Consider the following 106,081-nt stretch of genomic DNA (forward strand, 5'->3'; position numbering starts at 1 on the left):
TTTATTTATTTTATGTACTGATGTTATAATATCCATTATGTGGATGGACCATAACCAAGTACTTAACCATGTACTAGACAAGTCCAACAAGTACAAGAGGAAGTGCAAGGAGGTTTACATCCGGTCTACATCGGTTCATCTATAAACCGGTCCGAGAAGAGAAGACTCAGTCAACCTCGTTATCATCACCTTGACCAAGTCTTCATGTATGACATCAATGTAGTCAATGTAATCAATGTATAGATTTACTTCCTTGTAAAGCATTTGTAAACCCTTGTACAAACCACTATATAATGTGGTGTTGGCTAATGAGAAATACACAACAACTTCCTCACAAATCACTCTCCACATTCTCTTTAGTTTATAACACGTTATCAGCACGAATGTGCTCTCCACCTGAGAAGTCTCTCCCCACCTGAGCTCTCTTTTCCGGCCATCTTTTCCGACCAGAAAATCCTAAATTCAGGCGTAACTTCAAACCACCATATCTCTTAAACCCTGTGGAGCCAGACGACGATCTACCTATCAATCTGAAGCCCAAGACGAGAGGAATCCGTTGCCGAAGACGGCTTGTCGATCCGATCTCTGACGCGTCGTCAATCGCATAAACACTCCGCACCACCGACTGATGGTTTTCCGGCCAGCTCCTCCACCTCTCTATCAACCAGCTCATCTGTGGATCAGCTCTTTCTCATGGTGGTCCATTCAGATTCTTGTGGTGTAAAATGGTAAACTAATCTATCCATAAAATCTAAGAACACCATTATATTTGAAAAGAAATCTAGGATCTATATGAATCCATAATATTAATCTTGTTTCTATGATCCATTGATCCATAAGAAACTTGATTCTGAATTATTTTGAATCCATAAAAGTTATAATTCTCTAAAGGTTCTAAGTATCTCAAATACAGATTAAAATACCTAAAGATCTATATGAATCTTGATTATAAAATTCTTATAAAATAAAATGTTAAATCCTAAATCCCCTTCTTGGTTTGTAAGCCATAAATCGGCTCTACCTTTCTCCTATATGATCCGGCCTTAAATTCGGATTTGTCTAAAGGATTGAAACCAATAATCAAACCTTTGTTCATTCGCATCACCAGCTGTTCCAGCAGGTTGTATAAGTCGTTTATCAATACCATCAAAACCCTTAAACCTCTTGCTTGGTTTTTCAACCAGCAAAATCGAAAATCCAAAGATCAAAACCATGAATCCAGTCAACCAAAAATAAAATCGAAATTAAATCCCATCATTGCATATCTTTGAATATTGATGTTTGCTTTTAACTGTTAAAAGTCTTATGATTTTTATAAATGCAAAATCGGATTTTATAAATGCATATTTGATTTTATTAAATGCATATCTTTGACTGAAAATGCTTATAAAAATTTTATAACATATAGTCTTGATTTTAATAAGATAGAATAAATATGCATGAAATCATTTGATCATATAGGTTGATAGCTAAATAATGAACCAACCTTGAATAGATTTCATATCATATTGAATATTGATCACATAAGTGATAGTTTAATCTTGATATTTTACCATGCTTGAAATTGATGATTAAAATTATATATAGTATCTTGTTGCATACTTGATTGCATAAGTTTTAGTAAAAATTTGAATCATCTTGAACCAACTTTGAATGCATGCTTGCTTTATTAAAATATAAACCTTCCTTGAAACCAATTGATTGAAAATATAATTGAATTTGGTTTAGACATTTGCTGAAAATTATAAATTTTCTTGTCTTGGTTTACCGGTAAAGGGGGGAAGGAATCGGTTATTATTTTATGATCTTTGAAAACCAAATATCCTCATGCATTAAGAATCACATTTATATTATTTTGGTCCAATGCTTAGGGACAGAACATCCGATTAGTTCTTGAGCCATGCATTTATCATTCGACCATTGTGATTGATTTTCATCCATATTGCTTGATCTCATTTAAAATTATGATTGATCCTTATTCAAAATTCTAAAGGGCTTGGAACCCTATATGAAATTATATACAACATATATATAATCAATCCAAATATGAATTATAATTAAAAGGATCACTAGATGCAGTGATCAATTGATCATTATCATACTAGAAATGCTTAAAGCAAAATATATTATATGATTTGGGGGAAGCCTTATTAAATCATTTATTAAATCATATAAATTAAATCATATAAATTAAGGCTTCTATTGCTTATATAAATTCTTGATGCTTGAAAGCAATGTTAAATATTCAGATGTTGAAAATCATCTTGAATCTAAATCTTGGTGATTGAATCTAAATTTCTCACTTTTGAGATAGATACAAGGCGATTTTCTTAATCATAAGCCATCACCTTACTGAAAGTCTCAATGATCAATATCTCACTATTGAGAATCCTCTCGACCTTTGATAAATCTTAAATCCAGAAATGATCACCATAATACGATGCTATTACCAAATGTCCTATATGATTTGAGGGACCTAAAGACCCAAGACTATAAGTCTGTGGATGAGTATAACTCGCTCTATTCATGATAGTCTCATAGTTGAAACTGTGTGGAGAGACTATCACATATGCTGACATGTTAGAGAAGAATTCTCTACATTCCACAAGCAATGTTTTGCTTCAGCAATATATACCGAGAAAAGGGTTCCTCCCACATTTGCAATTTAATCTCTTGTTTGTTGCTTGCTAAGCAAAATAATGAGTACTCATGAGGAATAGTGAGATGAGGCCTCCTGGATTTTAAGGCATTGCCTAAGGCACATACGGCCACAGAGCCATATGAAAGAGTCAAACCATGGCCATGCGAAAGCCCATGAAAGATGACAAGGGTGTGCGTGGATATCACCTACATCATTAGTCGAGGCCGAGGCCAAGGTTATCAACCTAGCCGTGGGTATAAGTCTGTGGGAATAAGTCCGATTTTAAAAAACCCAGGCCTCGACCAAATCTGTTTGCCATCAGTGTGGGATGAATAATCATTGGGCCAACCGATGTAAAACTCTCAAACACCTTATTGAACTCTACCAGGAGAGCATAAAGGGATAGAACCCTATGGCCCATTGGGTCCATCTAGATGGTGCGAATAATTCGACCATAAGAATGATGATCAGCTTGAATACGAAGACTTCATATTGCCTTAAAGAGGCCAATTGATTTTGACATCATTTTACTTTGTCTTTGTTCTCTATTGTGGACCAAGCCACATTACATTATGAGACAAAAAAAAATATTTTATTCAAGGTCATGGCTAGTCCAACCTCATGATGCCCTAAAGGCACGCATCTAAAAATCTCTGATGCATAACATTCCACATAAATCAAAGTAAAATTTATCAAAGTTTCAAAGACATTCATATGAATGGTCTACATATTGAAACTATGGGCAAAGAAAGAAAGAATTCCTTATGATTTATGAAATGCCCAAGGCAAAGGGAAGTCCTAGAGACTATACCTAGTATATCTATAGGCCTTCATTAAGCCAAGAAATATGATTGTGGGTTAATACTCCAAATCACTTTCCAGAGAGTTCAGAGAAGCCTTTAACATATGGCACGATGCTCGGCCATCCAGGCTCTATTATGATGCATAATATACTCTTGAACTCAACTGGACATTCCTTGAAAGAAAGGAAAAATGGTCCGACCAAGGTATTGCTAAAGCATTTATAATTCACCCTATAAGACCCATTGAATTAAGAAGAAAAATATGGTTTCCAACAATGGGCAAAAGCGAATAAGATTACCTAAATAAAATCGCCTAAATGGTCGAGACTACATTATCTATTTGATCTAGAGATCAATATGATATTAGGCAAATAGCCAGGGCAATCATAATCATGTTTGATTGACCCACGAAAATTATCACTTAGATGGCATTACCATACTTAGCCATCTGAATTATGATGCAAAGATTTAAAAAGGCACAAAGCTATCCCATAAGATCTCACGTTTGTGCAATTTATATCTATGCACAAGGGAATTATATGTCCCAAACACCACAAATTAGAGTATGTTCAGAGGGGGAGTGAGGACAAATCCCATGATACATGACCATACTAAAATCCGTGAAACATGGTCCACAACCATATTACATATTGGTTGAATTTATGATATTATGACCATTACCTATAAGGTTCAAAATCTAAAGTCCATATGCTTGGGGACATCATGAGTTATAAAAGATTAACTTGCATCAGGCCATTGATATTATATCAGGCCATATAAGTGATAATAAATATTCCCACTTCAGACTAATACGGGTCATGAGTCCAGACATATATCATATTAAGATATTATGAATTAAGATTATTATGAATGAATCCACCACAAATATATGTGCCATCTAAAGATCATATGATCTTAGAATCTCATAAGGAGGATTGGGAATAATGTTGGATATATATTATGAATATACTTTCTCCATAAATTTAAAAGAAACCTTGAGCCAAAAATGGGTGATTTAATCATAGGCCAAGGAACAAGATACATAGAGTTTATGAATCCCAATATCCAACATTTGAAAGGAGAAGTAGTAAGCTGGTAAAGAATGGTATCAACCATCATTGTCTTGGCAAAGATCCTCGGACTAGAAAGATTTATAGACGTCCATATGCTACAATGATAGCAAAATAAAATGCCAGACACATTGACCCGAGAAAGAATGACTATGTCATCCCAGCTTAGCACCACACGGTTTGATTGTCTTAAAGACACAACCAAGTTGCTACAGAGTCTAATATAAGACCGAATATATGTTCCAAAAGGAACCTCGGAAATTAAAGAAAGGTGCAAAAAGAAACCGAGGTCATAGACTTTCCAGACAAGCCGAAATGGCTATGCCGTCAGTATCAACACTTGGGGTTCGGGACGCCGGGCCTCATGGTACTGAAGGCATTGATAATGATGAGATCTCAATGAATTATTTGATGTCTGGAAGGAAACCATATATATATAAATGTGTCGACACAATACATTCATAAGAAAAGCGCGAATATGTAGCACATGAATAATGAATCGAGGATCATGAACCCACGCAAGAGTACTCATAATAATGAATAAAGAAAGAAACGTGGGGTTTCTAAAAGTGACAGATAAAGGCGTATTGAATTGGCCATGAATATGTAAACGCCATATGATGCCCAGTGAATAGATAAATCCTGAAAGAAGGATAAAATCGTGAGACAGACCAAGGGAGGTCTATATAATCCAAAGTGGTGGATAATACTACATATGTCACTACATATAATGTCTGGAAGAAATTCAAAAAGATGTAGTATGTTATATATGACTCACTGGATGATGATAATATTATTGGTACCTAAAAGGTTTACCAAAATATACTGAGCTCAGAATCATAAGATGAGAAAAGAAGTTCTCATGAACATCATTTTCCTAAAGCTGTCCATGGACTGAATTAAATTGCTACATGTAAGCAAATGAAAAGGTTCTATAAGAACAATTCAAATCAGTCCATAGAGGAATTTTTAAATTTCTTGTGATATATTTACCAGCCTAAGATAGGTTAAATGGTTATTCATCAAACCTTAGAAAGGTTATAGACCATCACCACAAATTAGCCAATTTTTGGTAATACTTATGGTTGGTCAAAATTCTCAGCATGAACCAACCAAGCTGTGGTATGAATGAATAAGCTATCATAAAGATAAGCTATAAGATCAAAGTTCATCTTTGAACAAAAAGGTGTAGGACCGCATTATGCGTCCATATGCGACCCAACGGGTCCGACCATATTATAAGATTTGGTCCATGATAAAGCTGTAGATCATGGATGTCATTAGACATAAATTTGAGGATCAATTAGATCAATTCTATGTCATGACCGTGTCCGGCCTAGATCAGTCCAATCGTCCATATATATATATGTGTACGAATTGCCGGCACACTAAGATTGACAATGTCTCAGATCAATCATAGATCATCTATGGACATATGTAAATAAGGATCATGATCTAACCGACATGACCTATGTTTAAAGTTGTTTATGGCAAATAATATTATACTCATAAAGCTAAGGCATATCCATAAGTCCTAGAGAGCTAAGTAGCTCATACTTGATATAATGATGATCCATATTATACAAAGAATCTAAAGTACTAGCCAGCCAATATTATGGAAAGGCATATAAGAGTGATTTGGTCAAGGACCATAATCAAAACGACCAGAGTATAAAATAGTACATTTTATCTAAAGTACTAAAGTGGTCGATATCAAAGTGGTACATTTTCTAAAGTACCATCAGGATTCTAAGAGACATGATATGTCCGAACAATACAAGATTGTTCAAGTAAAGAATCCATGAACATCTATTCAGCAAGTGATGTTCAAATCAGGGGAGTAGTATGTGTTGTACTCTTTTTCCTTAACTATGGTTTTATCCCAATGGGTTTTCCTAGTAAGGTTTTAATGAGGCAACATTAAGCATATTATGAACTCATATGGTTATGGCATCCAAGGGGGAGTGTTATAAAATCTATTGTGTGGATGGACCATAACCAAGTACTTAACCAAGTACTATACAAGTCCAACATATACCAGAAGAAGTGCAAGGAGGTTTACATCCGGTCTACATCGGTTCATCTACAAACCGGACCGAGATCAGAAGACTCAGTCAACCTTGGAGTTATCACCATGACCAAGTCTTCTCTATGACATCAATGTAGTCAATGTAATCAATGTGTAGATTTTATTCCTTGTAAAGCATTTGTAAACCCTTGTATCAAACCACTATATATTGTGGTGTTGGCTAATGAGAAATACACACAACTTTCTCACAAATCACTCTCCACATTCTCTTTAGTTTATAACACATTTGTCCTTCTAAAATCTAAACAGTAACCGTTGATTGTCGTCTGTCGACTAGATGCCAAGTATCTTTTTTTTTCTTTGAGAATTGACTTTCTAATTAAATAAAAACATTTCTAGCCTAAAGGCAATTACATTGGGAAATTAGAAAAAGATCAGCCTAAAACCCCCAATAATATATGATTGATCCAAATAGGTGAGGTAAACCCATGAAATTATCTAGCAAATCTTAAAGACAGAGGAGACAAGGAGCCTTATGTTTGTCTCAGACGAAATAGACATCGAAGAGTAGTATGATGGTGAAGTAGCAAATACTGTGATTTGGTCATCCATTCATTCCTTCCGTTATGATACATAGCGTGATGAGTTAGGGTTGGGGTCTAGAGAGCCAGAAACCAAACATCGCAGAGGCTGCAACAGGTTTGTTAGTCGAATTGAAGAGATACAGTTTCTGACTGTTAAGTCAAGAAGCTTGAGTAACTGCTGGATAGTCTTGTAATGATTTCGATGAAATTTATTGTTTCGTTCAGACCAGAAGAGGTAGATTGTACATTGCCAAGCAAGGATAACAATTTTCCGATGATGAATAGGCATCTGACTGTTAGATAGCAATAATAGTGACGTCCCAGTCTCTTGTAGGATTAATCCGGCATCTACCTGCAACCAATCGCCAAAAATCCAAGGAAAAAGAGAAATCAAAGTAAAGATGGTCTGACTTTCAGTGGAGGCGTTATAGAGCAGACACTTTGGATTGGTTGTAAGGCTCCAAGAGAGTAAATGATCTCTAGTTGGGCAGTGATTCAGCATGAAAAGCCAACACATAAAGCTCTGACTCGGAATACCAATTGAATTCCAAATAGTTTTCTTCTAGAGGACACTTGCTGATTCCGCAAGCAAGGTATGATAAATCATCCATGTTCTGAGTTTTGTAATTCTTTTACCATTGATCTCCAATTCATATTGATCTGGTTCTTTGCTGAGGATGATCGTGGTAAGGTACGCCTGAAGTGAAACCTGAGTTTCTGATCTGGCTGGCCGGAGGGACCAGCCGCTATTGAAGAAAAGAGCAGACAAAGTTGCTGTGGATGAAATCCCATTCTTGCAGATGCGTCAGAGAGGAATGACCGAAGATCACCCATTGGCGACCAATTATGCAACCTAAACAACATGTTTGTCCGTTTCCCATAAGCATAGAGAATACTTCTGTCTTTAGGCTTAGGATCTTGTTAGGAACCAAGAATATTGCCTCTTTTTTTTCAAAAATCCAGAAGTTACTTAGGCTTCCTTGTAACACTTCCTCAATGAACCAAGCAACCGAAATAGAGCTATAGCGGAAGAATAATAACCAGATCAGCTCTAATAACACAAGATTTTTTCCAGACTAATAGGTTCCTAACTCCCAATCTTCCTTCTGATTAAGGTTTAGTAACTGTTTCCCATGATGCTAGAGCTGTATGATGTCCCTCCAGTGTTTCCTTCCAAAGAAAGGCTCCGCAAAGCGAATTAATTGTCGAAATACATTTCTTCTTTGGGAGAAGACATATTGATGACCAGAAATTAGTTATGCCCGCGATTACCGAGTTTAGGAGGACGAGTCTACCAGCCAAGAAAGAGATCTAGCACTTCAAGTCAATATTTTACTCTTTACTTGATGGATACGCGGTTCACACAGTTAGCCATGTATAATTTTTAGTACAAAGAGGCACTCCCAAATACCTTATTGGCAGTGAACCAAGAGATAGACCAGTGGAGACTGAGATGGAATCAATTTCTGATGCATTCATACCAGAAGCAAAGAATACAATCTTGTTAATGCTAATGGAGACACCAAAGAGGAGCTCAAATTACAGAACACCATTAAGACTCCCTGAACCGAAAGACTCCCACTAGTGAAAATGAGGAGGTCATCCAAGCTCAGATGTGTAAATTTAGTCTTGGCACACTTTGGATGATACTCAAATCGACCAGTCAGCAATTTTGTTCAGGAGAACCGAGAGGCAATTCAATAATTCATAACCAGCACAAAGAGGTATGGGGATAAGGGATCTCCCTGCCTTGAACCCCTTTTGCCTTTGAAGAAACCTGATATGAACCAAAAAGCTTACTTCCTCTTAACCTAATCTTTCTTAGAGATTAAGTTAATTCTTGGAAGCTTGTCTATTATTAATAATAAGAAATCCTTATATAGGGAACTTTTAGAATATAGAACACCTTAACATAAATTGGAAAACTTAAAACCAATTATTAAATAGAAAACTATCAAACTCTAATTGTAAAATATCCTAATCTATCTAACCATAGTCATTTATCATTACATCCCTCTTCGACTCGGAGCTTGCCCTCAAGCTCCAACTCTTCATATGCATATGACAGCTTTCATGTATCTTCCCACAAGTTATACTAACCTCTTTTTCTTTGTAGAACTTCATAACTTCATGTATGCCTCTCCCAACCATGTCATTATTTTCCTTATGGTTAGGGTTTTCTTGTTCTGAAATTACCTTCAACGGCATGTCTGATTTCAGAGTGATCGTCACATAATCCTTTCGAGGTTCCTCCATATTCTTCTCATGAACTTTCTCTACTGTTGCGTTGGTTTGCACGGGTGCTTCCTCATGCACAGCAGCGAAAGTTTCCATCTCTAACATGGCTTCTTCTTTTTTCTTCCTCTCTAGCTCTTTCAACGTTGCTTGAATGCTCTTTACAATCTCCTTTATCTCACCAAGTTGTGCTTTCATGCTGTTATAACTCACAGATAACGATTTCCAGTAATTCTTGTCTCCCATCGAATCGTTCGGCTCTGATACCAAATTGATATGAACCAAAAAACTTACTTCCTCTTAACCTAATCTTTCTTAGAGATTAAGTTAATTCTTGGAAGCTTGTCTATTATTAATAATAAGAAATCCTTATATAGGGATATAACTTTTAGAATATAGAAAACCTTAACATAAATTGGAAAACTTAAAACCAATTATTAAATAGAAAACTATCAAGCTCTAATTGTAAAATATCCTAATCTATCTAACCATAGTCATTTATCAAAACCATGAACCATTCCATTATAACCAATCATGAAAGAAGGGGTACAGACACACGCTTCAATCCATCTTATCAGTTTGGGAGATAAACCAAGTCCTTTTAAGCAGTTAAGTAGGAAACTACAATTAACAGTGTCAAATGCCCTAACTATGTCAATTTTTAAAGTTATCTTCTTTTCTCTATCATTTCTATGATAACTATTCATGATTTCTGATGCCAAAACTGTATTTTCCAGAATAAGAGTCTATCATGAATGAAAGCAGTTTGATTTGACATGACAAAATCAGTTAGAATTGGTTTCAATCTACGCACCAGTAGCTTATATATGAGTTTATAGACTATATTTAGGCAAGAGATAGGCTTATAATCAGAGATGGCTAAAGCACCTAGGAATTTAGGAATCAATGTCAGAATAGTTGCATTAACTGAGACTGACAGAAAACCAGAAGCAAGGAATTGTGAGACGGCCATTAAGAATTCATGTTCCAAGAAATCCCAAGCTGATTTAAAGAATCCAGAAGTGAGATCGTCCGGCCTTGGAGCTATTAGGATTGAGCCTAAATTTTTTTTTGTTATCTCTTCATGAGTAGGAATAAGTTCCATAGATTGAGGATCAGAGACAGAATGCTGGAGAAATGGCTTATCACATGGTTGCTCATTAACAGAGGATATTGAAGCAGGAAACCTGAAGATAACAGGAATGACCGGATCGTGTTAAATCCCAATCGAGTCTGAGCCACTCATTTTTCATAGCATTCGTTTTCCAGTAAGAAGTTAGCCTCAGTAGGGATATTCAAAGCTTGAGTCCGGTCTTGTTGAAGAGATACCAAGACTGCTGCCACTCAGTGTTGGATATTAGAGAAGTTACTTCTGTCTAGTTGCATCAAATCCCACTTCATGAGCTCCTTCAGTTTCCAACAGAAGGAAGAAAACGAGATATCCCCAAGCTGCAGCCACGCATACTAGATGCCAAGTTTAATTCACTTAAGTATGCATCTAAGTTTTAAAACATATACAGAAGGTATTAAACAACACATGATAATTCCCTAAAAATGTGTGGAATTTATTTTAAAGTTCATCACACCATTAGTTCCAAATTTTATTTTCAGGCTGGCCCCTTTCTTTCATTCAACGTGAGCATTATAAAATAAAAAACTTACTCGTACCCATCACATGTAATTGTCTCTTTCTTTTTTCTTTTCAATTATTTCACAAAACACATGTACTTAATTATACAAAAGTACCTACGTTATTCTCCCTCGGATATGGCTAATGCTATATAAAGTTCTAAACCCTCACTAAATAAGGGTTTCAGTTCTTACAACTTTAGAACGATAATCTAACGGTTCAAAATCTAAAAGTTACAATTTTCGGTTGGACACCATATTCTCCGAGAGCTTAGCCAATGACTTAAGATTAAACCCAGCGATGGTATCAGCGAACAACGTTGTTTCCTCCACACTGTTTCCTTTCGGCACATCCACCACATAACTCTCCACCACCACCGTCTTCTCTTCCTCCTCTGCTGTCACAAACGCAGTCGTTTTAGACCGATAATTAACAAGACGGTGGTCACCGCCAATAATGCTAATCGCCAATACGTGAGACTCATCGTCTAGCTCATCTAACCTCTCTATGCTATAACCCGCCGGAAGACCGGAAACCATCGTCACGTCACGGACGGAACCTTCTCCTCCATCGCCGGACCTTAGATCGCACGTCTTAACGAATCGTTTATAGGCTTGTGGGCAGTCAAAACGACGTAGTATTGACCACACCAGAGGCAATGGAGCATCGATGGTTTGTACGAGTGTCGAACCGCAGCGATGATGTTGAGATGTTTTCATTTGTTTGTTTGTTTTTTTCTTTTTTTTTAACGATTTTGCCCTCTTATCGACCGTTGTTCGTATAGGGTCTCGAATAAGAAAATAATAATAATATCTTTGTATCTTCGTTATGAAGCGACAAGTTTGAGAATTTATAAGAGATATATCTTGTAGGTCGACAAGAAAAGATGAGAAATATCTATAGAACAAGGCCGACTTTTTTTTTTTTGAACGAGAACAAGGCCGACTAAAAGATATATTATGTTTTTGTTGTCTTTCCTTGAGTTATGTAGATATGAAAGTAAAACATTACGTTGTAACCTATTCTACTAAAAACAAAATACTTTAAACATTACTGGTTAATTATGATGATTATGGGTCTGACTGGTGTAAGCGGTCACAGGAGTTTGCATATGGGGATGATTTAAGTTTTTATTATTTTCTAGAAATTTGTATAATTAGTATAACAATTAGAAATTTATGCATTTAAGGAATTTTTATGATTGATTAACTACCAAATACAATAGATATTAAATAATAAATTAACAACATTTACATTTTATATGTTATTCAAACTCGTAATATCATAATAAATATAACAATTATATTTATAAAATCATACTATTTACTTCTAAAAAATTAGAGAAAGAAATTTTGTTTTAAATTCTTATAATATAAACTAAAATATAATATGTATTACAATTTCTGTTATTTCAATTTAATTTTTTATTAAATATTTTTAGTTTATTTTTATTTTTTAACATTTTTTAAAGAAAAATATTTACGTTCCCGCAATCGCCTACAACTGGAAATGGTAGGTAGAATCAGTTTTCAGTTTTTAAAATGTTTAGAATGGTTTAAAATGATTTATAATATTTTTATATGATTATTTCAAAATGCTAACAATTACTACCAACCATAAAAGCTGTGTTGCGGATTATAACAGTCATTAACTATAAATAATCGTAATGATTACTTTTATAGTTATTTTACAGAATAGTAATGAACAACTTTGCTTTGTTACGTCACTGTAATGAAATATGTTGCGGTCAAATTTGGAAGGTTATGACATGAATGTGGTGAAGGTAGTGGCAAATAATGAATCCACGTAGTCGATTTCTTTTATACGATGCACACTTATTATTCACACATTGGGATTGTACAATATGATAAAAAACAGATGTAGTTTACCAAAAAAAAAGAACAACTAAAAATGTAAAAACAGGGAGATGCATGAGAAGGAGATAACCTAATTTCAAACGGAAAGTATGATGTAGGCCCAATGGCGTAAAATTAAGTTCCATTTAAGCCCAATATTGCATCACCCCCTAAGTCTGTGGGGTTTGATGTGGTATAAAGATGTTTTGGAAATAGTATTTGTGTTTCTTTTCTTTCAATTTCAGCCCATTCTCTATATTGGTCTTTTAGGCAGATGATACAACTTTTGTCAAGCCTTAGTTTGATAATGGCACGATGGGATGTTGTAGATGTTTTCAGTCATTGTTTTTATGCCAAGGGTCAATACTTTTTGTCTTTAAAAGGTTACTTCCTCCTTTGAGGTAGGAATTTCAGCGGTGGCGAAACCAGAAATATTTTTTACTAGGGTCATAATATATAACTTTAATATTTAAATTTAATATGTATATATTGTTATAGAAATATTATTTTTACAAAATTAATGGGGACATTTGAAAATTGATACATAAATTAACAGGGTCAAATGCTATATTTTAACAAAATATTATAATAATATTAGAAAAATACACTAAAAATAAATTTTCCCCAATTTTAGTGAGGTCACTTGACCCCACGTGCTACACTCTATCTCCGCCCATGAACTCCAGTGTGAAGTAAAATGAACTTTGGACAAGGCATCCTTCAATGCATCGAAGAATTCTATCTAAGATTCAAGCATTTTGGATAGTATTTAATATTTAAGAAAATTATTGCATTAAATGTTTATTTAACATAGCAAAAAAAAATTGACACCTTTATTTCAATATTTTTCAATTCAGTCTTATAAATATTTTTTTCAATTCAGTTTTATAAATGTTTTCTCGAACTTCAAAGAACGATTCTCCATAATAGCACTTTTGAAGTTTTTGTTTCTAAAATAGCATGAAAAAGAGAAAGTCACAGAAATGACATTCATTAATGTGCAAAATATCTTTACTTTTTTTTTCCCAAATTAAAATTATATAAAAGCCCAAAAAACAATCCAGGGACAAGTCCATTTACAGCAAAACCAAACAGAAAAGCCCACGCACACACATGGGTTACAACAAAAGAGCAAGACCTACGGCCCATTTAACCAACTCGGGTCACCGACAGTCGAAACTCGTTTACGACACGAGTCCCGAGACTGATCTAACTCGCCACCACCGAGCGAGCCTCCGCCGGGGAAGACTAGCACCATTGCAGAGGTAGCGACTCACCGGTCATCTGCGCACGTACACCTATGCCATTTTCACACTTCACAACCATAGCTTCTTCTTCCCGAGGATAGCATTGATCGATCCAAATAGATCGAGGTCTCATCCCTCTTTCTTGAAACCCCAAAGCTACTCCAAACAAACCAATCTACGCAACCGTCGGAGATCATCATCAACCGCCGCGAGATCTCATCCGACTACTTCCTCCAAGTCACGACAAACCTAGGAACCACCGCCTCCCTTTCCCGGAGACTCCGAACCGAACAAACCCGACTTCCACAGAGCCACAAGAACCAAAAGACGTCTTCAAAATCGAAGACCACAGAAGCCGTCGAGGCAAAGCTAACGAAACCTCCATCTCCCGGAGACCAGAACCGGCGTTGGCGAAGCTCTCTAAGCCTCCCCCTCCCGGAAAAAAAACTACCAAGACAAAAGCTACCTCTCTCTCTCTTTTAGAACGTAATGGCCGGACCGGCGGTGGCTATAGGAGCCCCTCCACCGGCCGGAACAAGCTTTTTCTCTCTATTTATCTCTCAAGCTTTCTCCTATAACAATGCAAAATGTCCTTACTATCCTCACTTAATAATAAAGCTAACAAAAAAAATTAGACTTCCTTCTCTCTCGGCCGTTTCCTACAATCTCTTTCACGACAAATGAAATCTCCGGCAACGAACGTAATCTCCGAAGACGACATAGATCACTCAGAACCACCACAGTCTCCGGTGAGATTCTCCCATCTCTGGCTGCAATTTTCGTCGGGAACAAAGACAGTGATGCTAGGTTCCTCTGTTTGAAGATCTTGTTCGATTCAATGACAATTCTCTTAACCGAGTGCACAGACATCGAGCAGCAGATATCTGAGGATTTTCAATCAGTATCCAACACTCATTTCCTCCCACTATACCCTGCACTGATCCAAGACGAAGATCTAATCCCATCTTCTTTGTATCTTTCTCTCACTCACATACACGTTGATGATTTTTTTTTAAAGATAAATCATTATATGAGAGACGATCTGCCAAACTCTGCTTAGATTTACATGTGAATAGATAAACATTGAGTCAAGCAATTAGAGTTTACAATGTCATAACATTGTTCAACAGATAACAGTTATATAAATATTGATAAAACAAAAGCAACGATAAGACTAAAGAAAGCTGGAAGAAGAGGATACCAGAACAAAAGGACTTTTCTTTTCTTCTTGAGGTTTGTTTTTCTCCCCAGTTTAAGCAACAGGTGGACAAAGGACATTATCCTGAGAAGTATCGACTGAGGCAGGAGGCATGAACTGCCACATGGCAACTCCAGGGTAACTGATGACTGGCACCATCTTGTTTCCAGGATCTTGGCCTTGCGGAGAAGAAGCTAAAGCAGTTGGCATCATAGGTGGTGGGGCTGGGAAAAAGCTTGGTTGAGGAGGAGCATTCATGGCTTTCAGCTGTTGCTCCAGCTTCTCTTTCTCTGTCTTTAGTCTATGCTTCTCTTCTCGCAGCTCTTTCTTCTCAGTCTGATCAAGATATCACAAGGACACTAGTAATTATCCAATGATTTTTATATGGAGAAAGGAGGACTGCAAATTGAAAGAACTTCACCTTTAAGTCTTTGATTTTGTCTTGAAGATTTGAATTGGAGTCCTTCAGCTTCTGTGCCTCGCAGCGTAGATGTGTCACCATGCGACAGCATCAAACAAGATTGCAGCCTTGTCTGTTTTAGGAGGATGTCCAGGCTCCAAAATTGCACTCAATTCCATAAATATGTTATTCATTTTAACGTAGGTGATAAATTTCAATTCCTAAAAAGATTTATTAGTAGTTGCTTTAACAGCACTTTCAAACGGGAAGTACTTGGAAGATGTGAGAGACGCTTTGGTATGGGAAAAAGAGAGGCTTTTTGAGCTGTTGAAAGAGGTTCCTTTCTCGAATCCTTACCCGAGCCATTCGAATTTCATTCTATGTGAGGTTGCTTCTGGAATGGATGCAAATAAGCTGAAAGAAGATTTGGCTAAAATGGCTAAAATAGAGAACACATATCAAACAGAGAACATTAAAATATGATAGCTTGAAGCATTTTCAATAATTCGATCAAGAAAGTGTTAAATGTGGTATCATTATAAAACACATATGTTATATAGGATAGCTTCTGGCACTTTTAGGATGGGTTTCCAGAAAACTAAAATGAGTGTGTTTTCTTACATAAGTCTGTTTTCGAAGAGAATCAAAAGCGTGTAAGGAATGTTAGACAATCCTTGTTATGGATGGCTATCCTAAATTAGAACTTAATCTTCAAAAAAAAACATAATCAAAATCTATAAGAAAATTTATTTGCTATAGAAACCATCAAATATAGTTCATTGTCTACAAAATAGAGAACACATATCAAACAAAGAACATTAAAATAGGATAGCTTGAAGCATTTTCAATAATTCGATCAAGAAAGTGTTAAATGTGGTATATGATAGCTTTGGCACTTTCAGGATGAGTTTCCAAAAAAAAAAAATGTGTTTTCTTGCATAAGTCTGTTTTCGAAAAGAATCAAAAGCGTGTAAGAAATGTTAGACAATCCTTGTTCAGGATGGCTATCCTAAATTGGAACTTAATCTTCCAAAACAAAAAAAAAACATAATCAAAATCTATAAGAAAATTCATTGGCTACAGAAATCATCAAATAGAATTTATTGTCTACAAAATAGAGAACATATATCAAACAGAGAATAATAAAATAGGATAGCTTGAAGCATTTTCAATAATTCTATCAAGAAAGTGTTAAACGTGGTATATGATAGCTTTTGGCACTTTCATGATGGGTTTCCAAAAAAAAGTGTGTGTTTTCTTGCATAAGTCTGTTTTCGAAGAGAATCAAAAGCGTGTAAGGAATGTTAGACAATCTTTGTTCAGGATGGCTATCCTAAGTTGAGACTTAATCTTCCAAAAAAAAAAACATAATCAAATTCTATAAGAAAATTCATTGGCTATAGAAATCACCAAATATAGTTCATTGTCTACAAAACATAGAGCACATATCAAAAATAGAACATTAAAATAGGATAGCTTGAAGCATTTTCAATAATTATGTCAAGAAAATGTTAAATGTGGTATCATTATAAAACACATATGTTATATAGGATAGCTTTTGGAACTTTTCAGGATGGGTTTCCAAAAGAATAAAATGAGTTTACTTGGTGACGGTGAAGCTTGCTCGGAAGTTTGATATCATAACAGGGCACTCGCTCTTCTCATCATACTCTGTTAACTACTCCCCGCTTGACAAATCAATCTCATCAAACTTGGTTCCAGATTCATGTATAGGCCAGACAAAAAAAACTCAACTCATGAGAAACAATGCTTAGAGTTCTTTGTCAACACCACTGTGATTGTTACAACTTCATCTTTCCAAAATCCACCAAACCCGAAATCGATGGGTTCATAGCCTCGACAGTCAAACACCATAGGAGGATCATTCTCTCCAGCCTCATAATCTTCCAGAGTTAAATGTCGACCTTTTCCTGGAAGCATTGTGACATTCCCTTACCTTGAACAGAACTTACACTATAATAACTCACGAAGTCAATTTCAAGCCAAAAGTATAAAGAAAATGTTGTCAAACATTCAAATTATAAAAGAGATGAAGAAAGAGTGAAGATCAATGATTACCTTCTGAACAAGATGAGAAGTACCCCTCCCTCCAAGAGATGTAAAAGTCTCAATTAAAGTAACACATGTTTTTTTCTGAGTAACCTCTCCACATCTTTCACATTTCAACTAAAACACACACATAAAAACAATATGTTAATATTTTTCATGCTAAATATAAGAGGAGACAAGAAACAAGTATAAATGACTTGTTCGTATGTACACAAGCAAGAAGAACAAAGAGAATCATCTACTCAAAGCAACACGACATACTATTTGATCTTGGTCACTTATTGTGCGATACGAGTGTAAGAGTAAAGGGCTAGCCGCTAGGCTACGGTGGATATTCGTAATGAAAAGGAATGTGAACTTATTTATTCACAAAGATAAATATATCTTATCTAGGATACCATTTGTCATATTCAGGATGGGTTGCCAAAAATCAACGAGAACTTTTCTAGGTACATCAAGACTCAACAATGTTCAGAGGAAAGTGGTGGATAATTATGGAAAACTTTAATGAAGTTCTTGAAGGGGAAGAACACTCAAGACGTCAAGACTCGGGTCTCAGCAGTATGGGGATGCAGGAATTCGAGTGTATTGTTCAGCATTGTAGACTTACAGATCTTGGATGTCAAGGAACGCAATTTACTTGGTGCAACAAGCGTGAGGAGGGGCTTATATGTAAAAAATTGGATCGTTTTTTGGTGAATGATACCTGGTTCCATAAGCATGATAAATCCTATGGAGTGTTTGAAACAGAAGGATGTTCTGATCACCTGAGAGGTCGTTTTCACTTGAAAGCAGAGGCAGTGGGGAAGAGGGTTTAGGGTCTATAGTTTGAGTTTAGGATTTAGGGTATAGAGTTTGGGTCTAGAATTTAGGGTTTAGAATTTAAGATTTAGGGTTTTGTTAGTGGCGTCAACGTCATTAAAACTGTCATCATTCTTTTTTTTTGGTGGTAAAATGTGTGGTGAATTTAAAGGTTCATTATTAAAGGGTAAACCTAAGTTTTGTTTATTTATCGTGTCAGAAGATATACCATTGGTTGTACAAGTTAACCAAAATCTAACTAATCATTCTTTTCTAATTGGATATCATATTTAAATCTTAATTAGGTTTCAGATCAACAATTACACGCAGTCTAGTGATTTGTAGACTTACAGTAATTAATACCGTAATAATATATATGACCAAAATTAGCCACATCCTTTTTTCTATAGAACAAGAATGTACCATTCAAATTAAACAAAAAAAAACGAAATGAACAAATCAGGATGATATTAATCCATAATAATAAATAATCGATAAACTTGGCAAAAACCCCTTAAAGATGATGCAAATACAAAATAAAAATCTCTCACGTCATATATATATATATATATATATATATATATATATATATATTTTTTTTTTTTTTTCTGGCGACGTCATATATTTTGGTTATTTGCTTAGAAAGTGACGTCAGGGACGATACCGAGTTCCTTGAAAGCAGCAGGACAATCAGCTGATGGCGTCTTAACCATGAAACCGAGTGGGTTAACGATACGTGTCTCATGAGAGACGATTCCGTCATTCGCCGTTAAACTGATCTTAGCGGCGTTACGTAAGTAATCATCTTTGCTGACATCACTGCAACCACTGTCTGGTGATTGGACCAACACGAGCTCGCAAACTTCTTCTTCGTGGTCACCGGTTACTTCCATCTTGTAACTTCCTGATTTGTCGGTAACGGCTTCTTTGGTCAACGTTAGGGTTCCGTTTGTTCTGCTTCTGCACTCCAACTTCACTTTCGCACCTTCACAAACACGAAAAAATGTTAAAGCAAATTAACTACAACTTAGTTTTTTGAACAGAATATGAGATTGATTTAGTTTTAAATTGTGGTCGGGCTACGTACTAAAAATATTGGTAAATTGCATCAAGTCATTCGGATTCAGAAACCGATATATTATTGTAAGAACTAAGACGTTGTTTTACCGAAAAAAAAAAAAACTAAGACGTTGCATGCATTCTTATAACATGCAAGATAGAGTGCGCAAACACATACTCGTCTCAAACTATTTCGGTCCGCAAATATGCAATGTTTTTATGAAACGTATATTTGATGTGCTTTTTTTATTAGATGCTCCAATATATTCACACATTTTTTGAGTAATATTCAGACATCATAATAAATTTAATTTACCTTCGAGGAATTTGCTGAGACGGGTAACGAATTGGACACGGCAAGTGTCACAGTAAACTGATCCCTGAATCTGGAAAATGTCAGAATCGTCAGCATCTGCGGCAGCAAAACTGGCGAGAGAGGACAAACACACGGTAGAGACAATAAAGAGAGAGAAGAAGATTGCTTTGGAAGCCATTTTTGTTTAAATAATTATTTTCTTTGTTTTTGTGTGTTTGTTTGGTGGTCTTCTCTTCTTTTTGATTTCTCTTTATAATAGTTTAATTTCAAAAACGATAAGTCGAGTTATGTTTGAGAAGAGGACAACTATTCTCGTGGAGCACCGAGTTTATTTTATATTAGAAACCCGATTGTTATTTTTAGACCAAAACGAAAAGTAAGTCGTTTGTTTGTTAATTTAAAATTAGTTCAATAGGTTTTGAATATAAGAATGTTAAGTGTATTAAAAAGCTTAAATATAGCAGTGATTTCTATTTTTTATACCACCTTTTTCTCTCTTTTTCTCGTCTATTTATAAAAGAATAGCATACAAACTATTTCTAATATTGTTTAATTCATTTATTGGAAGTAAGATTCCTTTTATGATACTTGAATACTTTTACAGACCAGTTGATATTGAATAATTTTGTTTAAACAAAATAGTTAGGCCTAGACACATATCAAATATCCGAGTTTTTGAAAGTATTTGTGATTTGACTCGTATGTTACGATAATTTTTTCGATTTTATTTTATTCAGAAAATTCTGAATATGCAAAAAACGGACATCCAGAAAATAAATATATATTTGCGGATATTTATGAATTTTTACGGATATTTCATTTGTTTTGATTAATACAAATAATCTTAAAATTTTTGATACAATAGTTTTTGTAAAGTATTTCTTATGATATATACATAAAATTAAAAGAAATAGTGAATATACATATTTTGTAAAAAAATTAAACTCAGTTAGCAATTATAATAACACAAAACTTAAGAAAAAATTATAATTGTCAAAAAAATTCTCTTATGTTATGTAATACTTTTATATAAGTAATAATGTGAATAGAATTTGTCAAATCATATGTTAGAATAATAATTATATAATTTTATACATTTAAAACTTTAAATAAATCAAGATATACATGTATATATATAATGCCGGATCGGAGCAGATATCCGCTTTCTAAAATTTTAATATTTGTGATTTGCTTCGATTTTAAAAGATACTAATTTTTAGTATTTGCTTTACTTCAAAAACTTACGGATATCCTGAATTTTTGGATCAAATCGAAACGAATAACGTCTCAAATCAAATTTAGCGAATAAAATGCTCAGCCCTACACATAGCTGATAACAACTTATAATAACACGTATGCACTAAGAAAGCAGAAAACCCAAGACAGTAAACTCCAAAAACTAACATAGGAGAAATCGCTAGATGTGTCTTTACTTTTCTAATATTTATGTTTAATTAATAATTAACAAGATAAAAAGTATCTTCAAAAATGTACTATATTATGGCCCATAGGTCTTCAATCTTCTTATTTTATCTTATATAATAAAGTAGACTTCACTGGCTCCCTCATGAAGCCATATCATCATTAGATCATGGGGCAAACAGTGACACGTGGCATGCCTAAACACGAGTTTCTAAAAGTTTATGTTCGCCTGATTATTAATTGGCTATTTAGTTGGTCTTAACGATGGGTCCGAAAGATATCAAAGAAAGCCCAAGAAGGATTTATGGATAACCTCACATCATCTTCTTCTCTTTGGTACGGACTCCACGGCATCGAGTCGCTTTATGTTCAATGGAAGTGTAACCGTTGTTTGCATTCAATCAGAGTTATTTACATAGCCGTTAACACCACCAACCCACTATTCCGACTTCGTCTCATTCAATAAACGCTCTCCTTCTTCAAGGGTTACGAATCTCGACCTATAAATAAGATATTCGACTCTGTGAAATTTATCAGTTTCTACTTTTCAATCATTATTATCAGAAAGAAAACCGTACGCTGGGATCAATGTACTCTGTTTGTTGGTTTTCCCTGTGATGTAGCCTCTAACAGATGTTGAATTGAACAAATATGTGATAGCCTCTCAACCTCAAGTTTAGCTCCAAACTCTCTCAGTTTATATCCTAGAAGTATTTAAAATTGTTTTCCAATGCTAACATTTTAACACAGTCAAATGAGTTCCACCAGACCGGAAAACTGACCAGTATTCAAACGGACAATGACTGGTGATATATAGCCTGTTCCAAGTGCTCCAAAAAACTGCAAATGCTGCATTGGATGTGATGACTCCAACGCGGTGTTCTCAGGTATCCATAGTTTTTTTTTTGCACTCTTGATTTATAGTTATATCTCAAATTACCCTTCCTTCTCAACTTCTAGATCAAAGTACATATATCAATAAGAATTAAGCAGCTACGTGGTCCTTTTGAAAAAAGTAAACCCTTTAAATTACCCTTCCTTCTCAACTTCTAGATCAAAGTACATATATCAATAAGAATTAAGCAGTTACGTGGTCCTCTTGAGAAAAGTAAACCCTTTTTTAACAATAGGATACAACCACAAAAAAAAATATTCAAACTTCCCCAAGTACACAGTTGTAAAGTGTTAGTTACTGCAGAGAAACAGAGCCTATTCGTCTCACTTCAGGATAGGTGGAATCCAATAGAATTTACCATCTTATATGGAAAGTCAAAACATAATATATACTGATGGGTGCGCTGTGTGTGATTCGTTGTATTGTAGAATGAAGAAGGAAGGGGAATACATGAACTATGCATACAAAAGCAGCCCACTGGCGTTACATAACACCTCGCACCTATTTCGTCTATGCTATTCTTAACTACTCTGTTGTTTACTTCAGACTGATATGGTAATCAGCTTTTATTAAAGTTGATTTACGTGTGATGTAGTGGGTTCTCCGGCTTCTACCTTTTTTTACATTTTATAAACTCTTCAGTGCTCTCTTCTTTTTCCCATTAAACTTTTCATTTTATAAACTCTTCAGTGCTCTCTTTTACTTTACAAAAATGAACATGGGAATTTATTCAAAAAATGAAACACTATTTAGAGTAACAGTTTCTTTGTTTTCTAAATGGGAACTGATTGTATCATATATTTTATTGAATACACTAGATTTTGATCCGCGCTTTAAAAGCGCAGAAGTATTTTTGGTTTAATTCTATTTTGTTGTTTTTTGTTTAGTTTTGGTTTAAATTTTGGTTTTTTGATCAAAGATATATGAACCATTTGGTTATCTATCAATTTTGATTTAGTTTCAGTTTGACTATTTTGGTTAGTGCTGCATAAAAAACTTGAATCCGAAGAACCAAACCGAATCTAATCCAAAAATTAGTTCGAACAAAAAATTGGTTAAGTATTCCAATGGGTTCAAAAAAATTGTATATAGAGAACTGAATCGAATTCGATTCAAACTGAAGTATTTCGGGTACCCGAGTGTATCGAAATAGATTTATATCTTCAATATATTAATTATTTTTAGATTTAATATATAAAGAATATCCAAAATATATATGATATTTTAAATTTGTTTAAAAGTAAATGTTTAAAATAGTTAAACAATACTCAAAACACCAAAAATACTTGAAATATTCTATTGATTCTCTATCTAAATATCCATACCAAACCAATTTATATGTTACTTTTATGTATTTTGGCATACATTATTCAAACTTATATGTAATTATTCTATTTTATTTTTAGATTTTGAGAAACTTAAAGTATATATAAATTTTAAAAATTTTAAATAATATAAACAGGTTATCAGAACCCGCAAAGATCTGAAGCGAACCCGAGCCAAAATTATAAATACTCGAATGAGGCTGAAAATTTTAACCCCGAAAAGTCCAAAACTCGAATAGACCCGGATCAAATCTGAATGGGTACTAAAACTTATATGTAATATTTTATTTTATTTTTATTTTTTAGATTTTGGAAATTTTAAGTATTTATGAATTTTTATTTCTTTAAATAATTTAAACGGATTATCCGAAACCACAAAGATCCGAATCAAATCCAAACAAAAATTTATAAATACCCGAATGAGGTTGAAATTTTTATTTCTGAAAATTTAAAATCCGAATACTTGGATCAAACCCGAATGAGTACTTGAATATCCACCCTTAATTTTGGTTTTTTGCTTGGTTCTAATAACAATGCGAAGAGTAGTCATTTCAAAATGAATTCTCCCTAAGTACATATCAAATATTTTCTAGAATAATAAAAATATTTAGTTAGTTAATGTTAGGGCTGGGCAAAAAATCCAAACCCGAAGAACCGAACGGAACTCAATCCAAAAAGTAGTACAAAATCCGAACCGAAATTGATTAGATATCCGAACGGATTTAAATTTTTGGTATTTAAAGAACCAAAACCGAACCCGATCCGAACAGAACTATTTCGGGTACCCGAATGTATCTGAAATAGATTAATATACCTATATATATTAACTATTTTTAATAGTATAGATGTTTACTTCATTTTTTATAATGTGTTTTTAACATCGTTTAATAGGTAGTTGAAAAAATATTATTTAATAATTGATTTTTATGTTTTGGATTGCCAATATCTATTTTAAACATGTTTATTTTGAGAAAATATATTTTTTTTGGAAAATCTAAATCGGATATAAAATTGGACACAAATATTTATCTAATATTTTTGTAAACTTGACCCACTTAAGTGGAGTATTTGGTATTAAAGACCATTTGCATATTGAAAAGAAAAAAAATAATAATAAAAAGAAAAGAAAATATTATTCATGGGACATTATTAAATTGGCTATTGGATTTTAGTAAAGATAGTGATAATTCAAAGAAGAATACCTACTCAATGCCTTAGTTTTCTCTTAATTCGTTACATTCGAAGACATTTAATATAGCATAAAATTTCGGAATGTTATAGAAAAGGAAGAATATCATTGGTTGAACAATTTTTAGGCTTGAATAATTAATAAAAATTTAAATAAGGCAATGACATTTCTTTGTAAATAACTTAAAAACCTAGGGGCAAAATCTTATGAGGGATTCTGCTTTAATAGTATAGATATAGTAAGATATGTTTGTTTTTAACGTCTGGATCGATTATTATCGATTAATTATGCTATTACAACGATAAGAATATTACAAAGATAATTTTACAGCCGACAATTCTACCATCCTTTAAGAATACACGCCTGACTGCATCACTCTGAACCATCCTATAAGATCCATGTTCGATGGTACGCCATGCACCAAGCTGAAGATCTCTTGTAACATATTTTTTTATAATCTGGATAATTTGATATTTTCTGGGGTTTGAATCCCAGACTTCCGGGTGTAGAATCAATTTAACTCCAGTAAGATATGTTTAGACAGAACATATTCTTTATCAGTCTTTATATGGGAGTGGAGTAGATTCGCTGACGATATAACTTTTACAGGATTGAAGTTGCTTGCTCCACTAATCACATGATTACATATAATTTAATTTAGACTAACTTATAACATTGTTATTCATTAGATACCATTTATATTCATCGACTGACAAAAGTTAAGAGTAATCATTTTATGATATGAAAATTCAACGCATATTTTAGCCATTCTATCTTTCAAATATCACATAAGTAACATAATCCGTAAATTTGACTTTGAGATTTTCTCTAAGTGTGCATAGAAAAAATCAATGTGTATGTATATAAAAATAAAGTAAGAAGCCTTGTGAAAGTTTATATTATCAAATGATATAAAAATATGTATTAACTTTTTCTATTCTAAAGTAAAATATATATAAATATATTTTATATCAGTTATGCAAATAGTATACTTACAGATACCTTTTATATTATATAACTATTACTATAGAACTATTTTTCTAAAACTTAAATAGCATTACTTGGAAAGGAAAGTATTCAAACCTCAAAAACAAAAAGAGGTCCACATATTAATCAATCCTAAAAAGTACAACGTTCAACTTATTATGGTATTAACACCGGCTTAGCAAACAATCCTAAGCAACTATGAAGGCAGTTTTTTTTTTGCTAACTTGTAAATATCAATTGATGATTAAAAGGTTTTTACAAAAAGCAGAACCTTAATGGTTGGAACATCCCGGCAAAAGACGAGAAAAAAACAGAATGAACCAAAAGGGATGATTTAGATGTCACTACAAGAGCTTTATCTTAACCATAAGACCATCAAAGACGAGAACTTTTTCAAGTGTCTTCTTGCTGAAATACCATTTCTCACTTCCCTTTCTAGGCCTTGGAAGACCACTTGAGAGGGCAGTGAGATTTGGTTATGAATTAGATTGTTCCTTTGCTTCCAGAGATGATATATTGTTGCTTGAACCGCCATTCGACGCAGGATAGAGTAAGGGCCAGGGGCCGCATTTCGAATCCAGCTTAGCAGCTCTGTCCAAGAAACGATAGGTGTACGTGGTGCTCCGCATCTCTGAAAAACAAAAAACCAAACATCCCTACTATATTCACACGCAAGTAGGAGATGATCTCTAGTCTCCACTTCCTTGGAGCAGAATGGGCAAAGTGGGTTGATGTTCATTCCCGACGATAGGAGTCTTGATCTAGTGGGAAGCCTGTCAAGATTAGCAACCCACATATTAAATGCATGCTTAGGAATAGCAGCCTACTATGAAGGCAGTTTTTACCAAAAAAAAAACTATGAAGGCAACATAATCGTCCATCGGCAGCCCAATTCGTAACCAATCTAAGGACAAAGAAACCTCCGCCTACTTACTACATAAAGGAAAATAAAGACATGCTGTCATTTAGAGAGAATGAGAACAGGATTCGGTGCTACAACTATTGTTCTTTGCTTTTGATACCACCTCTAATTATAGAATTCTCTTCAATTTTTGCGGTGACATAGTTACAATACTCAAATGTCCCCTCTTAACACAGAAAAAAACGTAAAAGTGAAATGAGGACATATCCAAAACGCCTCACAAACTTTTACACATGTGGCGAAGGAATGCCGAATTACAAGTTCTGTTTATAACAATACAATAAATTACAACTTTGTTATTTCGCCATAGAAAAAGTCAGAAACTGCCGAGAATTTCACATTCTTTGACAAGCACAAAAATATCTTCCAATCAATAACCTTTTCTATAAAGCCATTACAGAATCACAGAAGATGAGCATTTAAATACAATTTCAAACTCCCACACAAATGTCCTAAATACACAAAAACCATTTGGCATTTTAACCTCACATGTTAACAATCAATTATCACAAATAGACCAACGTCCATGAAATACAAATCCTCTTACCCAAAATAAGCCATATATACACACAGTTACATAACAAAATATTTTTTCTTACACATAAAAACAAAAAAACAAATACAACTCACAAAAAGACATTACACATACAAAAATAAGCAACTTCAAGACAAAGTGATATACTAAAGTCGCTAACCACTATCAAATAGATCAAAAAATATCATTTTCTTTCAACATATTTTCATCTTTATATTTTAAACATATTTTTATTACTAAGACCATAAAATAAATTGTAAATTTGTTAAGATCACAAAATAATTTATAAATTTATTAGAATAAAACATACGAACGCGTAGCGCCGGAAAACCACTAGTCTATATATATAAAAAAACTCTTTCTCAAAACATAAAATAAAAGGTACTACATAAAATATGGTAAGATGCATTTTGTTTTCTCTCGAACAGTTTTGTTTAAAAACAAAAATATAATCTCAAAATGCAACTTTTATAAGAGATGGTGTTTGGTTCTCATGACTCAACTAATCTCGAGATACAGATACACAATACTAACAAATAGTCTGATTTAAATTTTTATCGAGGCTAAAACATGATCCCAAGGCAAACAACAAGAGAGAGAAAGATATTTTTTTCTCGAGAGAGCCTATCATCACCACCACTCAAACCCTGGCACTGCTGCCAGTGTTCTCTCTCTTCCGGTGAATGGGGGTTCCCTACCTCTGGTCGCCTCACTATTTGTTCCTATATTCCGCTTAGCCTTTCCCTTTATATTTTGTTTCTCTATCCTCTCTTTCTTGTTGGTTTTTCTAGATTTTCGTTGTATCGAATCTAACCATAGACACATGTGTATGTGCTCTCTAGAGCACCTAAGAAGAGTAGATCTGTTGGTGAGCCTAATGAGCCTTCGATTCAGCTTCTACCAGTCTATCGGAGCAGATCTAGGTCAGACCTGATCTTGCCTCTTCCGTCGAGGATGGACTCGTGTCTTTGCATCTTACTTTTTCCCTCGGCTATGTCTTGTACCTGTGTGACTTGGTTCAGCTTGGCCCAAGGTTTCTGTGAGCTTCTCCGCTCTGTGGGTATAGACCCATAGCTCGGAGGACCTTCGTTATAGTTCAATTGATGACTGCCATGAACTCAACGGTGGTGCTTAGATGGCTCATCTCCTTGCTTCTTGACATCGGACACTAGGGTTTTGAGGACGACCCACTGCACCATGTCTTCTGCTAGGAAAATAGTCGTCGATACCCTATCGATCTGCATGGTTTTGAGGTGACTTATGTCTCCTCATTTTCTTCAATCCCTATCTCTTAAATCTGACGAAATTGCCTCGAGTTCCCTTGATGTCGCCGCCATACGTTTGTGTTGCGTGGCCCGGTTTAGGGAGCTATTTACCGATTGCGCTTGACCTGAGTTTGCTTCAACGTCATCGGGGTCATGTCAGGAACTTTTGATTTGTCTTCAGCCGAGCTAGCTCTTGTACGCCTGATAAAGAGCTCCAGAGCCGTTAACATGCCGCCTCCATCGATGCCTAAGGGAACAATTTTCGGGAGAGTGTTCCACTGAATTTTCAAGCAACCTATATGAGTTTTACTCTTGATTGTTGAGTCAAGAGTTGAAGTGATGTTGAAGCCGGTTCAAGATGAGTTCAATTTAGAGTCTCAATTGACGTGATGGTTGGTTCAGTGATTTAGAGGATATGAGATTGTGATCTACACGGTTATGATGATTGGAGAAAGGTATTGAAAGAAGATTATGAAGAATCTTCACACGCCATGGTATATAAGGAGGTGGTAACTTAAGAAAGATGTTGTGATTTATGAGTGAGAGATACCTAGCCAAAAGGGTTTTAAGTTAAGAGAGTGCCAACGAGAGAAATGTAAGGGTAGCACCTTAGGTTTGGATTCTCACGTTTTGATAGACTGGGATTGATCAGTCGTGATACATAGTTGTGTGTAGTCACAGAAATCTAATTAAATAAGTCTGTTAAGATTGTTTAAATGATTCCTAATAAGAAGTAATTGTCGAGAAAAGATTGGTGTGTTGAAACTTGCATATTATCTTTGTTCTTGGTTTTACATTTGGTATCAGAGTAGTCAACCTCTTTGATATCAGACTTCGTCTACATGTTGAGATTTTGGGAAGAACATGGATCATATGAAGAAGCTAATTGATGTGCAAAAACCAATCATTGATGTGTCCAACTTTGGACATTGGAAAGTTAAAATTAGGCATATTATTCAGAGTATTTATGCAAAAACATGGGATGTTGTCATGAATGGGTGGTCTGAGCTTACCATGTATGACAAAAAAAAGGAATGAAATGCCGAAGCCGTTGGGTCAACGGACAACTGAGCAAAAGAATGCATCAAAATTCAACTCCAAGGTTATCTCAACATTTTTTCTGCTGTTTACATTAATCAACTCAAGATTATCCAAGGATGTGAATGTGCAAAGGCTACTTGGGATACACTAGTCAACTATTTCCAAGGTGATACAAATGTCAAGAGGACTCGTCTTGATCATCTTGAAAGGAAATGGGAGAATCTGAGGATGGAGAAAGATGAACCTCTAAGGAGCTTCATAAGCAATCTGAACACGAACGAAAAAGAAGTGGCAGTGTTGGGTGAGAAGTATTCAGAAAAGAAGTTCGTCAAGAAACTTATTAGGTGTCTACCCAAACATTTCGAGGCTTACAAGACTGTCATCAAAGCTACCATAAATTCTGATGAAACCAAGTTTGACAAATTGGTCGGTCTGCTTATGTCATTTAAGCTAGAAAGAACTGAATATCAGCCACATCCAGTGAAAGTCATTGTCTTCACTTCTAACTCTGAGGATGAGAGAGTAAAAAATTGGAAGCTAATGTCAATTTGATGGCGAAGAATTTCAACAATATGGTGAAACGACTCGACAAATGAGTGTGAAGGAGCTTAAGTCGGTTCAATAGAGTTGGAAATCAGAGCAGCTCAAGAACGTATGAGGATAAACAAATTGGAAGAAGGACGTAAAATGTCATGAATGTGAAGGGTATGGTCATCTTTACCGTGAATACCCCCTTGTACAAGAGGAAATAGATGAAATGTGCCGAATGCAAAGAAGTTGGACATATTAAGAACGAATGTACAAATCTTGAGAAGAAGAATGGAGAGAAGTCATTGTTGTGCTTCATCGATACAGAATCTGAGGATGATAACAAGGATCTTCTACTAAACTTCGTGGCATTGGTAGGTACTGAAAATTTAGCTTCGGACTCTGATACATCTGATGACGATGATGGGGATGAGATAGATGTCAAGAAGTAATATCGTGAGTTGTACGACTAATACGTGAAACTTAGTCATGAGAAGATTCAGTAAATTAAGGATACAATTATGCTGAAGGCTCAGGTTAACATCCTGACTATGGATTCAAGCAGCTCGGACAAAAAGGATGACAAGGCATCTGAATCCGGAAAATGTTGTGAGAAGTATAAAGGACATATAATAAGAGTTGGTTGATAAGAAGCAAAAGAATCTTGAGTTGAAAGATCGTGTGGCTAAGATGTGGGAAGAATTCACCGATACGCCAAAGCTCGAGGGATAGAACATGATTTGACGGAAAACCACAAAAAGATTCTTATTATAAGCAGAAGAACCAAAGATCTCAATCAACTCCTGGCTATCGCAAAACCCCCCAAAGTTAACTGAAGATTAGGATACAATGGAAAGGAGTCAGCGTCTACTATGTTTGTACATGGAAAGAAACCACTGCAAAAGCGTGTTACCATAACAAACAATGATGAATGTTCTGGACCAAAGAATCCTAAGGAAAATATGGTCACGACAGGACAAATGCATGCAACAGTAGCAACACAAGAGAAACAAGGAACCGAAACCAAAGCTGAAAACCCAATAAACATGTTGACTCCATGCACTTCTAAACGATGATGATGTTTTGCTTGTGGAAAAATAGGACATAAGAAAGCATACTGCTATATATTTATTCGGAAGATTCATCAAGCCTAAAAAGCTGGCAAGTGCTTCATAGAAAGAAAATTGGCTGGAAGAGTCTATATAACAAATACAGACTTGTAATCCAACTAGGCTCAAGTGTCTGAATCATAGACACTGCAATCATGTTATCATTGATGAGGATGATGATGATGATGATGATGAGATAAAAGAAATTCTGGAGATTGCACTTGCTGCTAATGAGCAAGACATGGCAGGAGCATGGTACTTCGACAGTGGGTGTTCGCGGTACATGACAGGAGATGGTAGCATTCTTACAAAATTGGCTTAGACAACTGATAAGAGAGTAATGTTTAGAGATGGGAAGAAAGGAAAAATTTAAGGAGTCGGGTCAGTTGCTCACTCAGAGCAACCATCTCTCATAAATTTCTATCTGGTAGAGAGATTAAAGTTCAATATCATTAGCGTAAGTCAGCTGTGTGACGAGTGTCTGATGGTGATGTCCACCAAAACCAAATGTAGAGCTGTGGATGAGGAATGAAATGTCATACTCTCCAAAATTTGGACTGGAAGTAACTGCTACATGTGGAGGAAAACAGAAATAATCGAACCAATCAGCCAACTAACTGCTGGTCAGATCAGTGCTCAGTGGCAAACTGTCATCGATGAAAAAGTTATGGAACTTTCCAAGTCAAGGATTTGGAAGTCGCAATCGTATCTGAATTGTATGCAGTGTTGTGATGAACGAACATACGAACATGGTAAATCACGAGTTACACAAAGTGGAGACACCTGTAACTTGAGTGTAGCCAACTGTCCATCTCTTTGGAAACATGAGTATCATTTGAGCATTACGAGAGAGCTGATGTACTTCCTTGGATCACAAGAAAAGTGCCCTAAAAAGAGCTGGAGGCTAGGCGGTTGATTCGACAGTTTGATATTAAGTCGAGCAAACTGATAAGCTTGAAGAACAGCGTGAATGGGGTAGTTCTTTGCAACAAATCGTTGGTGATAAGCCTTGTTTACCTCACAGCAAATCAACAAGAGTGTTACGTTGATTTGAGTCTATGTGAAGATACAAAGCTAGTGTCCAATCTGTATTATCTCCATGGAGTAAAGCAAGTGATTAAGTACATTTGGAAAAATTTGTATGTAACTTTCATAAGCTTACTGATAAGAATGTGTGTTTTGTAGTGATGCGAGATAAATGTTGGACCAAGTTACAAGAATTGTATATCGGTGATAGTTAGGACACTTCTTTAATAACAATACAAGAGTATTTTACTCTTGGAATGCGATGTATTCAGATCTTTTGGATGTGACACATGATCAACTGCTACAGTAACATTACTAATTCAAGAAGGTTTGCTTGTAATGATACCAAACTTGTTCGCTTTGTGAATATTAGGAAAACTTATGTTAAGTCTAGACATATCATTGTCATCAATGTCAAGCACTAGTTTGTGTTCAATCTTTTGGAAGAAAAACTTGCTATCTTTAGACATAAGACCTTGGAAAATCAGTTGTTTGATGTGTTTAAGAAACCCATGGATCTCAACAGTCTCTTGTATGTACGAGAGGCTCTTGGGATACGTTCTCTCAAAGGCAATATATTGTAACCAACATGATTTTCTCTATAAATGATAAATCCCTCAAGTCAAATAAGGGCATGCAATCCTAGTGAAGAGTATCAACATATCTTAGGAAAATTAGATGAAAAATGCCAAAATCAGTCTCAGGAAGATAAACATTCATGTCGGACCAGGCTGTTACAACAATTTGTGTATGAGTTTGATCAATGATTGAAATGAGTTGAGCCAAAACTTGCGAAAAGAAATTCACTATACCTTGTAATACCCAATAAAAGTTAAATGCTCAATTTGAAATGGGTAAGGTTATAGATTGTTAAGAAGAGGTTTGTTGAAATCTTAGAGCAAACAAATAAAAAATGAGTGTTATGTGGTATGTATGCATCTTGGCTGAGAAAAGCAGTACTAAAGAAAACTTGTTACAAGTCACGTGCTTGGATCGCTCTAAGACAATAAGGTAACTCTTTCGATAACATGAATTCTTCGTTAAGAAAATGTATTGATGGTGATTGAGACTGAATCCTAAGGGAAAGAAGTGTTGCATTGGATAGATACGATTGCATCTCAGCTGTAAAAGCTGTATCGTTAAGTTGCAAATGTTCTTGTTTGACTATGAGGTGGTGAGAGTTAACGAGGTTAGGGGAAAATATTCATTATTATGGTTGTTTCGTCTTATATAGGGGCTGAACATAAAAGTTGAGTGGGGTTATATGTTCTAAATAGTTATGTTTTGTGTGAAATACATCTAAGAATTGGAGGTATGAACATAATCGGTGAAATGGATAACTAGTTTAAACATGAGTTTTGTTGAAGTATCTTGAATATGTCTCCAAGTGTATCTCTTTTTGAGTGTCTAATCCTAGAGTGGAAAATATATGTGCTCCACCTTTTTGTCTTACTGATCTTGTTTTTAAGATAAGTGATTTCACGAATATGTCTATCATCAAAGAAAAAATACTATGGATTTAAATTGGTTCATCTCTGATAAAGCGTTCGCAAAATACATGAATATATGCCTTAGAGAGTTTCGTTCTCAAATAATTATTCCAGTCGATGTTCATGTGTTACATCCAGTGTTGAAGCTCATCGATAGTGTTGGTTGGAGAACAACAGTGACGACTGCTTCACCCTTTTCACCCATTCTGGTCAAAGAGATTCTCTCAAATCTTGGGGAGCTGAATTCAACGGTTCGAGTCAGAAATGATGATTTTCAGTTTACCACAACCATAGTAAATCAGATCTTCAACACACCAGATGCTGTAGATTCCGAGGACTGTAAACACGCAGAACTGGATCAATCTGTCTCGATTCTCACAAGAGGACTTCGCAATCAATGGAGTGATTTCTTCGTCACAAATATGTGTTTGGTGTATCATCATGTCTATGAAGTCTGCAGATCAAACTGGAACCGTGAGATGAAGAGGATTCTATTGTTCAACTGTATCTCAAATTAATGAGTTCTCTGGTCATGAGGAAGCAAGTTAACTTTGGTGAACTCGTAGTGTCTCAGATATGTCGCATTGGTAGTGATTTAACTGAGGATTCGGATGTCTGTTTTCCAAACTTCATCCATCGGATTATGGAGTATCAAAAGGATATTAGTCACATGTTTGATGATGATCAGGTTGTGGGGAAGCCTGAATGCATCAATCAAGACACATTTGAAGATGACACCATTGGAGAATAAGTTTTTGTCTGTCAAGTCTCTCATTCAAGGGGAGGAGACATCATAGTCATGCATGCATTTCATTGTGTTTTCTGTTTTTTTTTTAAAACAATGCTTGTGTTTTGTGTCTTGCGCATGACGTTGGTACGAATACTGATGTGTTCAATTTTGAGAGCATGTGGGTGTTTGACATGATTGGTCTTTAACTGATGATGAATCTGGCTGTTGTTGTGGTTTCTTGTCGACTCTTGAGTGTTTTATGCAGGTTCAGGAAATGAGATGACTTGTGAAGACAAAAATATGGAGATTGTTGAGTCAAGAATTGAAGTGATGTTGAAGCCGATTCAAGAGGGGTTCGGTTTAGAGTATCAATTGATGTGATGGCTGGTTTAGTGATTTGGAGGAAACGAGATCGTGATCTAAACGCTTATGGTGATTGGAGAAAGATATGGAAAGAAGATTATGAAGAATCTTCATACGGTGTGGTATATAAGGAGATGGTAACCTAAGAAAGAGGTTGCGCTTTCTGAGTGACATACATAGACAAAAGGATATTAAATTAAGAGAGTGACAACAAGATAATTGTAAGAATAGTACTTTAGGTTGGATTCTCACGTTTTAATAGATTAGGGATTGATCAATCATGATACACGGTTGTGTGTAGTCACGAAAATCTTGTCAAACAAGCCTGTTAAGATTGTTTAAACGATTCCTAATAAGAATTAATTTGTTTAGAAAAGATTGGTGTGTTGAAATTTGCATATTATCTTTGTTTTTTGGTTTTACATTGATTGACTGGTCCACTGAAATGGAGAAATGTTATATATGGGAACTATAGTTGTCGTCTATTTTTGTTAAATATTAGTTCCAGGTTCTTCATTAGACTAGGACTAATTTACTGTTTTTCTAGAGACTTTTTAGAAAACTTTTTTACAGACTAGAAAAAAATTGTTTTTAATATATTCTGGTTTGAATTTCATTGTAAACCAAGTTTTTATTCCATGAATAACATTTACAATTTAGCAAAAAGAAAACATGATCCCATGTTCATCTGACCAAATAATATTTAACTATAAGAATTTAACCAAAAACAGTCAGATTTACATTTTACCACCATTTTATTTTAAAAATTAATTACAGCCAAACAAAAGTAAAACTAAAAGGGTGCAACACAAAAATATATGGTGATGTCGCCCTTGACAATACTATTCTCTTCCACATATGTGTACGTATGATCGCACCTCTAAAAGGGTGTGTTTGGTGGCTTGTCTTTCCTCCTGTGGAATATCTTTACACCACATGTCTAGATGCCTACTTCTACATGAGCCCAGGGCTAACAGTCCAAATTATTCACTGATCTCTGATTTCATTGTTGTTAGTAATATGTAGAAATGGATAGTATAAAACTATAAATATTTTTGAGAAAGAGTCCAAATTGATAAGGAGTCCATTCGCAGGCTTGCGATTCCTACTGAGGTTAGGTCTGGTTTCAATAGTGATCCGGGTTTAATCCTTCTTTTAAAAAAAAAATTATAAATATTTTTTTTTGTTTTTCATGGTAGTATAAAAGAATTGTATATATACAAGATTTAGACATATTTCAATGAAAAATCAAACTTATCTAAATTTTATGATATCTATCTAAATCATTTAATTCTTATCACAATATAATTTATATAATATATTTCAGTTTGGGCTTCATAATTTTATGGACTTCAATTTATAATTGGATTTTAACAATCCGTAACAGTTGGTCAGAAAGACCTACTCAATATATCTCCAATATGATTCAGTGGAAGGTGTTCAGCCCAAAACTATAGTTTATGGATGTTTACTTATACTATTTTTGTTGCCGTCACAGTTTGACTTCTAATCTTTATCAGAAATTAAATTAATTGATTTATTAAATAATTGTTTTATGCTGCCATGTTGTTCAAACTTACCTGTTGTGAGTTAGTGTGATACATTTCATGACATCAAAACAGTTAAGTTTAGTTCATTTCTATTTCGAAAACAACAATTTAAATAATTTCTTGTATGTCAAGGTTTCGAATACATAAAAAGGGTTTCTGATATATAAAAAAAGGGTTTCGAATCAGTTTTGATGATGGTTAATTTCTCTGAAAATAATTATATTACTCAGTAAAACAATTTTTAATTTATCTACATATGTATCTTTTTATTATTAATGATATTTCTACATATGTATCTTTTTTATTTAGTCGTTTAGACATTGTTTTCACTTTGCCCAATTATAATATGGAGTTATGTCCAAAATGACATTCCGTAAGCATCCTTGTTAATTAGCTCCGTTTATTCATTTTACTTCTATTGTCCCTAGCTAAAACTTATTACCAATTATATTGTATTTTATAGACAAAGTAGAAAAGTTCATAGAAATTCGAATAGATGAAATTGGTGGAAACATCATTGAACAGGAAACTTTTTGGCAAATGATTTAAGATTTATCTACAAATACTTAGTGTAATGAAGTTCACTTTTGTTGTGAGTGACTACGATTCGAAATTAATTAATTCTTTTGAATCTTTTTTTCTCCCTTTGTTTTAAGCTTTGAACTTGCGCGGATATGGTTCTCTTATGAATAAAGGAAATGTTATTCTTGAATTTAAATTAAATTAATTAATTAATTAAAAGACAAAAGAAGATTCCATGTTTTGATGAGATTAATACTTTTGATGCATCAACGGTATATTTAATATGTGAAAACCAAATGAATTACGTTTTTTTCATACATACGCTGAGTAGAAGAAAATTGTTAGTTTCAAACAAATACGTTTTTCAGTTTCAAATAAATATATAAATTTGTCCAAAACAAAAACCAGTTTCGATTTCAAAGTTCGAATATCATAAGCCTGGAGAGATTAAAGTCTAATAAGTTCAACTTTCTACTTATTAAATGTATTTGCTTACAAACTTAAAACGCAGCTGTAACGAAAAATGCAGCCAAACTGAAAGTGAAGAGAATGAGTTTATCTCAGTTTGATCTTTGATGTAGAAAATATACTTAACAACCATAAATAAACTTAACATCCATGCATGATCGATCTGGTTATGTATATATGGATGTATAAGATGATCATTACGTGTGAACTTGAAATACTTTGTCCTAATCACTTCATGGGTACATTACCAATAACATCAAACTTTTTCACTATAAAACCCCACTTCCAAAACCTTTTGGAGTAATCAAATTAGTATCAATATCCTTCAACTTTTCTAAAACAAATGGCTTTACCACATATCCAAATCTTTCTCATTGTCTCTCTAGTTTCATCATTCAGTTTATCGATCACTCTTTCTCGTCCACTCGATGAAGTCACCATGCAAACGAGACATGCCGAGTGGATGACCGAACACGGCCGTGTTTACGCAGATGCGAAAGAGAAACACAACCGCTACGTTGTGTTCAAACGCAACGTGGAACTCATTGAACGGTTAAATGACGTACAATCCGGACTAACGTTTAAACTCGCGGTGAACCAGTTTGCTGATCTAACCAACGAAGAATTCCGTTCTATGTACACTGGTTACAAAGGAAACTCGGTGTTGTCTAGTCGAACTGGAACGTCGTTTAGGTACCAAAACGTTTCTTGTGACGATTTGCCGACTTCTATTGATTGGAGGAAGAAAGGAGCTGTGACTCCTATCAAGAATCAACACACATGCGGTAATATAATTCCATACCTTTATTTATTTCCATATAGATAAACTAAACCAAGCTAAATTTTGAACCGAGATAATAGAACAATTTGGTTTCCTTATCCCGAACGATTTGATCTCTTAATTTATACAGAATATAACCCCAAAAAGACCAATTTAAAGTACTGTAACTAAGCCGATCAAAATTAATTGCAAGTCCCTGTTTATAGTTATACTGTATACAAAATGAAAATATATTTATTTATATTAAGTTTTGATAGAATTTTTTTTTGAATATTGTAGTAGTTTCTGCTCCAAAACCAAAACTGATTAAAACCGAGAATTCTAAAAGGAACTGTAAGATTCCAGTTATGTAAGATTCCAGTGAATGTTTTGCGTAGGATCTTGTTGGGCGTTTTCAGCGGTTGCGGCTATAGAAGGAGCAGCACAGATAAAGAACGGGAAACTCATTTCTTTGTCTGAACAAGAGCTTGTCGACTGCGACACAAACGATTATGGCTGCATGGGCGGTTTGATGGATTCAGCGTTTAACTTCACAATGACTATGGGCGGCTTAACCTCTGAATCAAATTATCCTTATAAAAAAAAAGATGGCACTTGCAAGATCAAGAAAACTAAACAGATTGTAACTTCTATCAAAGGTTTCCTTTAATAATTCCCTCATAAAAGTCGTAGAAAAAGATTCATATTATAGTAACCCGAAAATTTTGGCCGATTAAACAAAAACTAATTACAAATCAAAATGATACGGTTGTTGTTAATGAACAAAACTAAACAAACCAATCGAAACAAGCAAATGTCTAAATACTAGTTCTCATCGCTCTGATTTTTGAAATGAAGAAGATACTAGTGCTCATGCTTTGAAATTCAATCTCTTGTACACATATCATAGGTTTTGAGGATGTCCCGCCTAACGATGAGAAAGCCCTAATGAAGGCAGTGGCACACCAACCGGTTAGTATCGCAGTAGCGGGAGGGGATATTGGTTTCCAATTCTATAAGTCCGGTGTGTTCAGCGGAGAGTGCACAACTAATCTTGATCATGGAGTAACTTTGGTTGGATACGGCCGATCTAGCAACGGATTAAAGTACTGGATCCTCAAGAACTCATGGGGACCAAAATGGGGAGAACGTGGATACATGAGGATCAAAAAAGATGTCAAGCCTAACCACGGAGAGTGTGGTCTTGCCATGAATGCTTCTTACCCAACGATGTGAAAAAACCGGTTCAATATCCGGTTAAGCTTTAAAATGAATGTGTGTATGGTCATCATTTAAGAATATGTTGCATGTACGTAATATGTGAAATGGTAAGTCTATGTGATGCAAAAGATATGATAACTTTGAATAAAGTTGAGAACTTCATTATATAACTCATATGGGGTTTTCGATCATAATGAAATCAGATTCTCTTATCATAAACTTCAGTATCTTGTTTCTTGGATTGGAAACTGCAGGTTACTTTGCGCACCATGTTCTCATGCATCCACAAGTCTCAAAACCAATTGACTCTTCTTTTAGACTCATTGCCTCCATCAGATGATGAACCGTCATCGACCGAGAGTACTAGTCATGGAAATAGGAATAACTGTCCTGTTCCAGGGACTCTGTATGACACCAATACCCTCAGAAGCTTTAGTGAACTCGAGAAACAAAACTCAGCAGAGGAAGCTGTGTTAAAGGGCTTCTTCCCCTACAGCTAACGTACGAACGACTCCAAACCAGATGCCTCAAAACAGAGGAACAATCCTATGTAATACAGCCGCGCTGCTTCGAATTGCCTTTACATCCCTAGAATTCATAATCTTTTCGTTAAAATTTAATGGAAACCCTTATTATCAAACTAGAGCAAGTTTTGGCTTAACTTTTGCTTTTCTTGCAAATAAAACCAAAGGACTTTAATAACAAAGAAAGACCGAGATTATTAACTTCAAATGTATTAAAGATGGAATCCCCACGGTACTGAGTATTAGGCAAATGTTTTATGATCTGTTTACCAATCGAAAAAGGAACAAAGTAAAACTCGATGAGTATTCTTCTTTTTTTTCAGGTACGTTATTTTTTAGGGTGAAAACTCTCTCATTTGCGAGCATCTACTTTCTTGGCGTCTCTCGCTACAATAAACAGATACATTGAAAAATCAGAAACAACAGGAAATAGTTTTGTTTCTTGAAACCAAAAAGAAAAAAAAAGTATTGCGAGAGGTTTATTACCTGCTTTTTCCTCTTCTCGCTTCTTGGCAGCTTCTTCTCTCTGTTGGCGAATCAGAGCGAGACGATCTGTACACACACACAAACACATTTGGTAACATAGAAAGAGACAAGGGAGAGAGAAGAAGAGATTCATAGTTGTTTTACCCAAATCCTTTCTTGATTGTTCGGTTTTGCCTTGCTCCTGCAACTTCATGTATCGCTCATGAGCTCGCTGCTTCTCTAGCTCCTCCCTGCAAAACACCATATAAGATGGAACTGCAAGAAGCTCCTTAAATAAGAAATCTTGAATGAAAGAAATCAGAAAACAAACCTTTCACGCCTTGAGAGTTCAGTGGTTTTACTAGCCTAATAATGAGAAACAGAGAAAGAAAAGAAAAAGAAAAAAACACAAAGTTATTAATACACAAAAATATTTGATGTATCTAAAATATGCATATCAACAGATAGCTCACATCAAGGTCTCTAGCTTTTAAAGTCTTTGGTTTGGCTCTGTTAGGGTTATCAACTTCAATCAGAGCTTCATGTCCTTTCTTCTTCACCTGATATTATTATTATTATTAGTATACCAAGCAGTGATGAGAATTAGATGAAGGAGGTCAGATAAGATTCAAAGGGTTTTCACTCACATCAGATTCATCTTCGGATTCCTCTTCAGATTCCTCTTCAGACTCCTCTTCAACATCTTCTTCGTATTCAGCTTCTTTCTGATAATTTCATCAAAAAGGCCAATTCATTCACCACACACAAAAAAGTCAACAAGCATGTAAGAAGAATACCACCAAAGTACCTGCTTGAATGACCGAGGACGTGCCGCGGAAGTGCCAGCAACTACACAACACACAAAACCATCACACACTAAGACCAAAAGAGAACCAAAGACACAGACTTTACACATGATTTCTCTCAAACAAGCAACAAGACAGTCAAGTTATCAATCAATCAAGACATCCAGCTTTAAAAGCTAAACTAACGGTAAAAACCAGATCTTATAAGATATTTGCAGCTTCGAAAGAGCTTAGTCGAGACAAGACAGGGCAATAGGTAAGAGCAAGAACCAATCAGAAACTGCAAATTTGAGAAAAAAGATATCTTTACGTATATCAGCTGCACTTGAGAATCGACGCTGGCCCGTAGGTTTCCCCTTGAACTTGCCTCTTCCCATCGTTTGTTTCTCTCGAGAAAGAGATTGAGATCGAAAACTGGAGAATAACAAGAAAAGGAAAGCAGGGGATTGGATTCGTGACGAATCGATTCGAAAGCGAATCAAGAATTGGTTTGAAGACGAAAACCCTAAAGGTGGCTTTTTGGGGGATTCTGTAATTGCGATTTGTTCCTCTGTATCGCGGTGTACTTAGGAATCCGTGTGAAACTATCAGATCGAACGGTCATTTAGGTCCTCTGGTGTTAACTGCTAAGCGATGTCGTTTGTGTTAAAGGTCATGTTTGTTTTTTTTTTTATAACTTCATTCTTATTAATCATATAGAAGAGTTAACATAATCTTCATGAAGAAGATTTGTAATCGTCTGTGGTACATAATTATGAAAAATAAAACCACTACTAGGAAGATTAACTTTTGCAAGTTTATCTGCAGCTTTGTTTGTATCCCTTGAGACCCAAGAAAACTTAACATCTTCAAATCTTCTACTCCACCATTTGATGTCTCTGATCCAATTATAGCCCAAGAAATACAGTGTCTTGTCTGTTAAGATATCAATAGCTTTTTTACTATCACTTTCCACCATAATACGTCTATAGCCTTTCAACCAGAGATGTTGAATTGCCATTAAGATAGCTTGGAGTTCTCCATCTAGCGCACATACAACTTTGTGACCCACTGCCTGTGATGCTCCCCTGTATATACCTTTATCATCCCTTATAACCCATCCAGAAGAACTTGGAGTTTCTGAATTTATAAAAAACGCATCAACATTACATTTTATAACACCCCTGGAGGTCGTTTCCAGTTTTTATTTATATCAGAACCACTTCCTTGTGCTGATCTTCTTCCATGAGAAACTAATAAACCAACATCTGTCCATTCCTTTGCATCACTCTTAGCATACGCAAGACACGTTTTCCAATGGGAAAGTTTTTGTTGAAAGATGAGTCTATTTCGACTCTTCCAAATCCTCCGTAGGATCCATATTGGCAAATCTTTGTAATGTTGTAATCTTGCCGATGAACTGACTAACAAACATGCTTCAATTTTATCTTCAAAAGACGCCTGAGGATTGTCTATAGTTGTATTTGCAATACCAGAAGCTCTCCAAACTTGCTTTGCATAAGTACATTGAAAGAATAGATGTTTCTCTGTTTCATCCTCGAGGCAACATCTCTGACAAGTAGCATCTTGAGTAATATGTCTTCTTTTCAAATTATTACCAGTAGCCAAACTGCGAGAAAGCATTCTCCACAAGAAATGTTGTAACTTTGATGGCATCTTTGTTTTCCACACTCTCTGCTTGAGAAGTTGGTTTCCAAAAGTCGGATTCACAAAGTTGTGCTCTGGTAGATGAGTAGCTACCCAATAGCCAGATTTAGCTGTGTAAATACCATCATCAGTGTAGTGCCAGCCTATCAGATCTTGCTTTGCAACTGGACTGATTTTAAGTTTTAAAATCATCTCATAGTCATCAGGATGAACTGTTTGATGTAGCTTATCCAAATCCCATTGTGACTGTACGTTGTTAAAGTACACATTGACCTTTTCTTCTTCATCGATTGCTCTGATTGCTTGTGGCGCCCTCAGAGGATGTGTAGGTAGCCACTTATCTGTCCACATATTTGTAAATGTACCATCCCCAATAACATGTCGCATTCCTTTAGTTATCAATTCCTTTCCATACATGATAGACTTCCATGCATACGATGCTTTCTTCTTTACTGATGCCCCTAAGATATCTCCATCTGGAAAGTAACGAGCCTGTAGAATTCGTGCCATCAAACAAGTAGGATGTTGCAAGATTCTCCAGACTTGCTTTGCAAGTAAAGCTTGATTGAAAACTTCTAAATCCTTGAATCCCAAACCACCTTCTTTCTTAGGTAAGTACACTATGTCCCAAGAATACCAATGAAGTCCTTTATTTTCTCCTGATCCCCACCAGAAGCGAGCCATGATCCCATTTATTTCTTCACATATAGCTTTCGGCAGTTTAAAAACATTCATTGAGAATATTGGCATTGCCAATGCTACAGCTTTCAACAAAATCTCTTTTCCTCCATGAGACAAATGCTTCTGCTTCCATCCTTGAGTTACTTTCTTTACTTTATCAATGATATAAGTAAACATCTCACTCTTTTTAGATCCAAACTGCTCTGGTAATCCCAAGTACTTGCCAATGCCTCCAACATTGGTGATACCAAGCAGATTCCGCATGAGAGTTTGTGTTGCAGATGATACCTTGCTACCAAAAGTAATAGAAGATTTACTGTAATTAATGGCTTGTCCCGAGGCTTCCTCATACTTACTAAAGATATGTTTTAGTTTCCTTGCAGCCTGAGGATTTCCTAATGCGGAGAACAGAGAGTCATCAGCAAATAATAAGTGATTCACAGCAGGAGCACGAAGAGCTATCTTGATTCCCATCAGAGTTCTTGCCTTCATAGCTCTTGACATCATATGTGACAATACTTCTGCACAGAGAATAAAGAGGTAAGGTGACAAAGGATCACCTTGTCTGAGTCCTCTTTCAGGTGCAAAATATCCTTCTGGTGTTCCATTGATGAGAACCGAATAACTAACTGTTGAGATACAAGCCATAATCCATGAGATCCATTGACTATCAAACCCCATTTGTTGCATTGTTTCTCTTAAAAATCCCCATTCTAATCGGTCATATGCTTTGGTAATGTCAGTCTTGACTGCCATATATGAAGTAGCTTGCCTTTTTCGAGCTTTGAGACTATGAAAAATCTCATGTGCAATCACTATGTTGTCAGAGATAAGTCTGCCTGGAATAAAAGCATTCTGATTCTCTGAGATGATGTTCGGTAGATGTTTCTTCAGACGATTTACCAGCACTTTCGATATTATCTTGTAAGAAACATTACATAACGCTATGGGTCTGAAGTCCTTCATGCTTGTAGGATGATAAATCTTTGGGATTAAGCATAAGTTTGTATGATTATGTTGTTGGTCTATAACTCCCGTATCAAAGAAGCTTTCTATCTCTTTAAGCAAGTCTGCCTTACAATCATCCCAAAAACGTTGATAGAATATAGCTGTAAACCCATCAGGTCCAGGAGCTCGATGTGACCCCATATCAAACAAAGCTTCTTTGATTTCATCCTCTGTGACCCTTCGTGTAAGATCTCTGTTCATTTCAGTAGAAACTCTTGAACTAAATCCTTGAAAAATCTCAGGATAAAGACTCTGATTCACTGGCATAGAAGCATAGAGATCCTTAAAATATGTTCCTGCAACCGTAGCTACTTCTCGATGACCATGAAAAACGACTCCATTTTCATCTTGTATAGAACTGATGGTGTTACGAATTCTCTTCGCTTTAGTTATTGCATGAAAATAACTAGTGTTACGATCATCCGAACGCAACCACTGTACTCTACTCTTCTGCTTCCAATATACTTCTTCTTCCAAATAAGCCTCGTTCAGTTCTTTGAGAAGCTCATTTTTCTCTTGCGTTGTAGCATGAGTAGATGTCGTAGCCTTATCCAACCGACTCCTAAGAAGTCCTATTCTTTCCTCTGCATTGTAGCGGTTTACTTTCTTCCATTGAGAGATATGTTGTCTACAACGTGCAATGCGTTGTACTAACGGTACTCTTATCAGCTGTGTCTGTCCCATACCACACCAACCTCTTCTAACTGCATTTTGAAAGCCATCTTTCTCAATCATTCGACTATCAAACCGAAAGGTTCTTCGAGGTTCTTCTCGATCTGTACGAATATATGTAATCATTGGTCTATGGTCAGACTCTCCTATTTCCAAGTACTCAGTTTGAGAAGCCGGATAATCTCCAAACCAAGCACTATTTGCCATAGTACGATCCAAGCAGCATTTGACTAAGTGTTGGCCTCGTTGTCCTACCCAAGAGAATCTATCTCCAATAGATGGAAGATCCACCAAATCACTACTTCTCATCATGCTTCTAAATTCAGTAAAAGAAGCTTCAGGTCTCACTCTGCCACCATCTTTTTCATGATTTCCTAAGATGTCATTGAAATCACCAAGTGCAAACCATGGTTGGTTCTGTCTCGCAGTACCCAATCGTATGATCCTTTCCCATGTATGATTACGATAAGCTGGGTTAGGGTGTCCATACACGAAAGAAAAATAGAAACTTTTTCCATTAAGATGAACTTTACAATCGATCAGATTTGCAGAAACAGTAAGAACAGAATACTGAACATGCTGCTTAAAATAGATAACTAATCCTCCTCATATTCCAACCGGAGAAGCTATTACAGTACTAAGACATCCTAACTGAGCTCCAACATCCCTCACATAATCGTCCTGCTGCTTTGTCTCCGAGAGGCATATGATGTCCAGAAGGTATTTACGATTTACCTCCTTTAGGCGTCGAACTGTCGAGTCAATGCCTAGACCTCGACAGTTCCAAGCTGCAACTCTCATGGCGGAAGTGGTGGTTCAGGGCCCACCGCGCCTCTCACTACGTCAGTATCATCATCTTTCTCATCCTCATTCTCCATCTGAACATCATCTGGAAGCGACACAGAACGAGCTCTCTTCTTTTCACCTTGTCTGCTACTTTCTCCCTGTTCACCCTTTGTGAATTTGCCATTGTTACCATTAGTCTCAGCAAGCCAAGCCTTTCTCTTAACTCCAGCCTCACGAATCAAAGTGCTTCCTGGACGGTTAACAGGATCATACATCGCATCAGAGAGATACTCACTTGAATACATAGTTTGCAGTCCAGGACCGTGCCAAAGTTCATCATCATCAGCATCAACTTTTGTTGCTTCTCTGTTTCTCTCTTGCTCTGCCTGCCCTTGAACCTCTGCAGCCTCTTCCTCTTGACCTTCTTCTTCATTAATTTCCTCTATAATAACCCCGTGATTAGGATTACCACCTTGCTCCGGAGCATCATCATCACTATCATCATCATTGCCTTCATCATTCTCGGGACCTCCATTCACAAGAAGACACGCTCCTGAGTCATGAGTGATCATCCCACAAGATTCACAAAACCCTCTCAGACGTTCATACTGAAACTTGAGCAGAGTATTCACTCCAGGCGTGAATTGAAAATGACGTTGGAAGCGCAGAGGGTGATTCACGTTCCAGTTGAGTCTCACACGAACAAACTCCAATCGTGAACCAGTCTCCTCATTGTAGTCCATCTGAATGTATTGTCCCATTATACGAGCAATGTGGACAATAACCTCTCGGTTCATGTATTGGAATGGGATTCCACGGATTTGGACCCAGAAAGGTATGAAATTTAGCATCGCCATATCCATCAGCGGTGTCCACCGCTGTAAACACAAACATCCTCTCTGCAAACGCCCATGGACCTTTTCTGACCACCGTATCCATTGCCTCCTCTGAAGGGAACACAAACTGGAAACGACGCCCCTCAATGATTCTTCCGCGAACCAATCCTTCTATCCCCCAATTACGCGGCATCATTGCCACAATTCCTCGCAGGTTTTGCTTTCTGGGCATCACCGGTCTTCCAATAAGGATGAAACGGTTCTCCTCCGCCGCTTGTCGGACTACTTCTGTCGGTAAGGGAACCGGAGCATCATGAAAACCCAAATCAATGTCTTGAAGCGCTCTTCGGATGGAATCAGCCATCTCAATTTTTGCAGTGAAAAATCTCCAAATATGAAAGAGATGAGAGAATAAGGATTGAAAGCTTGAGAAATTGCTTCGAAAGTTAAGGAATTTATAACTTCGAAAAACCCAAAATTGCTAAGAAACTGCTTCATCACGATGGGAAAGTGATTCCCACATGGAGATACAGGATATCGTGGCCTTAATCTCATCTTGAAAACCTCTGATATCCGTTGAAACATCATCAACCACTCGAATCGTGGCGAGAAAATAGAGGAAATATAACCGTTTTTCTGTCGCCTTTGATGTCGCCATTTTTTCCTAGGTCATGTTTGTATATTTCAAAAAATAAATATAACTAAATAATATAACTAGATTTTGTGACAAAAAAAACTCGATTTTGTCGATCCGTACATTCGCACAGATGTTATTTTAGTTTGTAACGTACAATATTTTATAGTTATTTTCAAATTAGTACATGTTTGTATATGTTTGACTTTGTTCATAATAATAATAAATATATATATATATAATATATATATATATATATTGTATTTTTGTTTGATCTATAGATAAGTGATATAGGTCTTCTTTTTTGAACTTATTGTTTAATATATACATTTTGACCATGTTTTTTTTAATATTTAAAATTTATGTCAGTTGCTTATTTGGTTTTGAATATTGACGTAATCAAATAAATATATTAAGCAACTTGTAAGTTAGATAAATTAAAATTTTAATTACATTTGTATGAAAATTATTTCATCTCTTAAGTTTTTATAATTTATATATTTTTATAAATTTATGTTTATTTTAATTCTATTACTTTATAATTATATAATTATTTTCAATTTATAACTTTATTTATTTAATTGATCCACCTAAATTTTCAAATTTAAATTAAAAATAAAACAAATTTAAGAATTTAAAATATTTCACAAAAATCATATTATTTTTAATATATATCTAAATAAATTATTTTCATCGTATTTTAGTATCATTTTGAAAATTTGATTTTATTTCCATATCATTTTTAAGATTATGACAATTATATAATTTTATCCATTTTAATAGTTATACATATATATATATATATATATAGTTACTTAATTTCAAATTAGATTAAGATTTGAAACCCGGTTGAACCGATTGGACCGATCCGACCATTGACCCAACTTTAATGCCAAGTCAATGTCCGGTATGAATTTCAAAACATTGATAAATATTTTATGTTAAGTTAAAGTTATATTAAAAATTATACTTGTATGATTTAAATATATGATTAATATAATATTATTAATATATTATGTTGTTTGGAGTTAAATTTTAAATCACTTAAATAAGTGATCAGCTTACAAATTTAATATTCAATTGATAGATTTGGAGAGATTGTAATCTTAAAATATTGAATAGTGATAATTGAAAATATTTCTTTTATATACATAAAATGGATAGTACTATTTTACAAAGTTAAAGTACACATGCCCGTATGACTTCCGGTAGTACTTCAGATTTCAGATATAACCGATCGGGCTCGAATATCTAAACTTGTTCAATACAAAATCCGATCGGGTATTTTACTACTTCGTCTCGGATTTGGGTTTGTGATTTTCGGATCATGTTTCGATTCGGATTCGGATGTCAGATAAAATGTGAAGACCTAATTTGTGGAGCTGTATGGTTCTATCTTTAATCACTATAATCTTAGTATTATTTAAAAAGAGTATATTTGTCTAGATGTCTAGTCCTGATGATGTCTTTTTTTTTCACACTGAAATATGCAAGGACATCATTCTTTGAGTTATGATCAGTGTTTTTAAACTCGGACTGAACCAGCGGTCGGACCAGGTTTGACCATGAACCAAAAATAATTCGGATTGTGTCAATGTCAGAACCTATTAGAGTTGAACCGATTAAAAACTCATATCGAATCGTCAAAACACACAGAAACCAGTGACCCATTGAAATGACCAAACCTCGGTTCATATATAAACCAACATTTTGTTAATAAAATAATTATCTTTTCTTCTTTTAAACTAAAATAGGATTGCAACGTTTTATTTCATGGTCACTTGTGTTGAAGATCTTAATAATTGAAACATTTAAGTTTTTAAAATTTGTATAATTTATAAACGACCAAAACAATTGTTTTATTTCAAAATATAATTCTTTAACTTATGAATATACATTTTTAAAAAGATGGTGAATATTTAGAGTGATAAATATTTGGAGAACAAAGTTTAAATATGCTTTTTGTATTGATTTTAGATTTGAACTTTAAATTATTTTATTATTGTTGATATATTTTAGTTGTTATTTTCCAAAAGAAAAATCAAAATATTATGGCTATTGAAACATTTGATTTGATATGATCTATCTTTGTAACTATATGCATATTATTTACAAAATATCACTATTTCAGTTTTATCCAATCAAATCCGATTGAACTCGACCGAACCATAATGATTGAGAACCCAAGATATTTCCGGTTAGCTAGCCGGTCCGTTTTAAAAACACTGGTTATGGTAGAAACGGCGTCGTTGTCTTGTCGATCTGTCTAGAATAATATCAAAATTGCATCTAACTCCTTTCCCCTTTCTCCCCCAATTGACATCTTTCTAGGGTTTCGTATTTCGCTGCTCCTCGAGGAATCGATCTTTGTGCAATAACAGGTTTGTCAGTTTCTCAATTCATTGTTTGCTTCAGAACAACAACCCTGTTTCTTTACCAAATTATCAAACTTGGGCTTGCTTTGCTGTGAATATATTCCATCACGCGCTTTCATAGTTGTTCTAAATTAGAGTATCTTCTTGAGCCTCGGCTCTGATTCTTTTGAATTTGTAGATTCGCAGGTTATTGGTTTTCGATTCTTTAGATTAATCTTATTTTTGAAAAAAGTCGGGTCTTTGTGGATATTTTTTCTCAAATCTAGAGATTAAAGTATAGATTTAATTTTTGTTTTGTTTTGTGGAAAGGTGGTTAAGCAATGGGGAAGAGGAAGTCAAGGGCAAAGCCTGCTACAACGAAGCGAATGGACAAGCTTGACACTGTCTTTAGCTGTCCCTTTTGCAATCACGGCTCTAGTGTCGAATGCCAAATGTAATAACATCTTTCTTAGCTTTTTAACGAATGAATCACAATATGAGAATTGATCAAGTGTTTTGAATTGTTTTTCTTTCAGTAATATGAAGGAGATGATTGGTATTGCCACTTGTAGGATCTGTGAAGAAAGCTTTAGCACTACTATCACAGGTTCCTTTTGATGCTCCCAAATCTTTATATAGAATCAGTTTATTGCTTTGCATAGTCTCTGATCATTCTTTTGGGTTCTTGCAGCTTTGAGTGAAGCTATAGACATGTGAGTACTATATCTTATTCGAGTTCTTCTTCTTCTTCTTCTTTCTCCCTGTTTTTTTTTTCTAAGCCTCTCAGAAACTAATGCAGCTATAGCGAGTGGATTGATGAGTGCGAGAGGGTCAATACTGTGGAGGACGATGTTGAGCAAGAAGAGGGAGTGGAGGAAGAAGAGGTATATGAAGAAGAAGAAGAGGAAGAGGAAGATGATGTTGAAGATGAACGTGTGTCTACTAAAAGGAAGTTTAATTACCGAGACGATTGATCTGTATCGAAAACCATGCAAGTCCTCTTTAGACATTGCCCGTATGTTGTAATATCTACTGATACTCGTTGCTATCTATCACCTTCGTTTTTCCTTTTGTTTTCCATTTGCTGAAACAGTAATCTCAGATCAAGAAGATAGATGAGGTTAGTCAAGTTTAGAACCGTCAAGAGCGAGAAATATAATAATCAGTGTGGTTTGAGATTAGTTAAAGCTTTCCGAAAATGCACCATCTTGACTGTACGCTTACTAGTTGGGTTTGTTTCTCTGTACGCTTACTAGGCTTCTTTTACCAAGAAAGAGTATAGATCAGCTCATTTCGATATTATCAGGACCGGCTCATCCAAAAACAATCCTTAAACGTCGCTCATTTTCACTTTTTTTTAAACACTGATTGTATTTCATAATGTTGTGAAGTTCAGAAAAAACCAACTACCTCCCTAACAACACACACCTCATATAAGAGGATTGGGATGAACAAGTTACCAAAAATAAAAAGAATAAAAAAGCAGGAAAAGGACACCAGTAGGTGCCAAAACAAAAGCATGAACAAGAGAAACTTGCTAGTGTGCAATATGAATGTGACGTACTGTATATGAATATAGCTATATGAATGTGCAAGAGTAAGGTTAGGCGAATATCGCCTTGGGCTCCAAAAAATACACATTTGGGCCCACTAAGGCCCACATAGCTGTCCATTACGGATCTTCTTCGTCTTGTTGACGCTACTTTCCCCTCTTTTTCAAAATCACACACTCAAAATCTCCCAACATCGACCGAAATCGAAGTGACGAATTTTCGAGTTTGTGGAGATGAGAAGCTTTTTCAGTCGAGGAGGAGCCAAAGATTCGCCGTCTAGTTCCGCCTCCCCTTCACCGAGATCATACCCTTCGACGTCTCCGGCTCCGTCCTCTGCAGTGACGGGACCACCGAGACCTATTCGGCTAGTGTACTGCGATGAGAAAGGAAAGTTCCGGATGGACCCTGAAGCAGTTGCTACTCTGCTACTCGTCAAGGAGCCCATCGGCGTTGTTTCTGTTTGTGGTAGGGCTCGTCAAGGAAAGAGCTTTATTCTCAATCAGGTAAATATGTTTTTTGTTCGCCTTTTGAACTTATGAGTGTGTTTGGTTTATTTTGTGTACATTGTCTCTAGGTCTAGGGTTTTGTCAAATTAGGGTTTGCTTTTTTTTCTCTAATTGATTTTGTTTTGTTGTAGCTTCTTGGACGAAGTAATGGGTTTCAAGTAGCGTCAACACACAAGCCTTGTACCAAGGGGCTTTGGTTGTGGAGTTCTCCTATCAAACGAACTGCTCTTGATGGATCTGAGTATAATCTTTTGTTGTTAGATAGTGAAGGCATTGATGCTTATGACCAAACCGTGAGTTAAAAACTTTTGATTTACTTCAAACTTTCCTTGACATGTTCTGATTCACTTTCCTTCCAATGTAATCCCACAGGGTACCTATAGCACTCAGATATTCTCGTTAGCTGTTCTTTTGTCAAGCATGTTCGTATACAATCAGGTTTGTTTTTGATTTCCACTTCTCATTTTGTGCATATCTCTCTTCCTTAGCTTTTATTTTGTGCCTTAGGTCGTGTTGTTCTCTTTTGTATGTTTCAGATGGGTGGTATTGACGAAGCTTCACTCGATCGCCTTTCTCTTGTCACTCAAATGACTAAGCATATCCGTGTGAAAGCGTCTGAAGGAACGAGTTCACGTTCTGAACTTGGACAGTTTTCTCCTATCTTTGTCTGGCTCCTTAGGGTAATCCTCTGCTATTTTTTTCATGTAAAATTTTGTTTGTCGATTATATGGCTTGCAGATGTAAGTGTATTAACCTTGATATATTTACTTGCAGGACTTTTATTTGGACCTAGTGGAAGATAACCGAAAGATTACTCCGCGTGACTATTTAGAAATTGCGTTAAGGCCGGTTCAAGGTGGTGGAGGTGATATTTCTGCTAAAAATGAGGTATTGTTTGCATGTGCTTTATTTTTTTCATGTAGATAGTCATCCACTCTTTGAGAAATCTGGGTGTGGCTATCAAGTTAAATGTTCTTTACTACCAAAATTGGGAGTCAATGCTAATGAGATCAATGGTTTTGTAGATCCGAGATTCGATCCGTGCACTTTTTCCGGACAGAGAGTGTTTTCCCCTTGTAAGGCCTCTCACCAATGAAAAGGACCTCCAGAGACTTGATCAAATTCCGGTTAGTATCATTCTTATCACGCTCTTTCACTTATTATACTAAGCTGAAAGGTTTGGATGTTTGTATAATGCGTGGCCACATAAAATCCCGTGTGTCTATGCAGTTGGAAGATTTGAGAGGTGAGTTTGCTGCTGGCCTGGATGCTTTGACCAAGTTTGTTTTTGAGAGGACGAGGCCCAAACAGGTAGGGGGTACTGTGATGACCGGTCCTATACTTGCTGCTATTACACAGTCTTATCTGGATGCGTTGAACAATGGTGCTGTGCCAACAATAACCTCATCTTGGCAGGTTTGATATCTCTTTCCTCTGTGGATGTCCGATACATTTAAAGTCAAAAGTTTCTTTCATAAATGGCTAGAAAAGAAAATTAGAATTGAAAGATTTGACTGGATATGGCGGGGTTCAGTTTACATAATGTAGACAAATAGGGTTGATTATTGGCGTTCAGACATTTGTGTACTTTGAAACCATCGCGGGTATCAGTTGGGTTGTTTTTAGTATTGCATCCTCTTACTTATATTCCCTCTGATAATAGATTTATTTTTCTTTATTATCTTCTTGTAGAGTGTGGAAGAAACCGAGTGTCGAAGAGCATATGATTCTGGTATGGAAGCTTACTTGGCTGCCTTTGACCAATCAAAAGCTCCTGAAGAAGTAAGCACTTGTCATTAGCCTACCGTCATTTATAACTATGACTCATACCAATTCTGCTATATAGGGTGTACTGAGGGAAGAACATGAAGAAGCAGTTCGAAAAGCCTTGGCTATGTTTAACGCCAATGCTGTAGGGGCTGGTATAGCAAGAAAAAAATACGAGGATCTTCTCCACAAGGACTTGAAGAAAAAAATTGCGGTAATGGACTCTAAACCTGTGCAGTAATAAAGTAATTGTTTTTGCTCTTCTCACTTCGTTATTCTGATGTAAACTATCTTTTCTTGATTTAGGATTACAAAAGAAATGCATTCATGGAGGCAGATTTGCGATGCACGACCACTATCCAAAGTATGGAGAAGCAGCTGAGAGCAGCTTGTCATGCCTCTAATGCAAATATGGATAGTGTTGTCAAGGTTGGTTACTTATGGATATATATTTTTTGACTAGATGTGCCAAGGATGGAAGTTCCTGTGGTTTTAGTTGATTGCTTGTGGATCGATTGTGTCTATCAGGTTCTAGAAGCTCGTTTGTCAGACTACGAGGCATCATGCCATGGCCCAGGGAAATGGCAGAAACTTTCTGTGTTCTTGCAACAAAGGTATTTACTATTAGTCCCCCCATTGATTTTGATTTACGTCTAGGTTTCTTCAGAGGTTTGTTCATATATCTTACCCATTTTATTCTGAATTTTTAATCATGCAGCTTGGAAGGGCCAATATATGATCTCACCAAAAGGCTTATAGATAATATCGCTATAGAGAAAAACTCACTTGCAGTGAAACTCCGTTCTGTTGAAGATGCGATGAAACATCTAAAGCAGCAGTTGGATGATAGCGAGAGATACAAGCAAGAATACCAGAAACGTTATGATGAATCGAACATCGACAAGAAGAAGCTGGAAGATATATATAGAGAACGCATTACTAAACTACAGGGGGAGAACAGTTCGCTGAATGAGCGATGCTCCACTTTGGTTAAAACATTGGAATCTAAACAAGAAGAAATCAAGGAATGGAAAAGAAAGTATGACCAGTTTGTTTTGAAACAGAAAGCTGTTGAAGATCAGCTTAAATCTGATATAGAAGTCCTTAGGACACGAAGTACTACCTCTGAAGCTAGGCTTGCTGCAGCTAGAGAACAAGCCAAATCCGCTCAAGAAGAGACAGAAGAATGGGAGAGGAAATATGATTATGCTGTTGGAGAGGCAAGATCTGCTCTTCAAAAGGCTGCTTCAGTGCAAGAGCGTTCAGGCAAGGAAACGCAGTTGAGGGAAGATGCTCTTAGGGAGGAATATACGTTGACTTTAACCGAGAAGGTATCTTTCTTTGCCCCAATTTGTTAAAGAGAACGACTTTTAGATTTCTAATCATCAATATACGGTGTTAAACTGGTTTCAGGATGAAGAAATTAAGGAGAAGACTACAAAAATTGAGAAGGCAGAGCAGTCTTTAACGGTTCTAAGATCAGAGTTAAAGGTGAGCTTTTCGATATGATACATACTGATAAGTTGGCCAGTTGTACATCTGGATCTAAGCTTGTGTGGTGTCTTTTGCAGGCGGCAGAGTCTAAAATCAGAAGCTTCGACGTGGAAACAGCATCACTGAAATTGGAATTGAGGGAAATGATTGATAGGTTAGACAGTGCCAACACAAAGGCTCTAACATACGAAAAAGAGGCAAACAAGTTGGAACAGGAGAAGCTCCGCCTGGAGCAGAAGTACCGATCTGACTTTGAAAGATTCGACGAAGTCCAAGAGAGATGCAAAACAGCTGAAATAGAAGCTAAACGTGCTACTGAAATGGCGGACAAAGCTCGAGCTGATGCCGTCACTTCCCAAAAGGAGAAAAGTGAGAGTCAGAGCTTAGCGATGGAAAGACTTGCTCAGATCGAGCGAGCTCAGAGACAAATTGAAAACTTGGAGAGGCAGAAGACTGACTTGGAAGATGAGTTGCACAGACTGCGTGTGTCTGAGATGGAGGCTGTGTCCAAGGTTACAGTCTTAGAAGCAAGAGTCGGAGAGCGAGAAAAAGAGATCGAGTCATTGTTAAAGCTAACCAACCAACAGAGGGCGCATAACGTGAAGTCGTTGGAGAAGTTGTTGGATGAAGAGCGCAAGGCTCATATAGCCGCAAACCGAAGAGCTGAAGCTCTTTCTCTTGAGCTGCAAGCTGCACAGGCAACCGTTGGTAATCTTCAGCAAGAATTAGCTCAAGCTAGGTTAAAAGAAACTGCACTGGACAACAAGATCAGAGCTGCGAGTTCTTCACGTGGGAAACGGACCAGAATGGAAGATGCTGTTGATATGGATATTGGAGAAACAAGCGATAGAATCTTGAGGACTAATAAACGATCTCGAAGCGCAAGAGGAGATGATAATGGGGCTTATGAGGATGGTGTATCGTTTTCCAGAGGGGATGAGGACACCCAAAACCAGCAAGGTGAAGAAGAGGAGGAAGCAGAAGATTACAGGAAGCTGACAGTGCAGAATCTTAAGCACGAGCTGACGAAGTATGATTGCGGACATTTGATACTGAACAAAGGCCATCAGAGCAAGAAAGAGATTCTTGCTTTGTATGAAGCTCATGTTCTTCCCAAGAAAGCGTTAGAGAAGGAAGAGAGAAAGAGACAGTGAAAAGCCTACTTCGTGGGACAAAACTCTGTACAGAGTGAGGGGAGAAACATGTTTTAAACTCGAAGTTTCTATCTTTAGAGATTAGTGTAGAGTTTGCTCTAGCAAGGCTCTGACTTAAGTATTGTTGTATTAAAAACTGAGGTGTAGGGTTTATGAGTGTGTTTGTGTGGGAGCTTGAGTCGGTTTGGTGTTAGACTTTGAAATTTGTAGACTTTATGTTCTCAGAGTTCTGTCGAGCTTGAGTTTGACCGTTTTGCTTTGGATTTCATTTTGTCTTTCGTCTCTCAGTTAACAATATTGACAATTGGGATTTAGAAAGGATTGAGTTTTTAGCTTAATGATAATGATATATAGCTCTTCTTCTATACATGACTTGTATAATCTGATGTTACACCAAGTCAAGATCATAGTTACTTGGATAAATGATTGATAATTCTTTTTTGCTTTTAGTAGTTGGTGGGGGTTTTGCATCCTTAATTTCTTCGTCATGGGTTTGTGTGCGTCTGTTTCTCTTCGTCAGGTTTGGTTCCGGGCATTAGTCCAATGAACTATTAATCTTGGTTTGATAGTTTTAAATAGCCCTGCGACTTCGGTTATTTCGGGTCAACTCGGTTCGGTTTCTCGGTTTGTCGGGTAGTTTGGTGTGAGAAAAAACTGCCGAATGAAACCGAATTTAAATTCGGTTCGGTTCGGTTCGGTCAACGGTTAATTCGGTTCGGACAGTTCGGTTTTGTAAATTTGATGAAGCTTCTGGTTCCGAAGATGTGCATACGAAGTTGAAGAGGCGTTAAAGACGGCCAGTAGAGAATGAACAGATTAAGACTGAAGAAGATAAACACGTGATAAAAACGTGCCATTTTAATATTAAACACTTGGGCCTTTGGCCATTTGATGTTATTCAATGATTTCAATTATGAAAACAATTATAGATGGGCCATTTAGTATGAAACGTAAGCCCAAATGTTCAATTAGTCTTTTTAGGTTGAAGAAAATGAATGTAGATTGCAAAAACAGATCGTCAACTATGACGGCGGAGAAATGAACAATAAACCCTTTTTGTCGAATTTATCATGTGAGAGTTTGGATCAAGAGTTGTAGAAGAAGTTACTTCATCACGGCCTGGAGAGAATCGGTTAACTGGTTTTGATTCAAGAATCTTCTGCATCGGAGGGGAGAAAACACAAAACGGTTGTGGTTTCGGTTAACCGTTCGGTACATCGAACCGAACCGAGCCGAACCGAAAACCGAATACATTTGAGATTGATGCCGATCGGTTCTGTCTTGATAACCGAAGTGAAACCGAAATGACCAAATCTCGGTTCGGTTCGGTTCGGACATTTCGGTTCGGTTATAAATCCCAGGCCTAGTTTTAAAGATGCAAGATCATTTCCAATGTACAGTGAACTTCTATAAATTAATAATGTTGGGACTACACCAAACCTATAAGGTCAAGACGTCTGTGGTCGGATGGTCAAAGCGTTCTGTGGATCTCCAAAAGACCCGAGTTCGAATCCGCACCACACCAGATTTTCAAACGCGTGGCCACCAAAGCTTTTACATTCTCTCTTCGGAGAATGGTTTACCATTTTTTTTACATCAAACCTATAATTTTTTATTAATTTATAGAAATTATTAATTTATCGAGATATTAATTGAATCAAAAAATCAATTTGAGATTATGAAATTATATTAATTTATAGAGATATTAATTTATAGATTATTAATTTATAGAGGTTATACTGTATTTCTCTATTTTTTTATGTGAGTTTCTCCAATGTATTCCTCTATTTTCTCTTCTAAAAAGAATATTCTTAAAAGATTTTTTTAATTTTACAATTAACACATTTTAACTTATAAATGTTGAAAATTAACCCATTTATTTTTTTTTTTATAAAAGTGCATTATTATTTGATTAAAACATTTTATTGCAAAAAACATTAAAAAAATAATAAAACAGAGTATACTCTTAATATACCTTAGGCTTTACCGCTTTATACTCGAAATTATATTTTAAGAACAATACCAAAATGTTTGTAACTTAAAAATATTGGGTATCATTGTCAAGGACTCGAGGCTGGCCCTCCGAGTTTGGAAGTCCTAGCCTCCTACGCAATTTAATAAAAGTTTTTAATAAAAAAAAGTTTAAAACAAATTTTGGATTTTTAAAAGAAATTGAGGCTTATGTTAATGTAATTTTTCAAAAGAATTTGTAGACGATTGTTTCATTAGGCTTTGTAGAGAGCCGGTCCCTGGTCATTGTGTGTATCAGCTTGCGTTTGGCTTGAGTCGATTTAGTGTTCTGACTTTTTTTTCTTCAGAATTGTCTTGATGTTGATCTTGTTCAACTATTTGCCTTGGATATTGGTACTTTACTCTTCAATCCTCAGTCAACATTATTGACTAATTAGATTTGGTGGACTGATTCTAAGATATCTTTAAAAAAAATTACGATCTTTTAAAACTTCATGATAAGGTCTTCTATGCCTGACCAGACCTATGCGATGTGATGTGGATAAAATTTTAGATCCAGTGGGAAACACATTAAATTACTTAAATGAAATTTGATTATCTAAATAAAATTAACTATTTAAAATTTTTGACATATATTAAACTAGGTGTTTTGCCCGCACTTGCGGACTTAACAATTTTACAAAAAAAATTGTAAGTAAATTTATTATCAATTCAAAAACTATTAGAATAATTTGTTTTCATGTTTTTGATATATATAATAATTAACTAAATATTAATTGTTTATATACACTAAATTTTTATTTTTAAAAAATCTCTATTAAGTAAAATAAACTTGAAAACATTCATCTATACATAAAACATAGGGAATTATGTTTATATTTAAAATATTATGATATAAAAATGGATACATAATATAGAATCTTTTAGATAATAATAATTATAAAATTAGTGAAATTTGTTTTACATTTATAGGTAATTATGTATTATATGATATATATAGTAAAACATAATTGATTTAATATATTAAACCAAATATAATATAAGCATATATATAATATTTTAATATAAATGAAATAAATATAATACTATCATTCAAAATTTTAAATTATTTCCAAGATAATGATAAAATATTAGCTAAATCACTAAAATTATTTATTAAGATTCATTAAAAATCAACCATAAAATATGACTAAACTTAAAATTATGAGAAAAATATAACAAATAAGTTTTAAAATATAACAGATAAGTAAAATTACCACCTAAAAACAAAACCAATTAAAACATAACAAATAAGAAAATTTTACTAATTAAAACTAAAAAATGACAAATAAACCTGAAACATTTATATATACACAAAACTATATATATGGATTTATATTTATTTCTAATTATTATGATGTAAAATATTTTTGGATACATAATATATTATCTTTTAGATAATGATTATTATAAAATTAATGAAATTCGTTTTAAGTTTTCGACTAAATTATATATTTTGTGATAAATATAGTAAAACATAATCGATTTAATATTATTAAACCAAATATAATATAACTAAAGTAAATATAATATAAGTTTAACTATAATATTAATATTAGATTTTTTAAAAATTATTTCCAAGATAATGATTAGTTATTTTCTAAATCACTAAAATTATTTATTAAGACTCATTAATAATTGATCATAAAATATGACTAAACTTAAAATTATAAGGAACAATATAACAAAAATAAGTTATAAAATATGACAAATAAATAAAATGACCATCTAAAAAGAAAAACAATTAAAAACATAACAAATAAAAATTAACTAATTAAACTAATAAAAACATGACAAATAAACCTAATTTTCTAAAATCATGAAGAAGATGACATATAGCAAAATAAATTACCAGCTAAAAACAAAATCAATTCAAAACATAACAAACAAGTAAAAATACTAATTAAAAATTTAAAACTAATAAAAACATAACAACTAAGCAAAATTTTCTAAAATCATGGAAGACATGACAAATCAGCAAAATCACTTCATAAATAATAGTATAGATGATTCGTCCTTTCTATTTTCTGTTTATTTTTTTGTTCGTAAGAGACTTTTTTAGAGATTATCAGTATTGATATTCTTAATTACCTGAATAACTACTGTTGTTTTTTGAAGTATGAATTTAAATTAAAATCGATCCATATAAATGGGAATTAGTTCCTAAATCTTGATTCTGAACAAAATTTTCCAAATTCATGTATTACAACAACTAGTTTCACTCATTCATTAAATCCGGCACATTTTACTAGCATGTTTTTAGTAAATTACAAATTAGGCTGAATAACTACAGTTAATTAAGCCAAAATAGTTTAATATGTGTATTAGTGTAATATTATAATCTCTTAGTTAAATCATTGATGATAGATTATTGTTGAATTATGTTGCGGGTTGTTTAGAACGGTTCTTTGCAGTAATGTACATCCAAGGTATAGTATCAATCTATGTTTTTATTCAGTTTTAGCAATTAAGGCGTGTGTGCATTATTAAAGTGTTTTATTGATAATTTCTTAGCTTTGAAGGTTTTTTAAGGTGTTTTTGTTTGAAAGTTTTTATGTCATTTTTTTTTCTGTTTCTAGAAAAAGACAATACTTCCATAACTGTTTAAACAAAGTCTAAATGGTCTACAGCAACCGCCGTGTACGTTAATTTTCAAAGATTGCAGTTTACACATAAATGCTGTGAATGTTACAACACAAACAAATAACTATGATAATTCATAACAATTGTTACATTTAATCAACCACTTAACTCTGAATTAACTCAGATGCCAACTTATATAAAGCAAAACTAAATTAAACCTTTAAGTTACAAAGAAAAAGAAACTAAATTAAACCGAACGAAAATTAAATAAAAACCTACCGAACTTTTTTACCATTAAAGAACAAAACTGACTTGTTCCACAAGAAGAAAAGATTAGGTCCACCGTCTAATTTTGACGATAACCTACCTTCCAAGTCTCGTCAAATTATGAAGGGCCCGAGTGAATTTTAAACAATCTTTCGTACACACTTACCCATATTTTAATTATAAATCCTCGTAATCTATAATTGTTTCCGACAGAGCATGCGAAAATTATTTTTATCATATCAGTAGTATCCGAATTTCGAGAATTATTATATTCCCAAATTTATAAAATTGATGCGAATAAAATCATAAACTAAAAATCATACGAAACCGATTATCTACCCCAAATTATATATGTACACGGCGTAACGTATATTACAGTATCACTAACGGAAATGTTCCATTAAATTACTAATTTACCCCAAAACTTTTCGAAATGTTCAAATCCCCCCTCCTTCCCTCTCCAAACTGTTCAAAATCGCGGCCACCTGAGAAACCGACGGCCGACTCCTCCGCGAATTCCCGACGCAAGCCAAAGCAACCTTCGCTAACCTTATCACCAAACACTTGATCTCACTCTGAACAACCACTCTCGGATCCAAAAGCTCAGCGAATCTCTGCTCTTTGATCAAAGGCGTCGCCCACTTCACGATCGTTCCGTTCCCGCTTCTTCTCCCGCTCAGAATCTCAAGCAAAACGACGCCGAATCCGTAAACGTCGCTCTCTTTGCAGTACCCTTCTTCAACGTACCAAGAAACCTCCGCCTTCTCGCGCGGGATCAAGAACGCGAACCCGTAATCCGAAACCTTCGCCATGAACTTCTCATCCACGAGTATATTCGAAGACGTGAATCGCCCGTGGACGATTCTAGGGTTCATGATCTCGTGCAGATACTCCAAACCTCTCGCCGCTCCCGCCGCGACTCTGAAACGTTGCCGCCAGTCAATAACGGTTGTAACCGCCGGTTCGGAGTCTCCGTGTAAGTGATCGCTCAAGCTCTTCGCTTCTCCGACGAATTCGGTAACGACGATCCTCTCTCCGGGAGCTTCCGAGAAGCCTAGGATCGAGACGACGTTGGGGTGGAGAGCGGAAGAAAGCGTTTTGAGAGCCGTGGTGAAACCGGAACCCGGTTTGCTTAGAACCAAACCGGGGTGTATTCTTTTGACCGCGACGAGGTTTTTGTGGGATGGGATAACCGCTGCGTAAACCGTTCCTAACCGACCGGTACCGATGATTCGTCGCTGGCTGAATCCGTCGGTTGCTGAATCTAATTCGGTTAAAGGGTAAGTGGTTCCGGCTGGTTTGGTTTTTGGGAGGAGAGATTCGTCGGACCGGATTGGTTTCTTTCTGCATAGTAAGAGGAGGAAGATGATGAGAATAAGAAGAAAGAGTGAGAGAATAGACAGAACCGAAGCGTAGGCGATTTTTTCAGATTTGTCCATTTGAAGAGAAAAAATAAACTCATTCAAGAATGTCTGATTATGATTATGGGGTTTGCGTGTATATAGGAGAAGAAAAATGTAATAAAATAAAGGTCAAAATGAGAAAGTAAGGAATAATACGGCTAAGTGGTCAACAAATATTGGGTTCTGGACTCTTTTATTTTAGGGAAACCAAAATAGTTACTCTTTATTTTACTATATGAAGGAATATTTTATTTTACAGCAGAAATAAATACAGGTATTTATGTACATTGTAAGATTACTAAATTGGTTAAATTCTAGAAAAGCTATTTTGTTATTTTCTTTACATTAGAAAATTATGAAGATGCATCAAATTCTCATAAATTGAATAAATTAAACATAAACTAAAATAGTTACTTTTCATTATATAAAGGTTTTTTTTTTGTAACCTAGAAATATTTGTTTTTACAGCAGAAAGAACTACGATTTGTTTAGGTATTTTGTGTGCATAGGAAGATTTTCAAATTTGTTAAATTCTAAAAATGCTACTTTTTCTTATGATGCGTACTTTATGAAGGGCTTCAGGTAAGTTACTCGTCATAAAATTAATATATTATGCATAGTTTAATATATTATGCCTATGATTAAAATTAAACTTTCATATGGATACAGAGTTACCGTTATGGTCTGTAAAGTTTTTCTAGAGTCTGTTTTAGTCTAATGTAAAAAAAAAGATTAAAATTTTGTAGATCATATGAGTATGGTAGTTATAAAAAAGATGAAACACACTATTCAATACTACATACTGCGGCTACAAAAATATATTACAACAATGGCTTATTTTCATATCAGAAATGGTAAAATTATTTAGAGGTAAAATATCTAGAGCTACGATCAACAAACTTTTTATAATTCATTTTTATTAAAAATAATAATTAGGTTATAAATATGAGGATTCACGATTCAATTAAATTAGTAATAGAACGAGAAACAGTGTTTTTTTTGTTTTTGAAATTTTAATGAGAAAAACAGAGTTGGTAAGAAAAACCGAAAACCATATGAGAACCAACGTTAACAAAAAAAAGGGTAGATACTATTTTTGGCAAGTAATTTTTAACAGTTTAATACATGTTTTGTTCGATCATAAACTCAATAGATGCAAAGTGTACATTTTTCAGTACCTATAGAATTATTGAAAAATAAGAAATACTCAGAAGTTAATATCTTAATTATATACAATACAATACTCTATATACAAATAATAATTTTATATATCATACAAAAATATATATAGTTCTTTTGTATATAACTAAAAAATTATGCATAAACTAAAATATATATTATTTATTTTAAGACTCAAACAATATTTATCTAAAAAGTTAGTTATAAAAAAATATAAAGTATATATCTAAACCATTTATATATAATTAACCGTTAGTTTATGTATTATTTACAAAATATGCTATTAGAAAACTTTAAAATTTTACTAATCCATTGAATATATTATTGATAAATCAATTTTAATTATAATTTAAGGTTTATTTTAATTATAACAAAATTTATTAAAAAAATTAACAAAAAATAATTTTGTTTTTAAAAAAATAATTAATTTAGTGACAACAAAATTCAAAATTTATTTAATAGTCTAAACCCAAAAATATTTGTGTAATTTTATAAATTTCTCTTGAAAAATATATAATTTTAAAATAACATTCCAAAAGTAAAATAATAATACTCAAATTTTACAAAATATAAAATATGTTAAAGTATACAATTTTTAAATGCAACAAAAACATTTATGCTGTAAATCTCAAAAGTAATATAATACTAGGTGATAATCGGCACCAAATGCGGAAAGAATTTATAAAAATAGTTATATTTGGTGATTATAAAATATACTATACATTTTTGTGCATTTTAATAATAATTGACAAATTATACATGCTGAATATTGTGCAGAATAAACGTTGTATATACAAATTATTTTATATACTATTACTTATTTACCTTTTACATTATGTAATAACAATTATATTTAATAATTGAGAAATATTAATTATTAATAATATAATTAAATTAGTGCAAACAGACAAGTGAGACAAATCATTCTTGTTTATTTACTATCATTTTATGGTAAGTAAATCTAAATAATCATATTTATCTATTTCTTATATAATTAAATTTAAATTATACAACATAGATAAATAGTATATTTTAATATGGTTATATATTAAATGAAATTTCATAATCACGGTTTTATGACCATTCGTATCTTTTTGTAATTTTTTTCAAAATCATCTATAACAAAAAATTTAATGTGAGAATTTTAATAAGTTTATAATTTATAAATATTCTTGAAAGTTCATTGCAAATTTTAAAATTAAAATATTTATGTATTCTTATGTGGTATATTAATTAGGCCAAAAATCTAAAACAATATAAAAATTGGGAAAATACCTAAAACAGTACAAATATACAAGGTCAAATACATATCTAGGGGTTAATGTTATTGCTAATTTTGGAGTATTGTTTGGGTAAGAGGTGAAAATTATCTAGTTAATATATATAATATATATATATGTTATTTAATATATATTAAATGAGATTTTTACTCATATGGTTTAAGATCATGTGTATCTTGTTAAATAAAAATATTAAATCATGATCATAATTTTTTATTATAAGAATTTTAACAGTTTTAGTAACTTATAGTTATTTTTAAAATTTAAAATCTAACATATACGAAAAAATCTAAATTGCAATTTTATTGTTTAATTTATATTAATAATATAAAATTAAACAAAAATGATGGAAGAGACACAAATAATTTATATTAATAATCATTAGTTGCATATGTATATATATATATATATATACCGTAGTTTTATTTAATAAAAGAAAGGAAAATAATAATCGTACATGTTAATTAATTTTATGAAAATTATAGTATATATTTAGATGTACCAATACATTTTTCTAAGCATCTTAAAAATCATTGTGGTGATGACACGTGGTTACACTTAAAAGTTGTAATTTTCCTTAATTAATTTATAAGAGATTTTGAAATCTTAATATAATAACAAAAAATCAGGAAATATATTACTCCAAAATATCATATATTGATAAATTTTATTAAAATAATATGATAGATACTACTATGTATAAAAATTACTATAAGAATATGGCAATATTATTTCAACAGAAAAATGTTTTTACTTATAAAATTTTTAAAAATATTAAAATGATAGATGTTAAAGTTTCTTCAACACAACAAGGAAATATAAATTATCTTAAACAAATATTCTTTTTATAGTTTAACTAGATAAAATTTAAATGAAAATTTAAGTGTATAACTAAGAATTTAATTTATAGGTTAACTAGATAACTGTATACAATAAGAATTAATAATAAAGTAAAATACATAGATGAAAAAAAGTCAAATGTATAAAATAAATCATTGTATAGTATTAATGTCGAATAAGAAACCGAAACAAGAAGATTATAGAAATAGCCTTTTCATAGTTAGATTTGTTTTATTAGTTGTTCTATTTCGATATGGTTACTCAGACCATCTCAAATTTGAATAGTAGAATAACCGTTTGTTGTCAAAAAAAAATTATACAGTTATACAATAGATAAAATAAAATGTAAATCATATATTTAAAATATTAATGACAATATCAAAATTAAACATTTGTGAATTGAAAAAAAAAAATTATGCATGTCCGTGCGGATTAACCTCTTGAAAACTTGTAAGCTAACTTGTTATTTTGAGAAGCATTTTAGATAACTTGTTAATTTGAACTTGAAGAATTCACGTTTTTGGACTAGACGAGTTTATTTAACTAGGGTTCTGTTATTTTACACGGAGTTCAGGATTGTACTGTTCAACTTGAACATATAAACTGAGAACCAAAATAGAGACTGTAACAGAACCCGAAAAACAATTTGAAACCAAATTGATGCTTACAAATAGTTGAATAGTTTCTATATTTTTAGAATCCAAGAACCAAAACCACATCAGAACCGAATTGATGCTTACTCTGCTTCGGAAAATAGCAGTTCACACTACCATATTTCACATTTGGAAGCAACGGAACAATCTGATTCACAACCAGATTTCTCTTTCTTCTGCAATGGTGTTCTATGGTATTGATAAAGAGATTAAAAACATTATCTCTGCAAGGAGAATCAGGAAGCCTTTCAGCTCTCTCATGATCATGTGGCTGAGATAGCTCCTTGTTGCTAGTTCATCATTGTCCCATCTTGTTTTTTATTTTCTTTTTGCCAAGATGGTACAGTTTTTAGACCTTTTGTAAGCTCTATGTTCATTTATATGATATTTACAGTTTAGCAAAAAAGAATAGGATAGGTATCTAAATATCTAAAAGAAAGTTTATATACCTAAAATATTAACGATATTTTGTTTAAGATTATCAAATATTTTTAAAATATTACTTATAAACCAAAGTAGTGAAAAAATGAATCCATTACCCAAAATATTACTTATCAACCAAAGTAGTGGAAAAATGAATCCATTACCCTGATATTTTTATTTGAAATATTTTAAAATTAACTGAATTACCCAAAATAATTGAATTACCTATATATATTTTATCTAGATTTAAATTTATTTGAATTACCCGATACTTAATCTAAAAACAGAAAATTTAACTTTTACCCAAATTATCCAAAAACCAGAAACCAATTGTAATATTTATCACATATTACCTAGTTCTTAATTTTGTTATTCGAATTGAATTAAAAATTGAAATAACAAACCAAAACCAAACAAAATTTCATACATAAATTCTCTAAAACTCAAAACTTAAAATCAAAATAACTAAACCGAAACTGAACCCAAAATCGAACGCGCCGACCAAGTTGAACAAACTTGCCATACTCAACTTTCATCAAACGATTTAGTGTCTAAAAGTTTATAGTCTCATTGGAATAATAACATGATTATTCTAACAATCTGCATGAAATTCATTTTTTTGGTAAAATCTGCAATCCATATTATTATGACATTCATATTAGTATTTAACAATAAGTTTAGTAAAATCAAGCGCGTAGCTATTGTAAATAATTTATAAGAAATGAGGGAAAAAATAAAGCGTGTTGGACTTTTAGGTAAGACAGAGTTGCAACTACCAAATGTCGACATTTTCAGCTGCTGGTTGATCGTCAATCCATAATGTCACTCCGTTTTCTGCTCAGTTCAAAATGTCATTGATCATGCATTTCGACAATTCAAATTACTGGGTACAGATAAATATATCTTTATTTTTCAGAATGTGTTGAAAATTTACCAATGAAAACAAATATAAAAATAATTGAATATGTGAGAAACATAACAAATGCATTTGGTTTCAATCAGTTTGAAAAAAAACATAAACATCTATGATATCAGTATGCATGAATAAAATTATTAGAGATTCTTAAGAAAATTGGTTACAGATAATTAGTTTAATGATATATATACGTATGATATGATATAGCTAAATTTAAACAATGAATCGATATGAAAGATCTTATTCCCGTAACTTTTATTATTAGTGTCTTGAATTTGTTATAGTTACAAAAAGCAGTAGTTCTTGTTAGATGTGTAACGTGTTATATAACATGTACTTTCCCCAGTTTATGGCTCAACGTTGATAAATTATTCAGTCAGTAACCAATTGGAGATGGACCCTTCTAACTTTAGCAGGTGAAACTCGCACCTAATGAATAACTAATGCCGTTGATTAAGTTTTTTCTTTCATAACAATTATAAAATAGTTTCAGATCAAAACAAGCTAAACTAGTCTCATTTCTCATCTTGATGTCTGTATGTGAAGACGCTGAGCAATTATGGTTTAGAAGCTATAACAGTTTGAACTAGTGTATTTTATACTATATATAACTAACTCAATTAGTGAAGGGAAACCTCTTGTACATACATATACGTTAGGTATGTATTAATTAATTGTATAACATAACTGTGAGGATTTTGGGCTTCAGCAAAGCTCCTGGGCCAATAACAGCTGCATCTCCTTCTGGGCCGAATCAAGTCAAGTCCACTCCATCTGATTACCTGATGACCATACGAAGCATATATATATGTGAGTATGTCGATTAGGTAAAATGGTTCAGCAGTCAACAAGGAAACAAGCAGAATACATTTACACAGTATCAAGGATCAGATTAATCAGGTGGACAGCAAGATGCAATAATATTAGATCAATCACTTAGGCTTAAGTTTATTGTATCTAAGAGTTGTTGGTTTTCTCTAGCTAGGAATATTTGATCCTATTGTAAACTGTTATCTAGCACACTGATTTGGTGTTGCTAGAGTCTCTTTGATCTAGTGAATTTTGGGAGCAGTAGTTCTCCCACGAGACGTACCACGCCGAGGGCCGGGAACTCGTTAAATTGATTGTGTCTTTACTTTCAGTTCTAGATCTAGGTCAAAGATAACTTCTAACCTAAGCAAACCTAAAGCTAATATTCTTCACAAGTGGCATCAGAGCTTCCGGTTTACATCAAGGTTGCTTAGGAGAGAGAGGAGGTTTATACTCAGTACCTTAATCGATGGTGAAGTCGAAGGAGAGGATTGAGATCGACCGTTTTGAGGGTGATGGAGATTTTGCCCTGTGGAAAGTGAGAATGCTTGCTCATTTTGGAGTACTCGGCTTGAAAGCTATTCTCACGGATGAGAAGCTTTTAAAAGAGGATCCTGATATTAAGGATGAACCAGAGTCAGCCATGAAAGATACTGGAAAGGGACTGGCTGGAATTGTGAAACCTGCGCCTGCAATAGACCCTGCAAAATTCGAGAAATCAGAGAAAGCCAAAGACCTGATTGTGCTAAATGTTGGGAACAAAGTCTTAAGGAAAATTCAACATTGTGAGACTGCTGCTGCAATGTGGAGTACACTGAATAATTTGTACACAGAGACTTCCCTACCTAACAGGATTTACCTACAGCTCAGGTTCTACACTTTTAAAATGATTTGACTCAAAATCTATTGACGAGAACGTGGATGAGTTTCTGAAACTAGTAGCAGATCTAAACAACCTGCAAGTTGAAGTATCAGAAGAAGTTCAGGCCATCCTACTGCTAAGTTCCCTACCTAACAAGTACGATCAGCTTTAAGAAACTCTAAAGTACGGGAGAGACACATTAAGTCTCGCTGAAGTTACAGGGGCTGCTAGGTCCAAGGAAAGAGAGCTGATGGAGAGTGGTAAGTTTACCAGGTCAGGTGGAGAGGGTCTGATGGTTGAAAGAGGCAGATCAGACAACCGAAATAGCAGAGGAGGCGGGAAGAACTACAGGGGCAGGTCCAAGAGCAAACATGGGCGCTCTAAGTCACGTCCCAGGAACAACAGAAACACCAAGGGATGTTTCATTTGCGGTAAGGAGGGCCACTGGAAGCGTGAGTGTCCTGATAAGAAGCCCTTTAAAGCATCAGACTCAACGAATGTGGCAGAAGAGTTTAAAGAACCATTGATTCTTACCGTAAGCACCCAATACTCCAAAGATGAATGGGTAATGGATTCAGGCTGCTCGTTCCACATCACACCCGACAAGAGCTTCCTGTTTGACCTGGAAGAATTCAAGGGAGGAAAAGTGTTAATGGCTAACAACACACACAATAACATTAAAGGGATTGGGAAAATTAAAATTCTGAATCAAGATGGGTCTACTGTAGTATTAACAGGCGTGAGATACATGCCTGGTATGAGCAGAAATTTAATTTCCTATGGAATGTTAGAGACAGCAGGATGCAGATATGAAGGCAAGGATCTTATGATTAATTTCTACAAGGATGACAAACCGATTATCTCAGGAAAATACCATCAGAGACTTTATTATCTACAGGGGACAGTCTCTCGAAAGGCTAATCTATCTAAAGCTGAGAAGAACATGACTAATGTGTGGCATTCACGCCTCGGTCATATGAGTATAAATAATATGTCTGAACTTGTCAAACAGGGATTTATCATTGACAAAGAAGTTAAGACATTGGATTTCTGTGAACATTGCGTAATTGGAAAATCTCACAAGCAGAGTTTTCCTAAGGCTAAGCATGTGACTAAAGGGATTATAGAGTATGTTCACTCTGACCTTTGGGGTTCACCCTCTACACCGGATAGCCTAGCTGGGGCTAAGTATTTTGTCACCTTTATTGACGACTTCTTAGAGAACAAAGTGTGCCTGTTAAGGAAGTCTCTGTATGGCTTGAAGCAATCACCAAGGAGATGGAACCATCGGTTCAACACCTTCATGAAGGATCAGTTGTTTGAACGTTGCAGCAAGGACCTATGTGTCTACATGAGGGACGTGAACACTGATAAGGCTATCTACTTACTACTATATGTCGATGACATGCTGATTGCTTCAGGAAATAAGAAAGTGATTAAGGAACTTAAAGAAAAGGTAAGTGGGGAATTTGAGATGAAGGACATGGGGAAGGCCTCAAGAATTTTGGGCATGGATATTACTCGAGACAGAGAAAAAGGAATCCTTATCCTATCTCAGAGTAAATATATTGAGAAAGTTCTAAGAACGTTTGGAATGCAGGACGCTAAGCCTGTTATTACTCCCACTGCATTGCATTTCAAGTTAAGAAGCTTAACAGATGATGAATGGAAAGTTGAAGCTTCACAGATGGAAAGGATTCCCTATGCAAGTGCTGTGGGAAGTCTAATGTATGCTATGGTGGGCTCTAGACCTGACCTAGGATTTGCAGTTGGGTATGTTTGTCGATTCATGAGTAAACCAGGAAGAGAACACTGGAAAGCAGTTCAGTGGATTCTAAAGTATTTAAATGGAGCAATGGATTCAAATTTGACATTCAAAAAGAATTCTACACTCCTAGTGGAAGGATACTCAGACTCAGACTATGCAACAGATATTGACAGGAGACGCTCAGTTACAGGTTATGCATTCAAGTTTGGTGGCAATACGATTTCATGGAAGTCATGCTTACAATCAGTAGTGGCTCTATCTACTACAGAAGCGGAGTACATGGCTATGAATGAAGCAGCTAAAGAAGCTATGTGGCTAAAAGAGACGTGTGCTGAAGTAGGATTCAAGCAATCAGGGATCAAGCTCTACTGTGATTCTCAAAGTGCCCTAGCTCTAGCAAGAAACCCAGTCAATCATGAAAAGACGAAACACATAGCTACCAAGTTCAATTTCATACGAGACCTAGTGGAAGCAGGAGATATCAGCCTAAACAAGATACGTACTAATGTGAACCCTGCAGACTTTCTAACGAAGACGGTACCTGGTCAGAAGTTCCAGCTTTGCTGTGAGCTTTTGAATTTGAACTGAGGAAGACTGGCGACGCTCCAGGTGAATCAACGTTGTATGACTCCATTCTCACATAACACAGACATCAAACACAGTCAGTGTGTGTATAAATGGAAATCTAAGACAACAGGGAGTATAAATAAAGAAGGAAGAATCACCTGGAGGATAATGAGAACCGAGGCAGAAGGCCTGGTTCAGGTGGAGTAACCGTGAACCACCAGACACTCCCATACGAAGCATCAGTGACGCATGAATGCTTGTGTAATGAATCAGAAGCTAGAAAACAGAGTTAAGGATGCTTTCTGAAACTGGTCACCATCATCTCTGAGACAGTACACCTACAACAAGCTACATAAACACAACTGTTAGTAACAAACTCGAGAACGTTAACTAACAGGAGAGAGTATATGAGGAAAGGCTTACCAGCAGAACATAACATCTGAATAACGGCTCGGGGAGCCGAATCGAGTGCTCGATCAATGATGGTTTCAGGTTAGAAACCACAGCAGGTCATCATCGAGGTGAACCAACTCCTGGAATACAGAATGAGGGAGTCACATCGGCAACCGAGAAACATATCATGGAATGTTCACTGAGAGAGAGGAGGTTACTTGATCTACGGAAGAGGTGGAGCGTGACGGAGCTCAGGTGAGAGCTCAGTGGCATGTCAGAATCTCAATCGGGTCCAAAGGCTGAGAGACGACCAAACCGAGACGACATGCGAAGGGAAAAATACATACAGGTCAGCCAAACATCCATAAGATTCACTCAAAATCCTTAACAGATGATCCTAATCTCTTATGAAGAGGAGATATTAGATGTACCTGAGGATAGTTTGAGTGGAAGAAGGATGGAGTCACGCCGGAGTCAGCTACCATCGCTTGAGATTGAATCGGCGGAGCTAATCGGAAGCTTTCTCAAAACGGAACCAAGACCTAATTGTAGGTGGAGGTTTGCAGATGAGAAAGTCTAGAGAGAGACATAAGACGGAGGAGGCGACACAAGCATGGTGGAGCCGAATCAATTCGCTGTCTCAAGGAAGCGACACCACGGTGGTGGCACAAAGGCAGATCTTTCTCGGTGGAGCTCGATGAAGCTTCAGGTACTCGCGGCGGCAGAGTATCGCGAGGAAACGAGAGAGAGAGGAATCAACCCGATCTCAAGGAACCTCGATCGGAGAAGCTTCAAGCATGTGTGAGGGCGAAGCTTCGAGAGGATAAGAGAGATGAGTGAAAAGTCGAGAGTGATTCTTCGACATTCAGACAAAGAGACAGAGTAGGGTTTGTCGGCAGAAGAGGTGTGAGCTGGGCTTGTGGGCTTCAGTCAAAATGGTGGAGATTTGTGAGGATTTTGGGCTTCAGCAAAGCTCCTGGGCCAGCAACAGCTGCATCTCCTTCTGGGCCGAATCAAGTCAAGCCCACTCCAGCTGATTACCTAATGACCATACGAAGCATATATATATGTGAGTATGTCGATTAGGTAAAGTGGTTCAGCAGTCAACAAGGAAACAAGCAGAATACGTTTACACAGTATCAAGGATCAGATTAATCAGGTGGACAGCAAGAGGCAACAATATTAGATCAATCACTTAGGCTTAAGTTTATTGTATCTAAGAGTTGTTGGTTTCCTCTAGCTAGGAATATTTGATCCTATTGTAAACTGTTATCTAGCACACTGATTTGGTGTTGCTAAAGTCTCTTTGATCTAGTGAATTTTGGAAGCAGGAGTTTTCCCACGAGACGTACCGCGCCGAGGGCCGGGAACTCGTTAAATTGATTGTGTCTTTACTTTCAATTCTAGATCTCGGTCAAAGATAACTTCTAACCTAAGCAAACCTAAAGCTAATATTCTTCACAATAACTTATGATAAGAATATATGTTTATAGTCATAGATCAGTCACAGACTTCTAAAGACCAAAAGTTAGAAATGATCTTAAATATATTTTGTCATTTTATGAATATTATATATGTTTATTAACTGTACCAACCAAACAATGATTGTGATTACGTATGTTCATATCTACAAAACACCTTAAATCCTGCAAATTGTTTTATAAGTTAACCATTTATTGGTGACCCTCGTCTGCTAAATAATGGTACGTTTGTTACACCATCAAGTCTTAATTTCCGAAAAAAATACTTAATACAAACGGATATAATATATAAAAAATAGATATAATAATAGATATATATTATAGAGCTTATTGGCGTAATAGCCATATTATATGATAAGTTGTACCAATTTACCAAAAAAAAAATTAAGTTGTACCGATTGTTATGTTATCTAAAACCCATGCTCACCATTGATCACCACTGCCAATGGCATTGCATTATAGTATTATATGTTCGTAGATTCTCTCTTTTTTCAAGTAAAAATAATAGAGTAAATGAACTGTGTTTGCAAAACGAAGGCAATGTGGAAGAAAAAAGTTTATTAGAACTGATACGATATTAAGTTTAGAGATCAGATTAAAAACTGATTTCATTCACTAATTTACAAGGTATGTATAGTATGTGGATACAAATATATGTACAAACTATAGTGTACAGTCACACAACTACTAATAAATATTTAACTTGTTACGCTACAACACGCGCGCTGCAATCGAATGAAACATAAGAAAGATACAGAAGAAAGAGAGAAAAATAAATATCAAAATGATAAATAACCTCGGCCAAAACCATTTCAACAGAATCTGTTTCCAAAAAGAATCATTGATGGTAACGTGGTTTAATCCCCGTGGGAATCTATAGCCAAGAGCGTAGGAGAATCTCCTTTTTGGACACCATGATTAATCTTTATAAAGAATGTGTTCTCAGACTGAACCTTATTGTGATCATACTCGCACAAATAAGTCTTTGAGAACATGTCACCTCGATAAATGTTAGCGATAAAGATGTATATTATCTAGATAATCATGTAAATATTAGAGATAAGTATTCTAATATATTTGGTATATTCGGTTGTGTAGATAAGGCATATGTAATGTGTATATATTGAGCTTCAAGCTCACGATGAATGCAACACAAATATTTTACCAAACTCTTGTTCTACATGGTATCAGAGCATAGATCCGATTAAACGATCTACTCTCTTACTTTCTGATTTTTTTCATACGTTTTTTTTATTGTTCTTCGTGAGTCACGAGTACAGTAATGGGAGATGATAAAGCTGTTGTTACCAGCATGTCCGGAGAGAAGGGAAAAATCACCCCTTACTCGATCTTCTCTTCTGACAATCCAGGAGCCTTGATCACCTAGGTTTAGTTGAAAGGTGAAAACTACAACGAGTGGGCAACCGAGATGATGAACACACTTCAAGCTAAGAGGAAGATGAGTTTTATTGATGGTACGTTGAAGAAACCAGGAGAAGGTCATGCCGATTTGGAGACTTGGCTTAGTGTAAACTCGATGATAGTGGGTTGGTTGAGGACGTCAATTGAGCCGCGAGTAAGATCAACTGTGACGTTCATAACTGATGCACACAAGCTTTGGGAGAATCTCAAGGAGAGGTTCTCGGTAGGGAATAAAGTAAGAGTGCATCAACTGATGTCGAAGCTTGCCTCGTGTAGGCAGGATGGTCAAGCCGTAATAGACTACTACGGACGACTTGCAAAGATGTGGGAAGAATTGCAGACATATCAACCTCCACCGCCGTGCTCCTGTGATGCAGCGGCTCTGTATGAGAAAGAACGGGAGGATGAACGGGGTCATCAGTTCATAATGGGACTGGACGAATCACGTTTTGGACATGTTGTCACTGCTATTATAGAAGCTGACGTTCTGCCTGATATTGGAAAAGTATACAAAAAGATAGTCAGAGAAGAGGATCGTCTGAACTCAACTAAGACACGAGAGCAGCAGGAGGAGGCTGTTGGTTTTGCTTCTCGACGAGAAAACAGCAACGAGTCCAACGACCGTCGTGGAGGGTCACGTGATGATTCGCAAAACAGAGGAAAAGACAGGAACTGCTCAAACTGTGGAAGGTCTGGTCACGATAAAGCTACTTGCTGGCAATTGATCGGTTATCCAGAGTGGTTCACAGAGAGAGGAGGTCGTGGAACTCGTGGTGCTAGCAGAGGAGGTGGTCGTGGAGGACTGAGTAGAGGAAGAGGTCAGTCAAACGTAACGTATGCTACCAGTGCTAATCCCGATGGTTCTGTACCTGAGTTGACTCAAGAGCAGTGGAGAGCCATTACTCAGATCCTGCAAGACAGCAAATCCATTGGAGCGTCAGATAAAATGTCTGGTAAGGATATGGGAGATGTGATCCTTGATACAGGGGCTTCACATCATATGACTAGAGATATAACTCTCCTTACTAATCTCGAAGATATTTCTCCTTGTAAGATCGGGTTTGCAGATGGAAGTACAACCTTGGCAAAGAAGATAGGCGTGTTGCCTTTATCTGATCGGATTTCTTTATATGGAGTGTTATATGTTCCGAATTTGAATTGCTCATTGATTTCAGTCTCAAAGCTTCTCAAGCATTCAAATTGCTTTGCGTTCTTCACTGATACCTTATGTGTTTTGCAGGACCGATGTTCGAGGACGCTGATTGGAGCAGGTGAGGAGCATGATGGGGTGTACTATTTTACGGATGTTAAAGTTGCTCGAGCAAGCAAGCTGTGAAGGTTGAGGATTCAGTGTTGTGGCATCAGCGATTAGGACATCCAGGGCTTTCTGTTTTATCTTCATTATTTGTGTTTTCTGGTGTTAAAGTTTCTGAAAGTTTGGATTCTTGTGAAGTCTGTTTTAAGGCTAAGCAAGCTAGAGATTTGTTTCCTGGAAGTTCTAATAAAACTAAAGCATGTTTTGAGTTGATTCATGTTGACATATGGGGTCTATATCGTGAGAAAGTCTCAAGTGGAGCTTCTTATTTCTTGACTGTAGTGGACGACTTTTCTCGTACCGTTTGGACATACTTGCTTCTTGAGAAGTCGGAGGTGAAAGAAGTATTGCAAAATTTATGTGCTTATGCTAAGACACAGTTTGGGAAACAAGTAAAGAAAGTACAAAGTGATAACGGAACAGAGTTTCTATGCTTATCATCGTTTTTCAAGTCGCAAGGGATTATTCATCAAACCTCTTGTGTAGGAACACCGCAACAGAACGGTAGAGTAGAAAGAAAGCATCAGCATTTGTTGAATGTAGCGCGATCTTTGATGTTTCAAGCAAAAATGCCAATCAAATTCTGGGGGGAGGCGGTTCTTACAGCCGCTCACGTGATTAATCTAACTCCAACCAGAGTACTACACAGGAAGTGCCCTCATGAAGTGTTGTTTGGGTCAGCTCCAACATATTCACGGTTGAGAGTGTTTGGTTCTCTGGGCTTCGCGCACAAGCAGTTGAGAGACAAGAACAAGTTTGTTCCTAGAAGCAGGAAGTGTGCTTTTGTTGGCTACCCGTTTGGGAAGAAAGGCTGGAGGTTGTATGACATGGAGACTGGTGAGTTCTTTCTGTCTTGAGACGTGATATTTAGAGAAGGAGAGTTTCCATTCCCTGAGAAAGTTGCAGAGAACCCTCCTGCAGTTTTGGAAATGTTCGATGATGAACTTGTGACAAATGTACTAGAGGTTGTTGACGCCAGGGGGAGTAGTGGCGTGGAAACAGAGCCATCAGTTACTCAGGATCCTGCAACTATTGAGGTTGGGCCAGAAGTGTCGAATGTTGCTGATACTACTAGTGCAGAAAGTGGAGTTCCACTTAGTGTTACACCTGAAACAGAGAGTTCTCTAGGTAGGGGACAACGCGTCAAGACGCCTTCTGTGAGATTGAACGATTACGTTACCTACAAGGCAGCCTGCGCTAATAGTACCCCTCACGCCCTCGCCTCTGATCGCTCCTTCAGCGTCTATTTCGATCCGGTCTCAGGTAAAACATTGATTCCACTCACTGAATACATTACTGATGAACATTTTTCGTGTGGGCACAAGGCTTTTCTTGCAGCGGTTTGTGCTGAGATTGAACCTAAGAACTTCAAAGAAACTATGCGTGACAAGAGGTGGACAAAATCTGTCTATAAAGAAGTTGATGCTCTTGAGGTTGCTAATACCTGGAGTGTCGTTGATCTCCCACCTGGACGAGTGGCTCTAGGCACGATGTGGGTGTTTAAAATAAAATACAATGCTGATGGGACAGTAGAACGTTTCAAGGCACGACTTGTAGTACTTGGAAATCGTCAAAAGGCCGGTTGTGATTATGATGAAACTTTTGCACTAGTTGCAAAGATGACTACAGTTCGGAGTCTTTTGAAGTTAGTAGCTACTCAGAACTGGGAAGTGCATCAAATGGACGTGCACAATGCTTTTCTTTATGGTGATTTGGATGAAGAAGTGTACATTAGGCTTCCGCAAGGTGTTTATAACTCAGACCCGACTAAAGTGTGCAAACTACATAAGTCCTTATACGGACTGAAGCAGGCTCTTAGGTGCTGGTTTGAGAAGCTTACAAGGGCACTAGTCAAGGCAGGTTTTGTTCAGTCTCTCTCAGACTATTCTCTATTTGTGTACTCTCGAGGAAGTGTGGAGATTCGAGTTTTAATTTATGTGGATGATCTAATTATATGTGGGAATGATGGAGAAGCAATTAAGAAGTTTAAGGCATATCTTGGTGATTGTTTTCATATGAAAGATCTTGGACGACTGAAGTATTTTCTTGGAATCAAAATTGCTCGGAACAAGGAAGGTTTCGTCTTGAGCCAAAGGAAGTACGCTTTAGACATTGTGAAAGAGACTGGTCTTGTCGATTCCAAGCCTGCTGCAACTCCGATGGAGCAGAACCATCACTTAGCTATCGATGATAGTCCGTTTACATCTGATCCAGCACGTTATAGAATACTGATTGGAAGGCTTATTTATATTACAAACACAAGGCCGGACATCTCTTACTCTGTTCATATATTATCTCAGTTTATGCAGAAACCAAGAGAAGGGCATTTGGAAGCTGCTTTGCGAGTCATGAGATTCCTCAAAGGGACTGTTGGTCAAGGGATATTGCTTAAGTCAGAGACGGACTTGCAGCTATCTATTTACTGTGACGCAGATTGGGCGGCTTGCCCCTTAACAAGAAGATCGTTGACTGCGTACGTTGTCATGATTGGAGGTTCTCCGGTTTCATGGATAACAAAGAAGTGATGTAGCGGAAGCTTCTAGGGATAGAACTAGATCCGTTTATTCCAAGAATACACGAATCTAGGGTTTGTGAATACTCTTCACAGTGCTTAATTAAAAGCTCTTAGGGTTTGTGAATATCTTCACAGTGGTTTATAATAACCTCTTTAGGGTTTGAAAATACTCTTCTCAGTGGTTTATCAAAACCTCTTTAGGGTTTGAGAATACTCTTCTCAGTGGTTTATCAAAACCTCTTCTGGAAAACTCCTTTATTAATCAAATCATCATAGACTGAATACAAAGTTAAGCCTAGACAGCTATATATAAGAAAACCCTAAAATAGTAAAGATAAATATCTAAATAATAAATAAATAATAAAATATTTGGAAATATTCCAAATATTTATCTGCATCATTCTCTCTGGGTTGGAGAAGATTCGCCCTCGAATCTTGACCGTAGAATTCGAATCCAAAACGTTTTCCAAGAAAAACTCTTCCTCGAATCTTCAATAGCTTGTATCGCACGATTTTTGCACGAATCCGATTGTAACTTGAATCTTCAAAAATCCGTTTTTGCACAAACTTTGCACAAAGCAGATAATTAAGATTCTGTCCAAAATCTTCATCAATATAACTTCGCCCTATTTTTGCACGAAAATCGTTCTGCACAGACTTTACACAGATCTCGTCCCGTCCGAATTTTGCACAAACTTCATCTTTATTGACAGAGTCGACAACACAAATATCTTCTTCGATAAATCTCTCCTCGTCATCATCATCATCAAACTGCACATCTTGAGCTCGTGCTGCTTCTCTTTTCTTTAATGCCTCATCGAACTTATTTAATGCCGTACAGAAATCTTGTTCTAACTTCTTATAAATCTTGTTGAGATCTTGTTTAAGCTTTTCCAAGATATGATCTTGTTTAAGCTTTTCCAAGATCTCAGCTAGTGGTTGTTGTTGTAGATACATCTGCGATCAAGATAATAGAACTGTTTGGCTCTGATACCAACTGATGTAGCGGAAGCTTCTAGGGGTAGAATTAGATCCGTTTATTCCAAGAATACACGAATCTAGGGTTTGTGAATACTCTTCACAGTGCTTAATTAAAAGCTCTTAGGGTTTGTGAATACTCTTCACAGTGGTTTATAAAAACCTCTTTAGGGTTTGAGAATACTCTTCTCAGTGGTTTATCAAAACCTCTTTAGGGTTTGAGAATACTCTTCTCAGTGGTTTATCAAAACCTCTTCTGGAAAACTCCTTTATTAATCAAATCATCATAGACTGAATACAAAGTTAAGTCTAGACGGCTATATATAAGAAAGCCATAAAACCCTAAAATAGTAAAGATAAATATCTAAATAATAAATAAATAATAAAATATTTGGAAATATTCCAAATATTTATCTGCATCAAAAAGCAAAAGGTGGTTTCACATTCTTCGGCAGAGGCAGAGTATCACGCCATGTCTATTGCTACTCGTGAGGTTCAATGGTTGCGACAGCTCTTGCGTTGACTTGGGTTTTGCGCCGAAGACTCCAGCTCGTCTCTTTTGTGATAGTAAGTCAGCTATATATATATAGCTACGAAATCAGTGTTTCATGAACAAACTAAACACGTTGAGATCGATTGTCACCGGGTTCGTGATGCTTTGAAGTCGAGTGTGATTGTTGCGTCGCATGTTGGAACTAAAGAGAAATTGGCGGATGTACTAACTAAGGCCTTAGGGAAGGTTCAGTTCAACTATCTTATGTCCAAGTTGGGTATTTGTTATACGCATCCTCCAACTTGAGGGGGAATGTTAGCGATAAAGATATACATTATCTAGATAATCATGTAAATATTAGAGATAAGTACTCTAATATATTTGGTATATTCGGTTGTGTAGATAAGGCCTATCTAATGTGTTTATATTGAGCTTCAAGCTCACGATGAATGCAACACAAATATTTTACCAAACTCTTGTTCTATAGTAAAAGAACTATCTAGAGAATCTACACAACACATAAACGGTATGAGCAGTTCAAGTGATCTGGGGCAACATGAACAAGAATCTTGTTTAATAGAGTCAAAAGCGCTATACAGGTGTAAATACTCAGGATAGAGTTATAGGACTTGTCGAGAAATTGTATTCGTACAACTTTGTTCAATTAACAGGCCCGAAGCTCAGTTGTGTAGTTATCTTTATATGGGCTTTTTGTTCACCTAACCAAACTATTCAAAGAAAACATGCTTGGCACCGATAAATTTGTGGCCTAAAGCATATTTATATACCAGTGACATTATTTTTAGTATAATATATATATATATATATGTATATATATCTTTTGGAACTCATAGTACTAGTTTAGTTATGTGAGATAAATATTAGATTATTAGTGGGAAAATAAGCTTTTAAATCTCTAACTATTTGAAATCAACACTTTTAATATTAAACTATCTTTGTGCAGATTTAATTTTAAATTTATTGTTGACTGCGCAAAATCGAACTTAAAAAATCAAACATTAATTAATAATATAAACATGAATTACAATTTTTTTTTTAAAACGATTTGGCTTTGATAAATCCAAAATTTCCTAAACTTGGTGCTATCTGAGTAATTGAGTGAGAACATTGTTGTTAAAGAATGAAATCATCTTCTCTATTTTCAGTGTCTGGAATTTTATATTCTTACTGAAATTTTATTTTTCTCATGGAAAATCATCTGAACTCGAACGAAATCTCTTCCATTATTTAATATAGTTGGTTTTAAGAATATATGGGGTTTCAAAAACCAAATCGATCTCTTTTCTAATTATAATTCATGTGATAATTAACATTTGAATTTTTAATATCTGATTTTTCGCAGTCAATAATGAGTTTAAGATTAAATCTGCGCAAGAGATAATTGGATAATTAAAATACTTTCGAAAAATTGAGGATTTAAAAACCTGTTTTCCCAATTATTAGTAGATATTTTAACAAAATAAAAATCACTGGTTTGTTTGAACTATTATTATTTAATGTTAAGTAACACAGGAAAATTAGAAACAAATAGTTCTTCGAACTAAAAAGGAACAAACATGTCAAAATATAGAAGAAAAAAATTAACCATAACGTTGAAGATGCAGTCTCCAACTGAAACAAAAGGTGAAAATAATGTTTTTAACAACTTAACTATAATCATTTTTTGAGAAAGTGTGGCCTCAAAATTTGTAGTAATTTTGTGGCCTAACTCTCTAGCTTCACACCAGCTTATGGCAGGGACGGCTCTGTGCTTGGGAAGCAACTGTTTAAATTTCTGTTTGTCAACGATATCGCATTTCGTTCTTTCTTCGTTCATTAGTTCGTGGATATATTTAAATATCATAATGAAAAAATTGTAACGTGCAAGTCTAATCTCAATGACACACCCAAGGAAGCACCTAATCTGATTTTGACGTTAGTTTTCATTTAACTAATCGTTACATAATATATTAGTTAAGAAAAAAGAAAGTTTATGTTTACCAAAAACAAAAGAAAGGAGAGTTTGTTGGCAAATTATAGTAGTCCTTCTTGGCCTCCACGCAACAACTAATCAAAACTAAACCAAACGCGTTAGAGAAGCATTTATCAAATTAACGTAAACATCGTTTTCTTAAAATGAATCCCACAACCTATTACACTCTTTTATGTGAAAAGCTTTAAAAAAAATCCTTAATGATAAGAAACGACTAGCGAGAGAGAGACAAAGTCGTTGAAGCAAATGTTCCTGGAACATTTAAATCAGAATCACATTAATTTAATTCATTACACAAGGTCAAAGCTTATCCTTCACATAAACAAATACTTAGGTTTGGTTTCAGACTTGCTTGCACTGCATAACAAAGCAAGCAGACAAGTCATATATATATAAACACAGAGACATTTACTCAATGAAACATAGGAAAAAAACAAAGAACCTGAAAAAGGGCTTTGAATCTTGGTGTTATGGAGATCAAGGTTGATGAAGAAGCAGGGATCAGTGAAGCTCGTCGCATGATCCAAGAAGAAGAGGAAGTTCCACTTCTGGAGGAGGATCGAATTCTAATCCAAACTCGAGAGTTTCCTGCAATAGAAAGGAACACATGGATACAAAAGGCAATAGGTCAAACTTTTCAAACCACAGCTCATCTAGCTAACCTCTTACCAACAGGGACGGTTCTTGCATACCAAATCTTATCACCAATCTTCACAAACGCTGGAAGCTGCAGTTTAGCTAGCAGATTCATGACCGCAACGCTAGTTTTCATCTGTGGATTCTCTTGTTTCATACTTAGTTTCACAGATTCTTACAAGGACTTGAATGGGAACTCTTGCTATGGATTTGCTACGTTCAATGGCTTCTGGATCATTGACGGCTCAGCTACGCTTCCTCCAGAACGTGCCATAACTTATAAGCTGCGGTTTATAGACTTTGCACATGCTATTATGTCGTTTCTGGTGTTTGGAGCAGTGGTTATGTTTGATCAGAATGCGGTCAAGTGTTTCATCCCTGAACCATCAGCTGAAGCAGCTGAGATTCTCACAGCTTTGCCGGTAGGAATAGGTGTGTTTTGTAGTATGATGTTTGCTACATTTCCTACTACACGTCATGGTATCGGTTTCTCCATCTCTGATTAATGATGTCCTGATTCAATCATTTCACAACTTTGGATTCTGAACTTATTCTTTGTTGTATTTGAATAGAGTATCTCAATGTTTTGTGTAAACTGTTCATGGAATATTCAAATCAAAATCACATAACCAAACCTTGAAAAATAAAAAGATTCAGAAGCAACATATATTCTTCCTAGAAAACTGTAAATCCTTAATTATAATATCAAACAGAATACAGTCCAAATGCATTTGTTTTTGTATTTTTAGTTACTTTGTCTAACGTCTCCAATGTAAGAATTTGTACTACAAAAAGTTGGAAGCATTTAGTCAAAAAAAAGAGAAGAAAATTCACTTACTAGTTACTATTGTCCAAAAAAGAAAATTCACTTCCTTGTTGTGACTATTGTCACGTTTTACTTGTGACCTTATCTAAAATATTTTTCAGACCACTCAATAGTAAGTTTTCCTCTAAGCCATCCACTTCAAAGATAAGATGGTCCTTACAGTCATAAAATCTAACCAAACCTAGCAAAAGATATTAACTGATAACTGAAAACTACAATCCTTTTAAATGAGACAGAAAAAAGCAAAGCTTACACTTCACTTAAACGTATACTTAGGTTTGCTTGCTATGCGCAATAAAGTAAGCAGCCACTGTTATATCAGACTCACGCATTTGCACAAACAAGAGAAAGAACAAAGCACCTAAGAAAAAGAAAGAAACAGAGTTGGAGAGTGTTATGGAGCCTAAAGTTGATGAAGAAGCTGGGGTCAAAGAAGAGAAAGCACCACTCTTGAAAGCTCAAGAGTTTCCTGAAGTCGAAAGGAACAATTGGATACACAAGGCAATAGGCCAGACATTTCAGACCACAGCTCATCTAGCTAACCATTTACCTACAGGGACAGCTCTGGCTTACCAGGTCTTATCGCCAGTTCTCACTAACGGTGGACGCTGCGATTTAGCTAGCAGATTCATGACAGAAATGCTGGTGTCCATCTGCGCATTCACTTGCTTCATACTCAGCTTCACTGACTCTTACAGGGACTTGAATGGAACTGTTTGCTATGGATTTGCCACTACCAACGGCCTCTGGATAATCGATGGCAAAGCTGTTCTTCCTAAAGAACGTTCCAAAAGCTACAGACTACAGTTAATAGACTTCGCACATGCCATTATGACGTTACTAGTGTTTGGAGCTGTGGTTATGTTTGATCATAATGTAGTAAACTGTTTCTTCCCCGAACCATTAGCAGAAGTAGCAGAGCTTCTCACAGCTTTGCCCGTGGCCGTAGGAGTCTTTTGCAGTATGATGTTCGCTGCATTTCCTACTACACGCCATGGTATTGGTTTTCCACTCTCTGCTCACTGCTAAATGATGTTCTGGTTCTAAATGTAACATCTTCAAAACTTTTGTGTAAACTTTTTCCTATTCCACTTGTTTGTTTCAGCTGTCTTCATCTTATCTTCCTTGTATTTAGATCTCCAAATCTCTGAGAAGAGATTCTGAAGCTTCTCCTACAATCTTTTTATCCAACGTGTGCCCTATAAGTACCTTCCATGTTCCTTTATTTGGGATACACCCATCAGCCACTATCTCATTAACTAACTGAACAGCTTTCTGAAACTCACCCTTTTTGCACAAACACTTCACCAAAGAGTCTAACGTCTCAACCTCAACCGAGATGCCTCTACTCCTCATGCTTAGATAAATAGTAAATGCTCGAGTTGGATAACTTGTACAAAGACCTCGCACTACTTCATTACTTGTCTTAACATGGATGTTCCAAGTCAAACGATTTGGAGTTATTCCCCCTAGAATCATCTCGTCGAGGAAATTTGCAGCTTCACGAAACTTACTGACAGAACAGAACCCACTGATTACTTTCCCGTATAATCCAGCATCAGGTTTCAAACCCTGAAGATTCATTCTATCGAGAAGTTCAACGGCTTCTTGAATCTTCTGCTCCTTACAGAGACCAGTGATCAAAGTGCTATATGTTACCATATTTGGCCTGCACCCTTTAGCCATCATCATCTCAAACAACTCCATGGCTTGCAAAGATCTCCCATCTTTGCAAAGACCGTCCATTAAAGAGCTGTAAGTGAAAACATTCGGCTCAATGCCTTTACTCCTCATCTCTTCTAGATATCTCATCGCTTCCTCAACATTTTTCGATCCACACAAACCGTGGATCATGGAAGTATAGGTAACAACAGTTGGTGAGCAGTCTTTTTCAACCATCTCCTCAAACAGCTTCTTCGCCTCATCAACCCTTCCGAACCGACACAAACCACTAATCAAAGTACCGTACGTGTATGAATCAGGCTCACACCCTCGTTTAGGCATCTCTAGAAATATCTTAAGACCAGCATCCACCGTCTTCTCATTTCTACAAAGAGCTTTTATCAAAACATTGAGAGACGCAACGGTAGGAGGCAAACCAATCTCTCTCATGTTCTTGTAAAACTTAAAGGCCAGCTTCAGCTGATTCTCTTCCACGAGAATAGCAAGAAGAGTAACGTAGCCCTTGTGGCTAGGATCACAGGAAAAATCCTTCTTCATCTTGTGAAACACCCTCAAAGAATCAAACGGCCTGTGGACCCTACCGTACCCTCTGCATATCGAAAGCAATGTGTCTTCACTAACTACACAGTTCTCAGCCTTCATTCTCGCAACAAGGTCTTCAGCTGCTTTGAACTTATTGGCGGAGACCAACCTAGAGACCATGTAACTGAAAGAGCTCTGGTCGTGTAAGAACCCATTCGCGTATTCTGCTGTTGCGGAATCGAAAACTGAGATCAGCTTCTCCATGTCCTTTTCAGCTCGCATCAGTTTGATAACCTGTGAAGGCGTGATGTCTTTTGACCACCTGAACATCTTCGCTTTGCTTCCCATTTGCATCAAAGTTTGAAGCTTTTTCTACAATAAATACGATAATAATAAAACGATTGACTAATTAGATAACACACAAAAAATGGCAAACTGCAAAATCTCAGCTACGCATTACGTCGAACAGTTTGTGCGCATAAATGTTTCTACGAGCTTCAAACGAAAACCGATAAAACATTTCTCGTTGTTATATAACGCTTCTCGGTAACTCACCGAAATCGAATGAAGCAGCTAGGAAACTCGAACGTGCTAGAAAACGAACGTGAATCCAATCGCCGGAGAAGAATCCTCGACCAGTTTTGCCGACTTATATAGATTAAGGTTTATGGAGGAGGAAAGAAAAACACGGTGGGCTTTTCCGATAAGAGATTTTAGCGAGTGAGTCTCTGGCCCATTAGAGCATGCCCATTGTAAACTTTAACTGTGGGGTTCAAAAAATTATTTTTTTTATTATTATTTTTTTCTGTTCAGATTTTTTCTTAAAAAAAGAAAAAAAGTAATAATCGAACCAATCGCGGGCCGCCACGTGTCGTAGAGCCCGCGAAATAGTTATGAACTGAGTTCACTGGGAAGAACTCGCGGCAGACATGTTCAACAAAGTAGGATTATTTTAATATTTTTTTTTTTGAAATTGTGTGAACTTGGGTTTAAAACCCTCAATGGGCATTGCTCTTAGAGGGTCTGTCTACTACAAGAAATGAATTATATTTATTTATTTAACAACTATAGAGATATTGCATTCCATATACACAGATAATCATGATATTTGCAAAAATGGAAAATTTGTTTTTTTGCTGAGCTGTTTTTTTAATAGCTATTCTATCGGAAAATCGGCCAATTTATATATCAACAGAGTACCGCGGTTCCATCAGTACATACATTCAGACCCTTTGCTAAAACATGCATCAACACATAAAATATTCAAATTTCATACATCAACTAATAAAATTCGGTTTTAATACATTAACCAATTATATGTTGGTAAAACATAACAGAATCAGAGTTGTCTGTTATATATTGATTATGTAGTTTTTTATATTTTTAAATAATTATTAACTAATAAAAACATAATTTCTAAAATGAGACAAAAGAGACAAAAGAGACACGAACCCGGGTCTGAACAATGTTATGTTACATCCATTAGTCACTGTGTCAAACACAATTTATTGATTGTGTTCTCTATTGTTTCCTATTATACCTAATGAATATTTTTTAAAAAAATATATTCATCTTCTTTCCTCTTCTTATACTTATACCCCTTTATATATAGATAAAAATAGTTTGAAATTATATGTTTTCAAATTTGAACATTTTCAAAATTTTAATTCATTTTTTATTAAAATTTAAAAAGTGCCTTTGAAACTATTTTAAAATTTTATATTTTGAAAATTTAATATTTTTTTTAACTCAATAATAGTCATTAAGCTAATTACATAAAATTACTTATGTTTTATGTACTTTGTATACCTAATTCTAAATAATTAAAACCTCATAACAATGAATATGAACATATGAAAATGTGTAATTATGTAGGAATATGAAAATAAGAGGATATGTTCATCTAAATATGTTCCTATTCCTTGTTATGAGTTTTAAATTATTTAGGGACAAGAGTCTTCAGATGTGATGAAGAAATTCGGAACTCTGTTTAGCAGTGGAACCATCAACAACAATCTTTTGAAGACCAGCAGCGGCTGAGAGAGAGAGAGGAAGAAGAAAGATTAGGCAAGAGAATTTTGAACATAATCCACATACCATGAGCATAGATCATAATCATACATACAAAGTACCATAAACTCTATTTAGCACTGAAAACATGCAATTTTCTTCCCCCACCTCAGATAGAAAAAAGTGCTTACACAGGGGAAGAATCATCTTAGTGTCCTCGCTGAAAGGAGAAGTAACATGTTTAAACTAATCAAAGACAGTTTTCAGGACATGATCAAAAAGTCCCTTAAAATCATCACAAAAGCAATGATAATCCACAAAAAGGGGTTTTCATATCTCACAACATACCAAAGAGTCGTCATTGACAAAACAAACACACAAAACAAAAAATGCAAAGATATCTCCACCAACTGGAACTCTCCTTCTTTGCTTGAACTTCTTCAAGAACAACAAGCCTCTTTCTAGCTTCAGCAGCCTCCTTCCTTTCTTCTTTGACTTTTCTTCCAAAGCTTTCAGTTTGTCAACAACTACAACAGCTCCCTTTCTTTCTTCTTCAGCTTTGTGTTCCAGTGCTTTCAATTTGTCAACAACTACAAATAGCTCTTCAGTGTACCTTCTCTCCAGCTTTCCCATCTGTTCAGACAGGTGTTTCTCCTTCTTCATCGCAGGTATAACGTCGGTTGCGAGAACAATGAAACCAAAAAGCGCAGCAACCGAAAGGTTGGCGGATGACTTTGCAACTGACAAAGCAGCAGCTTTGGTGTTGCAAGAAGCTGTATGAGTGAACTCACACGGCATGTTCATTAGCACCCTCTTCATCATGGTCACCTTCTTACTTTGAACAAAGGACGCCAAAATCACCAACTTTGAGCCAAAAGAAGTGTGAACCACGTTTCCGGCGGAAAATCTTTACATCGGTGGTGTCGCTGATGAAACATCAAATAAGAATTATATGTTGTTTGAGAATTAAAACTAATGTTAAAATAGTTATACTTATAAGTTATATACAACTAAACAACTATTTTAATCATATGTATTGCGATTTGTTAAAGAGTTAATTCTATGTTTAGCCAAACACGTAAATATAGTCATATGTTTTGTGATTCATTAGGGAGTTGTTTTTTTGTTTACCTGAATTGATAAAAAATAACAACTATCAATTAATCAAATAGCCGGTAAATATAAATTACATACCATCTAAAAAGTTAAAGTATCTAGATAAATCATCATACAACAATTCTAATTTAAAAATCATCCATATAAATGAGCGTATATCCAGCTAACTCACATAGTAACTACATAATAAGGAGTTTTGCTTTCGAAAAAGGCTAGTGATCATGGACAGTCTAAGTACAAGATGGTTCATACGGGTAGTTCTCATAAATGAGTCGATGAAAAAAATTTGAATTATGTGTATCAAGAAGAAGATGATATTGGCAAAACCGGAGTTTCTTTGTATAAAGATCTTATGGATATAGCTGTGGAAGCGATTTGGATGAACCTCAATATTTTAGGTCCTTTAGTTTTGACTATAAGTAAGCATATTCTTTTTTGTGACTTTGGTTGCGAAGAAATTGTTTAATGCTAAGGTGAAGCCTTACATCCCTGATTTTCAAGCTTGTGTTCGATCATTATATGTATATTTATATATGTGGTTTTCTAGATTAATTTAGGCTAACTAGTTTGAGAAAAAAGAAAATGGTAAAATACTCCAGATAGATACTACTGACAACCATGTTTTTTTTTTCATTCTTGCAAATTTTAACTTATTTTATATTTTTTTTGCAAATCGCTCAAAACTATATGGCTCTATGAATTTGAAACTTTTTCATGTCTTGTCATTGTTATCGTGATATTTATATTTGAAAGAATACATTCAAAGACATTTTAAGTTTTATTTTATAATAAATCAGTTTGTGCTAATAGGTAATTTTTACTAACCAAACTCACTTTTCAACTAAAATCAGACTAAATTAATTTTTTTGATGAAATGTTAAATTTATTGACCATCAGAGAACATAATATTTATATACAAAGGAATTTAAAATAATTTTTTTTTGAATCTTATATATGAGTGCGGTACCATTATTGCACAAGACCTCTCAAGCGAGGTTTTTCCCAATACATGGTAGCCATGATCCGATTATGAATAGTTTTGTCAATGATTTTCACCAAATGGTTACGCTGTCAAGGCTTTTTTAGGTGTTTCCTATCATTTCTTTCTCTCGATATCATATCAGACTAGATGAATTTGTAACCAAAGAAAATACACTAACTATATTTAATAGTTGTTTTCTTTTTAGGTGGTATTTAACCACAATCATTCATTTTTTGTGTATTTAATGATCAAAATTCAGCATAAATAAAGTAGGTCTCTCTTTCTTTTTCTTCATCTTCTTCCTTCTTCATTCTCCACTTTTTAGAAAATTGGAATCTAATTCTTAAATTTCTTTTCTCAAATTTTTTTTTGAAATCGTTTTCCCTATTACTCTATCTATCTTTTGAGATCTGTGAAGGTCCATCTCTGATGGTGGTGCAATGGTAAGCAACAGAGATGTTAGCGACTTTAACATAAACAACAGCAGTGACATAGGGGACGGCGAAAACAATGTAGAAGACCTATTACCAACCATGGACTAGATTGTGAAAAGCAAAAACAAAGTACGAGAAGATGGCTAATGAGAAAACACAAAGTGCGAGATTATTTCATTCCTGGTTGAAATTATTAGTAAAGAAATTGAAAACTGGCGAGAAGATGGCTAATGAGTAACATATGTTATATTGAAATGAACTTACATCGGTTCATTGTGAAAAAAAAAATAGTCCAAACAAAATTTACTGCAATGATGAATTTTAGCTTTAATTTTTTGTTGTTGTACATACATACACTATCATATTTATCGTATACATGTACACCTCATATCTGTTTTACACATGTACGCTATTGTATTTTTCAATTATATGCATATTAAAGATGAAGATGACAGTGGCGAAGACGATGGTGCTGGTAAGTTGAGTTATCCGATATGGTAGATATAGAATCAAGACTGTCAATTTCATCTTTTTGTCGTCTGGATCTTCTGGACTTATGAGTCTGTTTTTAGGTTGTTCCATTCAATGCTCTGTTTTTAGGTTGTTCTATTCGTGAAAGTGGATGTATTTTGACACTAAAACATATTAAGGTTGTTCTATTTGATATGCTTGAGTTTATGGGTTCAGATTTACCAGTGAGACATGATTCAGGTATACATGTACACCAAGAATATATGATATTGTACATGTGTACACCAAATATTGTTTATCTTCTTTTTTTTGTTTTTGTGGTTCAAAGGCTTTATGAGACATGATTCAATTTTCTGTTTTTGTGGTGTTCCAAAAAAAGTTCATTTAGCTTTTTTCTTTTTTTTTTCTTCTTTAATTGCATGGAAAGTTCAAAGCTTGAGATATCTTGTTTTAAAATGATTGTTACATTCACAGGGATCATGGCATTAGTAAATTCTTAGACTGACAATAGTTAACAGTTTCTTAACTATCTAAACAAGATTTCTTTGTAAATTTTCTACAACAACGTTCAGTAGAATGTCCATGTATACATTTACATAATAGTGTACATGTGTACATTTTGTCTCATAGTGTCTATATGTACATCTCTATGTACCACATGACTCTAGGTCACATGTATGCTTTCTAAACAAAACACATATGCATTTGTTAAATTGCTTTGTTTCTATAACAAAAACCTAGATCTTGCTTTTTCTTTTGGGAAAATTGCTAATAGAGAACAAAAAAACAAGGGTGTTGTCCTTTTGGTATAAATCATTTTTTGTCCAATTTTTCTCCTTTTTACCCTTTGTATTTCTGAAAACTAATGAAATAAATACTTTTGTGAATTAAAAAAAATATTAAAAATACAAACAATTAATAAAACACCAATATACACATGCTGATATTTTTTTTGTTTTCAAAAAGTTGATAAATAAGAATTTGAAAATACGTTCTACTAAAGGTAGAATGTGCCTTCTACGGAAAATGGTATAGTAGAAAGCGTTTTCTAAAATAAACATGTTCATCTACTATTTTTAGAACGTACATTCTACTATTTACTAATTTTCTAAAAAAGTGGAATGCGCATTCTACTAATCCTAAAGCTATCTACTTTTCGTCCGGAAGCATCTTCTACTTTTATTAAGTATTCTAAATTTCGCGGAATGTGTTTTCTAAAATGTACTCTTCCGTCTACTAAAAGTAGAATGCGTGTTCTCGATTTTTGTCAATGTTCTAAACTTTTAGAATGCGCCTTCTACGGATAAGATTACCTGATTTTTGCGAAATTAATGAAAATTTCAGTTATGGAAATATTCTAAAAATCTTCTAAAAATATTCTAACTTCCTAAAACGTGTTATTTTCGATTTTGCTTGTCAAATTTTTTTAAAAAATGATTTTCCCTTGTCTTATTCATTAATCTATGGTTTTTCCATAGTTTTTCTTTTGTTTTTTTTTCACAAACTCTTGTTCACTATGATACATATCTATACAACATGTGGTGTTTTGAAATTAGGTGCATTTTTTTTGTAAAAAAATATTTTTACTTTATAAAGTTTACAAATTTTATTTTTATTAAAAACTTTTTTAAAATTTATATTTTTATTAAAAAGTTTGATAAAATTAAAATGATTACAAACGTTTTAAACTTTTTATAAAAAATAAAACTTTGTAAAATGTTTCTTTTTATAAAGTTAGTTTAAAGTTTTTATTAATTTTTTTTTAAAGTTTTATTTTTATTTTATAAATTATAAATTTTTTATTTAATTACAATTTTATTTAAAGTTTTAAACTTTTTATAAAAATAAAACTTTGTAAAATGTTTTTAAGAAGTTTATTTAACGTTTTTATTAAAAAAATTTGTAAATTATTTTTATTTTTACAAAGTTTATTTTTATTAAATAAAATTTTAAAAGTTTTATTTTATTTTCCCTTTTTAAAACGTTTTTAATTTTTTTTTAATTCTTTTAGTTTAATGTGTTTAATAAAAACTTTAAACAAACTATATAAAATTTGTAAATTTTATAAAAATAAAATAAAACTTTACAAAAAGTTTTTAATAACAAGTTTAAACAAAATTTATAATTACATTTATTTTTTTTCATTAAAATTTTTGATAAAATTAAAAAGTTTACAAACATTTTAAACTTTTTATAAAAAATAAAAATTTGTTAACTGTTTTTTATTAGGTTGATTTAACGTTTTTTATTTAAAAAAATTTGTAAATTATTTTTTTTTATTTTTATTAAGTTTTACAAAATTTATTTTTATTAAAAAAAAATAAAAGTTTTTATTTTTATTTTCCCTTTTAAACGTTTTAATTATTATTTTTTAAAATTATATTAATTTAAGGGAAAATTGCTAATAGAGAACAAAAAACAAGGGTGTTGTCCTTTTGGTATAAATCATTTTTTGTCCAATTTTTCTCCTTTTTACCCTTTGTATTTCTGAAAACTAATGAAATAAATACTTTTGTGAATTAAAAAAAATATTAAAAATACAAACAATTAATAAAACACCAATATACACATGCTGATATTTTTTTTGTTTTCAAAAAGTTGATAAATAAGAATTTGAAAATACGTTCTACTAAAGGTAGAATGTGCCTTCTACGGAAAATGGTATAGTAGAAAGCGTTTTCTAAAATAAACATGTTCATCTACTATTTTTAGAACGTACATTCTACTATTTACTAATTTTCTAAAAAAGTGGAATGCGCATTCTACTAATCCTAAAGCTATCTACTTTTCGTCCGGAAGCATCTTCTACTTTTATTAAGTATTCTAAATTTCGCGGAATGTGTTTTCTAAAATGTACTCTTCCGTCTACTAAAAGTAGAATGCGTGTTCTCGATTTTTGTCAATGTTCTAAACTTTTAGAATGCGCCTTCTACGGATAAGATTACCTGATTTTTGCGAAATTAATGAAAATTTCAGTTATGGAAATATTCTAAAAATCTTCTAAAAATATTCTAACTTCCTAAAACGTGTTATTTTCGATTTTGCTTGTCAAATTTTTTTAAAAAATGATTTTCCCTTGTCTTATTCATTAATCTATGGTTTTTCCATAGTTTTTCTTTTGTTTTTTTTCACAAACTCTTGTTCACTATGATACATATCTATACAACATGTGGTGTTTTGAAATTAGGTGCATTTTTTTTGTAAAAAAATATTTTTACTTTATAAAGTTTACAAATTTTATTTTTATTAAAAACTTTTTTAAAATTTATATTTTTATTAAAAAGTTTGATAAAATTAAAATGATTACAAACGTTTTAAACTTTTTATAAAAAATAAAACTTTGTAAAATGTTTCTTTTTATAAAGTTAGTTTAAAGTTTTTATTAATTTTTTTTAAAGTTTTATTTTTATTTTATAAATTATAAATTTTTTATTTAATTACAATTTTATTTAAAGTTTTAAACTTTTTATAAAAATAAAACTTTGTAAAATGTTTTTAAGAAGTTTATTTAACGTTTTTATTAAAAAAATTTGTAAATTATTTTTATTTTTACAAAGTTTATTTTTATTAAATAAAATTTTAAAAGTTTTATTTTATTTTCCCTTTTTAAAACGTTTTTAATTTTTTTTTTAATTCTTTTAGTTTAATGTGTTTAATAAAAACTTTAAACAAACTATATAAAATTTGTAAATTTTATAAAAATAAAATAAAACTTTACAAAAAGTTTTTAATAACAAGTTTAAACAAAATTTATAATTACATTTATTTTTTTTCATTAAAATTTTTGATAAAATTAAAAAGTTTACAAACATTTTAAACTTTTTATAAAAAATAAAAATTTGTTAACTGTTTTTTATTAGGTTGATTTAACGTTTTTTATTTAAAAAAATTTGTAAATTATTTTTTTTTATTTTTATTAAGTTTTACAAAATTTATTTTTATTAAAAAAAAATAAAAGTTTTTATTTTTATTTTCCCTTTTAAACGTTTTAATTATTATTTTTTAAAATTATATTAATTTAATGTGTTTAATTAGATTAATCAAGGGTTAGTTTTGGGATTATGAAAGAAATTATACTAAAAGAACAACTAAATGATAGTTTTATACTATAGGGACAACCATGCTGAATTTTTGTTCCGTTTTGGCAATTTTCCCTTTTCTTTTTGTTATTGTCACAACGTGATGCGGATGAATTGTGGAGCACGACGTGGAGGAAGAAGCTTGGTCATGTTGATTCATGGTGAAGGAGAAGACGACCCGTAATCGAGCTTGGCTGAGGTTCACAAATGAGGACCAAGAAGCATGGTGAAGAGGAGTTGTGACAAAAAAGAGATTAATGGAGAAGAAATTCAGGAGAGAGAAGATGATAGGTCCCACTAGTTATAAAATATAATTTTGGTTTGATCTTAGTTGAGGGCATCAAAGTAAACAACCGAAATAAACTACCATACTAGCTGAAGCTGCCCTATAATGTAATAAAAACTTAGAAACTACTATGTGGTGTATTGTTTTGTTTCTGAAGTATAGAGAATTTTTTTTTGATCAATATCAAATTTACTGATCACTGTAAAAATGATACATGTACAAAAGAAATACTATGTGGAAGTTTGAAAACCAAAGATCATATGGATTCATTCAAAACACATTGATAGTTTAAGTTTAAGAATCATAAAATGGTTTAAGTCAAGAAAAGCCATGAAGATATCTCTTCAAACTTATGTGAAAATTTGTAGTTGAGTGATACGACTCTGCTATGACCTATGAATTAATTTGTTTTTAAGTTTCTTTAGTTGGTCAATCCTCGATGGTGTATTAGACCATTCATTTCTTTCAAAATGTGGTTAGATAGTTGTTCGGAAAATAATTCAAACCAGAACTGAATCATGAACGATAATCTTGCATTCTACAAATGATGGAGAGTATTAAACAAATCTCTCATCATTTTCTAACATTAAGACATCATGTTGTTATGTATACAAAAATTTATCATAAAGGCTATGACTGTATGTCACGTTAATCTTTCTGCTAAAATTTTATCCCTCTCGCTTTTGCCGTGAATTTCATCAATCATATGGAAAAACAATTTAATTTTTGAGTAATTTACATCGAGAGACAGTTTTTGTCTTTTTATTACAGTATAAGCCACTTTGTTATACTGAGGTAGTTTTGGTGTAAAAGACTTAATTTGCTCTTAAAAAGCTTAACTAAGCCCTTCTTTTTCGGTCAGAGATATTTATGTAAGGTTGGAGTTTGAATTTTGTTTTAAAATGAGTGAGTGGTGGACCCCAAGGCAAAAGGTAAATTGAATTAGATAACTATCTGAAAAAAGATCACGTGCCTCATAATTTATACTCCTTTGATATTTCAAGTTCTTATGTTTTTTTTGTTTTGGCCCCATAAAATTTAAAATGTGCTATTTTTATTCAATTGCGACTCAGATTTTTAAATTGTAAATTTTAACCCCTCGATGTGTTGTTTGGTTCTCCTCTGTGACTTTCTACTCACCGCCGACTCACATCTGCGTGATTTTGCTATTTGGACGTTTAGTCCTTCAAGATTTAATTTATTTTTCTTCAGACTTTCAAAGTTGCAAAAGTGATTTTTTGATTTCATCTCCAAATTTCTAATGTTCATTTTTATCCCGTAGCATAGTGAAATCTAGAGAGCAACAAAATGTGAATCATTTTGAATTATTTTGTGCATTATTGCAATGATGCTTGTATGTAAACATATGTACACGACACTACGTACACAAAATTTACCATCCATGTGTACTTATATTCATGTGTACAGCATTCAACTTATTCAATAATTCACATGCGCACACTCTAAAAATAAACTTGTACATGTGTACACATGTATATGTGTACACTGTTTATCAAAATGTACATGAATACTCGATATTCCGCATCTGTACTATTTTACTTGTACATGATACACAAATTGAGTGATATTTAATGATTTTAAAGTTATTGTACATGTGGATAATAAAAAAATCATCATATATCATTGTAGAATGTGTACATGTGATTTTATTATCCACATATACAATGACATTAGAATCATGCGATGTCACTCAATTTGTGTATCATATACAAGTAAAATGATATAGATGTGGAATATCGAGCATTCATGTACATTTGGATTAATATTGTACACATGTACACTGTGATGATAGTGTACATATGTACATTGTGATGAATAATATACACTTTGAAAATAGTGTACACATAAAATTATGTAAGGTGGACAAAATTTCAAAAAATTACAAATGTGGTTTTAAAAATATAGAAAACATTTTGAAATGCATTACATCTTGAAATATTACAAATAGCTCAATAATTAACATATCTACATGTACACAATACCATGTACACAAATTAACATATCTACATGTACATTTTACCATCCATATGTACACTTTCCCATGTACACAATACAGTGTACACAAATTAACATATCTACAAGTAGTTCAATATTAACATATCTACATGTACACTTTAATGTGTACACAATATACCATGTACACAAATTATAATATGAAACCGTTTAGTTCTGTCCAAAATGCATAAAATGAAACCGTAAATTTAAAAGGCATTTGGCGTGTACACTATACCATGTACACGAATTATAATATCTACATGTATAATGATTCACATTTACATCAATTAACTTGTACAATAATACATGGACACCAGATAATATTTTAAATTTATTTGCAATGATATTTACATCTGATAATCAACAATACATAACAATGATCGCAATGATAGTCAAAATCACCAATGTGTACATACATAGATATAAATGATCTTCAAAATCACCAATGTGTACATAAATATAAATAATAATCAAAATCACCAATATTGTATGATTTTAATGGTTTTAAATATTTTGTGTTAGTTCAGTTTAATCATTTTAAATTACATTTTAGGTGTATAATTTGCACTTGTGTATTTAATTGCATATCACAAGGGTTTAAATGAAAATTTAGAAGTTTGAAGATGAACTTAAAAAGCAATCCGCACGTTCAAAAATATGAGGGTCAAAATTGAAATAGGACAAAAATTTAAGAATTAGACATGCAAAAATGCCAAAGTTAGCCATTGTTGCTCTTGAGTTTTTCTTGCCGGTTGCAGGGGGCGCTAAAGAGGGACGTAAGTCACAACGATGATGAATCACAACGAAAAAGAGGAGCAAAGACACAACACAGAGGATTAAGCTACACTGAGAACGTGACAAATGTCCTGGTGGATGAATTTCTTGATTTTCATGGTGGATGATGGGTCTTCTGCATCATCTTCGTCGTCTATGTCTCCACCGTCATCTATGTCTCCGTCGTTGATATGCCAAAGTCGATAACATCTCTGCCGTTGATATTTTGATGTATATGTTATTACTAGGATCGGCCCGCCCTACGGGCGGGATATATTTTACTGGTGATCTAGATTATTATTTTTATATGATTTTATGGTTTGTTTTTTTGGTGTCATTTGCAAGAGATGTGTATGATAACTATTTTATCTTTTAGAAAGTTTTAAGTGAGGAAGGATTATTTGTGATAAGATATACATTTTATTTTCACATCAGTATTAAGTTAGCTATATTCAAACTCTCTTTAAAATTTATGAAGTTATTACATTTATTTGCATATGGTTTCTTTAATGTGTTATCATATAAATACAATTTTCATTTATTTTTATATTTAATTAATTTAGTCTATTTTATTATATTTTCTCAATTAATTTTTAATAATCTTTTAAAATTATGTGACTTTATTTTTATAATATTTTGTTAGTTTCCCGTATTTTGTGTTTCAGACGGAATATTTGTTACTGTAAAATATATTATTATTTTCAAAATTATTTTTAGGCTATTGAATTATTTTTTTAAAAATCACATTCCTTATTTATTAGTCATTTTTAGAATCATATTTTTTTGCGATATTTTCACTATTGTTGATAAAAAATTATATGCCGTTAATTTTTACTTTTGAGAGTAGTTAAATAATATGGTGTGCTGATATGTTTAGTTCGATGTATAGTTTTATTGAATTTGTTTTTCTGTTGAGGTATTCTTTAGTTCGATGTATAGTTTTATTTAAATTTGTGACGGTAGTAAAATAATCTAATGAATGAGTAATAAAAGTAGTGTTTAAAGAAACTGAATGAATAATAGTTTAATAACTTTTGCTTGTGGCTTTTTTTATTTGGTGACCAAAACACGTCTTTTTTTTTTGGTAAAAGACCAAAACACGTCTTTAATAAATTTTTCCATGCTGTAATTACTTTCAAAATAATGAAGATGATAGGCATGAGGATTAAAACTACATGATCAGTTAATCATATATACAAAAAGGTGATTATCAGTTTATCAAAATCTGGGGTTTGTTTGATGACAATCACGAAAGTTCTTAGGGAAACGAAACTTGATTAATATCACACTCTAATGTGACATTTATGCTCTTGCCATCATCTTAGCATTGAGACCCAAGAGTAAAAATGTAACCTTGCAGTGTATCGTTTGCGCTGCTTACTCAAGGACAAACAAAAAAAACTAATCCACGTTGTCTTTATTCATCGTTATTCAATTACAAAAAAATGCATACAACAACATATATCACCATGACCTGGTATTTGGATACTAAGGAGAATCATCATCAGGATGCCATAACCTGTTGTAAAACCACATGGTGTCAGCCTCGACTACATAACTTGTTCTTGTGCCATTCATACTGCGCATATATCCACTTCTATATTGAGATTATAACGTGTCCAAAGCTTTTCTTCTCTGTGGCGGAGTACTTAGGCTGAGGCTCAGTCATTCTGCAGAAATCCTACTACACATCAAAAATCTAATCAAAAGGTTATTTGCAATGATCATAAGTTGTTTATTATATTAGCTTACTTGGAGCAAATCCTTAAATGTTTCCTCCATTACCAATGGTTATATAGACAGGAGCAGATTGATCTTTGAGAACTCCTCTACCTGCAACCAAGTTAGGATTAACACTAAAAGGCACAATAAACAGTGACTCCACACCAGACATAAAGTTAGAGTAAACCATAAGAATCATTAACCTGGCCAGTTCCTTTCTCCCCGTTAACCTCCAGGTTCTGACCATATCTCATAGATTCATCTCTGAAGGGAATATTAACAATCTCATTGTAAGGAAGACACTGATACATTATAAAGTTCAATAAATCTTTTAAAATCAGTAAAGTACTTCTGAAAAAGATAATTTGATAGTCTATGCAAAGCTTATCTCTTTATGAATATTTATTTATACCTTGACTTGTTCAATGATGACCAAGAGAACTGCAACACCTGAGACAGTTCTATACTCAACACAATTCAAAAACTCTCAGATCAGTCTTTTACAGAAAACGATTGATATGTGATCAACAAAGAAAACAATCTACGCCATATGTTAGTTAGACAGTGTTTCATGATCGGTATCTACATATTAAAATCAAATCAACATACCCATTCCGATCACGGGAACTATGTTGATACCAGCAGCAACCATTGTTACTGTCACATATCGAAATTAAGTCAAACTGCTCCCCAACCACTGTGAACAAAAAGGAATCACAACGCGAGTGGTGAATAAACATATCGATATCTAAAATGAAACCAAATCAATTGAAAATTTGATGACCACAACGTTCGAACCCGTAAAAGTGACAAAGAGAACACAAATACTAACATGAGACGGCGAGAAGTAACATCCATGACCAGCCCGACAGCAACAACCATATCTGCAATATACAAAGTTTTTAAGTGTGATTACTGAACCCACGACTGCAAGAAACTCCGCCGCGGAGTGACGGTCGGAAAGCCTTTCAAGGGTCTGCCAATACAAACCTAGGAACAGATTATCCTTAGAATCCAGGCGAAGCATATGAACTCAAGCGGAGGAGGACAACAAACCTGGGACACCCTCCACATAAATCACGACGCCTCCGTTACGAAACCCAAAGGCCATCGTCACAGCTTCACTGCCGCAACCGATGAAACCGAAGAGCAGAATGATCTATTCCATAGGGTTTTCATAAGGACCTTACACACACAGAAAATTACAGAAGAAGCCCAACACGGCGAACCCGCTAAGAATATGAATCTGACGTGTCGAACAAAGAAGGCATCAGTTTCCACGCTGGATGCTGATGTGTCTCAATCTGAAGAGAGTAAAGTGTATTATATATAAATAGATTACACCATCATCAAAAATGTACCTTCATATATCTTAAAAGATAGATTAAGCAACAAAGATTATAATTACATGAAAGTTTTTTTGAAATAATAATCTGAAGAATCAGATTTTAATTTAAAAAAGAATAGAAAGTTTGGGAGAAAGAAGATGAAGAAGAAAACAGATAGATGAATCTATTTTATTTATGATTTGTTTTACCCTTAGATTAATATAAAATGAATGGTTGTGATGAATCTTGTCAATAAAAAAATATATAAAAAACTTAGTTAGCACATGCAATTAGTTAGAAGTTTATCTTGTTAGTTTGGTTCTACTTGGTTAGATAAAACTACCTTAGTCGTGGAAACTATCCCATAGTGTAATAATAAACTTTAAACTGACATATGGTATAATATTTTCTTAATTATATTCCACTAGTTAATGTCTAAGGTATGAGAGTATTTTTCTTCCATCATATCTTGTTAGGCGGGAAACATTTACTCTGGTTCTAGCTTTTATTTTTGTTTTTTTTGGTCTGATTGTAAGGAACAATTGGCGATATATTTAAAGTGAAACCTTTACTTACTCTGATTTTAGCCAAAATTAACATTTATTTTGGTTTTAACTTTTTTTTTGCTTTTTTGGGTCTAATTGTATGGGAACAATTGACAATATATTTAAAGTGAAATCTATATTTACTTTGATTTCAGCCAAAATGAAACTAATCAGATAAAAAAAATTCAACTACTTTTTCACTAGTTACCATTAAAAAGATGAAAAAAAATTCCACATACTTTGTGAAGAAAATAATATATTGCACTAGTTTGATTTTTTTTATTAAATAATTTTTTTACTAGTTTTAAGCTCATTTTCTCTATCAATTATGTTCCTATTTTCCAATCAGATACTTTATTTTATTTATTTCATCTCTTTTATTCTAATTTACTGAATAACTTTTTCAACTGTTTACTCTTTTATTTACTCTAAATTACTCTAATGTTTACCAATCACGTTTTTAGATTGAAAAAAAAGTAGATATGTTAAAATTTTGGGAAATACAAAAAGTTGATGTAACCGAAATGTGAGATTATATTTAAAGAACACGTGTATATATATATATATTTATTTATTTATTTAAAAGTTATATTTTGGACTATTAAAAGTGTTTTTTTTAAAGACTATTAAAAAGTGTTTTTTTAAAAGACTATTAGAAATTATCACTAAAAGTAATTAATCTGATTATATATTTAAAATTTGGAAAGTATAGAAAGCGCTAAAGCTGACATCAAATGCCGACATATCGTTGACAAAAAAAAAGATGCCGACATATCACCACTAAAATAAAGAAAATTAACAGTAATATTCATTTCATCCAGTTGAAACTAGTAATATTTATAAAAATCTACTTTCTTGTGACCATTTCACGTTCAATAATTTGACGACCACTCAACACAAGGTAAATAAGAGGAAAAATATCTACAAAAACATTTATCTATTATTATTCTCAAAATAACTAAAAAAAAAATGAAACAGATGATGATATGGAATTTCGCTTGGACAATACTCACTCTGTGTCTTAAACCATCCACCTCAAGATAAGTTGGGTCCTACCTCATCCAATCTAATCCAGTATCTCAAGATTCTTATCTAATATCACCACTCTTCACCGTTGGATCATTTTCGCTGCCAATCCCACCATAATACCGTAGACCGCGAAACACACGATTGGGATAAAGAAAATCATCGTAGCCGTCGGATCACGAAGTATCTACACTTGAAATACGCGACGACCTCACACTTCGCTTCCTTCCCTCTCACTGTCACAACTCATCGTCGAAAACCACTGAATCAATCTCGATATGGAGTCACGCGTGCTGCTACGCGCCACCGCAACGGTCACTGGTGTGCCGCAACTGAGGCGACCGATCAGAGCGATCCACCGCCAGTTCAGCACTGCTCCGTCCTCGTCGTCGTTCACGGCTTGCGCCAAGCCGATGGGATCAATCGGAGAGGGAGGGAACCTGATCTCCGGTCGTCAGCTCCGTCCGGTGCTCCTTCTCGATAGCTCGCCGGAGAAAAGAGAGATTCTCAAGCCGGTTAGAGCGGCCGCTGCCGAAGGTGGTGATTCAGCTGGGTAAGCAATGAGGTCCGTAACTGGCTCACTCAGTGCTGACTCGTTTGACTCGGTTGGTCTGACTCGTTTTTTCGTAGGGAGACGAAAGTTGGATTCCTCGGGAAGTATCCGTGGCTCGTCACCGGATTCTTCTTCTTCATGTGGTACGTGTCCCTCTCTCCCATAACGTGCGCACGTGATTAGGCGCACTATAGGAGTCTCATTTGTTTTACCGCCAACGTTTACTGGCGAGGATTTACTGTGTTAACCCTTGTTGGTTTTATTTACAGGTACTTCTTGAATGTGATTTTCAACATCCTTAACAAGAAGATCTACAATTACTTCCCTTACCCCTAGTAAGTAGACACATTACATAACAAAACACAATTACATTTATGTTTAAGAGCAAACAATTCTGGTTAAAAATGATCGAACCATATTCTGTTGGTCCAGTGAAAAATCGAATCTGAATAGTTATCAAAAGAATCCATTTAGTAATTAGGAAAAAAAAAAAGAGAATCCATTTATTCTTTTGTTTTTAAAATATAAATATAAATTAATATTTTTATTATTTTCAGTTTTGTATCGGTTATTCACTTGTTTGTTGGAGTTGTCTACTGCTTGCTGAGCTGGTCCGTGGGACTTCCTAAACGGGCAGTAAGTTTTTCTCTTCATAACTCACCACAATCATCAACGCAAACTAACAAAATAATGGGGGCGTTTCGAGAATTCTACCACTAAACCAAACGCCCACTCGTTATTTGTCTATCTTATATACAATTTAACGTTGATTGATGCCTGTTTTATTGATGATTTATTGCAGCCAATTAACTCGAACATCCTCAAGGTATTGATACCAGTTGCAGTCTGTCACGCCATAGGCCATGTCACTAGCAACGTTTCCTTCGCCGCTGTCGCTGTCTCCTTCACTCACACCATCAAAGGTACTCAGCTCTCTTTGAAAACCGTCTGATACTAATAATCTATACATAAAACAAAACCTAGCTAACAATTATCATGTCCAAAAACGCAGCGCTGGAGCCATTCTTCAATGCGTCTGCTTCTCAGTTCCTTCTTGGACAACCAATCCCCATAACACTATGGTTGTCTTTAGCTCCTGTTGTACTCGGTAACCACTCTAATTTAAACTCATTTTCTTATGTTTCTTGTGTCTTACGTTTAATTATTTGATTAACCCTAAGGAAAATCGCAGGAGTTGCAATGGCTTCGCTCACTGAGTTGTCATTCAACTGGCTTGGTTTCATCAGCGCGATGATATCAAACATCTCTTTCACTTACCGAAGCATCTTCTCCAAGAAAGCCATGGTTCTTGATTCTCTTCTTCACAGCTCCTTACTAAGTCTCTCAAGTTTTGATGTTGGGAATCTGATTGTACTTTTTTCCTTTTTGCAGACTGATATGGACAGTACAAATGTCTACGCTTACATTTCCATTATCGCTCTCTTCGTTTGCCTTCCTCCTGCCATCATCGTTAAGTCTTTTGAATTCACTCATTACTTACGTGTGAGACAAGCAATTTATTAAAAGGGTTATTGGTTTCATCTTATGGTCAGGTCGAAGGGCCTCAGCTATTGAAACATGGTTTCAGCGACGCGATTGCTAAAGTGGGAATGACTAAGTTCATCTCTGATCTCTTCTGGGTTGGAATGTTTTACCATCTCTACAACCAGGTAATGTCAATTCAATTTTCAAAGTTTCGATATTTGACCTTTAAAGTCGCGTTTATTAGAAAAAAAAGAAGTAAAACTTACGTGTATGGTTGCAGTTGGCTACTAATACATTGGAGAGGGTAGCACCATTGACTCACGCTGTTGGAAACGTTCTGAAACGTGTCTTTGTGATTGGGTTCTCCATCGTTATCTTCGGTAAAACATTTACAACTCCTATTCATCTCTCGTTTTTTTCTTTCGTGTTATAGGCATTACTACCATATGGTGAAAAATGAAATAAACTTTTGAAAATGGTTAATACATGCAGGAAACAAGATATCGACGCAGACAGGTATCGGAACTGGAATAGCCATTGCTGGAGTTGCACTCTACTCTGTCATTAAGGCCAAGATCGAAGAAGAGAAACGGGTCAGTATCATCGTTTATCATTTGTCATTTTCTTATAAAATTAATAACAAAAGTATTTTGTATTATTATAATTTTGAGGTAAAGATGATTAATGTGAGAAATGTTTTTTTTCTCCTTCAGCAAGGTAAGACGGCATAGAGAGCGGAGGCTGACGGCGGTGGACAGTTGCATAAACAATTCCTCCTATGAATATCTATATAATAAATAACCAAAAAATGCACTAGTATCTTGTATCGTACAATCAAACATTGTTTTTGAGTTTCGCTTCTCGTTTATATATATTTTTTTATATTCTGCGTCTTTTCCTTCCCGTGGAGAACTTTGTTGCCATTTCTTCTGCATTGCACTTATCTTAGCAGATGAAAGCATAATAATGTATTTATTCTTTTCTCTTTCTCTTGGAGCATTTTACCCATCATCTTGGACTTAAATTTTTGTCTTTCTGTAATTTTTCTTTTCTTGGGAATTTTGCTCACCCTACAATGATTTATATAACTACAACTTGTTTATTAAATTAAAGTTATATTTTACCTGAGAACTGTATCTCTCTCTGTATCAAGTGAGAACATTCTCTTCTTCTCACATCATACATTAAAAAGTCTCATAACAACTTGAGAAAAAGAAAAAAAGAAGACGAAATCAAGAATCTCTGATACTCTTGTGCAACAC

At 34.4% G+C, this 106,081-nt stretch overlaps 12 protein-coding genes, 1 long non-coding RNA gene and 2 pseudogenes across 24 annotated transcripts; 7 read left to right on the forward strand and 8 right to left on the reverse strand.

Moving 5' to 3' along the window:
• The first annotated feature begins 6,922 nt into the window (after window positions 1-6,922).
• Window positions 6,923-11,908, forward strand: LOC108854168 (uncharacterized). 2 transcript variants are annotated; one of them, XR_008944562.1, is made up of 3 exons: window positions 6,923-7,242; window positions 7,353-7,991; window positions 11,865-11,908. It is a non-coding gene; the product is annotated as an uncharacterized LOC108854168 (long non-coding RNA). The 2 variants fall into 2 exon arrangements; XR_008944561.1 differs by lacking the exon at window positions 11,865-11,908 and adding an exon at window positions 8,203-8,776 and having other exon boundaries at window positions 6,924-7,242.
• LOC108854167 (abscisic acid receptor PYL11-like) lies at window positions 11,034-11,832 on the reverse strand. The gene has a single exon (XM_018627677.2). It carries the CDS (start codon window positions 11,709-11,711, stop codon window positions 11,226-11,228), a length of 486 nt encoding a protein of 161 aa, XP_018483179.2. The 5' UTR covers window positions 11,712-11,832; the 3' UTR covers window positions 11,034-11,225.
• Window positions 11,909-15,347: 3,439 nt separating the features above from the next.
• Window positions 15,348-15,887, reverse strand: LOC108831556 (transcription factor ILR3-like; annotated as a pseudogene).
• A 3,063-nt stretch (window positions 15,888-18,950) lies between these two features.
• Window positions 18,951-20,243, reverse strand: LOC108852893 (pollen-specific protein-like At4g18596). The gene is made up of 2 exons (XM_018626370.2): window positions 19,940-20,243; window positions 18,951-19,549 (listed from the first exon to the last, which is right to left on the reverse strand). The coding sequence occupies exons 1-2, from the start codon at window positions 20,115-20,117 to the stop codon at window positions 19,203-19,205; spliced, it is 525 nt and encodes a 174-aa protein (XP_018481872.2). The 5' UTR covers window positions 20,118-20,243; the 3' UTR covers window positions 18,951-19,202.
• A 17,388-nt stretch (window positions 20,244-37,631) lies between these two features.
• LOC108831553 (senescence-specific cysteine protease SAG12-like) lies at window positions 37,632-39,614 on the forward strand. The gene is made up of 3 exons (XM_018605084.2): window positions 37,632-38,091; window positions 38,465-38,725; window positions 38,977-39,614. Exons 1-3 carry the CDS (start codon window positions 37,650-37,652, stop codon window positions 39,300-39,302), a joined length of 1,029 nt encoding a protein of 342 aa, XP_018460586.1. The 5' UTR covers window positions 37,632-37,649; the 3' UTR covers window positions 39,303-39,614.
• Window positions 39,615-39,981: 367 nt separating this feature from the next.
• On the reverse strand, window positions 39,982-41,591 carry LOC108849420 (uncharacterized). Its single transcript, XM_018622972.2, has 8 exons — window positions 41,393-41,591; window positions 41,085-41,125; window positions 40,924-41,001; window positions 40,750-40,836; window positions 40,608-40,642; window positions 40,442-40,527; window positions 40,298-40,363; window positions 39,982-40,198 (listed from the first exon to the last, which is right to left on the reverse strand). Exons 1-8 carry the CDS (start codon window positions 41,457-41,459, stop codon window positions 40,164-40,166), a joined length of 495 nt encoding a protein of 164 aa, XP_018478474.1. The 5' UTR covers window positions 41,460-41,591; the 3' UTR covers window positions 39,982-40,163.
• Window positions 41,592-45,887: 4,296 nt separating this feature from the next.
• Window positions 45,888-47,076, reverse strand: LOC130511140 (uncharacterized; annotated as a pseudogene).
• Window positions 47,077-49,579: 2,503 nt separating this feature from the next.
• LOC108854556 (transcription elongation factor 1 homolog) lies at window positions 49,580-50,829 on the forward strand. Of its 2 annotated transcripts, none has more exons than XM_057009631.1 (5): window positions 49,580-49,727; window positions 50,031-50,154; window positions 50,237-50,307; window positions 50,392-50,413; window positions 50,500-50,829. In XM_057009631.1, the coding sequence occupies exons 2-5, from the start codon at window positions 50,042-50,044 to the stop codon at window positions 50,672-50,674; spliced, it is 381 nt and encodes a 126-aa protein (XP_056865611.1). In that variant the 5' UTR covers window positions 49,580-49,727; window positions 50,031-50,041; the 3' UTR covers window positions 50,675-50,829. The 2 variants fall into 2 exon arrangements, with proteins under 2 accessions (XP_056865611.1, XP_018483653.1); XM_018628151.2 differs by having other exon boundaries at window positions 49,582-49,727; window positions 50,040-50,154.
• A 583-nt stretch (window positions 50,830-51,412) lies between these two features.
• LOC108854555 (uncharacterized) lies at window positions 51,413-56,437 on the forward strand. The gene is made up of 14 exons (XM_018628150.2): window positions 51,413-51,756; window positions 51,891-52,052; window positions 52,132-52,197; window positions 52,296-52,439; window positions 52,534-52,647; window positions 52,785-52,886; window positions 52,990-53,175; window positions 53,452-53,541; window positions 53,606-53,740; window positions 53,833-53,955; window positions 54,055-54,140; window positions 54,245-54,857; window positions 54,940-55,017; window positions 55,098-56,437. Exons 1-14 carry the CDS (start codon window positions 51,487-51,489, stop codon window positions 56,172-56,174), a joined length of 3,246 nt encoding a protein of 1,081 aa, XP_018483652.1. The 5' UTR covers window positions 51,413-51,486; the 3' UTR covers window positions 56,175-56,437.
• A 4,848-nt stretch (window positions 56,438-61,285) lies between these two features.
• Window positions 61,286-62,609, reverse strand: LOC108832320 (serine/threonine-protein kinase-like protein ACR4). The gene has a single exon (XM_018605807.2). It carries the CDS (start codon window positions 62,471-62,473, stop codon window positions 61,472-61,474), a length of 1,002 nt encoding a protein of 333 aa, XP_018461309.1. The 5' UTR covers window positions 62,474-62,609; the 3' UTR covers window positions 61,286-61,471.
• A 19,929-nt stretch (window positions 62,610-82,538) lies between these two features.
• LOC108831049 (protein DMP6-like) lies at window positions 82,539-83,584 on the forward strand. Its single transcript, XM_018604619.2, has one exon. The coding sequence runs from the start codon at window positions 82,796-82,798 to the stop codon at window positions 83,465-83,467; it is 672 nt and encodes a 223-aa protein (XP_018460121.2). The 5' UTR covers window positions 82,539-82,795; the 3' UTR covers window positions 83,468-83,584.
• Window positions 83,585-84,183: 599 nt separating this feature from the next.
• On the forward strand, window positions 84,184-84,992 carry LOC108854594 (protein DMP6). The gene has a single exon (XM_018628197.2). It carries the CDS (start codon window positions 84,184-84,186, stop codon window positions 84,814-84,816), a length of 633 nt encoding a protein of 210 aa, XP_018483699.2. The 3' UTR covers window positions 84,817-84,992.
• On the reverse strand, window positions 84,204-86,728 carry LOC108831047 (pentatricopeptide repeat-containing protein At5g46100). Its single transcript, XM_018604617.2, has 3 exons — window positions 86,548-86,728; window positions 84,361-86,364; window positions 84,204-84,256 (listed from the first exon to the last, which is right to left on the reverse strand). Exon 2 carries the CDS (start codon window positions 86,344-86,346, stop codon window positions 84,919-84,921), a length of 1,428 nt encoding a protein of 475 aa, XP_018460119.2. The 5' UTR covers window positions 86,347-86,364; window positions 86,548-86,728; the 3' UTR covers window positions 84,204-84,256; window positions 84,361-84,918.
• Window positions 86,729-99,422: 12,694 nt separating this feature from the next.
• Window positions 99,423-101,243, reverse strand: LOC130510673 (V-type proton ATPase subunit B1-like). 9 transcript variants are annotated; one of them, XM_057007219.1, is made up of 7 exons: window positions 100,939-101,243; window positions 100,715-100,766; window positions 100,492-100,579; window positions 100,295-100,343; window positions 100,086-100,184; window positions 99,913-99,993; window positions 99,423-99,859 (listed from the first exon to the last, which is right to left on the reverse strand). In XM_057007219.1, exons 1-6 carry the CDS (start codon window positions 100,954-100,956, stop codon window positions 99,952-99,954), a joined length of 348 nt encoding a protein of 115 aa, XP_056863199.1. In that variant the 5' UTR covers window positions 100,957-101,243; the 3' UTR covers window positions 99,423-99,859; window positions 99,913-99,951. The 9 variants fall into 9 exon arrangements, 7 of the variants coding, with proteins under 7 accessions (XP_056863199.1, XP_056863198.1, XP_056863197.1 ...); XM_057007218.1 differs by having other exon boundaries at window positions 99,423-99,844; window positions 100,939-101,239; XM_057007217.1 differs by having other exon boundaries at window positions 99,423-99,841; window positions 100,939-101,236.
• Window positions 101,244-102,980: 1,737 nt separating this feature from the next.
• Window positions 102,981-105,804, forward strand: LOC108854592 (triose phosphate/phosphate translocator, chloroplastic). Of its 2 annotated transcripts, none has more exons than XM_018628193.2 (12): window positions 102,981-103,334; window positions 103,412-103,477; window positions 103,604-103,669; window positions 103,892-103,970; window positions 104,137-104,257; window positions 104,347-104,442; window positions 104,527-104,639; window positions 104,727-104,804; window positions 104,888-105,004; window positions 105,100-105,199; window positions 105,312-105,412; window positions 105,533-105,804. In XM_018628193.2, the coding sequence occupies exons 1-12, from the start codon at window positions 103,060-103,062 to the stop codon at window positions 105,548-105,550; spliced, it is 1,230 nt and encodes a 409-aa protein (XP_018483695.2). In that variant the 5' UTR covers window positions 102,981-103,059; the 3' UTR covers window positions 105,551-105,804. The 2 variants fall into 2 exon arrangements, with proteins under 2 accessions (XP_018483695.2, XP_018483696.1); XM_018628194.2 differs by having other exon boundaries at window positions 103,206-103,346.
• The last annotated feature ends 277 nt before the right edge of the window (window positions 105,805-106,081 follow it).

Source organism: Raphanus sativus, chromosome 4 (genome assembly GCF_000801105.2).
Source record: "Raphanus sativus cultivar WK10039 chromosome 4, ASM80110v3, whole genome shotgun sequence".
NCBI classification, from domain to species: Eukaryota; Viridiplantae; Streptophyta; class Magnoliopsida; order Brassicales; family Brassicaceae; genus Raphanus; species Raphanus sativus.

Bases quoted from the DNA above. Each gene is read 5' to 3' on its own strand.
- LOC108849420 (XM_018622972.2), bottom strand. From the start codon at position 41,459: ATGGGAAGAGGCAAGTTCAAGGGGAAACCTACGGGCCAGCGTCGATTC. The intron at 41,002-41,084 runs GTACTTTGGTGG...TGAAATTATCAG, and splicing joins GTCCTCGGTCATTCAAGCAG to AAAGAAGCTGAATACGAAGA. The intron at 40,199-40,297 runs GTAATAAACCTC...TGTTTATTGTAG, and splicing joins GCGAGAAGAGGAAAAAGCAG to CGAGAGACGCCAAGAAAGTA.
- LOC108854592 (XM_018628193.2), top strand. From the start codon at position 103,060: ATGGAGTCACGCGTGCTGCTACGCGCCACCGCAACGGTCACTGGTGTG. The intron at 103,335-103,411 runs GTAAGCAATGAG...GTTTTTTCGTAG, and splicing joins GAAGGTGGTGATTCAGCTGG to GGAGACGAAAGTTGGATTCC. The intron at 103,670-103,891 runs GTAAGTAGACAC...TATTATTTTCAG, and splicing joins AATTACTTCCCTTACCCCTA to TTTTGTATCGGTTATTCACT.
- LOC108852893 (XM_018626370.2), bottom strand. From the start codon at position 20,117: ATGGCTTCCAAAGCAATCTTCTTCTCTCTCTTTATTGTCTCTACCGTG. The intron at 19,550-19,939 runs GTAAATTAAATT...GTGTTTGTGAAG, and splicing joins TCTCAGCAAATTCCTCGAAG to GTGCGAAAGTGAAGTTGGAG.
- LOC108831553 (XM_018605084.2), top strand. From the start codon at position 37,650: ATGGCTTTACCACATATCCAAATCTTTCTCATTGTCTCTCTAGTTTCA. The intron at 38,092-38,464 runs GTAATATAATTC...TGTTTTGCGTAG, and splicing joins CAAGAATCAACACACATGCG to GATCTTGTTGGGCGTTTTCA. The intron at 38,726-38,976 runs GTTTCCTTTAAT...CACATATCATAG, and splicing joins GATTGTAACTTCTATCAAAG to GTTTTGAGGATGTCCCGCCT.
- LOC108854167 (XM_018627677.2), bottom strand. From the start codon at position 11,711: ATGAAAACATCTCAACATCATCGCTGCGGTTCGACACTCGTACAAACC.
- LOC108854556 (XM_057009631.1), top strand. From the start codon at position 50,042: ATGGGGAAGAGGAAGTCAAGGGCAAAGCCTGCTACAACGAAGCGAATG. The intron at 50,308-50,391 runs GTTCCTTTTGAT...GGGTTCTTGCAG, and splicing joins CTTTAGCACTACTATCACAG to CTTTGAGTGAAGCTATAGAC. The intron at 50,414-50,499 runs GTGAGTACTATA...AAACTAATGCAG, and splicing joins TTGAGTGAAGCTATAGACAT to CTATAGCGAGTGGATTGATG.
- LOC108832320 (XM_018605807.2), bottom strand. From the start codon at position 62,473: ATGGACAAATCTGAAAAAATCGCCTACGCTTCGGTTCTGTCTATTCTC.
- LOC108854555 (XM_018628150.2), top strand. From the start codon at position 51,487: ATGAGAAGCTTTTTCAGTCGAGGAGGAGCCAAAGATTCGCCGTCTAGT. The intron at 52,053-52,131 runs GTGAGTTAAAAA...GTAATCCCACAG, and splicing joins TTGATGCTTATGACCAAACC to GGTACCTATAGCACTCAGAT. The intron at 54,141-54,244 runs GTATTTACTATT...TTAATCATGCAG, and splicing joins TCTGTGTTCTTGCAACAAAG to CTTGGAAGGGCCAATATATG.
- LOC108854594 (XM_018628197.2), top strand. From the start codon at position 84,184: ATGGAGCCTAAAGTTGATGAAGAAGCTGGGGTCAAAGAAGAGAAAGCA.
- LOC130510673 (XM_057007219.1), bottom strand. The intron at 100,344-100,491 runs GTATGTTGATTT...TGTTGAGTATAG, and splicing joins AGTTCCCGTGATCGGAATGG to AACTGTCTCAGGTGTTGCAG. The intron at 99,994-100,085 runs GTTAATGATTCT...ACTTGGTTGCAG, and splicing joins GGGAGAAAGGAACTGGCCAG to GTAGAGGAGTTCTCAAAGAT.
- LOC108831049 (XM_018604619.2), top strand. From the start codon at position 82,796: ATGGAGATCAAGGTTGATGAAGAAGCAGGGATCAGTGAAGCTCGTCGC.
- LOC108831047 (XM_018604617.2), bottom strand. From the start codon at position 86,346: ATGCAAATGGGAAGCAAAGCGAAGATGTTCAGGTGGTCAAAAGACATC.